Here is a 136,366-nt window from a genome sequence, read left to right as displayed (position 1 = left end):
AGGGGTGAAGGATGGGTAAAGAGAGGGGAGGAACTTTGAAGTAAAACTGTTGGGACGTGTGTGACATTAGGACATTAGGGCCCTGGCAGGAGCTGTGTCATTGGTCCAGATGACTTGTGCATCGCCTTGGTGAAGTAACACGTTCTAACAATGGTAGAATGGTCACTGTATGTCACTGCCCTTTCCATCAGAATCCCATTATGACACGTCAAAACATTTTAGAGGGAAGTCACGCCAAAAGCACCCAAAACTGATGCCTTCCCGGTTGACAGAATCCGCAGGTTTAACAAAGAATGAATACTTTGAGACATTAAATGATTAGCTTAGATACCTGCCACTCTGGGTCCTGCACAATGAGGGCTTGTGTGTTTAGTTGCTGCGGGCTGATGAGACATTGCAGGGTCCTTTGGCCATATAAACAAAAATCTCTAAGCAGAGAAAATGCCAGGCTAGCCCCCCCACCCATTCCGACCCACCCACCACCAAGAAATATGTCTTGACAAGAAACAGACACAGGTTCGAGCCTTGGCCTTCGGGCCTCGCTGCATTCTTCTCCAGGCCTGCATAAAGTGGTGCACAAACGTTGACATTTTTCCTGTATTTCCCCACAAATTAGTCACATAAAAAAGGTCACCTCACTTTAAATGGGAAATTGCACAAGTGTGTTTGTTTGGTCAACTGCATCCCTGACAAATTGCTTTCATATGGAAATATTTTGCATCAGCAATCAGCATTGGTGGTGAAACACATATCTCCACACAGGTTGTTTTTTAACACCTGAGTTTCATTGATTTATTATTGCTCACCACGAATAAAATAAGTAATTGATTTGTCTTAAAATAACATTATTCAATGATGTAAAAAGCGAAAGAAAAAACGAAGCACTTAGCAGTTTTAGTTTGTCACCCAGAAAGGCTCAAAATGTCCGACTAGATATTTTTAGATCCATAATGAGTTTCATGTCTGACATGTTTAACATGTGCAGAGGAATGATGTCACCATGGTCATTTTTGATTGGACTGGAAGATCAGAAAAGGAAAACTGACATAAAATGGGAGCCTTAAGATATAGATTATATCTAAGAAGAGATGATATCGATTCCAGGGAATGAGAGTATCCATGTCAATTTACCGACAGGGACAGGTAGTCCTAATGCAAGTCATATCTAAGCTTTAGGTTCTGTTAGGACAGTGTTTGCCCAAACAGGTCAAAAATTTACAGCAGAAGTCTGAGGACCTATACATGTAAACTAGATGTTAATGTAGTTTCCAGCATTTCCCAGTAAGCACACTGAAGGAAAATGAGGAACTGATACATAAAGTTACACTGGCAGGGATTTGCATGGTGAGCATGTGCTGATTGATCTACTGGTAAACAAAATGCATCATGTCAGGCCAGCAAACCAGACCAGCATGTGTTCGCAAAGAGCCGCATATGACGTTCTGGTTTCCCGAATCGTCCTGATTCTATCTTTCTGTAGGGTTTAATCATCCCAACTATTAAATGATGGTGAGAGCTGCAGTCTGTGGCTCTTAACCAATGTCAAGAAACGCAACACTTTTACAACAGCCGTGCTCTCCCTGGTAATCTGGGAGTTTTCCCTCCGTTTCAGTTATTTTTACAGTTGAATAATCAGCTTCGCTTATTTTGGAGGCTTAGATGGATAATTTAACCATCAACAGAAAGCTTGTGCACTAGAACTGAAAACAAAAATGATGATTTCACGCTGTTTATGAAGAAGACCCCAGACCGTTAAACCTTTATAAATGAATGCTGAGCATCTCCATTGTTAAGTTTAAGGTCTCCTGTGACCCCACTCTGCTCCCAACATCATCAAACATTTAATTGAAACACCTGATGGGCATTTTTAATTGCATGTAGACGGTGCTGCAACATACCGACGGCTAGAAGATCCCAGCATGGGTCAGAAAAAGTGAGGTGGAATTGTGGAATCTGAATAAAGAATAAAAGGGGATGTTCTGCAGAAAACCTCCTGCTTTCAGCGACTGACTGCTACAGCAAGAATCTTAAGTCATCAAAGAGCATGAAAATAGCAAGATGAATTCCCTGTAATGATGCTGTGGACTAGATATATGATGATTTCAGTCCAAATTGTGTGAATGATTCTAAGAAGCTAAATGATCTGTCAGATTTGTGTTTTTTTGCTTTAAAACAGGGACTGTTTGTTATCATATAAGCACACGCTGAGCTAAAACCCAACTTTATAGTACTCTAGATGAATATATGAGGTTTCAGCACACCGCAAATATTGCACCAGTATAAAAAAACAGACTAAAACTTTGAGTAAAATTCAACGTCCTTCGCTGCATTGTTTGCGAGCCCACAGTTGACAATAAGAGACTGAGTGTCTCAGTGTCAGATAAATGTGACTCCACTTGTGAGATGCAAATCGGCCTTGGTCACTCAGTCGGCTAAACTGGGTATTTGCCTCTCAGGGTTAAATATGAAGGAATAATCTGACAGAGAGAAGTGAGGCAAACAGACAAAAGAAGGCATTTCAAACTTTAATAACTCGGGAGAGCTCTCACTGTGGGCCTTCCTGAGGATTAACGCTTTGTTCTCCCAATAATCTGCGATCAATAACAACAGGCCCAGACATCTTTATTCTGAGACAGCTTCAATGCCGCTCAAAAGGAGCAAAAAGATAACAACCCCCCCATTCTGCTCTCTGTGTGTTTTCACGGCGCTGAGATATTCCTATGTCCTCTCCTTAATCTGCTCTGCATTCAAGTTTGCCTTTCTTTATATTCAACGCTTTTCTTGTGTGGAAGTGCGTTTCTATAAGCAAGTGCCGCATGGAGCAGACGGATCGTGACACCTAGCGGATTAGAGGCAATGACTGAGTTGTAATGTGCTTTAAAAGACGGCAAATAAAGTCCAGAGATAAATGCTGATCGAGGATAGAAATGGCAGAAATGGCCACGTTTATTGGGACAGAATAATTAACCGTCGGGGGCCAAAGGAGCATTTGAAAATTGCAGATAAGGGTTGAGGAATAACAATAGGGAAGCGCACTGGCCATGTGTTTGACTACCTAATCCTGAGGCTTCACTCCCACATCTTCGTTTCTTGGGGCTAATCCATCTGTAAAAAAACAGCAACATCTTTGCAACACATCTAATTATTACAAATATGATGGCATAAGGGGGAAATAGAAAGGGAAGGGGGGGGGGGGGGGGGGGGGGGGGTGTTAAAAGAATAAAAAAAAATTCCGGTTAAAATGTGTGTCCTCATTCCTTTCTCCCTGATGGTGGACTCCCACAGTCCTTGGGCCTTTTGTGTCTGTCTCCTCTTTATGAATAGAGGCTTAGCCATGGCCTGAAGCAATGCGTCTTCTGCTCCCTCATTCATGGCCAATGCATTATTCATTTATTTTCATCATATCTTCAGACAAACATAAGCCTTACCCAGTTATTTTTTCCCCTTCTTTCCAATTTTTTGGGGGTGGGGTTGAGGTGAGGGACATTATTGTTATTGTATTCTTACTCCATTACTTCTTAAGTCTGGCAAAGGATATTTGCACTCTTTAAACACACTTGGACCCCTCAACTTTATCAAGACTCCAGCCGAGAAGAGAAGTCAGCGCACGTTATTGATTATCAGAGGGATTAGCTCCCAGATCAACTCAATATTATCCCCCGGTGCCACTGGTCAATGGAAGGCAGCCAGTTCATTTTGTCAGGAGAGTGTCTCTGCACGCCACCCTCTTGTGCATGGATTAAATGTTTTGTGTATATGCAGAGACGGGAGACATCATGTCTGAATCATATATGCATTCAAAATGGTCCCATTTATTCCTTCTGTTCATTCAAAGTTGCACCTTAGGCAAGCGCTAGGGGAAAGGAGCTCCCCCCCCCCCCCCATCTTCAGCAGACAAAACACAAGCGAGCCCTGGGTAAAACGTGGAACAAAGAGGCTGAAACTCTATATCCTGTGTCCATGGCCCTGTGTGTAAGTCAGTGCCCTGCACCAATTATCCACAGCTCCTTTCCCTACCTTTCTTTACATGGAATGAAAGACAAACAAAAACCCAAAAGCAGCTGGCTTGCTTGGTGCTTCCGTGTGAAAGCTTTGCTTCTCTCTCGACCCTCACTTCATCCAGTGCCCACAAGTCTCCAGCCTTGACCGCACATTATCTTCCAGACTCAATGCTCCTCTTCCTCCTCCTCTCCTTTTACCTCTTCTCTCCTATTCTCTACCTCTACAAGAATAAAGCACTCCTAATGACCGTGGGCTCTCAAGGGCCTGCTGGTGACCGGGTACTCAAAAGTGCGGTGCAGTAGAAAGGGGGGGTGTACCTCCTTCTTTTCCTCCTCTTTTATCACAGGTGAGAATGGAGGGTCAAGAGGGGTTAATGTGCTGCTGTTGCACAGAGGTTTGGGCTATCACCATGGCAGCAGCCACATCCAATACCAAGGTGCATTGCCTTCCTGCTGAAAAAGAGGTTTGTTTATGACTTGTTTAGTTGGCCTTTGGGTTGAACTTCATTTTCAAAGAGCAGGTTGAAGAGCTTCAGCTTTGGCATATCAGAGAAAGTTGAGGGTTAAAAGTGTTTTATTGCTCTTGGGCCTGTAAACCTTCAAGTCGAACCACCCAACTGAGAACTCTGATGCAGCTCCTCATGAAGTGTCAGTACAATTTGTTCATTGCCATTTGAGGCCAGCAGAGTAAAAACCTGACCCTTAATTTTGCAGCGCTTCATTGATTTATTCACCTCAACAGATTTATTTTTTTTAAAGTGCAGTTTTTATCGGAGATTTAGAAAAGTAAGGGCAGTTCTTCTTTTGTAGTTTTCAATTTTAAAGGGACTAAATGGGAGTAATGTGTTTCAAAATCAAAAAAAGGAGAGGGACTTAGATACATTATATACCTCAAACATCGTGCAGGTCATGGCTTTGACTTGCTTATAATCAAAGGAAGTTATAAATGGTCCACTAAGGGATCAAATTCTGGATGCCGAATGTGCTGAACATTTAATTTCTTTTAGGCATCATCTACAGCTGTGTGCTATGATGACAGTTGTACCCAGTTTTACTGTCTTTAGGCTTTAGGGACTTTAGGCTCCAGTAGGAATGGAAACAACGTTTGGATGGAATGAAGACATAAGATCATCAGATGGCTTTAAGGGCAATGCTTTATTAAATTCACACGTGTTTTCATGCTAAACCTTTCCATCATACAAGTGCCATACATTGATTTGCTTTAAATGTTATAAGCAGAAGAACTGTTTTGCAGGGTGCAGACCTGAGAAGATTAATCATTAAAACCCTGCAAGGCTCCATGCTGTAATTTAAATTCCGGGACTACAATAAATGAGCTTGATCCTTTATTCTTTGGCCTCCAAACTTGAAACAAATGCAGGCAAATCTGAAATAATTAATTTCAAAGGGTGAATGTTAAATAACACTTCCATTCTGATGCAATTTGCATTTGGATTTCTGCGATTTCTGCACTTATTCCGCTCGCTCTCACATGCATTTCCTCTCCCAAGGTTCTCACTTTAATATCAGTGTGGATCAAAAAGCCTTTCATTAAGATTTTCTGCACTCCTTCCAGCATTGTTTGGCTCCCAGGATAACAACAAAGTGCCTTTCCCTACTCCAGGGCCAGGTTAGTGGAGACGAAAGCAGCGGTGATTCCTGGGCTAAATTCACATCAAACACAAGGGGCTCCAAGTGAGAGAAGATGAAAGCATCCAGCCTGACCCGGAAGATTAGACCAACACCGCTGCCAGCTCTGCAGCACCCAGGGGCCATTCTCACTCTGGGATCCTGCCCCTCCTCTTTGCAAGCACAATGGACGTAAGTCTCAAAGAAGGTGGTAAAACACGAGGTAAGCAGAGGATGAAAAAGCAAAAGAAGGGAGGAAGGAGAGAGGGAAAAATGTAATACAATCTCAACAGTGTAAAACTGCAGGCTGCCCCAACCCACTTCTCCCGCCTCTGCTGCCGCCTCCTCTGACAGACAGCAGTGAGGCTGAGAATAATGCAGATTATCATAATTGCTTAAAGTGCATGTGAATATTCATGATTTTGCTGTCTTATTATAGCAACAAATCCACACCACAATGAATGTAAATGCACTCTGATTATTTTACATAGCACAAGCGCATTGTCCCCTTTTTTCCTCCCCCCTTCCGCATTTGTGCATGCGTGTGCATGTGCGGACTGCAGCTGCGGGTGTCAAGGTTGGGTGCAATCCCGAACTGGCCCTCATCAGCTGACCAAGCTGTTGCCATGCATCACCTACTGGCAAAAGATAAAGTGCAGTGGATGTGAGCCTGGGGGGAAGTGAGCAGGGATCAAAACAACTTGATCGGCTCGTCAAAGAGGAAAAAGTGGGAGAAACGGACAAAACGTTCCAGGTGAAATAAGAACAAATTCACGTTTGGGCGTCTAAATTAAGGGTGCAGCTCACACACACACACACACACACACCCACACTCACACACACACACACATAGAGGCCCCCTCCAGCTCCACTGCCCATGCTTCTGAGGTGCCAGATGGCACAGGACAAACCCTCCTTAGGGGAAACAGCACGATGACCCCCTCCCTCTCACCCCCATACTTTCTCACACATTGAAGACACATGGAAAAAGGAATAGTGTGTGTGTGTGCGCGCGCGTGTGTGTGTCTGCGTGTGTGTGTGTGTCGGGTGTTTGTGTGTGGGGGGGCATATCAGTGATGCACATCAAAGTATGCGCACACCCAGAAGCTTCACACTGACTGCATTGCAATATCATGGCATGCCTTAACATATTCCGCAGCAGCTGAAGAATTTGAATTTTTCCTTTTTTTTCCCAGCCTGGCTGTGGGTCTGCTCTCTCACGCACTGTGTGACTCTTGCATCCCTTCCTTCTCTGCCAGCCGTGCCCTGTTACTGTACCTCAAGATGCTATCTCACCTCCGCCCGCATCGGTACACGGTGACCCAGCTCAGACCTCTGCTGCCAGGAAGGTACAAGACTGTAAATTCTGTCCAAAAACAGAGTGGCGTTGGTTGAGTAAGCAGTACAGACACAAAGAAACAGGAGATAAGAACGTCGGGAATAAATTTGGGCAAAATTAGTCTTCGGACCTTTCCCCCAAAAAAGATGTAAACAATGATGTTGTACTATAGCATCTGAATTAGTAAGGGCTCTATTGCAATACTGTTGAATGTAAATGGTTAAATTATCAGCTGGTAAAATGGGATGTTTGCGGTCGGGATTAAAGGTTTGATTCTTTCAGGTTCGACTGGTCAAGGTCAGCTTGTCTGGCGTCCGACAAAAATCAATTAACCTAATGTTTTAAACAGATCAATGCTAAATATGTAACAGCCTTCTGTTTTTGCTTAATGACTCATGCCTTTGCAATGGTTGGCAGCACGTCCTGGTTCTGGGTTGGAGTTCTGGTTTACATGCGAGTTTTCACTCGTGAATCTGGTTTCCTCCCGTCCAAAAACACGCACATCTGGTTGGTTGGAGACTCTAAGCTGCCACACGATGTGAGTGTGTGTGAATGTTGTGTGTCTGCCCTTCAGTGGACTAGTGACATGTTTCGTTGGACATATTCCGTTTGCCAGGTGACTGATAGACTCCCATTTGACCCTAATTTAAGCAAGTGACAATTAACAGAAAATGGATGGGAACACAGTTTTACACATGATAGCACACATTCAATGTTGACGTGCATGTGTGGTCTTATCAGTGCACAAAGAACTTGGATAAAACTGTGTAGCCTCGACAGGTTTGATGGAAAGTGCATTTGACAAACAATGGAAGTAGGACATAATTACTGTCCCACATTTTTAACAGATGATTAGACAACTTACTTAATTTCCTCATGCAGCATGTGAACTGTAGTTCAGACAGTAGAGTCACGATCATTATGACCCCTCAGTGAGGGATATTTGGCCATCGCTTCCTCCAAAATTCTATGGTCTTTCCACAACAAACCAGTAACCTATTTGATTTAGTCTTCCATCTCTCTTGGCACATCTGTCTGAAAAGAGAGTTGGCAGCAGGAGGACGAGCCAAGTTATCCCAACGGGCTCCACCACTTATCACCAGCCTTCCGAGATTCCACCAAGATTCATCCCCTTATGAATAATCTCAGCCACAGGCACAATGGAGGATTGGAAGGAAGGAAAACAGTGGCAGATTATTCCAAAAAGACACAGGGAGGGATCAGGATCATTTTAGGGGGGATGAGAAAGAAACAAGGGAAAGAGAAAGATGTCGGATAGAGTGAATGAAGAGGAAAGAGGAGGGTCCTTGTGGAAAAGAGAGAGAGGCAAGAGGAAGTCTTTTGATGTGTTTTCCTCTGCAGAGCGGGCATCGGGGCGAATGGTAGATCCGACGCTTGCCCCTCTGCTTGAAGGGGCTGACTGGTTTATTAAACGCTCCCACCGCCCCCATGCCTCCAAGCAAGATGGGATTAATGCTGGCATAACCCTTTACTTAATTCATTACAGGGGACGCTGGTTAATTTGATTTGATATTATTTTAATAAAGTTCTGTGATGATTTGGAAGATTGTTTCAGGCTATCAGAAATAATTTTCCAGTTATTACCGCCGCTCAGGCAAGTCCTTTGATAGCGGCAGTCAGTCTTGGTGTGTGCGGAATACATTAACCGTGTAAGTGCAAGTGCGTCTACAAAGCTGCTAAAGAAATACTAATAATGAGACCACTCTGAATCGCTGAGTGTTGTAAAATGATGCTGTGATGTGCTCTGGGCAGGCGCCCCAGAAGACAAACATGACAGAAGAAGGGGGGGTGAAAAGAGAACATAGGCTGAGCAGAGGAGAGATATTTTGTATGCATTCATCTTACACATGTCACCATTGTTAAATCTCCTAGGGATACGTGGTTGCTTTTCAGAGGAGCCCCAGTGCTTTGTGTTATTCATGTGCTTATTGAAGAGTCTCCACTGCTAGTGTGGGTGTCTCTGGACCAAAAATGTCAAAAAAAAGTCACAACGATCAGTGTCTATATCAATACCCATTTGGCACCCTTTGGTAAATGTTTGTGAGAGATTTGCCCCATTTCACATCTACAGTAGCTTTTCTAGGCTCACATTCTCATATTGGCCCCTCTGTGTGAGGAATAATCCTGTTTTCCACTGTTCTTTTGTCCACTTGGTGTCATGAACAGATGCCAGTTGCATATAATTCTGCCACTGTCTTCTCACCTATTTACATATTCCTTGAGATAATTGGAGACAGTGTAGATGTCTCACGCTATTTCCTTAAGCCTACATGCAGACCCTTCAAGTTTTGGAAGGCAAGGCAAAGACGTGAGGGACGGGGGGGTTTGGGGAGGGGTCAAACTGTATGGTTAGTGACAGTGTTTTTGTTTTGGTTTTTCCTTAAACCCTAAATGACACACATTTCCCTCTGAAAAGATAAGCTCTCAGTCAAAGGCCGCGGGAGATGTCTGGGACCCTGTGAAAGAAGTGGGAGAATTACCTACCAGGGGTCTGGTATGAAGGGAGAAGGCGGTGGGAGTGGAGAAAGAAGTGGTGGTGTTTGCTGGAAGGGGGGGGCTACCCTTATTCATTAGTCCGTCTGGGGTCTAAGGCGGGGTCACACAATGTGACGGTTGTTCTCCAGACCCCCAGACCCCAGCAGACATGTTTAATGGCCACCGTTTCCTCTCCAGACAGAGAGAGAGAAAGCAAAGGAGGGGCATGGAGGTTGAAGCGAAGGTGATGGGGGTGGACTTTGAAAAGACCAAAGGGGAGAAGGATGAGGAAAACCGTGAAGAGAAATGATGAAAACGCTCCATAAAAGTAAAGGGAGGGGGGGATAAAACTGGGAAGTAGTGAAAGAGGGAGCTGAGATTTCGATGGACAAGCGTCACAAAGTGACGCGATGCTCTTCTGGGTCAGGGAGGTTCCCACTCAGAACAGGTTTGTACCTGCCCCGGGACAGAAACGGTAGAACATTCCGCCTCTGGATTCCTCCTTCTCTGCTTTTTCACAAGCGTAAAAGTTCACAGGTCACTGTTTGGAACAATTATTGGGGTTAGAGTTCATGGTTAACGTGAGTGAGTAAAATCACACAAACTGTAGAATTTCACGGCCCTGAAACAACCGCTTCAAAACAATGACTGCCAAAGGAGGAAACACTCCATTTTACATAAATACCTCAACAGCACTTGACATGGCAGTCTATAAAATCCAATTAAAACTTTTATATAATGAGCAAGATCAGCACCTGCAGAGCAGGAGGGGTGATGCTCAACTAACCAGCCCTTGTGGAAATGGCATGCAAATCATATGTATAGCCCACTGTATTATTCTTCCATATGTGCGTTTTAACCAAGGCATTTTATAATGTCAAAATGTCAGAGGTTTCAGTAATAGCCAGCTTTCTTTATGTTCATTATATCAGCAGAGATATGCCGCTCCAGGTTCAGAAGTATGGCCCCAGGCAGAAATCAATGTCCACAAAAAGGTTTTTTGATACCATAGCCAGTAATCAAGGTTACAGAAAAGGGCATGCATTAACACAATTCCACTGAAATGTGCAGAGTTTATGTGCATAAGGTCCAAGATTAAATCAAAAACTCAAATGTCAAGTGGAAATGCATGCAGATTCAAGCAAATAGGGCGCAGATGCCGGTATTGACTTTAGCTGAAAGGCTCAGAAAGGTGTATGATGTGAGTTAATGATCAAGCATCAAGTATAGGCCAACTAATACTAATGATCATCATATATAATGTCCCAAGAATCAATTACTGTATTAACCATCTCTTTTCAACATCATTGGCTCATCCCAGTCAGAGACATTAAGTGTTTCTGCTGTGCACGTATCTCAAAATCAAAATGAAGACATGTTCTGGACATAAGATCACTGATAATGGCAATCGTTTTCAATATAATGGATGTGTTTTTTTCCCATTTACAACCGGCTTTAAGATGGAATTAACAGATAGCATTAACTACCAAGGTATTCTTTCCTGCATCAATCTCTGGAGGTTCCTTTTAGTCCCCAGTGTGAAAGGTAGTAATTTGTCACTTTAAGCCGGCTCCAATTAGATTAATTGCATTAGACAGGCTAGTTTAGTGAAACCCCCTCCTCTGGAACTGAGAGACGTTGGTTTTCTGCCTGCTTTTCTTCTCTGTATTTTATACCCCATTTCTATCCCCAAAGGTTTTTGGCACGATCTTGAAAGAGTTTGCGATCCATGCTCGGCTGAATTATAGTAGTAGAGGAATGAGATTAATTAATTTCACCAAACCCCATTTGTTTTTATAGACAGCTTTTTTTTCCAGGCTTGAGTAAACATTTTGCTAGAATTATGACCATGTTGGGGATTTATCACAACAAAAGAAAACACCACAAAGGGATGTCCTCCGCACTCGCCTACATGTCTTAACCATGCAAAGGAAATACAAATTGGAACTTGTTCCCCCATAAAAATCCTTCATGTTCTGGACATTGCTCTTAAATACCTGCTGGCCAAAACACATGTGGGCACCGCCAAAGCCTTAGTTAGCACTGCTCGAGCTGCTGACAACAGCATGAAGATTAGGGGTCATGTCAGTTCCAGATTATTGGAGGATTTTACATTTATATACCTCTGCTGGCTCTAATTTAACTGCACCTTCAGGGACTTTAAAGTGTGGCTGGAATGAAACAAACAGATGTGGTCCCCTGTTAACACGCATGTGTGTCTGTGTGTGTGTGTGTGTGTGTGATGGGGGGGGCATGATCCGACAGCCACTTGAAAAGAGGGAAAAAGAGCGGTGTGGACATAAAGACAAGGCCAGACAGGCTTGCTAAACCTACATATACTTTGTCTCCTTTCCAGTTTCAATTTTCCCCTTTTCACTCCACCTCCACACCGTTCCTCCCTTGTGACTTCCTGTGCCATCACCTCTGTCAGGTGGGGTTTTGCAAAGGGTGTATGCAATGGCTTCCCTGTCCATCCAGCATCCAAGGTCACGAGCCTGGCACTGGGCCTATGGCCGCTGCCCTGGAGCTGGTGTTCTGGTTGGTCGGCGGAGCATCTGTAAGTTAAAAAAAACTTGAACTGGAATATTGTGTCCTGCTCTACATTTCTTATCGGGAAGCACTTTTATTCCCAGATATAATCGATTGCTGCAGAGAGAAAAGAAGAGCAAAGATAAGGAGCAATATTCTGACTGAAGTTTATAACTCACCGATTATGAGACTGCTTATGTAACAATAAATGCAAATATTTCTGCAAATTTGCAGTCCTTCTGCCCAAATCAAGATCTCCTTTCCATGTAGGGGCCATCAGTTACCACCATGCCTAATGACAGAGGGCAATGTCTTTCTCTCGCTTTCTGAGAAATCTCCCCATGGAAGGGCCGGCTACCACAGAGACAGCCACGTAAATGCTGATTGCTGGCTTTCAGAGCTGACGTTACCTCTCAAGAAAAATAATGAGCTGTGTGTCGCGATTTGCTGCTATGAAACCCCCTGTGGAGTTCTAGTGTAAGCAAACACAGTTATGATTAAAGTAGGGCTTTCTCATCACAAGAAGTATATATTCTTCCAGGCAACCAAGCTGTTTCTTTTACTAAATCAGTGTTTATTTATGAATACACATAAAGAAATCCCCGCCTCTATTGAGAGGACATTTTACCGTATCCTGTTGTCACAGCCAGTTAATAGGGTCAAGTGGAATACTGAGACGGGGAAATCGAGCATCTCGGTCGTTATACACAGCATCTTTACCATAAAAATCTATCTGAACTGACTTGGGAAGGGGCAACAGGGTGATGCATTTGTTAGCAAAGTTGCCTTTTAGTTGGTCTGATTTATTCTCACAATCCAAAATCATGCACATTTACTTGATTAAAGACTATAAAATAGACCCGACACCACCCTGAAATGATTGTTCTCCATGTAGAATTACTGAGACAATGTGTACCGTGCGCACCCCCACCCCCATCAGCAACCAATCAGCAGCTCTCTTCCATATGACACAGACCGAGAGCCATCACACATGCTCGCCAGCTTCCAAGTCCTACTGCCAGACAGGCCTGTTAATTGGGCGACAAGATCAGAGGCGATATTACAAGCCAATTAAAGTGATCGGGACAGATTGCCAAGCGATGAGCTCCACTGCGTAATTGAGAGTGTGAAGTACTTGTCGTCCCTCTCTCCCCTCTCCCCTCACTCTCTGTGTCCATGTGAATAAATGATGAGACTGCAGACAGATGAAACTAGTTAGCACATTACCACCCCTTTATCCGCTCTTAAAGCACCACGCAGTGGATCAGAGGTCAAAGGAGGACGTCACTCGACTTTTGCAATTGCTGTTGTGAGTGGACCCGCGGTGACGATCTACCAGCAGCAGAGCATGTGGCAGATATACAAAAAAGAAAAAAGGAACCGCTAAAGCCCTCTCTGGACCCACCTATTTTAGCTTGAGAGATTTGTTGATTCACGAATCTCTGTTTCTTTGATTGCTGTTGTTCTCTTGTGATCCAACATTGTTTGTTATTAGTTTGTCTTTCAGACTGCTGTTTTGTGTGTTTGTGTGTGTGTTTGCGTGTCTGTGCGTGCATTCCTGCGTGCAGGCATGTGATGTTTGGGGAGAGAAAGTGCGAGACCGATTCATACGACAGCTACTTTAATTTGTTCAGGGAATATTGTTGTACTGGTGCAGTCCACTGGGTAGCACCTGCATGCCAAGTTTGCTTAATCATGCAAAAAGAACAGAAAAATGCATTACAGATGTCAGAGTTTCTCCCGAAAGAGACAGAGATTTGACAAACATCTTCCACCCTGAGAGAACAATGGTGCAAAATTCATTTTTGTCAAATGTAGATAAATCTCTCTCCTGATGTTTAACACTTTAATAGTAATATGCTTTAACAGAGGTAAAACGTTAAATATGATGGTTAACAGATCTATGCCAACATATCATAAGTCTTTATTCCCATATGTAGCTTAGCACCCACATCACAGCTTTAAATGTCCACCCACAGATTCATAAAATATCATTATGATGTCATCAGCATTATTTTCCAGATTTGACGACTTCTCTGGAGACGCTGCACAACCATTATCATAACATCGGCAGCACTAAAGCTGACGTACGTCTGCCATCATTTTAACACACACACACACACAAAACCTATTCAGTGAGTGACAGGATGACAGTTGTCAAAACTGATGTGTGTTTCCGAGTTCCATCATTATTTTCAATAAAACATTTTATGCACTCACAATTCCACTTATTTCCACTTGGATGCTGATCTAGATCAAGTTCGGTCCTGCTGAACTATAGGCCACAAAATCAACGCAAATATCTCCTTAGTTGTTGATATTCATGACAAAATAATGCACATCAGTTAATGTAATCAGTTGCACGGTCTTTACCGTTTTGGAAATTGCATCTCAAGAAATAAGATGTTTTAAATTTCTTTTTGACATCTAGACGCTAAAACAAGTAATGCTGAATTAAGGGCTTTCCTTTCAGTTTATTTTTTTTACTCCCGATCCTAAAGCCTCCAATAAGTTGTTTATACCAGAGCAGTTATGCTTCACAGTCAAATTACATTAAAAAAAACCTGCATCCAAGTTTTCCTGATACAATTTTATTCCAGATCTAGGCTTATAAAGCAAGTAACTGGAGTCATTAGGGGCTTTTTGCCAGATGAGTCTGAGCATTTCTTGTCACTGCTCAGACCAAAAAAAAGACTAAAGAAAAGCATCAGGATTCTGTTTTGCATTTAAAATAATTTAATGCTAAAGACATTGCAGCTGTGTTGTAGCCAGCGCTGAGTAGTTGTGGTAGTATAGACCTACTTAAAACCTACGTAATCAAGAAGGTGCACGTGCAACCTGGTAACAGAAGTACAGCCCCAGATGTTGTACCACCTCTATACAGATCAGGAAGCAGGAAAAAGTCTAACACTAAACAATAACCACCAGCAGCATTGCAAATCGGGTTGTCTTACAGTTGCTTGGACCGGTTGTCATTTGCTAAAGTGATACTTTTAACGTAATCTTTGCGATCTTTCGCACTAATTTAGGATGACAAGCCTCCACTAGCCATCATACTTCTTTGTTCTTTGTGTTTTGTGAATGTTTCCTTCTCAGTCACATCTTATCCCAAACTATTAAAAACGGCTGGTTTTGGGCCCCTGAACCGATACCTCTGGATCAGGTCAACACTAGTATTGATCATCAGCAATCTTTATTCAGAACAACCCTGCGATCAATCTGAATAAATATCGCCATGATTTGACAGGGCCAACAATGGAAATAGCAGAAAGATTGGAGAGTGAAAGTGCCGGTGAGATTCAGTAGAGGGTTGCAGACAAGAGCACAAATTGCTGATTGACGGGAATTTTACACACAGCTTCCTCCAGGGTTTACATAGAATGAAGTAAAGAATATATCTAGTGAGCAACAGCTTTCCCACTAATACCAGAGGTCAGAGGTTGGTGGAAAGATCTGAGGTGTGCACAAGAGCATCTCTAAACACACAGGTCAAACTTCAGGACAGGTGGGCTTCGTCAGCAGGAGACCGCACTTCCAGATGGTAGATGGACGCATTTACACTCACTACCAAGCATAGACGTGGAGGGAAACGGATACTCAACAATGGAAACCAGAGTTGTGTTACATGTGGTGAAAGGTACCAGAGGAGATCCAGAGTGTTTTTCTGTCTTTCCACACAGCTCATAAATTTAGCACTTGAACTTGCTGAGACAATGGCCTGCAGCATGAGCTGCTAAATGAGAACATAAACGGCTTGATTCCACCACCTTGCTGAAGATACGGCATGAAAAAGTGGGCAAGATTAAATTAATTTGCATGGGATCAGGGCACCCCCGTGGAACTCTGACCTGCTCTCGAAGAAATTCAAATAAATGCCTGCAGAATGCTGAAAGTTCCAGCACAAACCACAAAAAGATCCCAACAGAATTATTAAGGGGAGTTCTTGGAACAAGAAGACACTCCAGGACAATTGCTATTATTTGGATGGGACTCAGAGAAAGACAATCACAATTGTGACGTTAGCTCTCTAGCTGATTCAGAGCTCCTGATAAACACTGTAGTTAGAGATAGTTCATAAAATGCTGGCAGCGGAACTTAATTATTTCAAATGATGTTATGATGGTTATGAAACCGAAGACTCATCTTTGGTGATTTCCCCATGACGCATGTGGTGTGTAGTTCGTTGGAATTTGGTTTTGTTAAAAATCTGGCCTTAATGTCTGCACAGTGATTGTTCAGTCAGGTCTGGTGATTTTTCTGATCTTTTCTGGCTGATTTGTTCATTGAGTGGTGTGTGTTTAGTGTATGACCACCTCTGGGATGACTTGTTGGACACTGAGCCGTTGAAATATTCTACAGTGGCTTTGTTTGTTTTAAAAAGAGGGGAGGGACGTTTAGTGGCTAAGGGCTGGAACATGAAAGCGAAACTTTGGCTTTTCTTATGAAAGAAAAATGTCATTCTCGGGATTTTGTCATAGGCACGCTGTTTCCTGTCTCACATGTGGATTTCAGATCTTAACTATGGTTCTTTCAGGTTCCCCCATCAATCACGAAGGCTGCAAGGTGCATCCTTGTCACATTTAAGCACACTTCTCTTTAAATGGGCCATAACTTTAAAAGGAGTTGACACCAACTTCCCTTTACAAATCAGTTACGACTTTCACGACCGTTTTTTATGAGCTTTATCGACAACTCTTCCTGCACAGCGGAGCAGTTCAATAGCTGAATTGTCCTTCGTTCCCCCTTTTTCCCTGCGCTTGTACTGCTGATGTTGTTCTAGTGCTACTCGGGGAATAAGAGACCTCACACTGTGGGGACTTGTAAAACTACTGTCATGTTGATGGGGAGGCTCGTCAGAGTGTGTGCGCGATTGCGTGCTTGTGTGCGTCTTTTAGAAGCGGGAATAAGCACACTGCAGAGACCAGTAAACGCTGTCTGAATGAAGTCCCAGTGCAGCGGTGGTGAGTAGTGTTTGATGGCCATGTGATTTGTTTGTTCAGCCCCAATGGCCTTTTCTGCTGGCTGAGGAAGAGAGAGAGCGAGACCAGGAGAAAGGCAGGAGGGGGGCCGATTGCTTCACACCTTCTCCCCTCCCGGCCACACCAATGAGCCATTTAATCCTCCTTCTTACAGCTAAATCAACACCTCTCACAAACTGGTTGGACACACGACTGCAGTCGGTCTGCTGCCCTGGCGGTCCATCTTGGTAGGCTTTCTTGTGCCGGCAGCTGTATTTAGTTTACAAGACTATATTTAGGGATAGATTTGGATATGTATCACCTAATAATAAAATATCTGACTATTGTTCTCATTCATCCTGTAGTCTTTTTCATTCCATCCGGAAAGTTGAAAGCATTCATTTCACCTCACTTCCAGGATAATCGAGGAGGGGGAAAAGAAGAGCAAGAAGACCAAAACAGGTTGAGCATGTGAATAAAACATACGGTTAATGGAGAGGGAACCAAGTGAAAGAATCGGAGGAGAGGAGGTTTGGAGGTTTGGAGTGTGAAAGGCCTTTGATGGGTACCGGAGCTTGTGGGCGGCACATTTAGCCCAGTGTGATAATTGTGTCTCTGGGGTGAGATTCTTGGACTTGATCCTGGTTGAGATCAGAGAGCAAGACAGATCATTACAAGGCAGGAAAATGAGAAGAAAAAGAATCAGAAAGGGAGAGCAAAGGAATGCAGCCGGTGCTGGTACTTGTATGTAGGTGGATAGAATTGTCAAGGTGACCACATAACCATCACAGGTTTCTTTATGTTTTCATAGGTCACGCATGGTGGTGAGGGTTTTACTATGATAAGCTTTACTGATGAGTTTTCTTCATTTTCTTGTTATTTTCTTGCTTCCCTTCTTCCACAGAGACATGAACATCACAGTTGACTGTTGGAACACAAAAATTAACTTCTCTTAATTAGCTGGGGTCCAATACTAGTTCTGAAGCATCGGGTGGTTTTAAACTGCCTGAGATGAGAAAAAATGTCGTCTCCCTTAGAATGGGAATTGTTATTAAAAGTATCCATATTGATCAACCTAAAATCTAAAATGCTCCCCCATTTAAAGGACACACAATATTTTATCTATTTGATATTAGAGGCTATATTTAGAGACTATATTTAACATTAGAGGAAAAAACTTTCTGAAGCAAATGTGTGAAAACATCTCGGAGGCTGTTTTATCGTGAGCTGGTGTGGCTCCGACTTCTCTCCCCACTGAAAGACCAATATGCTCTAAACACCCGCTTATCTCTCTCTGTCAGAATGACCAGGTTTGTTTCGCCACAGGCCCACCAACACAGAAACCCACACACACACACGCACAGTCCCACACAATCACCAGGGGAGCTTTCACTACTGTTCACACATGCTGATGCACACATAAAAATGTGTATGAAGTCACAGAAATTCAGACGCACACGCATGCATACATACACACTCTCTCTCTCCGTCTCCCCCTATCTTTGGTGACAGCAAGGGAGCAAGGGGAAATGTGAGCGTTGGCGGGCGAAGTGCCTCGGTGTCAACTGACAGATATAATTACAGGCGCGGTCTCTAAAATCAACCCACCGCCTCATTTCTACCTCCTTCCTCCAGTCGCCCGATTTCCTCGAGCGCCCCCCCTCCAACCCGGCCCTCCACCCTACCCGGCCCTCTGCTCTTACCCCCTCGGCCTTAACCATTATTTATTTTAGCAGCTCCAGCCCGCTTCAGAAGGCTCAGCAGCACTCACAGGGCCCCTGCCAAAAAGTGGCTTTCTGACTGAAAGCTTTCCAAACAAGCTCCGCTGGTCCATTTGGCCAGAGGCCAACTCTGTGCGGTCTCTCTACGGCCGCTCTCTCTAAGAAAGAGGGAGAGGGGGTGTCTGGTTCGCATTAGGATGAGTGTGTGCGTGCGTGTGTGTGTGTTTCTGGTGATCTGACCCAGGCCCACGGAGTGATGGTCCCTGGAACCTGAAGCCACACTGGGCTGTATAAACAACGAGCAGTGTATTTACACAGAGCTGAGAGAGCAGGAGGCTGCAGCTCCACCGGTGCATCACTGCAAAGTCCTTTCTATGATACTCTGCAGACAACCTGTTTGACCGGTGTGTGTGTGTGTGTGCGTGCACACGCGCTTTGTGGGGGTTGTCCCTGATTACCTCCGCCCAAGGTATCTTATCATTGTCTGTTGGGATCAGAGTATATGGAGACGCCGTTATGGACCCTCAGATAAGTATGTGTACAGGAGAGAGGAGTTGGAGATAACTCATGATTAGATTTGAAAAGGTGCTCGGACGCTGCATTAGCAAAGTTCCACGTTCCATTTTAAAGAAAACCCTCCTACATTACAGGTGTGCTAAAATAAAACAGTACCGAGCTGCAGGTTTGAAGTTCAGCGCCCAGCGGGGCTTCACAACCCGAGAGTGAAGAAGTGAGAGAAGAAGAGATAATGAGTCCTGCTTGTATATTTAACTGTCTCGCTGTGGCGTTTGTCTGAGGTTTTGCAGCTGTCCACTCTTCCAGGAATCAGGAACCAGGCCTCATCTCACCTGACCTCGTGTGATTGGCTGAGTGTGACCGAAAACACTCGCATACAGCACGTACGTGCACACGCAGCCCTGGAGGAACAGAGGAACAGGACACACACTCTCCCCAGGGCAGCAGAGAGGAAGGAAGTGAGGGCTTCTGGTCACCAAGTAAGCCAACCATAAACCTGCCTGTTACACAAGTCGCTTTTCAGCTGCAGCAACCTCCGAAATAAAAGGACTTTGTCGCGAAATATGCAATTTATTCATCCTGTTGTTTCCTCTTTTAAAAATCTCAAATGAACCAGCTCTATATTCATGGTCACGAGCTGTTCAATTTGGCTTTAAAACGTTGATATTTGTATAAAGGTTCGCACTATTTACTCGTATTTGAATGCTAAATTCAATATTCCAAAGACAGGGTTTTTTTAGGGGGTGTTTTCAAGTTGTTTTTTAAAAGAGAAAGAAGGGCTGAATGCCTCTCAGAATTCTGCATAAATGCGCCTTAAACCTTACAAAGACAAGTCTCTTTCGAAATTACAGCATGAATGAGAAGTCTTTGTGGTAAGAATTGCAAAATGAAATACTCTTTCTCTTCCCATGTCGAGTTGTTTCACCTATCTGCCCCTCGTCTGTGTGGAAAAGGTAGCCCATAATGCAATGGTTGAGCACCTTAGGACCTCATACCACAGCATGATCACAGGCACGCTGAAAATAAGTGATATTGTCTTTACCTCAATAATTCTGCAGCTCCTACAGGGCACCTGTATATCCAAGACCGTGTTTGTGCCATACATACACAACCTGGATTCAGTTTCCAGCTCATCCAGGAGTTTGGCGTCATCTATCACACCTGTAGCAACAGGTTGGGCAGATGAACTAAATGAACTAACGTAAAAGCAAGTTCATTGCTGCTAGTTACATGGCTATATTAACTATAGCTGAAAAAAAAAAAAAAAAAAAAAAACCCATCCGTGACATAATGAGAGAGAGGAAGAAAGAGAGAGATGCAAACTCATGCTCTCATTCCTTTTGTGGTGGAAACAGCTTTCATTGGCTAAAGGCTTCATTTGCATTGTGATTTCATCTTTAAATTAATAGATAGCTATTGGTGACAGTGTTATAACTGTCTGTCTGCCTGCCTACATCGAAAGCCATGAGTCAAAATTAATAACTGGGTCTTTATTCTAGTTTTTATATTTATTTTTCAGATTTTTTAATATGTATACCTTGCTTTTGACAGTCTTAGAGACAAAACATCTTCCACTCTGCAAGTGCTCTGCATACCAGTGGATTCCAGGCTAATATTTCTGATCTGTCGGACCCCCAAAAATCACTTCCTTACTAAAATATCCGGTAAATTACATTAAAAAGTTCAACTTTTTTTCTAATACACTTGGATCCCACATCTGCAGACTGTACTTTTGGAGTATGTAGCGAGCAGATATTTAATCAATAACATAGTTTTTGAAAGAAAGGTGCGATGATGCAAAATGTGCTAAACTGGGAGAGCCTGTTTCAGGATCACGGATGTCCGTGTCAATAACAAGGGTTTTACAGGACGACTGAGCAACTCAGCAGAACAGAGAAGTGATTGTTCAGCGAGTTCGTTTGCGTTTGCTGTTTATCAGAGGGGTCAAGGCTGCCAGTGATTGTGTGAATGCAGCCACCGGTCCTGAGCGCCATACATACGACTGTAATGAGCAAAAGGTTGCCCTCGGTGATAACTGACGGTGAACCTGAGTGTCACAACTAACATCACTCATTTCTCTGGCTCCTCAATTCACTCCTTTGTGTCCATTCTCTCAGGTTCTCTTCATCCACTTTCTGTGTCTTTTTTTTTTCAACCAATCTTTTTATTACCGTGCAATTACAGCTTATCTGCAGTGGTTAACTTGGCCCTTCCACTTTCTTATCTCTGTGCCTGGGTAGTGCAAGGGTCTCTTGAGTAAGAGGACAGAAGGAGGAGGGAGAGAGAGGAAGAAAGAGAGAGATCTCAAGCCAATGAATGGACAGAAGTTACAGAAGAGAAGCAGGCTTTACTTGACTTCTTACCCTTGCTGCTTTTTTGTAACATTATTTTCTTCTCTATTCATATTCACACTGATAAAGAAAGCATTTGCTGAGGTTACGAAACTTCATTTTTCTCCTTGTATTGAGCTCAAAGAAGAGCTTTATTCAGTTATCTGCCACGTTAATACATATTTATATGTACGAGTGCAAATATTAACCGGCGTATTACCGTCAGTGCCTTTATTCTAAGTCATTGCTTTTTCCTTGAACCATCCCCCCATCGTTCTGTTAACACAGTGCCTGGAGGGGTCACTGGGGTTACTGGGAGTAGACCTTGGCCTTGTGGTCTGACCCCAGAGAAGAAACTGGTGTCTGGGTCTGAATGCCCTGTCTGACCTTGCTGTCACAGTGTGTGTGTGTGTGTGTGTGTGTGTGTGTGTGTGTGTGTGTGTGTGTGTGTGTGTGTGTGTGTCCAGCTGACAAGATGTGTTGTGTGCACTATTCCTTGTTGTTTATAATGTGCATCTTCACATTGACTATTTTGTACTTGTGTGCAGGTTCAGGCAGCTTCTGTCCATTCCTGCATGTGTGCATACATGCATGGAGTGGTGCAGAGATCCGGCCAGACGAGACAGAAGTGACAGGTATTGATCATCAGCGTTCCATTCAAGCAAGGGCCCTCTCAGGCCTGTGTGCCCTGGGAAGAGTCCTGTCTGCACCCAGAGGGGAGAGGGACAACCACAATCAATGTCTGCGCCTCCTCTCAGAGCGACAGGGTCAGTCTGGATTTACCTCCATGTTTTATCGTGACTGACAGCGGTAAAATAAGACATGGCACTTAATGTGCATCCACATTTAATAAAACAAAAACAAAATCCAACTGTTGATGGTCATGTTATTGTTTTCATCTATATCTTCAAAATTAATGGAAACTTTCATGAGGAAAATGCCGTTGTGAATAAAAATGTAGCGCACAGGTTACAGTCATCACAGAATAGTGTCCGTCTGTGCTAATTGGCTTAGTTGAAACCTCCTAATAGTTTGTAACAAATGGGTGAAAAGGAGTAGCGAGTGTGACATTGCTTTCAAAGGGGAGAGTTGCATACCTCGGTCTTTTCACCCAGCCATCTCACTGAGCTCCCCCATCCTACCTCCTTGTCCTTACCCCTTCCACAGACAAATTGATTTGCAAGGGTCCGAATCTGGCGTGCCCTAAGAGCACCATCTTTTTTGTATACAGAGCACTGCAGGGAAAACACAATGACTTTGGGCCGACAAAGGGAGCGAAGAGAGAGGATGAGGGAAAGAGAGAGAGAGGGAGAGAGATTTAACCAGATCAAACACCAAACTCAACAGGACTGCGAAGATCTTGCTGGTTCAGAGATCCAGAGCATCACGAACAGACAGACACACACACACACACAAATGAATATGGACTCGCAAAGCCTCACACACTCATGTAAACCAGCACACACATATGCACCCTTCAGTGCCCTCCTGCCCTCACCCCTCCCTCCTTGTCCCTTTTTTCCCTGTCTGGTTAGAAAGGTCAGTGCATGTCTGGGAAAAGGGGTCCCAGGATCCCCAAACCCCTCCAGTCCGTGCACAGACACAAACACATCTCACAAGCAGACATGCATGTAACTGTCTTGTCCACTCATTTTTGTTGTGCCCACTACATCCCCACTAGCATACGCATAGCACAGCGCCTTCCCTTCTTATTTTATGGAGAGAAACACATTTACCCTGGTCAGTATCAGCTGCGACACCCCCTCCCACTCGCCAGTGGCCCCCCTAAACCCCATGAAAGCATTCAAATGGAGACTATCGTCCATTGTTACCAGCGTTTTGTCTGCTCGTGATGTAAATAGCAACACTGGCCAGCAAACACGGAAAAAAGTCTGTCTGATAACAATGGTCAATGATGCTAAACCTACATGTGCAGTTGCAGTTTGGGAGCTTATTTTAAAACTGTGCGCCGAATGGATCCAATACATGAGAGTCTATCTAAAGGCTTTCTGGAATACAAGAGTAGTGGGACATAATTGATATATAGTAATATCTGCACATTTGCATTTGGCTGTGTGGTGAGATGATCTCCTGTCTGGCTGTCTTCCTTTCCCCAGTGTCCCCTGAGGACCCCCCACCCCCCTTTTAGCATACACACACATGTACGCGCAAAGAGAGAGAGTATATGATTTAGAGGGAAATCCTCTTCATGAACCACCCGACCTGGAGCTCTATGTGGCCTTCCCAGACAGGGAGGGGAAAATGGGGGAGGGAAGGTTACAGGGAAGGGAGAGGCTACAGGTCCAGCTGGGATAGGAGAAAAGAGAACAAAAACGTCCCTCACCCTTGGCTCCATGACCCGCTGCATGAAGGAGGGCCGACTCTGTTTGGTCCACATGGTTCCCACCTCAAATCACTCATGACTGACGCTCCCAAAACAAACACCCCAAACTCACTGCTAATGACAAACGTCCCCTGTGCACAGTTCAGGTGAGAACACGTCTGAAGATGGTTCCGATGAAACACCGTGATATTTCTCCTGCAATGCGCATTTACTTTTTCCTGCTCTTCTCTTCTTGTTTCCAACCCCTTGCTGCAACACAGAAACATTTCCCCACTTCTTAAACAAAAGATGATGTTATCTAATCTTATATCTAGATTATTAAGCAATGTGATACTGTCAAAAATACAGAGAGGACTTCATTATTCTGAGATGTCAGGAAATTGAATTTACTTGTCTAAAACATCAATGGAAGCTCCATCCATGGTCATTTTGATAGTAGTCTCATTAGCTGGTGGCCACAGGATGAGATATACACCTAAAGCAGTGACATCACCAACAACACGCAGGTAAGTGTGCAGACAGCACGTGTTTCTCTTTCTGTTCTTGTTTAGAGTTTGTTTTCTGCTGCTACTACAACTGCACAAACCACACTGACACAGCATCAGATTTTCTACTGGCCCTGCCCCTGATCTAGGTCAAAGAAGACCCCCATTCAGGTCGGTTCCATCCCCCAGAACCCCCTGCTGCTTCTGTACTCTATCCCCATCCCAGCAGCCTCTCACTCCTCCATGCCAGGGATTGTTTCCAAAGATTAGACTTAATATGAATATCCATAAACAGAATGGGACTCCCAGACTGTGAAAGCTATCAAAGACATATTTGCATCTAATCCTCAAAGAAGTCCCCACACCCACACTACCACGCTTTACAGAGAGCTTGCTACCCCCATTCGGCCCCCTTAAAAAAACCTACTAAACCTCTGCAGAAAAAAAATAGACCCTCAAACCTGCCATCCCCCAGCCCGAAAAACCCTCCCCTCTTACCCCCGGACCATCCCATCCATTCCCCAACCGTTGGGCCAGACAAGACCAGACCAATTCTTTTGGGGATTATTTGGCTTAGTGATGAATAATGGATGACCATCTCCCCTCTGGCTCTCCACTACAGCAGCACCTCTCAATTGGCCTTGGCACCGAGCCATTCACTGGCCCGTCTGGATGGCTGCTTGGCTGGCTGGCCGGCTACCAACCCAAGAGATCTACATGATGATTGCAATATTGGGAAAGCATGGACACAATATTAGCAATCTATATTCTGGGGGGGGGATGGGAGGGGTTATGATTCACATGTTTGGCCAACTCAGTAATTTGTTGTGACAAATAGAAGAAACTATTATGATTTTTAGCCAGGATTTTAGCATTCCTTTCCATCAAAATCAATTTAGATTTTTACATTTAGAACAAAAAACAATGTAATTTGTTCATTTGGGCACAAAGTGTCTGTCTTTCTTTTTTTTTTTTAGAAAAAAGCTGCCCATTAAAAACAGTAATTACTTTCAATGTATTAAAATAGAACGTGATGGTCTTGGACACTAAGTAGACCACAGGGCCAGAGAGAGTGTTGTACAGAGCGTGGGAGAAAGGCCTGAACATTGTCCTTGCCCTGAAAAGCAAGGAAGCCACTCTTCTTTTATTCCTCCTCTCATCCTTGTTTTGCACTTTATCTCCTTTCATTCGCTTCGCTCTCCGTCTTATTTTCAATGGAGCACTTGGGGCCAACAGATGTCAGTGCTGTGGCTACACACACAAGGATACACCTGGGTATGAGAGCGCCAGCTGAAAAGAGACAAGTTCATCCAAAGGGCCTAGCTAACAGTAGCACAGGAGAGGCCAAAATGCCCATTGTGCCCCGGGGCTGTTCAGAAGCTTCTTACCCCTCTCTGTTCCTGAAGACAGGCTCCTAAGGTGCAATTTGACAAGATGGTTTTTGTACACTCGTTATTTGTGACCCTTTTTTGTCCTGCATTTTTGTTTTTTACGCCTTTGTTTGTTTGTTTCTTTCAGGCATTTGTGGCGTAGCCTTGGGTCTTTTGACAACAGCTGGGTTGCCGAGCGCAGCATTGAATCAACGCAAGTTCCGCACAATGACTGACAAGCGCTTTGTAGGACAGGAGGCCCACAATGAATGTGTCTTCGCTAAATACCACTGGTTGGCCCCATAAAGACCAGAAGAGGCTTGGTCCAGGACAGCCAACTGCACTGCTATGACCCCCGGAGGGGGTGGGACAACTGCAACATGTATCCTATGGATTTATGTGTTTGGGCAGAGCATTATGCAGACAAAAACAAACAAATTTAGAGAGTGGATGAGGGTGAGAAGGTGTACTTTCAGGATTGCTATATTTCTGTCTTTGAAAATAGACCCATTCATACCTGATTAGTGAATCACAAGTGGAAAACCCTAAAAGGTCACGCACAAAAATTGTTTGCTGCAGGGCAGCCACAAATATCATTTTGACAAGTTGAGCATGTGCCCGTGGCCCTGCAGTCACCCACCCTTTAACCCCCCCCCCTTCTTTGACCCCTGGGCCTCAGAAATGAACCTGCAGTGAACCTAGAGTGGTGCTGCAGTTCTCCGAATTTTCCTGAAACTCTCAGAGCCCTTTCACCCCACGGCCTTGGTCTATGTTAGCTGCTGTCACCCCTGCAACAGCTGGACTAACTCAGAGAGCTTTACTGGGCCCCAGGGGGAGGGTCAGCATTGCCGTTACACTACCTTTATTACATGCAAAAACAGAGAAGGACATGCACTGGGTAAAATACGGGTCACTTGCGAGAGGTTAGTACAGTTGCCCCAGAGCAAGAAGGTCCTTGCTGCAAATCCCCACCTGAAGTTTGCAAGTTTTACTTTTGCCTTTGTACATTTTCAGCTACAAGCATGCAAGTGAATATGAGTAAATGACGTGTGTGCTCTCTGATGAACCGTCGACCTGTCCATCGTGTATTCCTGCCTATTACCCTCAGATATTTGAGTTCAAGCACTCCTCATGACCCCTGGTGAGCAATAAAAGACAAGATAGAGGGCTGGTAAGGATTACATATAGACCCATTGCACCTGAATAAGTTTTACATAACCTTGAAATAGTCAGAAATAGAAAAAATAAAACACGTAGAGACCATATTTCAATATAGTCATCAGTGACTGTTGTGTTGGGAAAGCTGGAATATTTCCTTTTTTGTAGATTTTTATTGTAATTAACACTCACTGAAAACATATTTCAGGTTAAGCACACGCCAAGCAGTGAGGGAGACAAGGAGGAGGTTATTGATCCCTGTTTTTAATGCTTCTTCTTTCATAAAAGTTCATCAGCTTACAGAACTGAAGAAGCCTTCTGGATAGAAGGCGAAACATCTTCAAAAGAGAAGAAAAACAGTCCAGTTGCCACAGAAAACTACCTTGGATCAGCTTACAAAGTTCACCGCCGGCTTGAACCAAGACTCAAACTGAAACAGCCTTTGACCGGGACGGAAATGATGTAAGTCCAGTCTGACCTATTAACAGTCATGGAGATAACATCTTTTCTCCATAGAGAGTCTTTTCTATGTATAAAGAAACTTTTTCTTGGCTTGTTTGCCCTTTCTTGGTTGGCAGCGTCGAGGAGTTCTCTAGCTGTGGGCTCATATTCGCTGGACAAATCACGGGGACTTGTGGAATCACCATCCTCAGTAGCCACTGAACAAAATCTGGAATAATATGGAAAAACCTGCAAGATGGATTACGAGCTGTAAAAGTCATATTTGCCAAATTACTGTCCAGCCATAAACTTGAAGACAGGTGTTGACTAGATTCACAGGACAGTAAACATACAGGAGAAATAAAAATAACTCCCAACTCAGAGGGTATGGATAACATGACCCTGTTTTACTGGCTGTGTAAATTCTGCCAGCGGCGATGCACCTGGAGAACGCCATGGAGATATGAGCGTCCAGTAATTCAGTTATATGCAGAAATGTGCACATATGCGTATTTCAGTCTGTGTCCACTTGTAAAAGCACACGCTGCCATAATTGTTAACAGAACTCAGCGTCATGCTGAGGTCCACACCCAGTGGTTGAAGGTCAGATCAGCCGCTCTCCAGCCGCCCTGGCCCCACCTTAACTCACTCACCCCCGTGGCCCTCCTCTTGCCTTCATGCAACAACTCATGCTCTGTAAAGAATCGCCCCTTTAGTGCACCTAAGGAAACCCCAACCACACATTTGACGGCATGTTTCTTTGAGTGTATCGATAAACAGTACTCCAAGTTAGAAGTTATGGCTTCTATCTGATCGCACAGTGTAAACTCCAAAGAGTCCACTCAGTTATGGTAAGTGTTGTGTTTAAGGCTCTCTTCCTCATTCTCCTACTCACCTCTTGTCCTTTTTCCATGAGGGGTCAAAGATTTCACCTTATCTGGAAGCCATCAGGAGTGCCAGTTCTGCTCCTGTGACTCATTTAGTTGAAAGTGTTATTAAAATTGTGATGTGGCGAGGATGGGGGGGGGGGGGGGGCAAACACAAAAGAACAAGGCGATTTAAAGCGAAATTTCATAAGCGCAGTAATGTGGGCCTTTGCCAACATTTTCACTGCAAATCATCGTAGATTTTGTCTCCAGGGCCACAACTCAGATGTTGTGAGGGCAAAAGAGGAGGAGAAGGTGGAGGAAGGGGGATATTGCTCCAGTTTACTATTTTGGCTGGGGCTTTCTTCTCGCTGTGTGGTCACGGGCTGGATCGGCGCAGCAAGCGGGCACTGACAACACTGGCTGGCCACAGCTCGGCACAGAAGCCACAAGGCCACAGAGGAACTGAGAGGAGGGAGAGTCGTAGCGCAAAAGCTAAAGGGCAAAGAATGTAGCTGAGCTTTGCCTTGCACAGGTTCAAATCCTGTCCCCCTTGGTCCCCACCTTTGTCTTCTGTCCAGCGTGTTCATGCTGTTTTGCACTTCAACTTCATCCTGAGCAAACTTCAACTTCAACCTCATCCATCTCCCTCTGCCCAACCCCACCCCCTCTCCGCTGTTTTTCAGACAGACACAGCTACCCTCCTGGACGTTTCCTTTCTGCTGGCCTGCCGCAACAAAGGTGCTCAGTCATGTGAAACCTAATCTCCAGCCCCCCAAAACCTGACCTTTGACCCCTTCAGTCTTCACACAACCAGAGGGGGAGGAGAGCCAGGGCAGGAAAGGGAGGCTTTTGGGAAAAGGTCACATTCCCGAGGACACTTTTGTATATGCACGTGTGTACGTGCATGTGTGTGTGGGTGTGGACGTGCATGTGTGTGTGGGTGTGGGTGTGGGTGCGTGCGCGCGTGTGTGCACGCAGTCGATTATGTGGTCAGGGTTCCAGCATGTGTGTTTGATTCGGTTTCAAAAAAGTGCACAATAAAAGTGTACACGCTCCTGCCTTTAAAGTTCTCATGTGTGCGCATGCTTGTCTTAGTACAGGAGCGTCTGCACGCACCAACACACAGAATGTGGACGTCTGTGAGAAAGCACCTTCAGCCCCCCCAAGCACCTCGGTCCATAGACAAAACACAGACTTTGTTTTGTAGCCGAGCCTAACCTGCGAGTCTTGTCTGGGCAGTGCTCCTCTCCTTTCACCCTATCCCAGCAATCCTTAGATCGTGTGTGTGTGTGTGTGTGTGTGTGTGTCAGCCAGTGGGTGTCAGCTGTCCTGGGTGATTAGTGCTTTTATATTGTTCCAAGGAGCTCGGACCAGGCCCCCCTTCATTGCACCAAGGCACAGCTGCAGTCTGCCTCTCCATCTTTGCTCGTCAGCCTTCCTTTTGCCCGCTGCAACTCGAGAGACAAACTCGAGCCCAAGACAAAAAAATAAATTAAGAATTAGAGGAAGAGGGATGGACGGAGAAATAAACCGTGACAGAGGACATAGAGAGAATGATCAAAAAAAATGGAGGGATAGTAGAGATATGGAGGAATGAGCCTCTATATCAAGTTGGAGGAAACCAGAGGGAGCAGCGGCAGATGGGGAAAAGTGGCATATTAGGAGGATTAGAGAGTCAATTCAGCGCACTGAGTCTCTCCTGGCCAGGATTTCCCCAGCTATGCCTGGGAGGCCTCCGCTGCTTTAAACACAGTGGCAAGCCAGGACAGATCATGAGGAGAAGAAACATGTGTGTGTGTGTGTGTGTGTGTGTGTGTGTGTGTGTGTAAGGATGGGAGGGGGTTGCACATATTTAATTATTGTAATGAGCCACTAATTTCTAGCCTTCAGTAGGATCCATCTATCCTATAAAGAGTTAAAAAGGTAGCACAACTCTGTTTGTAGTTCCTTTTTTTGGTCGCAAATGAAAACCAAGTGTTTCTGCCGCCACGGCAGACTTTTCGAGTCAAAGAGCTGCGCCTGTTGTCTTTACGAGTTAAGGACATATGTCTACACAAGGAGCGAGAGGAGGGGGCCCGGGGATGGTAGGCAAGGGCTGAGAGTCTGCTATGGGAAAACTATGCCTGCTATGCACAAGTTGTTTGGTGGCGGGATTTGTGGGCCAGAGCATTGTTGCTCTCTTGACATTGAACTTGGGTGATCGAAGACAAGAGGGGGAGGTGTTAACTACCACGCTGAACATTACAAGTGTGTGTGTGTATATGCACACACGGGCGAACAATTCCTCGCCCCACACACCCGCCCTCCCCCCCCACTTCCTTGCGACTCTGCTTTATCTTAACTGTCAACACCTGGCCTAAGCAGGAACCTCTCTCTATCTGTGAACTTTAATCTGGCCCTGCTAGGCAAACAGCTCAGCGCTCGGACGAAGAGATTCTGGCACATTCACCTTTCTTTGCTTCAGTTGCAAAAGGTATATATATTTAGATTTAGATTTATATATACACATACTCACAAATACTGAAGGCTGTGAACACAGCTCACATTGAGGGGAAAAAATAAAGAGACAGAGGGGGGAGAGCCAAGAGGGGAAGGGAGGGTTGTTGGAGATACAACACAGATGCTCTGCTGACCTGACAAGGCCACAGACCGGAGATATGCAGTGAACCTCCATCCCCATGATGGGCGACTCAAGCTGCGCAGGGCAAACGCGCCGAATCAAATGTACACAGTGGACTTGGTGCCTGCATATGGTGAAGGTTTTGTGGATCCGAGCGCCTCACAGTGCTACTTAAAACCGACAATGCTGATGAAACACAAAAGCACCCAAGCGTCAATGCAATATGTATGTAATACTTTTTATTTATTTATTTCAAGACAAAAAATGGCTGAGTGAAGAGAATAATGCAGACAACAGCTGAAAATAGAGTGGCATCTCCATAACTGAAAAACCTCAACGAGAAACCCTGCATGTTGAGTCAATATTGGTCAATGACCTTTGGTCATCAAGTAGACAAATTAAGCAATCACAATTCATCAGGAGGGAGAGAAAAGAACTGATCTGATTTGCATTGGCTCTGTTCTGAACAGAGCATGTGTGCATGTGTGTACGTGTGTAGTCTTAATAAATAATGTCGACCAATGCCACAGGTCAACTTCAAGTTCAGCTCAGAACAAATAAATCGAGAGTAAATACAGAACACAGGATGAAATCAGAATGAAAAGGCAAATGTACCTCAACATCATCAGCAATGACAGCATGTACCGAATTTTCTTGTCTTTTTTCCCCCAGATATTTCGTATATGCCTTGCATATGAGATGTACCATATTTAAATTATAAAGCACCATGGTTCTTTTGGCGAAGAAAAACAAAACTGCAGCAAAAAAGTGTTGTTTTTTTTTTGTTCTTTTTTCTTTTACAGATTGATGTAGAATTGATTGCATATGACAAAAAGGTCTTTTTCAAAAACGGCTGGAATGTTATCAGGTGGTACATGGTCAAGGACAATAAAAAGTTGGCTACCGAGAAAAAAACCCAACAATAGCTCGCATTACTGCATAAAAAATGGCAGGAGAGTAAAATATATCAACAAAAACTAAAAGGATATGTACAACCACCTGTTTTTACCTCATTGCGGCTACTCCAGCAGGACTGCTCGGAAAGGCCATCACATGACCCCTCACCCCCGGAGAACACCTCAACATTTTTCTTTTTCGAAAACATACTTATTTTCAAGCATACAAATTATTCACAATATATTATCCTGCCAAATTAAGAAAATATACGGTGGCAGCTTGTTGGGATTTTTTTCCACTACAGAAAAAAAATGGTACATTGAAACCTTTAAAGAGTACAGGCAAACAGTTAAAAATACAGGCTCCAACATAAATACTATAAGTGCCTACGCTAAGTGAACATTAATTTCAAATACCATTCTAAATACAGGAAAAAAGTCGACCATAGATGTGTTTTGAGCATAGGAACTTACAGGAGTGTGCATTTTCCTATGTTTTAAGTTCTCTCTATATATTTATATATCATAAATCTCTCCCCGATGCAAATTTTTGTTCAACCTGAAGACTTGTGTATAGTAAAGGCGAAAAAAGGACATTTTCATTACACATTACATAGTGATCAAAGAGAAACAACATTAAACAAAAAATAAAAACAAACTTAAATAAGCCCCTCCCCTAAAGATACTGAAGTGTTACTTTAAAAACTCTGCAAGAAAATGTACTTATCATTCAAAATTCGATTTTGTAGGATTATTTTTCTTCTCTCACTTCTGTGGTTGTTGAGGCAGGATGTTTCTATGGCGGTTCCTGCACTGATAGCCTGATGTTTATCGCTCGATGGCTGTCGACCAGTTCGAGTTTCAATCATTTTTTTCCTTTTTTATTTTAAATGCAAAGCAATGACACCACACTAATCTGTCAGCATAAGAGCAAGTTTCCCCTTGAGCGTCTGACTGTAAACTGGGAAAATTGAACAGTGCACATAGATAGTACCAGATGTGAAATCCGGTGCTCGTTTTAGACTCAACCGACTGTACCTCCGATTAGAGAGACAGATACAGAATCCAAGGCAGAGTGACAAGTGCTATATCATCAATATTAATGGGTGGGGGAAAAGAAACTACCACAACAAGCTCTTGAGAATGTTAAAGGAAAAGGAATATAAAATCATGTATAGAACGGATAATAAAATTTAGATTTTTTTTTTTACTAAGATTAGATTGACTTTTGTTTGGGACTATTCATCTAATGGGCCAACAAGAATAAGGTTTCACTTGAGGATTTACTAAGATCTAATCTTTTCAAGAGAGTAAGCACTAATAAGGACATATGCATTGAATTGTAAAGACACCCAGTCAACCCATACCATACCCACTCCCTTGACCCTAGCCCTCACCCTAACCCCTGTCACCCAAAAATCTGCTTGGTTTAGAACAACTTAAAACCCACTCCGTGGTCTGCGAATGGCTGCTGGCAACACTGGTGACACCAAAGAAATGTAATTCTGTGCTAAGAAAAAAAAAAAAACAACTGCAAATTGTTAATTAGAAAAAGAGGAAATCTAAGAGCTCACGTTGGTTGAAACAACTCGTCAGTCCACTGTTCAGCATGGTACTGATGTACCGGAAAACCTCAACTGTGAAACCAATTCTACACAGCACTACTCCTTTTTAGCATGTAACATGCCAGTAAACAGAATCATAACCTGGAGAATAATAATGTACACGAGTCAGGCAGATAGATGATTTACCAGAGATATACATACATCTTTTTTGTTGTTGTTGTTTCAGCTGGTTCCTTACGCTCCACTAAGTCACAAAATGACGGTGGGGGGGGCATGCAGGTGCTTGATGCAAGGACCTGCTTATTCCATATGTGCACAAAAAAAATGTCCTGTAATATTCTCTAGCTGAAACTCTGAGATTATAGCAAAAAGGGAGGATTAACTGATGCAGGTAAAATATCCAAGGCACTCTATGTTGTCATCTTACACCATATTGTTAATTTCATTGCTGTTTGTCAAGGAAATATTTAATGGCACTAGTGCCTAGCAGGACATAGGCAGCCAAATTCTATATTTCTCTATATATATATTTGTATATCTCATCTCAGTCTTGCATGGTAAATCTTTCACAAAGATCCATTTTTAAGTGTAACCCTGCTTGTCTGGATGGTTTGATAATATGACACAAACAGAAATCTGTACATGATATGTAAAACAGTATGTACTGTATGCAGCATGGGTTCTCATAACTAACTTTTTTTTGTTTTTTAAAAAAAATCAACAGTTATCAACAGCAACACGTGTTCAACCAAGCCCAGCCAAGGACATTTTTCTTTCTAAGTAGCCAAAACACACCAAGCATGCTGTCCAGTTACAAAAAAATACAAAAACTTGTAAATTATTGCACAATAGAAAGGCTCAAAAAGTTTCAATGTCTCGCCCCTTGGTGGATTCTGCCTTGAGCTTTTCCAGACGGGCGTGTTAACAGGGTAAACTCACATCCTGGGGTCAAACCCTGATGTCCTTTTCCCCTCATATATCGGCTTGTTAGCCAGGGTCGTGTCTTCACCAGGGGAGCTAAGAGAGAGAGAGCTGCCACTGTGCTGCTCTTTGCCTACTCAGTCTTAATGTCATTAGTCAGAGGGCGGTCACTGTGCCACTTCTTCATGTGTTTCTCCAGAGTGCTGTATACACTGAAAGGCATGTGGCAGATTTCACATTTGTACACGTCCTTGCCCATTTGTCCGTGCGTCTTCATGTGGCGCGTGAGCTTTGAGCTCTGGGCGCAAGCGTAGCTACACAGCTCACACTTATATGGCCGCTCTCCAGTGTGGCTGCGTCGGTGCACCGTCAAGTTGCTGCAGTTTTTGAACACCTTTCCGCAAAACTCGCAGGTGTCATTGCGGCGGCTGTCCTTGGAACTCGGCCTGCCATTGCCGTGGGGGGTGCTGGCTCCGCTGCCGGTGCTGCTGCGTCCCGAGGCGACCCGTTCCCCATCCATCTCGCCAGGTGGAGTGGAGAAGCGCAAGCTGCCGTTCTCTGATGAGTGCTCCGATGAAGAGGCAAAAGGCGATTGTCTGGAATCCCCACCAGTAAAAGTGATAAAAGGGTCCTTGAGTTGCCGTGAGGCAGCGTAGCCAGCTAGCCACTGGGAATACACATTCTCTGAGTTGGGGAATGTTGGTGTGGGTGGGTCAAGGTCCTTTTCTACCTTGATGCGCTTGGACAGTGGACTCAGAGAGCGAGGGCTGACCCCTCCACCCAGAAGCTTCCTGGATAGGTCAGTGGAGAGAGGTCCCAGTCCGTTGATCGTAGTGGTTCCATCCTCTGCTCTATCTGACTCCACGGCAGATTCATCATCGACCACAGGTTCTCTGGATAGGTTCCTGCGCTGCGGGTGCAGAGCGTCACTATTCTGGTGGTGGCGAGCGCCTTCTAACCGAAGGCTGAAACGATAGTCATTCCTTTCCTCCCCTTCTTCAACTCCAGCTTTACTCTCAGCCTCCTCCTTCTCTCCTTCCTCCTCTTCCTCCTCCTCCTCTTCCTCCTCCTCCTCTTCTTCCTCCTCTTCTTCCTCCTCCTCCTCTTCTTCCTCTTCTTCTCCATTTTCAGATACTAAACCATTGTTCTCACTTTTGAACTTGGCCACCACGGACTTGAGAGCATCTGTGGCACTGCCCACTAAATTGCTGGTGCCAGGTTCGGGGGAGCTTGCAGTTGAAAGGCCATCTTCTGACTTGGCATTAGGCACCAAAGATTTGTTCTGACAGTGCGTCTTCATATGTCGCTTGAGTTTACTAGCCTGGGTGCAGGCGTGGTTACAGAGGTGACACTTGAAAGGCTTTTCCCCGGTATGGCTGCGGCGGTGAACTATTAGGTTACTCTGGAACTTAAAGGTCTTCCCACAGAACTCACAAGACTTTGCTTTGAGAGGTGTCCCTGGTTGGATGGTATTAGATGCAACGTTAGGGGTGGAGCGTGAGCCAGATGGTGATTGCGATGTTGAGAGAGGAGGTGTAGCTGAAAATGGAGGTTTAGAACCTGGTTGGAAGGGCTGCAGCAGCCGTTGCATAGGATTGGGCCTGTTAGGGGACAGGGGCGGGGAGGCACCAGCAGCATTCCCAGCAAGCTCACGCAGGCGCCTAGAAAAGTCCATACTTGGAGGAGTTTCGAGTGGCACTGAGTTCAGCCTCATCACCCTATCAAAGGCGCTGGGGTGATGGGTGGCCAGGGCCAGGTCATCCGGGCTGAGGTGATGGCGCGGTGGCGGACTGAACAGCGGAGGGGTCCGGGGATAGCGACCCTCGTGCGGTGTCGATGCTGATTCCCGGCCAGATCCCGATCCCGGCATCCTCAGGAGACTATAAGGACTCCCATCAGCCAGGTGGACAGCATGAAGGGGCGGCTGAGAGGAGACGCAGTCTCCGCCCATCCCAGGAGCTGCAGCCACGCGGGGCGTGAGGGGTGTGCCTGGTTCGCTCTCCAGATAGATGCGAAAGCCATGGGTGTTCTGGGCGTGCTGCAGCAGGAACCAGGCACTGGTGAAGGGCTGCTTGCAGGTGGTGCAGGTGTAACTGCTCGGCTCATCTTTATCTGAAAAAAGATCACAGGGAGGTCTCTTAAAATTCATAATAATCATAATTCAAATTTATATACCCAAAAATCCAACGCAAATAACACGTGGATGATTTAACAGCCGGTTGTTCTATATAATAATCTGACTGTCAATATGTGGAAAAACTGTCTGAATTTATCTGTTAGTTTTGCAGCAGAGTCTTTTATTTTTAGCACATTCAAAGTATGCCACATGTAATATTACTGTGAATATATAGTGTTTCAACGTGGTATATAATGTTCACCAAAAGCATCAGACAGTTTCTTACCAGAACACACACACACACACACACACACACACACACACACACACACACACACACAAAGCAATTTAAGACAACGTGAAATTAACTGACTTTAGCAAGAAGATTAATTAAGCACTCTCCATGTTTTTTATAACTGACATTCACTTCCTGTGACAAACCAATAAAGAAAACAATAAAGAAAGATAACCCATGTAGAAAATATACAATTTACACAGTTGAGTGGGCGCAGGAATATTTCAAACAATAATTGACTTTCAATAGCACTTGTACGCTGACCAGAGATTTGCCTGACAATGTGCGCCTAATCTCGTTAAACACACTCATCTCTCCTCCAATGCTGTGTTTACAGAATTAGCTGGGCTAAAGTGGGACATGTATCTGATGCTGCATATTAATGCCGGGCACAAACCACAGGTCACATGTTATTAAACTGCACCAGTGTTTATCACAAAAAGCATATTGGGGAGGAAGAAATGGTGTGTTTGCGTGGGCAGCGAGGCTCCTGTGAAAAATGCATTTCATGCATTACTTTTCTATTTCTGATATTTCATGCTTTATGGATTTATTTAAATCCTCTCAGGTGGATAGAAAAGGAGAAGAAGGGGAAAGCAGAAGTGAGAGATATGCAAAACAAGAAGCATCCGCCACTTGCAAATGGGCTCCCTCTTTCATCTTCTAGCTTTTTTTTGCTGTTTTTTTTTTTTTACTTCACTGGAGGGCAGTTTTCTAAAGTCATTTACAGACACTGAACCTAAAACCATGCCTATATTGTGCTACAAAAAGAGAAGAAGGGAGGGGAATTGGCAGGTGTGTGTATGTGTGGGGGGGCACGAGCCATCCCTAAGATGGTGGCTGGACAGTCTTGCATGTTTAAAAGGCTGCCATGCATAGGAGAGACAAAGCATTGATAAAGTAGGGAAGAGAAGATGGCGGGTGTGAGGCGGGGGGAAATGCTTTTCACACTCAAACTGAGGGCAGAAGACACCAGTTTATTTATTTATTTTTCACATGGTTCCTCTCTGTCTCGTGCGACCCCTCGAGAAAATCTGTCTTGAAGCCCGAAGCGCGGTAGAAAACGTGTTCCCAATCAAACCTCTACACAAACCTTTTTCTCTTGACTGAAAAGAGTTAAAAGGAGGGGTTACGCTGGTAAATTATGGATCATTACAATCTGCAAAAATTACAGTTAATTGCTGCCACCTGCAAGGGGCTTTGACCCACTATGGAATTTTTCCATCATAAAAAACCCATTTGCCCATACAGGTTTTTTGCTCCGTCTCTCATAAGAACAAAAAAAAAAATGCCCGTTAGATTAGCTTTAGCTGTGCATTTCCTGATCACTGTATGTGCAGGTTTTCACGAATTCAACAGAAATGTGCATAATAAAACTAATTTGGTTGCAGCCCATTCCTCACCTGCATATGGATGACAAAGAAAAGGATTTTGTCAACGAATATTTCTGATACATCTCTGAGAAGGCGCTGATCATGAAAGCGTACGGGAAAACGGATGGACAAGGAGAATTCTGGCACAAAGGAGAAATTCCTAATGGCAACCCAGGATGTTTGTGAAGGGAACGACAGCCCAAGCACACTTCAGAGCTGATTGGTGATTTATTTTCTCATCGATAAACAACGGCCGGTCTCACGCTACGCCATCACAAGCCTACCCGTGGACTGAACCACAAGTAGCCGTGATAATTGGTGTTCCTGTTCAGTAGGCTGATGTGTTGATGGGCGTCAACAGGCCACGATAAACTGTGCCCGGTTTCACAACAACAGCGGAGAAGGTATCTAAATAAGCCAACAATTGTCCTTAATGGATGTCCTCAAAGAGATAGAAGGACAGTTATTCAAAAGGAGAAAAGATACACAGACAAGGCATTTGACAGCCTTCAAGGCAGTTGTGTGGGTTTTGTATTGGCAGGGAGAAAAGCAGAGAAGGGGGGGAGAGACCGGATGATCTTATAAATGAGTATGTCCTATAATGGAATAAAAGGGAGCTCCCTCTCGCTTCGGCCTGTCTGTTTCTCTCCTTCCATTAACTCTAAGTCTGTGGAGAGTTGGGGCTGGAGAGCTCGGACTAATGCTGGATCTCCAGGTCCCTTTGAAATAGGATCAGCAGAGAGGAGAAACCACACTGACAAGCTCTTAGCTGCCATTTCATGGGAGCGGATGAAAAGGGGGACTTTGGCAGAGGACAGCACATAGTGGGGAACGGCGAGAGCACCGGGGAATCAGGAGCGGAGAAGTGAAAGAATGATAATCATAGGAAAAAGAGAAATATAAAGAAGTAAAGAGCAGAACTAATAAAAAGAAATGCTGGTTACGAGCCCCACCGTGTATTTCTGTAAAAGGCGGCGAGTGGCTGCGTGTTACGGACACTGTGCACATCTGTCAGGCACACAAACGCAAAAAGGAAAAAGAAAACAACTACACAAGGCCAACAGATGCAAGGTCGCCGAGGAATTTATGGCGGCTCGCACCCATTGTGCCGCTACAGTCACCATTTTCACACCAGACAGCAGTGTTGACCAGACAAAGCAACGGACCTACACAGTCTAGGAGACCGAGGCACCAAGTACATTTTCACATGCAGATTGCTCTATTGTTAGTGACCCAACCCCCCAAAGTCTAGCGCGAGGCTCTCTCAATCGCCACACACGCGTGTGCAAAGAGTGACCTTACTGGCGTTTTAATGCCTTCATCCAAAAAAACTGTTGGGCTGACGTAAACAAACAAAACAACAGACCCCAGCACCATCGTGACCTTGACCCCGTGTTGGAAGGTTAATGATGCACTAAAAACGGTCAACGACGGTGTCGTTTGTTCGCTCCATCAAACCCACCATTGTTGTACCAACCTCAGGAAACTCTTTTCCTCATCCACATTTCACCCGTGTATTTTTGTTTGTTTGTCCTTGACCAAGCCAGGACGGTGTGGGAGGGGGGGTCACGCTGGCCTGGTGTGACCACGCAGCTCTCACTCATATTGGTCATTTAGGTAATGGAGAAAGGAGCTAACAGGATTAGCTTGCATGTCTTTCCAGACGGAGGAGAAAAGAGCAGCCCCACAGACACACGGACCTGTTGGCTCCTGAAGTTATCAGTGGCAGAAGCACTCACGCAATCCTGGAAAGTGATTATGCTAATAGCAGGTCTTTGCCAATATTCATAAGTGTTTATGGGTGTTGGAGTGAGAGCCTGGGGATGACAGAGGGTTGTCAATACAGTGCCTCTTAAGAGTGCCTCAGCCATAACTGGTGTTAATGTGATTACGACTCTGTTTATGTCATTAAGGTATTCATAGGCAGGTCTGGACCAGGTGAAGGGTGAAACAAGAGAGGACAAGTAGAGGAAGACACTGGGAATGCAAAGCAGTGCTGGAGGCACCCATTACAGATTTTTTTTTTTTCATTTTTGGATGTTGCCACCTGCTTCGTACATGCGTAGCCCTTGAAAAATGAACACATACTTAACTTTTTAACCCATTTCCATGAATGCCACCTCTTTATTTTAAACCAACGGGAACAAAATGCAGAGAGAATAAGTGGGCTAAATCATTTTAAAAGGTAATTTATGGGCACCTTCTGATGTTTTTTTTTCTCTCAAACTGAAACTGCAGGTTACATCAAAAATTTTAAAAAATCTATTCCTCTGCCTTTCTGTCTTAGTGTGTATAAATAACTACCTTTATCCCCACAGCGCACACATGGTCACACACACACACCCCTTTGTCCTGGTGCTGTATGTTGAGCCACTGGCCACGGACAAAAGGTTTGTTTGACCAACACTTGTTCTTCAGACAAAGCCGGATGCAGGAAATACGGTTTAGTAAACAGAAAGTCAGCCAGAGACTTCAACAGACCTAAATCCAAGTCTTTCACAAATCCAGCATGGCCCAGGGCCTGCAACCTTGGCGGGTGTTCGGAGACGCAAACTAGACAATTAGGAGAGTGGGCCACATGAAGGGAGGTTCAAGGAAAAGGTAGCATGTGCGAGAATGTAGACCTGACAGAAGAAGGACTGAGGCAGACAGGAATGGGAACAATGCAGCAAGAATTGGGAAACAAAGTGGAAGGCAGATGTCCAAGGTAAGGAGGACTTTGATGGCCTGTGCCCAGTAATAAATAATCTGCTGGCTGCAGCTTTGGCACTGATCAAACTTTAAAACATTTGACCTTCCATTTTTTTTTTGAACGCCTTCCTCTAGAATCTGAGTTCTGATCTGACAGGAAGCCACAAGGACAGATAGTGCTAATGCAGAGATGACTGCATGAGGCACACACAAAAGATAAATTAATGCGTGCACGTGTATACACTGGTACATGATATATATGATATATATGATATCCGCTACAATCATTTCAAAATCAGCAGTTTTCTACCTTTTTTCCCCCGTGTAACCTTATTGCCTTTGATCTTTTTGTGCTTGAACTGCATTTGAACTGACCATCCACCCACCCATCCGTTCATCCATCTCTCTATCCCTCCATCCATTCATCTAGTCCAGCTAAGCCCAGCTGGACAGCTTAGTGCCTGGGCGCGGTTCGCACCCGGCAGACCTTATAATAGGCCAGACCAGCCGTGTGTATGGCGCGGATCATTATTTGCTCTCTGCTTACCAACGTCAGTGGGAGGCCGCACAACGTTGTTTCTCATCAGCGGTACAGTGAAAAGACCTCTGGGCTTCTAAGCTTAACCAGTCTAATTAAATGGACTATCGCTTATGCAAGTATCCAGTGAGATTATTTATCGAGTTGGTATCCACCTCGCAGGATGAAACCCCGTCAACAAAAGCTTGCACTCGGTGGAGCAGGTATTAAATAAAGGAGCGGAATCAAAGGAAGCAAACACTGTCAGTGTCACTTTAAGCACACATATCCAGGTACATAAAGTAGACTTAATCAAGCGTGAGTATTTTTGGAATCCAGCAATATCCCAGATGGTTGAAGAGTCTGTGAACACTTCAGAGGGGAAGTGTCAAAAGTAACCTGTCAAGGAAATGTCTGAATAATCTGCAGCTTAGGCAAAAAAGACCAGAGATAAAGAGGCTAATGAATATTTCTGAATACAGTGGATGGCAACAAAGCAAGCATTTCCACTTCTGCAACATTTAGAGCGGCATATGGGCTTTTTTTTTCTTTACAAGCATCATTTTTGTTGGAAGGGTGTGGACAAAAAAAGCCTCTGTAAGACATGAGGCCAGCAGCCTTTAGCTACACTATCTCTGCATAGCTCAGCTTATGACAGGCTGGCGTCCCTGCAGAAAGGATGGAGGGGGGACCGAGGAGGTCGGCGAGCTGCACATTTCTGCATAAATCTCAGAAAGATAGCATCAGGAGAGGAGAAAGAGGGGAGAGAGGAAGGCAAGCAGCGGAGGATGATAAGGCCCCCGGGGCAGGACATTCGACACTGTCAAAACTGTTTCGTCTCCTGCTATTGGACGAGTGGAGCGCGTTATGAGCCTGCATACCATTTGCCAGGACACAATCCGGCTTCACCGGAGCATACAGGCCTCGTATCTGACCTCTCTGCTATACACTCCTCCACAAGCACGCAGGGAACCGAGGAGGACAGCACATCACTGCATGGACGGAGACTAAAGATCTCTAATGACCGCATTAATGCTTGTGTTCATTATCTGCACCTTGATTGAGAATACAGGTATTTTAGACCTTTGAAAGGAGCTCAACAGCATAATGACCCTGGCCTGTAACTGGAAAGTCCCGTCATCAACCATCCCTATTTCTTTGGAACTCACTAGTCACTTTGAAAGATGTGCTGTTGTTGTGCAATATGCAATCTTCTAATTACCCAATCGAAAATATAAATAAAGAAGGCTTCACCTCATGTTTAAACCAAGTTTGACTAAATGACTGACTAGGAGTTATGTATTTTATGTCTTATAATATTTTGGGTAGTTACCGAAATGATCTGGAAAACCAACGGCAAAAGGAACTGAGAGACGTTGTGGTGAGTGATAGTCAAAAAATGTCATCTACAGGCTCAGGCCTGCAGTTAGGAAAGCTAAGCTGATGGTAGTGAGAACACACACACACACACACACACACACACACACACACACACACACACACACACACACAGTATGTGAGCAAACACTTCAGCCTGTCTGCAGGTTAGCGTCATTCTTCCCAGTCCCTCTGGCCTTCTGGCCCTCATACAGCCTCCATGCTCTTTTGTTACTCCTCCTTCCATCACGCTATTTCCTAACACACACTGATGACAGAACTGAGCGAGGTTAAAGTGGTTCTGTCTCAACCAGCCACACACACACACACACACGCATGCACACAGTTTTCCGGTATTTTTCTTTCCTTCAGTACTCTGGGACAGCACCTTTGGCTGTGAACACCTGTGCCACGATACACCTCTCATCCTTTCCACCTACTCATTTAGAGCCAGGGATATCTCAAACCACCCAACAGGAAACTGCACAGACTTTTCTGTATTCCTCCTACCCTTGCCTGAGGTTCTCCATCACTGTAAATAATACTTCCAGAGAAATTTAGACATAGGAAGGAAAACCAGGGAGCAAAAGAGGGATAACCATTGCTATCACAGCTTGGAAATGTGAATCTGTAAAATATAAAAGGCTGGATTAAAGATTTCCAGGGTGAACTACAGAAAACTCAAAGATCAAGCTCATGATAACCTCAGTTCTTAGTTCTTCAACAAACACAAAGTAGACCAGAAGCTCTCGAGCACAGGCCATCATTAAGAGCCCAGCAAACAAGGGCTGATTTAAACATGCAGTTATTTTTCACCCTGTCCTATCACCTCAGGGTGAGAAGTCCAGGGCATGTGAGCCAGGGCCAACCAGAGCAGCTCGTTATGCATATGAGCCTCAAGGCCCTATGGAGGGACACGGCGCTTTAAAACAAGAGGGCCAGTGTCTCGGAGTGTCTCGTGGCCCGAAGCTGTGGAGGATGAGGGTTTAACACGAGTCCCATCTGCTGTGTGTGACTGTGCACACGGTGGTCGAGTGGTTAAGAAGGCATCAATAGCTGGACTCTTTAGATCGAGGGTATCTCAGGGTCAGATGCGGCTAACAAATCCATTTTCCTTAGAAATAGACAAGTGGCGCGTACATAGAGATGCTCTTATACATGATGCGACCAAAGAACTGAACACTGGACTTTTAGTAGAACCCGATTCAATCGGTGTATTGTCTTTAAATCTGGGTGTATCACACATCCGCATTTAGCCAATTAAATCCATCACAATTTCATGACTCCATACGCTATTAGAAATGATGTTCCCTGTTCTTCTAACAAGGACACGCTGCTACCAGCGACGCCTCAATGCCCCAACCCACCAACATCACTTCAACCGAAACGGCGTTTCATTTGCAATTATTAATTCATTGAGGAGAAAACAGTGCCGGGCCATTTCTCCAACTAGACACTCTCCAAATCATGATTAAATTTGCAATATGGCCTCCTGTTCAGTCCCATTTCAGCCCCTCCAAGACATTCTGACAGAAGCAGGAGGAGACATGGCAGAGCAAGGACGTGGTCAAATATCCAAAGTGACCTACAAATGTTTCCTTGAGGGCACTCCTGATCAGCATTCGAACATGACACTAACTCCGCTTCCATGGTGTTCTGGAGCACTGCCCAAAGAATTGCTTAATCAACCAAATGAGTTATTATACCACACAACAGTATTTATTCTGCAGCACAGATTTTAACTTCATGCGCAGCTTCAAAACTGGGCAAAGACAGCCAGTTAATATTTGCATGTAACACTGGCCATCAATAACAGCCCATAAGATGTATGAGCCATATGTTTGGCAGTGGCAGGCCACGCTTCACACAATCCTTCATCTCTGAGGCCTGCCTTGCAACATTCCTGCCTACTAATTGAAGACATGTGGCGTGATCAGCCACCATAGCGATGGTGGGGGGAGGAAATGGTGGACAATAGGACTTAACGTGACAAAGACAATAAGCCGTCTCCTTAACATCAGATCGCTATATTTTACAGCTCATTTTGATTTCAATGCACGCTGGCCAAATGATCTGCAGTCAGTCCTCTGCACCATCGGGTCTGGGGGATATATAGCACATGGAACCTTCCGCTCACTCTCCCAAGAGGTGTGTCAGGAACATGCATAGTTTCGAGTAGTAGTGAATGCGATATTAATTAAGGTATCCAACCTGTAGGTTCCTTTGTGCCCAGCTGTAGGACATAAATCAGGCCTTTAACAAGGCTACAGCCCTGATCTCAAACCATGCTGGAATGCTACCTGCACAGCCATGCCAAAAATCTGTCTGGGTCTTGGGCTCCTATAGATCACTATGTTTATAAGGGACTGTAGCGACCTACTCTGGAGGAGCGAGAAGAGGGTGGATGGAACACAGGAGCGAAAACGAAGGGGGTGAAAGGGCGGCAAGAGCTATTTCTATTAAGGTCACCGGGTTTATGCAAAGCACATGCCCTGCACATTTACATGGACTTAGGAGGTGTTGTATGTTAAACAAATCTCCTCAAAAACTTTTGGATGAAAATCAGGTACAGAATAAAGAAAAGTACACAGGATGGAAACAAACATCTGCAAAGGTTCAGCAAGAGCCAAGGAGTCTTCAGCTAAAAAGCATTAATAAAATGTTCTCTGGTGACATAGTAGTTAATACAGGGAGAAGCTAAAAGCTTTCAGACTTCAGAAAGAGTAGATCAACAGAGCTTGTGAAGGAAACATGTGTGCCTTTGGTGACAGAAGGATTTATTCACAGACAGCTGCAGGACGAGATGCGCCGTGCATTTTAAGACCGACGGACTGTCCGACTCTATGAATCAGTCCACTTTCGAGCCATCAATTCTGCATATAAAGGGTCCCTGAACCACAGTGGCAGGACATGTACATAATGTCAGTGCACACACAATGAAACGCACAGTCACACACTAGAATATATTACTGAAACACAACAGGGTCAAAACCAATGCATTACATTAGTGCGGCAGCATTTTCCACTGTCATGCTAACACTTGTGGAAAGGCTTACAACTTAGCCGTCCATGTATAAATAAGTATGAAAAGTACAGTGGTTTTGGTTTAATGACTGACCGGGGGATGGTTAGTGCTTGAATCTAGGCAACGTCAACTGCACCACCACCTGATTTATGGACCAGATGTTTGTGAAATTGCTCGTACAAACTTTATTCGTGCACAGCACGGGTGGATTTTCAATATAAAGAATAGGCAATGCGCTAACAGCGTGCCGTGCTGTTGAGAATTGTTCAATTAAAAATTGTAATTAACGAATTGCCTTCACTGTTGGGTAATCACGTTTCCCTCTCTTGTCTATCTCTCTCATCACTTATATGCTAACAACAATGGTTGGAATGTAACTTGTAACTAACACCCTGCCAATGAGAACTTGGGTTCCCAAGATCCCCGTGTCATTTTGAGAGAGGCTGACGATCCCTGAAATGACACTGAGGTCATGGGAGCATCAACCCTGGCAGACTGCTCATGTTCCATTCCAGGGGATGAACTTTGTAGGTTTGCACAAGGTCACACTGTAAAGGTCCTATAGGCCCGCTCCATACATGTACAGCTGATAGGGAACAGGCCAACACTGACAATCTGTGGAGGTGAACTTTTTAGAGCGATCACATGTTCCTTTCACAGGGCCATGTACAGTAAATAAAGATATGTTTAAAAACACATGTTTGGTCTTGTAATGCATGGCCTTTAGTGCTCAGGTTCTGTTTCATTATACTTTCCTTGTCCAGAGTGAAAGTGGATGAAAAAGGGATTTAAGGGCAGTGAAAGAACATGCATATTATCCAGAGAGGGAGGGGTGTAGCTGAAGGGTGTCAAGAATAGTATAAAAAGCTGTGAAGAGTAGAAGAAGGGAAAAACAAAAGAGTAGTGGACAGCTTTATACTGCGGCACCCCATTCTAGGTTACATTAGTGACAGCTGCTTCCTTTGTGTGTTTTTATGGCCCGGCCCCGAGAAAAAGCTGCTAAAATTTCATTTAATCTGCCTCAGAAACTCAAGTGTCCGTCACACGCTCAAACAAGGGAGCCTGAAAGCACCATGCTCTCGAATATCTGAGGCAAAATAACGCTAATAATATCTCCGTCCACGGCCGTACAGGCAGACATTTTGTGTAACCGTAGAGGGCTCGCCTGTACCACTGGTGCATGGGAAACTGGCCCCGTCCATGGGGAGGGCATTAGTGGCCAATGAAGGAGCTGGGCAAATGTTCTCATTTCAGTTACTTTCACACCCCCCCAAAAAATCCTACTTTCGCTCACAGTCTGATTGCATCAAATCAGCTAAACCCAAAAAGCAAAGAACAGGAGCGAAAAACTGTTAAATGATCCCTTAAGCATCGTCCCATCAAAACAAGCAGTACATGAAAACCGCCTACTACAAATCCAGTTGTTCAAGACGCACATACCACAATAAACGTCCTCTAGCATTTCTCTGGCTGTGTCAACTTGACAAAAGGATGGAGTTTTGACAGCCGTGGTTACTGACAGAAAGCAGCAGTACAGGCAGCGGTTGGGCGCAACTTCCTCTCCAGACTTTGGCTACACAAAGCGACATGCCCGCATATGTCCAAATACATTTAATTCAGATAAACTGAAGGAAAGATTAGGGAGCGGTTGCTTGTTTCGCATTGTGGTGCTGCTCCTGCTTGGCTCGAGAGGGGAGGGAAAGAAGGACAAGGAGGTATTCTTTGCAGCGCTCGGGAGGAGAGGAGAAGAGAACAAATCAAAATATTTTGTTACAGGGTTGTTGCAAACATTGACTGACTTTGCTGGAGGTTTTCTCTGAGAAAGTGGGTTTTTCCTTCATTAGATCATATTTAATATGACTGAACAACCCCCAAAAATTGGTTTAACGCATGTCAACCACAAAGGACTGTGACTTTATTTTATTCTTTTATTTTTTGCTTGTCCTTTTCACAGGTAAACTTCACAACTTTACAGTCCAATAATGTCACTCTGGTGTAGCATCGATACTTTTTATGCCTTTTTGAGAAATGCGCCAAAGGCATATAAATTTCAATTTTTAAAAAAAGGGGGGGGGGGGAGGATCTTTAAGGGAAAGTAACACTGAAGCATAAATAGGTGCTAATGAAGACAGCATGCTGTGGGGGGGGGTAAATTAACCTTTTTAATTGGAGAGTGGTCGTCCTCTTTGGACCCTGCAGTTGGATCCAGAGTGCTGACAGATGATGAGAGGAAAATGGCAGGCTTATTACAGGCAATCTGGCCTTTCAACTTGGCAAAGCAGAGGAGTACCAGAGCCTGGGGAGAACAGGGCATGTCCAGCATGGAACGCGCTCCCTGCCAGACCGCTCGCTGGCAGCGGAGGGCTTGCCTCAATAAACCTAGGGAATGGTTATCTTGGCACTTTGAACCCGGGACTAGAGAGTTGCCATGTGGAAGCCCGGTTCCTCGTCTGATAACAATATTCTACCCCTTCAGGAAAAGCGGAGACGACTTTAATGAAACAGGGCAAAAAAATTGGAGGGAACCGGTCGGACAGGTAGGGGCAAGGGAGGGGTGTGAGGAAGGAGAGAAATGCACGCACTGTTTGGGTTCATGTGAATCTGCACTCATGCACACAGACACACACAGGCCTGTTACATCTGCTCAGAGTTCAGACAGAAGAGCAGAAAAAAGATGACAGAGAGAAAAACTCCCTGTCTTGCTGTCAGCCTGTGTGTCTGTTTATGTCTGGCAACACAGGAAAAACAAAAATCAAGGTCAGGCGCTGGATAACCTCTTCACAACAGAACTGCAGGCCTGTGTTAACATGAGGACTCATCATTTGAAGTTTTACCTGGCCGATTTAACTCGGTTTGGGCTGTGCGAAGCGTCTAAGATGGCCTCGCTCATTGTCTCTGTCCACTAGACAGTTGATGTAAACATAATTGGGACGCCCAGTCTTTGGTGCTGACCCCATTAGCTAGACGTTCATGGTCAGCTCTAGGTCACTAAGACAAAAGACAGAACCACCGATCTTAAACCTCTTTTCCTCCCTTAATACCTCCCTCATCTCGGTCAGTCCGTCTCTCGATTCTAACTTTATAATTTTCCGTCTCACTCTTCCTTTGGATATTTATCCATTCAGGAATAACTATCCTAAAGGAATACATGCAAACTCAGCACAACCTCTCTCTCCCTCTATCAGTAATCTCTGTCCACATCTCACTTGCAATTTTCTAATTTACTCTCTCTGTCTTTGTCCATAATCACACACCAGACACATGGCCGAAGAGAGCAGACTACCATCTGGGAGTAGTGGCCAGCTTTGTCTGGGTGTGTGGGGGGGTAAATGCGCCAATACGACCCCCTTCAGTACACACACACACACACACACACACATGCAATCTTTGTAGCCTCAATCACCCTCCCTGTCCAAGTGTGAAGGCTCTTCTCATCCAATCTGCACATATACATATGCAAATTTGCAGGGGGGGGGGGGGGGGGGGATTACCAAAAAAAAACAGCCGTCATCGCATGAACACAAACCGCGGCAAGACATTATGTCGGCAACGGGGTAGCCGAAGCAAGAGTTTGGGAGAAGAAAACGGGTTTTCCGAGAAAAGGAGCGAGAGCTGGAAGGTTGTGCCAAAAAAAGAGCGCCTGAAAAGCGGAGATGAAAAGGACCTGCTTTATAAATAACAAATTAATGTGAGCGTGTGTGAAATACATGCAAATGGGATTGCACGCATTTACATGGGGACGCACGTAAACGCACGCACACATGGACAAGCAATCCTACATTATCTATGCCTGCCCTGCAGCGTGCATGGGATGAGATTGTGCATGAAGCTCCATCTGATCAGTGGGGACAAGACGCTACCTTCGCAAGAGCTGAACTTTGTGGAACTGCTTGATTTGATTTCAGGCAAATAAATTACAGGATGATGCAAAGTTTTTGTTTTTTTTAACGACAACTACATAACATCATATTTCTGGAATGTCTGAATTTCTGGAAGCGTTAAATTAAATTTGCCAAATTAAGACATCTAAGGCGCATTGATAAAACCTTGATATCATGAGTCGATGTCTCCATGGTAACTGAAGGTCTTTTGTCCACTTTTTTTTTGTGACTGACCATGAGGCCTGAATGGGGACAGGGAACCAGACGGAACAACAAAGAGATGGACACCTGCAAGGTTAGTGGGAAACCTAATGTATGCCTGACCAAGTTCCATCCAACCGCATCAGCAGTTCACCTTCACAGTCCGAGCAACAATCACGTTTCTCTGCATTAAAATCATGTGCACATCTGAAATCTCATCAACACTTTAATCAAGAGAGTTGCTAGCTGGAGCTCAAATGAGGTATCAGATGTTTTTTTTGTTTTTTTTATCTACACTCCTGCAGTGATAAAATCTCATTTCCATGAAATCCTTACAAGTTCCTGACGTGACAGAGCTTTCTGATGTGCTGTCTCCGGGCCGCGCGCGTGTATGGGAAGTAGAAACATTTGAAGTGTGCAGCGAGCAACCTGCCTTTAAGACTCAAGGGATACATCCCAGTCGTAATTAGGAGCGGTGCCGCATGCGTATATCATTGGACATAGATATGATTTTGCCTTGGGTGTGTATTTATGATGTATAGGGACACAAATAGGTTTCCCTCCCACACGCAGCACAACAGTCCATTATGTACATCTTCCATATCAGATTCTCTCCCCTTCAGTTTTCAGCACTCTCATGTTTGCTGTTTTCAGTGCACAATAGATGCCGTGGTGTTAAGTTCAGGTTGCCCCAACAAGAGGAGAACGCCGACACCAGGCAAACAGATTTTCCTACTCTTCCCACCCTGTTTATGACGGCTCCCTTCGTCTTTCTCTTTATTCCCACGCTCTGCTGCTTCTTTTCTCCCTCTCCTCAGCATTGTCCCGTGTCCTCAGGTTAGGGGTTCTCTCTGTTTCCTCCTCTTAAAGCCTGGAAAACGAGGAGAGAGGAGGGCTGAGCGACGGGGCCTGTCTGTCCGCCTCCTTCGGCCTGGTTGGCTAACCGGTCTGAACTGGTTTTGACATAGGTGAACCAGAGACGTGTCCTCTTTTGCCTCTGGACAAAAACGAGCCGTGGAGACATTCCACCCACAGTCGGCAGGTACGGGGGAAGTGTGCAATTGTGCACTTGTGTGTGTGTTTGTGTGTGCCGGTCTCCCAAGACCTCAGCGGCCTGGCCCATTGCCAAGTTCATCTGTTAATGGACAGCGACTAGGAGAGCTGCCCCATCCCCCTCTTTCCAGCAACCATGCTGGCTCACGACCCCCCCTTAACCTCCCCAACCCCCAGCCAGGCCTGCCCAGATACAGACCCCTCGCTCTCCCTCCACCTCCACTCCCTTTCTGTCCCTTCCCCTGAAAGCTATATCATTCCCTTTCTCCTCCTCCTCCCCGCCGCTGCCCCAACACTCTATGCTTCTCCTATTCAAGATAAACAGAATGCTTCAAGTTCAGGGGACACCCAGGGACCCTTTAACAAAGCCATCTATCATGCTGTCTGCCTCAGACTCCTTTGGACTTAGTGGACTATGCTGCTCTCTCTCTCTCTCTCTCTCTCTCTCTCTTTCTCTTGGTATTTCAATTTGAGTCCCCTTGTTAAATTCAAAGATCTTAATTTTCATGAGAAGCAGATGTGTACATCTATCCTGTAAAGCAATGTCCAGCAATTAAAAATATATTTCATTACAATCACGCATGCAGAAGAAATTAAATAATGCCATCTCGTGGCCGGCTGCAAAACAGAATGAATCCCACCTCCCTCCATCCTCGCCTAATGACTGCTGGATTTTAAGAAACAAAGTCCAGCCAAGTCAAACGCAGATAAAATGTACTTATCTCCCTCTCCCTCCCTCTGTCTCTGTCTCTCGCTCTCTCACTCGTTCTCGCTCTCCCTTCAAATATATGTGTGTGGGTGTGTGAGTGTGGGCGTGTGTGTGTACGGACCGACTGGACACAAACCAGCCGGCTTGCCTGATAAACCTGACAGACTTGCTCTCGCTGATCAGGAGCTGGACAAGTTACCCATTGTGTTTGTGCTCCCTCCAAGACCAGAGGAGGGAAGGCAGCCCCCCCCCCCCTCCAGCGGATCCTGTCTCTACTGTTAAAAGGAGGCAAACTTGCAGCGTGATGGAATGCCACTGAGCGGAGAGCTGCGCACACGCGTCGGCAGCTTTCTCTCCACACCTCTGCAACAGACCCCCCCCCCCCCATCCGTGATTCCCCCTCGAAGTCAAACTGTGGGACGATTAACCAAACTGTCAACAGCTTAATAGTGGAGGAATAAGAGACTGACAGTAGAGCTGTGTGTAGAAAGAAGGACCTTTGTGTGAGATGCTTTCTAGCTTATAGTCCCTATCGTCCTACTTTCTTGTATTTTATTCAAAACTTTAAAACTGTAACTGAAAATCATACGCGTAAAATTCTTTATGTCTTTGAAATGAGCCAGGCAGCTCCAGTGAAACCGCAGGTAGCTTTCAGGTGACGTCTGCCAAGGACGCGCACTCTCACCACACAAACATTCACATGAATTTTCTATCTCACTTCCTTCCTTCTGCCTTTCTTCTTGTCCTCAAGTCTCCCAAGCACACAGTGGAAGCCCCCAAATACCCGAGCAGCTGCCGTCCTCTCCGGCAGCCTGCATGGAGGAGGGACCAGCCTGCTGGTTTTAGAGCCTTAAATTATCCATTAGATGTTATCAAGTTGTAGCACGACGATGCCATTCTGCTAGGAGCCATCAATCTTTCATGAGTCCCAGGCACGGCGTGCACTGGGATGCACAAGCAGAACCTCCCTCTACCTCTCCGAGCATGCCGCCCCGCCTCATCCAGCTCACCGGATTGCACGCAAACTTGGACATGTACACAGAGCGGAGTGGACATCGGCGCACAGTCAACAAATACACATGCTGACATAAATGCGGCCAGGTACACGCTCTTGCACTCAAGCTCCGCAGAAACAAGCTTGTTTAGTGAACACCCAGTTCTACATTCCTCGCCTTGTGCCTTTCATCACCTTCTAGGTCACCACGCTCCCCCGGCCAAGAGAAAACTAACATTTTGGGGCCGACCATCAAAATTAACATTGCCTAAAATGTAGCTCCCACCTCCACTCCGCAAAGCCACCCATCCACCCACTCCCCCCACCCCATTGACGCGCCCTGGCAAGCACGCGGGGCAGACATGTTCAGAATGTGCTCCAGTAATGGGCTAATCAAAAATGCAAAACAATTGGCAATTACCGTATGGGGCCTTAATGGTCATTAGAATTTACAACAAGGTAATGAACTGAGAGTCAGCTCAGCCCATGCATATTCATAAAGCAATCAGGCCTTTGAAGATTAAAGAAGCGCTTCAAATTTAAATGAGGCTGCCAGCATGTTATCAGTGAGATACAGCCTGCAAAAGTAAAGGGTGGCTGAGACAGGAGTGTGCATTCACGAGTGTGGGTTCACGCACGTGTGTCTGTGAGTAATGAAAGTTGGGGGTCAGTTTGGTGCGGGGGGGGTGGGGAGGGGGCACGGGGGCAGGCGGGTGGCAATGGAGCAGAGGTGTGAGTATGTGTGCGCGCGTGCATCCGTGCATAAATGATGCTGCTGTGCGTCACTGAATTGCTGTGCTCGTTCGTTGCCCGTGTGCTTTTTTTACTCCAACTGCACCGTATAGCCTAAAGTGATTCTAATGAGCGAATTAATACGCTCTTAAAAATGAATGAGGGCCCCCCCCAACTTCTGATCATGGCTTAAAAGATGTGGGATTTGAATCTGAGATCAAATGTACTGCAAACTCAAACTATTAGGAGGAACTGAGCTTTCGAACGCAAAGCTCTCCGAGGAATAAGGAACCTATTAGTCTGTACGGTATTTAAAAAGAAATAATCGACAGCAAAACTCTTTACGTGTAAATGTGGCATTTTGTAGAGACACAAATAGTAAACTGATGTTTCGCACGGCAGACAGAGAGGCCTTCCACGTCCTGTCCCTCCCTGTTTGAGATAACACTGGCTAGACGCTGCTGTTGATGACCACCCGTCCACTCGCCAAGAGGCGCAAGCAGACATTATAAAAAGCTCAGGGCTGGGACCTGCATGGGTGCAGATAGCAGGAGAAGGCTGATAGCGCTCACGATCACTGGGTCCAGACAACATAACCTTCCCGTTGCTGTGGCTCACCCATGGCCTCTGAGTTATCACCGCGTGTGTGAGAAAGACAAAGCGATGGCCTTACAGTGCTACAGAGCGGCACACTATAGTCACAATAGGAGAGGTTGAGCTGACACGGCGATAACCCAGGTATCCCAGATCAGCATTAATCAGCTGTCAATAAAAGATTAAGAAAGTTTTCTTTCTTGTTTTCATTTTTAAAACTGTCCTGCTTCCTTAATTACCATATGTATCCTTTTTTTTTTTTTTGCTCTCGTCTGCTACTTCCTCAGCTACAGCTGTATCAAAGGCACTTTTCTTCCCTTTTTCTGTTCTGTCTAAAAATAAAGTCATTAACCTGCAGGTGGTGAAGCCGACGGCTGGCGTGACAGGCCCTGACGCTGTCAGATGACCCCTGACCCTGTGATGTGAGTGCCTGCCACGCTATTGACAGGACAGAGGCGGAACACACTCATTTCTGAGCATACTTTTTTATCCTGTTTGACGTGGCGGTGGACAAACAAGGTTGTTTCTGTCGTACAGCGACAGTGGGTAGAGGCAAAAGGATAAAACAGTGTTGGGTGAGTGTGTGTGTGTGTGTGGGGGGGGGGGCTGTGCACTTAAAATCTATAAAGGAGGATGAGACAAATATCGTTGGGATCATAAAACAGGTGTGTCTGTTTACATTTGTGGGTGGGTTGGTGACTCGATGCATGTGTGTGTGTGTGTGTGTGGGGGGGGGGTTGCATACTTGAACTAGCCTCCACCTGAATGGCCTGAGGCTGTGGTACCAGGGTTGTTAGAAGACAAACAGAGACACAGGAAGCTCAAGCCAGGAGCCCGGAGGACACACACACACACACACACACACTCACTGTACCTACCCTTGAGTACACACATTCACTCCAGCTGCCAGTCAAACACATACCGGCTAACTCACCATGTCTTGTTTCGTGAACTCACAAAATATTGCTTTAAAACACAGATACACCTCTCCTACCTCCCTCTTACACACCCACACACACACACACACACACACACACACACACACACACACACACACACATTCAGAGTCGGGCCCATCCTTGGGGCCTAGTGCTTTATGCCAAGTCTTGCCTGGTGTGGTCAACACAGGGGTGTCCTCAATCAAAGCTTGCCAAGTCAAAGACCCTTTCATGTTCAGCCTGCACGCCCGGAGTCGTCAAAGCTTTAAACAGCCCAGTGCACATACATTCTCTGCCTCTCTCTCGCTCACACATACACACACACACACACGGTAAGCTATAAACAGTGGTCAAAGCCACAGTCACACACAAAACACATGCACATATATGCACATTCATTAGTTCAACACCACATCCACACTTGAGATATAAACATCCACTAGACTTGAATGCAGCCGCAGCCAATAACGCTCAAGCTAACAACAAAGGCTGACGTATGTCCACCCGCGACATATATTTGTTGTTGTGGAGCTTGTCCTTTATGAAAAATTCATTCTAAAAAAGCTCCCGCTTCACCTTCATTAAAACGACGTGGAGCCCTCGTCCAAAAATAGGAGTGTTTTTTTTTTTTTGGGGTGCCCAGAGCGACTGTAGGATCAAATTAGAGTCAGTTTTTACAGACAATGGAGTCCTTACTGTGAAAGTATTAGCTGGCGTCCGATAATTACAATAGCATGTGTCCGTGCCTTTTCACTAACAATTAAAGTGATCGCAGAAACAAAGGCGTCCACCACATGTGCACTTGCAGAGCGAGCCATATGCACGTGGGGGCACAGGAAAAAGATATCACTACTAAGAACGGAGCCTCCCATCCAACCACCACACACACTTCAAGAACTGCCCGGCCCCCCCCTCCCCCCACCAGTTCAGATACCCGGAGTGTATACATGTGTGCTCATGAGAGGGGGGGGGAGGCTGGTGGTTTGGAAAAAAAGGTGGCAAAGTGCCAATTCGGAGCCTACTAAATACCTTTGTCTCCACAACACGCAGGGACAAACATTACAGGCAAGCTGCTGCAAGATGCAGCGAGCCGTTGGGGGAAAGCGGCTCAGTCGTTACAATGTTTTCCTCCTCGTAAAAGACAAAAAAAGATGGAAGGTGTATTTCCATGATTAACTCGGTATTGATTCACGGGTCCTGAGCCAGCGCACGGGAGGGTGGTTTATTTGAGAAGCTACGACGGCCTCATTAACGCGCACGGCTACATGGGCGGGAACACGCGCAGTGCTAATGCTTGAATCAATAAATACAGGATACGATAAGGTGGCGAAGCTAACATACGAATGTGGGCACACGCTCAAACTCTGGTGAGGAACGCTGTATTAATGCCCATAAAGGTAGACGGTGAGGTGCGCATAAAGAAATGTGCATCGGCTCTGTGAGTTAATTAATGTGCGTTAACAAAAACAAATCGATACTCTTGTGATTACGTTCTGTAACGATAACGCGGTGTGAGAAGCCATCATCTGGTCTTTCTTTCCGGGGCATTCATAATCCTCCGATGTTTCTGTGCATATCTTAAAATGTTTATCATGCAAATGATGCTACGCAGACTCCCTCCTCCTCTGCCCTCTTGTAATGGCCCTGCAGCTTCAGACGGCAGACCCCAGCCCCAGCTGCAGCCGCTGCACCCCCAGACTGCCTCAGCTGTCCCAACGACAGCGACCGAGCGGTCTCAGAGCCCACCCCGACCCCCTCCCCCCTCAACATCAGAAGCCTTAATCATTCAGGATGTCAGGAACTTTTAGTCTCGTGGCCCCTTCCCTTTAAAGTCGCTGTGGAATCACTTATTTTGAATTACAGGGTTCGCAGACGTTTGAGCGCACCAGGTGAAGGACCATTTTCACAATGTGACAATGTAAAGCGCACAACCGCGGCCAGTTGTGCCACATGTGCACCGTTTAGGGACCGTCTGCACTGAGGTCGCGTCTCAGTGGCGGCCTCAAGCTGAGCTGGCCGAGAGAACACGGCAGCTAGCATATGGGCTGTGGGGTGGCGCGCTGGCATCGCCGGTCCGCATTCATCAATCTCCAACACTGAAAACAGATGTGTTCCTGTGTGTCTGTGCGTGTGTGTCTGTGAGTCCTCTGCGCTGGCTGCCACTTCTTTGTTTCGCCCAAAATCTGTTCAGAATCTGTAACTGCGCCATCAGGTGAGGCGTCGCCGCCGCAGCGCCACACGGAGAAGAGGGAGGAAAGCTCGACGGTTTATATAAGACAGGGAGATGATAAATAAAGCTCCACTTACAGTGACCTTATGATATCATGTGAACTCCGCTGCATGATGGTCTAAATGAGCAGAGAAAAGCATGTTCGAACAGCTGACAGAGCCCAGAGGCATGTTGTGTGTGTCCGAGAGTGTGTGTGTGTGTGTGTGTGTGTGTGCTCATACATAAGCAGGGCAGATGTTTAACAAACTGGACACTAATGAACAGTGGCCGTTCTGTGCGGCAGCGGGCGAACAGCAGATAACAGTGGTCCCTTTACAATACCATCTGCAGCACCGACTCCACGAGCGCATTTACGGGTATTGACGATCACGCCGTGTCTATTTACACCGAAGTGGCATTAAACGGTACCGCAACTGCCAGGACAATCGGCCCGATCTGAGGCTGAAAAAGAATCCACATTCAAACGGGCTGATCGAAATCAGGCCTCTGTTCTGTAAATCTGGTCATAAGGGACCCACGCTTGTTGCGCTGCAACTCATGTTTTTACCGCAGCCTCGTTTAGCCCCGGGTGGACAAACAGCAAACCAGAAGCCTTAAGAAGTCCTTAATTACTCAAATCAAGGAAAACACTGACAATTAGTGGCTGCAGAGATCCTCAAATAAACGCATCTTCCTTGACAGTCTGTCATAATTACATTCTTCTCTATCTCTTTTAATTTTAGCATCAGAGCAAAACTCTGCAGGCGCATATTTGAGGGAAGGAGAGATATGGCGGTGTAATAAACCAGGGAGGGATGCAGATACATCTCTCAGCCCCACATTAGAGCCAGTGTCAGGGCCACAAGATCTGAGCACATCTGCGATGCAGGGACCGGCTAATTCAACTCTCTCTCTCTTGTCCCGTCATGAAGAGCTCCCTTGTCTGCCACAGTGTGTCTTTTTCACTATCTCCAAATGTTTCCTTTCCTGACAATCATTTTCGGGATGGCTGGCCTTCATGTGGGTTGGGGCTCCGGCTGAGGGAGATTTGCAGCTCCTAAAAGCTTCTTTCACGTGTTACGCAGCTCGGACGGATTCCGACGGCTACGCCGAGCGAGCTGCACAAGGAGTGACCGCTGCGCGCGCTCGCGCCATTAAATCACACTTTCCTTTTACTGTCTGGACTCACACGCTGCTCACGTGCGGCCTCCATTCGACTCGTTTTACCTGAGATATTTTCCTGCTTGGGGATTATTCCTCGCAACGGTGCAGATAAACAATCCTCGTCCTGCGGCGACACCTGAACAGCCACCTCCACAGGGTGATACGGCCTCTGCGGGTGGTGGTGGTGGCTCCGTGAGTGCGAGGATGATGTGGAGAGGGGGGAGGCGAGCGGGGAGGAAGGGGGCCGGTCCAGCGGTTTGTCTGCACAGAGGCTCCCGTGGCACTGCCTCCGTTTGTGTTCGATGAACAGCAGGATGTCGGCGAGGGGGAAGCGAGAGTGGCACTGCCCACAGGTCAGCAGGTCTGGGTCCCCTTTCAGGGGCTCACCCTGAGCCACTCCCAGCCTGGGGGAGTCCTGAGAGTCATCTTCGGGTAGAACACCTGACAGCGGTTCAGCTGGATGGAGACAAGGCAGACCATTAAAAGATGTCGCTCAGCTATCACAATGTCTGCAGCAATAAGGTCAGGATATAAAATGTGCTCGGCAATATTTTTAGAAGAGGAAACAGGAGCGATTGGGAACAGAAGCTACTTCGATGAGGAGTGACACATTCAGCTTGCAGGCAGCAGCTAAACGATTAAGTTTGGCTTGACCCTCTTTATTGTGCTGCCAATCTCGCTTTTTTAATGAACCTAACACCTCTGAGAATCAAAAAATAGATTCTAATTTGAGTTCAAGATGATTGGACCCCATTTCGTTGAAAGTGCTGGGATCTTGTGAACCAAGGTTAGACGTGGAGGGGTTGGATGTGGAGTAGGTCCCTGAAGTACCAACAGGGGAGGGGAGGGAAAAGAGAGGAGGGAGAGAGAACCTTTTAACAGAAGTAATCTAGACGCATGGTAAACGACATTGGGCGCTCCGACTGGCATGTTGAGATAAGATGTGATGAATTCTTGCTGCCGGTTCAACCTTTAATTCCGTGTCGGGTCAGACGAGAAGGCGACGGGGGAGTACGCAGAGATAGACCCTGTTACCTGTATGTTCAGCTGCATTAAAGATGAGCGAATCTGCCCCTTATTTTGCTGAAGCTTATCTTCACCGGCTTAAGCCGTGGAATATAGAGAAAAGTGTGCGAGGAGGAAAGCGGCCACCCCCCCCTTTCCAAGCCCATATAATTTCATTCTGATGCTACGCAGAAGTGATGTGAATAACTCTGAAAAGCCTGAATAGAATCTTTCTTATTTTTCCATGCAGCCTCCTGGGCCAGAACTTAAACCAGTTTAGGTCAACGCCTCCCACTGGAGCTACAGGAGTTAACCTGTATCAGACCTTCTCGGTGCTTTTTTTTGGGGGGGGGGGGGGGGGGGGGGGGGCGGTTGTGCCTGGATCAATGATTAGAATCTATTTATATCCCAGTATATTTAACTAAATTAACCAAACTACATCTCTGGCAGTCCTGTGGGTGTGAGAAAACTCACATACTTACATACACGCAACAAAGCCTGTTTAAGATGATTGTAAACGGGTGGGCTGTTGAAATATATCATATGAATTTTTTGAAAGAATTAGGAGAAAGAGAGAGTGCATGGACTACCCAGAAGGGAAATTAAAAGACCAGGAGTATCAATGTGACTTATATTTACGAAACCTACAAAATAAAACCGAAAAAGCACCTTTTGCTGATGACGTAGCCTACACAACGTCTCATTTCGTCCTCTGCGTGTCTGGTCAAGCAGAAAGGGCTTCAAGCGGATCAAGTTCAAGTTCAGAAGAGGCCCACAGGACCACAATCGTATTGCGCCCCCCTCTGACAATCATTAGACGAATGATGGCTACATATTGCGAGATCATAATTGCTTCCGACCAAAAGGGCACCGCAGGCAGACCTCAGGAAAACTCAGCCTCTCCCTCGTTGTTCTAAAGTTTTAAAATAAAAAAAACAGTCTTCACGTTTGAAGACCGAGAGTGAAAGAATCAACTCGTTTCTGCTCCTATCTGAGGGACGCCCGCGGATAACAGCCGTGTATGAGTGTCTTCACAGAGAGGAACACCGTGTCTGTGCGCAGTCATTTCATCACACACGCGCGTAAAACGACTTTTCCTGCTGCGTTCTCCAACAGTTGTAAACCAGCAAGGGGAGTTTCCACTCGATGTATCAATGCCCGGCAATTCCACGAGCTACCCGGTAAAGTGCGCGCTGTTTGCGCGCATATGTTGCATTCTGCCACACAACCCGCGTTCCTTCGGGGTTAACGCACACGAGGTCTCCGCGAGCGTGCGAGCGCCACTTCCCCGTCTCCAAAACAGCCCCAAACATCTGTAAACACATGGCCTCGCTTAAAGAAATGGTAGGTGTGACGCGGGGATGATATTTCCACACCTGGAGAGGCGGCGCGGCTGCCGTCATGTAGCCAAAGGTCTCCGGCTATAAAGCCCGTGCATGCCCTTTAATGGCGAGAGAAACCTCGGAGTCTGCGTTATACAACGCCTGAACAGACGCGAGGTGAACGTCTCTGTCAGGCTGTTGGGGGGGAAAGAACTTTCAGCAGAGGAAAAACAGAACTTAACTCGATTTAAAACAACGTGGAGCCCCCGAGCATGTTCCGTATTCGCTCGGGGCTGGAGTCCGTGCGCAGCCGGACCCTGCCCGTTCCAGAGAGAAGTTCTTTTACACGGCATGGAACAAGAGTTTCCCCCCTCCTTCAATCTATGAAGACCCCCCATTTAAGTCAAAAACACTTACGCGAAAACTCCCGTTTGCTCAAGTGCTGGGGTTTGCCTTGCTTGCGGCGAGACATGTCGGTTTTGTGGCGGCTCTTCAGCTGAGTTCACATTGGGAAATCCGTTCCTACAAGGTAGATTCCAAATGAAGCGTCTTCATTGATGTGTCAGACATCCAAAGAGAGGAGCAAAACCAAGCGGAATGAAGTGTGGCTCATGCAGACAGTGAGGAGGAGCGCGCTGCGGACTGTGCGGACCTCTTCATGACTTTTTCGCCAAAAGAGTGTGATGGGGGGGCAACGACGGAGCCCCCTGAGCTGCAAGTTCAAGTGCGGACGTGACGTTCCTGCGAACTTGAACGTCAGGAGACGGACGGACTGAGACATACACGACATGGGCAGGGCGACGCTGGCCAGTGGGAGGGGGGACGAGCCATAATAAAGACCAATGGACACTCATTATGGACTACCTATGGAAAGAGGTTGGAGAGGGACGGGGGGGACCCTGAAGACACCAATGGACGGAGGGCATCGGGGCGGGCTTAGGAGAGAGAGGGAGAGGGAGAGAGAGACGTAAGTCATCCATGGGAGCGGAGGAGCGCGTCTTTCAGCGCTGATGTGCTCCTGCTCGATTCATATTCATTAGAGACTAGTTTCAATCTGATTTAAATATTCAGTGGTTATGTGGATTTGTGGAGAGGAATATGGAAAATCCTTTTGGATTATCTAGATTTTTTATGTTTTATAGTCTCTGTTCGCCTGTGTTTTTGTTTGGATGTACTTATTTGATATGGGTAAGAAAAATAAAAGCAAGTGCAAACTTATGGGAGCTTAATGAGCTTTCTAAAAGAGGGTGCAGCAACGTAGGCCTAATGATTAACTCGCACGGCCTGAAGCTGATGTCAAAGATACGTTCATGTTAACATCAACGTAATAGAATAAAATAAAAATAGTCGGTCGGTGTGACCGACTAAATAAAAGGATTGAGCCTGAATTTAGAACCGGTTATATATATTTGAAAGATTTGCGTTCAGATTTGCGTTTTGTTCGTGACTATTCCAAAGTCTTAGGACATTTGCGCAGTTGTGAACACACAAAAAAAGTCCAGCATAAGGCTTGATTATTTTTTTTAGTATTCTTTATATGGTCCAAAGTTATATCTATTTCGCCTCTATATAACCGGAAGATCAACAATGTCTCCAAAAGAACGTGGAAAAATTAAACAAATACACGGAAAATCTCTTAAGAAACAAAGGAAGTTAAAAGCCAAATATGTCAAAAATTTTCTTTTTTGTTTTCTACTATGTTTCGTTATTATGTAAATAATTGCTGGCTAATAGATGCCTTATTTATCGAAAGCGTGAATATTAATAATTTAGTCAACGTCATTAAAAACTGTGCTTTAGTTCTTATATCGTAGCACTTTGGCGCCCTCTAGTGTCTCCGCACAGGTTGACACCAGGTGTTTATTAATGTGTTGACACTGTTGTGCTCTGAATTGTGAATGTCTATCTTACTAAACAGTGTCTCAAAAGAAGAATATTAGCTGCCACAGAACCAGTCTTTAAGCAGGAGTGTGATTATAAAATAAAATGCAATCTTTAATTTCAACTTTACAGCTTAATTATATATGAACTAAAGATCTAAAACATAAAGCAGCTTTGTGTTGTTTCCTCCCTGTATTGTGTCCATCTCCCACTGACCGTGAAAATGGTACCATCGCTGATTCCGTATTACCCCTCACGGTTTAGTTATTGGATTACATAACCTCCTCTTCCCTGTGCGCACGCACGGAGCGCCGCCACGAGGCCAAGGTGGAGCGGTGCAGCAGGAGCTGGGCTGGGCGGCAGGCTCCGAGGGGCAGCACTGCTCGTAATCTTCTACATATCGGATGCAGATTTTCCATAGGGCACCTGGTGAGTGACATTCGTGTTCCTCCGCTGTTTTCAGGCGTGTGACCAACGCGGCGTCTTGTCTGTCTGTGCACGCGGATTGGAGACGGAGAAGAGAGCATCGCTGCGCTTGAGCGACTGCGTTCAGGATGTCGTCCATAACGTGAGAGCTTCGGCTGTACATTAGCTGATGCTCTCCATCCTGGTTAACGTGTAAAAAAAAAAACGCCTGCATTTGCTTCCGTTTGAACAGAAGAGTAGATAAACGTGAATATCCTGAATGATCAGTGCGCATCTGATGACAGGTCCGATAATAGCCACACCGTAGCTATACGTTTTGTTATGCCTTTAAACCTATGATCAGATCATCTTACATACGACATTTGATTATGTTAGAGAAATGTTTCCCTAAAGCAGCTGTCAATATTAAATGGCTTCATGATGAACGCAGTTAGGTTGAGATTTGGCCTAACTGGGCTAATAACCCTGCTGAGCCATTGGACCATTTCAAGCCTTTGGTGATCTCAGTGATGCGCTGGGATGATGTGCTGTCATGTGAAGCAGGCAGAGATCTGGGACTGGATGGAGCCGTGTGTGGTCAAGCGTCCCAGAAAGGAAAATGTGGGCCAGAGTAATGCCAGGCCACTGAAAGGGTTAACCTGTCCATTCTTTCAGAGAAAGAGAGAGGGAGAAAGAGAGGAGTGGTGGGGGGTTGTCAGGTCCCATTGGGATGTACTGATGCATAAACAAAGCCATGAGTCCCAGATATACCTCCAGTGTGTGTAATTAGGCTGTATCCCACTAATCCGAGCGTGGCTCAGTCAGTGTGAGTCAGCAGGGCCCGTGATGCTCCCGCACAGGCACGATCGCCTGATTGTCTCGCTCAAAAGAGCCGTTGTGCTGATGGCGATTCTCCCAACAACACGGGAATCATATGAGAACCTCCAGAAAAGATCCTCTCCGTGCAGTTTCCCAGCCTCCTGCCTCGGTCATCAATCTGTATCGCTCTCATTGCACCTTCCAGCTAAATTATATAAAAGCATTTCTGTGTACTTGAGCTTTGTAATTTAGTTTTCATCAATGATCCAGCAGATCTGTGATGGGCTAATTATAAACTGACAAACATTCCGTAAAACAGTCTATTACGGACTTGAAACTCAGGTTTTCTTTGGTTTGCTGCTCTTCCGAGGCAGATGTGAGCATCCTGCAGTGATTCCTAAAATAGCCACAGTGTATAGTATACAACACATGCACAGATGAACAGCTTCAGGCTCTCTTTATGCCTGTCAGGACGCCAGAAGGACTTAATTACACCCCTGGATAGATGAATACTATGAGCTAACAGTGGTCCTGTCCTCAGCAGGATGTGGTAAAGGCCAAAGGTGAAGGCAGCCATGAGTCTTACTTCTTGGTTCCTGGTGAGCGGCGGGGGGACACGCCATCGCCTGCCCAGGGAGATGATCTTTGTCGGGAGGGACGACTGCGAGCTCATGCTGCAGGTACGGTCGCTGCTCCAGATGCTAGCCGTGGGCCGTCGCTCATCCGGAGGCTGGATTACAGTGATTGACTGGACTGTGTGTGTTTTAGTCTCGCAGCGTGGACAAACAGCACGCCGTCATCAACTACGAGCCCGATACAGACGAGCACAAGGTCAAAGACCTGGGCAGCTTAAATGGGGTGAGTGTGGAGATTTGAGACGTTTACTCCCTGCTCGGATGCACAAACCTCCGACACGTCTCGGCAGATGTGCATCCAGCTGCCGTTGTTCTTTATCTTTACTTTGCTGGTGTCTGCAGACGTTTGTGAACGACGTCAGGATTCAGGAACAAAGCTACGTCACCCTGAAAATAGAGGACAAACTGAGGTTTGGATATGATATCCTTTGACCGTCCACCTGGGTCCACCTGTGAGGGCGCTAGCTCAGCTCACGTGCAGCCACTTTGTAACTTCATCTGCTCTCCAAACGCTGTGAACCTCCCGTTGCATTATAGACGAGGCTGAGGCTTCTCGGTTAACCTCCCCCTCAGTGTCATCTACCTTAACCCGTCTCACATCCCAACCTGTTCACGGTGGTTCGGGGAGAGCTGCATATTCCCGAGGAAGCGCTCAAGGTAAATTGCAACGTGGCGATGAGCAGGAGGCTTTTTTCTTTCATTTCAAAGATTCAAGAGGGTCTCTGAACTCTCGTTGTCAGCATGAGAAGTTGAGCAGCCAGCTTCAGCTGAGTAAGAAGAAACCCCCCGCGGCCGAGTCATCTAAACCTGAAGTAAAGCCCCCGGAGGCAGCAGCAGCATGTGAGGGGGCCACCGCCAAACCCCCCGAGGACAAGACGACAGGTGAGGTTACTGTAAGCAGGTTTACACGCACACCTTGATGGTGCTGTTTGATGAAACAAATCAGCTTTGTAATTTTACAGAAGGCGTCCTGCATTCAAAGACTGTGATTTTATTGATCTTTTTGCCCGTCTAGGGGACATAGCAGTATTACACAGAGGCACGCCCCTGTACGGCCAACCTGCCTGGTGGGGAGACGAAGACGCTGATCAATCTGGGAGGCCTGAGGAAAACAGGTCGGATCGGAAGAGGGAAAAGGTGGAAACAGGTATTTTCTCCTCAGCGTTGTAGTTGAGTTGTTTTAAATGTTTGTTCTCAATACATTTATGTCCAAATCCACAAATTAGGAGAGTTTTACATGATTCCTTTCCTCAGACAACAAAAAAGGTGCGGAAGTACCTAAACCTGCCAATCAGGAGCCCAGCTACTTTGAGATCCCAACCAAAGATACTGTGTCGGCAGCTAAAGTGAGCGGGGAGGCCCTCTCACGTGCACAGGAGACCGGTGCATCTTCTGCTGCCGAACCCTCCCATGGCCACGCCTCCTTCACCATCGAGTTTGACTCTGGGGCGACAGGTAAAGTGACTGTCAAAGACCGAGTGACAAAGGTGGGTCCCGAGGCCAAACCACGCCCTAAGAGGGCGGTGGGAGAGGAGCTGAGTCCACTCCAGACGGCCATGGTGGCCGCAGAGGTCAAGGTTGCTGACTGGCTCGCCCAGAACGAGCTCCCGCTGACTCTGAAAGACATCGTTGCAGAAGATGAAGGAGAAAGCGTAAAGAGCGATGTTCCTGTACACCTCAGGAGTCTCAAAGGTGCGTGAGCGCGGCATGTCTCCACGCAGGTCCTCCTTCGTGACCCCCTTTTACTAGATTCCGATTTTCTTTTCAACCATCCCAGACAGTAAGCACGAGGACGGAACCCAGAGCGACTCGGAGAACGCGCTCGGAGAGGAGCAGAGGGCAGCAGCCATAGAGGAACGCTCCTGGGGGCTGTGGGGAGGCGCGGGGAAGATCAGAGAGGGGCGAGCCAACGTGCCAGAGGGGCTCTTTGCGGAGGAGGAGAGTCCTGCGCGTCGTCGCAAGTCCCCCAATCCCAAAGTTCCGAGTGGACTCGTGGAGAGGCGGCACGGCTCAGCGCTGCACCAGCAGGCTGGCCGTGATGAGCGCTACCACCCCCGCCGGGACGATTACAGCGACAGAGGAACGTACACCGTAGCGCTGGACAATGGTGAAGGTGACGAGGAGGAACCCCAGAAACGGATTGATAAGGTGGAGAGGGAGACTTTGAATTCATGTCTTTGACGTTTCTGTTGATTGAATTGGCTTCGGATCGTAAATCGCCCATTCCCATATGGGTGTGTATGCACATTGAATGTTGCAGGTGTTTGGAGTGGATGAGCAAGAGCCTCTGTGTGTGTCCAGGTTGGCCGGTGCTGACCAAAGACCGAGGATCACCCCCCAGTGGTCTGGGACAGGGGACGGAGGAAAACACGGACACTTAGAGAGAGAGGTCCAAGCTCCCAACACTTCAGAAGCCGTCCACCGGCGGCGGCTGTTTCAGAGGCCTCATTGATTCATGGCATTTATTGTGTCTCCTGGTTCAGGTTCTACCCGAGGAGCTGGTGGTGGGAGGTCCTCGATGGGTGTCCCAGTGGGCGACTCTGGCAGCGAGTCACATTAGGACCGACCCTGAGGGATCAGGAGGGGAGAGTCACATCATGGTCGCAGAGGACCGAGGTGCACACACAGTTTTCAGCTATTTTTGCATTGTGCCGAGTATCGTGAGAGAATTACTCCAAATAAAAGTCATTAAACTGTTAAAATGTTCCCGTTTAGATGTGACATATTAATCTCGTCTTCCAGCTGAAATAAACGAATCCAGCCATTCAGCTTCTTTTGCCTCATCCGGCCACACGGAGCGCAAGAGGAGGATCCTGCCGCAGCTTCCCGGAGAGGAGCTCGTCTTGGGAAGGAGGACCTCGGGCTCAGGTCTACGAGTGGATCTCGGAGAGAAGCAAGACACAGAGCTGCAGGAGAAGGAAAACCTGCAGGAGAAGGCGGAAAGGGGAAAGAACCGTACTGCCCATGGCACCGGAGGCGCCGGCAGCCATGGCAGCAGCCCCAGTCGCTCCTCGCCAGCCAAGTCACAGGACAGCGGCAGGTCGGGAAAGTCAGGAGCGGCGGCCAAGCTACCCCTTCGTCCGCTGACCAGTGGGGAAAAAAGAAAGGAAGAGGTGCAGAGAAGGAAAAAGGAGGAGGAAAAATCCAGGGAAAATAGCGGGAAACCATTGTTGAGACAGGAAAGCTTCACCGTAGAGAAGCCAAGTTCCAACGTTCCCATTGAGCTGATTCCTCGGATCGATGGGCTGACCCGCAGCACAGTTCAGGGGCGGGAGCACGCCGTCGACACCGCCACCCTCAAGAAAGACTCCGAAGCTGTGGCCGCTTTCCTTGAAACAACGGTATCAGACCAAGGTGATCCTCCGAGTCAGTCCATTGAAGGTTCCGTATCACCAGAGTCAGACGTGGACACCACCAGCACCGTCAGTCAGGCGGACGGAGCGCGGAAAGTCATCCAGAAGCGCCGCACGCTTGCGGGGCAGCAGAAGGAGAAGACGGTTTTGTGCTCAGCCAACAAAGGACCCGCCGGCGCCCGAGACTCCCAGGACAGGAGAGCAAAGAGCAGAACGCCCGGTCCGTCACAGTCCAGCCAGCCCTGGACCTCCTTAGACCTGACAGATGATGACATCAACTCAAACTCGCTCCTCTCGGACTCCCAGATGACGTCGACACGGGTCTGTAAGAGCTCTCAGAGCAGAGCCCAGACCGGGAGCACGGCGGGCGCCGCCGCCAAGACGAGTCGGGCCAAAATCCCTCCGGCTGCAGCTTCTTCTGTCGGCACTAAGACATCGAACGTCCCCAAACCAAGGCCCACACGGACGTCTCTGCTCAGACGAGCCCGTCTCGGAGATTCATCGGACACAGAACCCGCCGACCTGGACCGGATGTCGGTCGCCTCTGAGGCCTCTACCACAAGTTCCACATCCAGGACGGGGATGGCGAAGAGGGGAATATCTAGAATAGAAGCGCTGGCACAGCCGAGGAGGCCGAGAGTGGGTTCTCCATCGGCCCAGAGCGACTCGGAGGCCACTGTGACCAGAACAAGAGGGTTCGGAGCTCGGGGCGCTGCCGGTGAATACGCCTTCAAACAGGGATTAAGAACATCTAATGTCCCTGCAGCGTCTGGACCCAGAGCCAGGGCCAACAGCGCCTCCAAGCTGCCCGACAAGAGCAAAGGCACTTCTGCCCACGTCACACAAGCATGTAAGAACATCATTGTGTGTGTTCTTTCTTGATTTGTTAAGCATCAATGTCAAATATTGCACATCACATCCATCATCTGATCCGCTTCTCCGCCAGCCGTCTCTCGGTGGCGTCGCGTTCCCGTGGAATACGCTTCCACCTCGGAGGACGAGTACGGCTCCAACCGTCACAAATCCAAACAGGGCCAGACACGACCCTTCTCTTCCACCCGCGTCGCCCAGCTAAGTGGTTCCGCTCCAGCCTCTCCTAGTCCCGCAGGTCTGGCTCCTGTGAAGCAGCAGTCCAGGGAACATGAGGAGTACATGAGAGACTGGACGGCACACAGCGAAGAAATAGCCAGGTTCTAGTTTCTGAGAGCTGTAGCCGTAGCATATTTACATACCATGTAAACTTCCATATTAACTTTGTGTGCTCATGTTTGCTAATCAGGATTAGTCAAGACCTGGCCAAAGACCTCGCCATGCTCGCCAGAGAAATTCACGATGTGGCAGGGGAAATTGACTCAGTGAGTCCTGCAGCCACCGATCCAGGAATTATGGTAACACTTGAAAAATACATTCTCTCTCTTCTATGTATGCATTTGCATGTTGAAGTACCAAAAACATTCTACTCTATTATATCTTTCTGTTCGTAGGAAAATGCGTTTGATGATGGCTTGGAATTGAGTGGACCAGCAGAGCACAGCGGCATTTTGGGGAAAAATGGGCAATCTGTAGAACTACGCCCAAGGGGCTCCGCCGCTGGTGGGAAGAGCACCCGCTCCATCCGACGACAGACGTGGAACAGAGAAGAGGCAAGTTTAAATTTAAATTTAAAGAAATCTATTCTATGCTCCAACGTGCTGCGCAGAGATTAATTAGTGTCGATTTTAAACGTGACCCACCCAAGACTCCACATTCCCCCACATTGGTTTTGATGGGATCTAGTCACCCCATGCACCAGTCTTCCACCAGGGGGCGCTCTCTACCTTTTGCATATATTCATTCTACAACGAGAAATTTGTAAGAGGACCCAAAGCCAATAGCAACCAATTTACATGAAGGCTGATCAGATGAAATCAACTTTTTCATTCTTTACCAACAGCTCACTAAATCAAGTCATGATGTTTCTCTTTATCAGGCCGTGATGGACAGTTTACTTCTGGTATCTGTGTTTCAACTCGCAACGAGGATACGTCAATATGTCGAGAAAACCGCCTGCAAAATCAGGTGAGTGCATTGAGGAACACGGACTTGGTTTACAGCACACACGCTGCCGTCGATGGAGAGGGCAAAAGCAGGAAAGAATCATCAAAGTAAGGAACATAAAGATTCCCGCCACCCTTTCAGATCAAAACTGGGACGATCGGCACAATCTGAGTGGCACATCACAAAGATTTGCGCAGCCGGCGGCACGTCTTTCTCATTAGCGCACAGATGTTGGCTAGAAAAGCCCAGCTTTATTGCTATAATTTACAGTCCAGTGTTGGAGTCAATCATTTTAACTGTCAGCTAACCTGTCAAGATGTATGCTAAAATGTTTTCATGGGCTTTACATTGGTCTATTTTCGCTTCCAGGATCCTTTTCAAGGATAAAGAGAGAAAGTGGGAAGAGATTGAGAGCAAACTGCAGTCAGAACATGACTCCTTAGTACTGAAGAGCTCCAACAAGGTGATGATCCTTCATTACATTCTTGCTAAAAGCTTCCAAACAGACCAGAGGGCAACATTTGTAAAATATGCAGAGCCAGGCTCAAGGGTTTTTTTCCAATTTGGTCTAAATTAAAATGTCTGTTTTGTTCAACTATTGATGTTCTCCTCATTATAATGCTGATCAGCATTATAGCCTCAGTGGGTCTTTTGCTGTGTATTACAAAATGTAACAGACAAATCATCCATAATGAGGATGGAGGACAGCAGAGGCAGTAAACTCCATTCCTTGCATCATTTCTTCTTATATATTTTCCTTTGATTTCTGGCCTCTACAGGAGCTCTCCAGCATTATTCAAGACTTAAAAAGGGTGGAGCAACAACTGCTTGGTAATAATTTGGTTCTTTTTAAATTCTATGCGCATGTTTTTGAGGTTTTTACTGTATTCTGAGCATTTTCCTTTCGTTTGCTAACAGTAATCGACATGATGGTGGACCCAGATGGCACGTTGGATGCACTGTCAAATCTGGGCCTGACCAGTCCTCTGACTGACCCAAACCTCAACCCAGGACCTCCGCATGGGCTACCAGTGTTGCAGCCTGGACCTGGAACCTCTCCATCTGGTCCACTCCCTCCCTCCAGACCTGTGGTGCTGGCTACAAACCCAGGTGGACCTTCAGATCAGACAGAAGGGGCCAAATGAGCTCCAGGCAGCTCAGAAACCTGCTCCTGACACTAAAAGAGAAAAAAGCAGAACACATCTGTTAGGTTCCTCGTACGCCAAAAGTCATGGAAGCAGATAGTATCTTCAGTTTCAGACCAACAGGGAGTCGCACCGTATCTGTCCCTGCTACCTAAATCTATAGAACCCAAACTAAGCCCTGCCTGAAAATCAAAAAGAACGCAGTCAGCAAAGATATACAGCCGTCCATCTGTGCTTGTGTGCAGCTTCTTCTCAGCGGCCACAAAGAGATGACAGATGAAACATTTAGGGTCGGAGTCAGTCTGTTCTGTCAGACTGAAGTGTGCGTGTGCTCTAACTCGACCTCCAACGCCCCTCAGCAGCTGGAGCATGTGCATGTAGTTCCGCGGATACGCTGACGATGGCTCTGACACGATGTGTCTGTCACGTTTACTCCAAATTCTTTATCCTTGAACAGTCAGAAGCTCATCAATACGACTAAACTGATGATAACTAAGGAACCCGAAGAAGGTGGGACAGTGTCAAGACCTGATCCAGTCACAGTGTTCTACTACACTTACATGATAAAAAGAATTATTATTAACAGAAACGTATGTTTGCTATGCCGGACGCACTCCCCAGAGAGCTGTCTCAGTAATGATTTTCCATTAGTAAAGCCATGTTGGTTACTTCCATGGAAAAGAACTGTAACAGTCCAGGCCAGTGTAAATGTTTCAGTCTAAAATTCCCTTTTTTTTCCCCGCTCTTGGACCATCATCCAACACCGGTGCAGCAGAGTATCTCCATGTGCGTTTAAAAGACGATTAAATTAGCTCCCCGGAAGAGTTTAAGCAGCTATGCTTTGTCACAAGTGCCCCTGGATATGAGTCAGGACAGTTGGAGACGATCACGGTGAAGAGAGGTTGTTGCCGGTGTGTTCCTTTATGATGTCCCCCATCCCCCCACCTCCAAGTAGCTTTCTTAATAACAGTGTTGTGTTTGAACCAGCATAGACAGCGGCGACCTCCACGCCCTGCATCATATAACAGTATCGAAGATGCAGTGACGCGACGGATGTTGCAGTGAATTCCAACGTCTTTGCCTCGTACCGAAGTTTACACATGAATGTATCCTGATCAGAACTGTGGAGAAGAATTCAGCCGAAACCACTTTAATAAAGATTCATACGGCGCTTGCAGTCTGTCCTGAGTTCAGTCTCAGCCTTTCTCAAGCTTTTTCTTTTTTTGGTTTGTCTTTTTTTTGGGGGGGGGGGGGTGTTTTGTACAAATTTGCTTTGTAATATTGTTCAGTTAGATGTCGACCTTGGAATACTCGTGTTTGTCTCATTTACAATAAAATGCATGTTATTCATGGACTCTTTTTTATTAGGACTCTTTTCTCTGATTTTATTGGTCTGGTGTTCCCACTCCACGTCACACATTAGATGATTCCAACAAAAGCCTCCGAATGGGTGTAAACATTAGAATTAGCACTGAATTTGTCTTCTAAATATCACAATGTCGCTGCATCACGCACACAATGCTCATCATGTATATTCTTGAAGCACATTTCTGTTATCAGTTATATGACAGTGAAGCTGATTCCCTATTCATCTCTATTAGAAATTGTCTCTGATTAAGGGCTTCGGGGAGGGAAAACAACAGGAAGAGGAAAAACGACGTGTCAGCATTTTGCCCACGGACACGATCATGTTCCTGAAAAGTCGAAACTGGTGTTTGCAGGCTGCTTCCTGACGTCGACTGCTCACCTCTTCGGGCTGCCTGCGAGCAGCTCTCACCACCAAATACACGTGCTCATTCAATCATTACCCAGGTCTGATGTCTTGGCCAGCTCAACTTCCTTTTCACGCATCCTTCCATTCCTGGAATTGCAATCACATTTTCTCCAACATTAGCTAATAGGTCATTTGGATCAGTGAGTTTCTCAGGTTGAACAGCTCAGCAGAATCATCTCCTAGCAAGAACCCACCCGAATAAGAAGTAAGCAGGGTACAAACAGAAAACTCCTGCATCACTGCAGCAATAATGATGCTCATGATGTTGGATCTTTCTTAAAATATCACTTTCTTTCATAATGATTGATTTGTAGATTGTAATTGTAATTTTATTTTCCGTATTTTCATTCAAAGGTTAAGATTAAAGGTATTTCCCAGGTTGCAATGGGGAAATGACACTGTAGTTTCATCTAAGGGAAATTGCCTCAGCATACTCTATAGATTTCCAATCATTTAATTTGTGTGTCCAATTGCGAGACCACACACACACACACACACACACACACACACACACACACCTGCCCTTCTTTCGAGCTGTTGCTGCTGCAGCCTCAGACAGGACTCGCAGTGTACAGACGGCATCAGTGACATCGACAGGGGTGATAGCGTCTGTGTGTGTGGAGCCCCGACAGGCAGGCAGGAGCTCCCAGGTCATCAATGAAACTGTCAGATGAGCCAAGGTCGACCCCCCCCCCCCCCCCCCCCCCACCACCCACACCTCCTCTGGGGGTCACCAGTGGACAGCAACAGTGACAGCTTGTTACAAAGTTGGTTAAGCTTCTTCAGCTTTTCATGACATTGTTTCTGTGCGTTATCTTCTCTTTTTTTGCTCCATTTTTGAAGTGACGTTTGTTGGAATCTTCAGCTGCCCACTGGCTTTGAGAGGGGGGGTTCATGAAAGAGTGAAAAGGTGAACGTTTGTGTGACCCATCAGCATTATTCACCACGCAGCCACGCCCCTCAAGAATTCCAGGGAATCTTGATGCTGCCCTCCAACAGGAACTCTATTTTTCAGGGAAAGTTTGGGTATTTTTAATGTAAACGCTCCCTAGATTTGTTTCACTTTGAGGCCAAAGTGATTAACTGAAACATTGGAATCCTAGAAGCTTTAAATATGAATTTAAAAAGATAATCTTCAAAATCTCTATAGTTATGAGCTCTATCCCTTAAAAACTGCAAGAGATTTTATTCTTTTCCAAAAAGCTGAAATACAGATGATATTTACAGCCTCTTGACGGCCCCCAGCTTCATCAGCTGATGTGCATCTACTGACTGTATGAGGATGGATGACATGAACGCTCCAGAATGTGAAGACAAATTCATGAACCGCACCAGATTAACCCAGATTAGGACCTGGACCTGTCTCCTTGCTAGGAAAACACAAAGCTTTGCTGTTCCCTCATTACGTCAATGGACAACAATAGACCAATAATGGCAAAACTCTAACTTTGTGATAGATGTGATAAAGCCAGGAAAGAGAGCCTGCGTGAATGGAGCTTCACACGTGATGATGATGATGATGGACAAGATGGTTTTGGAGGATCCTTGTTTTCCACACCTCTCCCTGCCCCATCCGCAGCTCCTGGCACCAGGCCCGGGCATCTAGAGTTGCGTTTTGCCCCTCAAGCCTTCACTCAGCATATATCACGCCGAGGATGACGTCACCGCAACTAATATTAAAAAACCACGTGGAATCCTGCTGTTGGTCCTCCTGGTGTGAAGGTGAATCACCTCCGCTGAGTCGTCCTTCGCTTTCAGAGAGCTGGATTAATTCAGATGGCTTTTTTTTTATCATTTAGTGAGTCAAAACCGAGGACTACAGGCCTGAAACGTAAACAAACGGTAATAAAACAGAAAAGGAGGAGATATCCCAGGCACACGTGCGCGCTCACATGCCACGCTGTGACCCTCAGAGGACCACAACGGGTGACCCTCAAAGGTGAGTCCTATTTATAATTGTTGTAGCGAGCGTCAGCACATTAGCAAATAATCACATAAACTACGCAAAGCTGGCTGCCGTGACCTCTGACCTCTGATCGGCAGTGCACAAAAACTGTCCTTCCAGCTGGGAACCGGAGAACATGGCAGACGGTGCCTGGACGCACTCAACCACGTCGAGTATCGGATCGTGGCGGTAAGAGGGCAGCGGATGGATTTTATTTCCAGGTCGCCGGTTTCGCCTGCTGCTCTGTCACATAAAAGTTGCCAGTGACGGAGCAATAGTGACACTCTAATTTTGTTTGTCTGGAAGTGTTTCCCCCCCGCCCGCCTGCACTGATTCAGCTTTAAGACGTGTTGGCTCTCCTGGGAACCGCTCCAGCTATTTCTGTCTCGCTCTTCGTCCCTCGCAGTCGGGGTGACGTGCAGAGGGCGACCTGAGCGCGGACACAGCAGCTTCCACTGCCGGGTCGTCTCCTCCGGCTCGGACTCGCAGATCCACAAGTCGTCCTCGGCAAAGTCATAGCAGTTTCTCCTGTTTATCCAGATGAAATCCAACAATATATGATCCATTAATCCTCCCAATAGCAGCATCTAGATCAGGTTTTGCACTGCCAGTGGATTACAAATCTTTTCCCAGAGATGATTCCCACATATTATATTGTCGGAAAAGCAAGTTACACATTTTGTGGTGTTGATGAGCTAAATCCCTCTGATCGTGTGTACGGATGCTGCCCCCAGCACTTTTGTGAGATCTCTGTGATGGCGCTCTCATCATAACCCTCACCTCAGATCTTCCAAGATGTGAGGGAGGAACAATGTTTTGTTGGCATCCTTCTCGCTCGTCCCTCATCAGGTTCTGCTTTCTCCTCTCCGAGCGCCATCCTCCCAAACAGCGGCAGCCTGGAGCATCTGTTGTTCTGGGCCGAACTGTTTTCATCTGAGGATAAAGTGGACGAATAAAGGGATGGAAGTAATTATATTCAGATATCAATGGAAGGCTTTACATCGAAATACTGTATATGCTCCCTTTCCTTCTGTGTGTGTGTGTGTGTGTGTGTGTGTGTGTGTGTGTGTGTGTGTGTGTGTGTGTGTGTGTGTGTGTGTGTGTGTGCTGTACTGCCTGGTCAGCTAAGGATTGTTCATAAGGTATATGAAAAATAAAAGATGCACATAAAGAAAGAAGAGCAAAAGGAGGGGCTCCAAGCTACTGCATTGGCTGCTTGAACAAGAGAGGGGCTGGTCTTCCTCACACACACACACACACACACACACATGCACACAGCAGCGCAGTCGGAGGTGTCAGGGAACGGAGCAGCGAGGTGCTCGCAGACCTCCAGTCAGGCCAGTAAAGAACCCGCAGGATGAAGAGCGAGGAGACCAGAGAGGATCTGAGTGAGAGGCGGGCGACACCGGCGGGGGCAAATCATCCTGCGGAGCTGAGCTGCTGTTTCACATCTGTCAGGGAAGTTTGAAGGAGCGCTGCTTTCATGGCGGGACCAGCCCCACAGGAGCCAGTAAAGGTGACGTTTACAAGCCTCTTCTGCTTGGTTTTTAGTCCATTTAAGCTTCCAGTGTTTCCACTCTGCTTGTGCACGTTTGTGCACATATCTGGCGAGTATCATGAGTGATTCAGGGAAGTTGACTGTTGCCCTAATCATGGCATGCACGTAATCATGGGAAACTGCGTGAACTTGTGCTTACTGCAATAATTCGGCATTTCCATCATCAAAGAATGGATTTTTACTCCAAATAAAAAGTCAACGTGGTCAAAGAAAAGCTAAGAAATAATGAAAAATCTATCCTCTTAGTTAAATGCTATTTTATCTTATTCGTCTTCTGTGTATTCCGATTTCTTTAAATATGTATAGATGAATAAATGAATGAATGTATGAACTTTTACGCACAGTTTTGGCCACCCAATTGAAAATAAAAAACTCAATAATTAATTATTCATCATATTCATCTCAGTTTAACTGGGGAAAAAGGAAACAAACACATCCAGTGGCCTGAATAGTAGAACTGTCATCACCTATTCTAAGTCCTCATGGTGACAGAGGTGCACTCTCTGTGTCCCCTGACGTCGCTCTCTCACGTCTGCAGCACAAGTTTTTCCCATCCAGGCCGTTACTTCCACAAATCAAACGCGGTCCTTGACTCTGTGAATCTGCTGAGAAGCTCACCGGTCTCAGAGGACGGCAAAATGATGCTGGCTGCAGCCTCGGCGTCTCAGGCCGGCGGCTCAGAGACGATTCCCTCCGAGCTTTGTGGCTCCTGGCGTGATCAATTGTCTTTTTCCTCTGACACTGCTGGTTACGAACACAATGCATCATCTGTGAGATCAAGTATAGGAGGAGTGGATAGGACAGGCCCCAACAGGGCAGAGACAGGAAATCCGCCCTGGTAAGTGAGATAGAAAAATATTGGAAATCAAGACTGCCCAGGCGGGAAGGGGGGGGGGGGGGTTGGGGGTTCAGCAGCGTCATTTGGCAACACCAGCCCAGTCTGAACACACATGCAAGCACAAACATATTGCCTTAATACCGCCTGTCATAAAAACAACATCGGGCGCATGCATCCAGGCACAGAGGTCATAAAACCCAATTCAGCTGGGATTCGCTTCAGAACGAGTTGATATGGAGCAGCATAAGCCAGCGGTTTCCAATTTTACTTACAGCGAGCTTTATATCTGCATCGGTGCGCCTTCAGCCGGGGAGCGTTCCACCTCCACTCCCCTCGGCTCTGTGGCCTGGCGTCTGGCCCGTGCACGCCAACGGTTCCTGCTGTAGACAAACACGCTTTTATGGATGACGTCGTGGTTGATGTGTTGGCTTTGGATGCTTTCAATGTGTTTGAATCCTCAACCCAGAGCCAGCAGAAGTGCATCGCCAACTTTGCCCTGCTGTGCTGCCTCGCCGTGCTGGTCGCACTGATTTTCTCGTCGGTCAATATCTGGGAGGACGTGGAAGAAGACATCACGGAGGACAACTGCAGCAGAGACTGCCGGTGAGGCGGTCAACACGGGGACATCATCTCTTTGAATTGTTGCTTTTTGTGGCTCCAGGAACCTAAAAACCCAGTGCTGATTTTCAGAATCGAGCTGGTGGAGAATATTCCAGAACACCTCTCCTTCCACGCCGATGGCAGCCCACGCTTCCCCCTCTCCGCTGGCTTCCATGCTCTGCTGGACCAGGCGAGGTACTCGGTGGAGATGGTCTCTCCTGTTTGGGATCTAAACGCCTGGGACGTGGAAGCAAAACAGGTACAAACAGACCCGGTGTTCTCCCTCTTAGTCCTGCTGACTACATTTCCCAGGTGCCCCGTGAAAGGACAAGCAATTATTTCCGAAGCGGATTTGAGAGGACTCTTCTTAATGAGATGACCCTGCCGAGTTGTCTATAGTTGTTTCACCCCTTGAACAGGCTGGAAATGTTGCTCCTCCACAGTGATGCAGAACATTGCTCTCCCCATCAGGGTCAGCTGCTGTTCCAGAGGCTGCTCCGCCTGGTGTCTCGCGGGGTTAAACTGAAGATTGTGAGCAGTCTGACTAACTCAGCTGAACTGAAGACCTTGGCAGAACACAGTGAGTTGCTGTCACATCCCTGGTTTATGAAAGCCAAGCACAATAAAGAGCCTTAGCGAGTTGCATGGCAATAGAACACACACCTGACATAGAGAATGCAAATGTAGCCTTGTGCACCGCACCAGAACCGTCCCAGCACCTGTAATAGAACTCTGAAGGTCGGAATAATGTGCCGAACTACATCGGCTCCGCAGCCTTTTAACTGTCAGGCTGCCCTCTGCTGTCAGGCAGCTCCTCAGAATGTTCTCCAGTTCTCTTCCTCAGACTCTCCTCTTCTTCGCCGGCATCCAGATGCAGAAGTTCACTTCATTAATATGACAGCCCTGACCAGGGGAGGGCTGCATTCGTCATTCTGGATAGTGGATCGCAAGCACATTTACATCGGGAGCGCCGGCATGGACTGGAGGTCACTCTTCAAGGTAACCAAGCGCATCGAGCGCCGGGGTGTGTTTTGGTGTGAAACCAGAACGGCTGCGTCACCTCTGCCCACGCCCGCACTGCCTTCTGAATGCTCAGGTGCGGCCTGTTTTCTTTAGGGGGTCCCAGATGGCTCCAGCAGCTCATCTGTGGTCCGCCAGTGTCTAAGATGACGTGCACATTTAATTAAAAGGATGGTAGGATAACCTCAGCAGCCCTGAGAAAACTTTAAACATAAAGTAGAGTTGATTGCCCCCAAACACACACACACACACACTCTCCATCTTAATCAGACACCAGGGGGGAATTTAACGGTGCAGAGAAAATCTTGTTTCTGACCTTGTTAAGGCGTCACCACGGTGATTTTTCTGTCGTAGAACAAAGGCGATGAAGGAAATGAGCAATCAAGGATTTTTGTTGCATCTCCACGCTAATGACGCTCAAACAGCTCAACTTGTTTTTTTTTCTTCCTGCGAGTGTTCATCAGGTCCATCACGCTCATACTAAGCCCAGGTCTCTTGCACCGCCACCACAGAATGCAGCTTTGTTGTTTCCAGGTTTAATATCAGCGGAACGCCGAAATCTAACGGGAAAGTAGCTTTACGGATGTGCTATACAGACGTGTGTTCATAGGGAGTGAAGTGACCAATAGAGTGGAAAGAGACCAGAACGAGACGTCACTAGGTTCCATTTGATTCTGTTTCCTGAATTCCCTGTGGTTTCTATGGGATGGCGTTAGTGTGGATGGTTCTTATGCTTGTGAACAAATGAGAGAATGACTGAAATTAGCTTTTTCTTGTGACTTGTTTTAGCAACACACGAGTCTTCAAACCACCAAGTCAGGCGGGTTTACATGTGCTGACGACTGTTGTTGCCACACGAGAGACCTAGAAGGCTGCTGCTCTTTGCTCTGTCACAGAGGAAAGAACTTGGCGTGATGGTGTTTAACTGCAGCTGCCTGGCTCTGGATCTGCACCGAGTTTTCCTGTTCTACTGGCAGCTCCACGACAAGGACTACATCCCCTCCATCTGGTCCAAGAGAGTCACGGCCTTGTACGGGAGGCACGACGGGCTGGAGATGCAGCTCAACTCCAGCCAGGCCGTCGCCTACGTGTCTGTGAGCGACAGCACTTTTAATTCTTTATTGTTTTGTTCTCCTGATTGGTGTGGTCTGGTAGCTGTGTTCTCTTCTGGTTTGTGTGTATGACCGATGTCTCTCCTCTGCAGACGTCTCCTGAGCGCTTCTGCCCTAAATATCGCACCAAAGACTTAGACGCCATCCATCAAGTCATCCAGAGCGCAAAGACGTTCATCTTCATATCTGTGACGGACTACCTCCCTCTGTTGAGCTGGCCTTACCGAGGAACCACAGTCACAAGGTACACATGATAAAATATGGCCTCCAGCGGCGGCGGTCCCCCCTCACAGGGTCACTGCTGCGTTAACAGGTACTGGTCGCCTATCGACGAGATGATCCGAGAGGCGGCGGTGCTGAGGGGAGTCAGAGTTCGCCTCCTGATAAGCTTCTGGAGGAGGACCCACCCCCTCACCTTTAACTTCGTCACCTCCCTCAGGTCTCTCTGCACGCAGCTGATCAACTGCTCCATAGAGGTGGTAGGCGAGCTCCTGATCCACTCGGGCAGAAATGTTTCGCGTGTCCACAACGATGTTTGAAGCAGCAGCCGCACGAGTTGATTTTGTGGAAAAAAATCTGTTGTTGCAGAAGTTTTTTGGGCACAAGGAGCACAGCGACGACCTTCAACACGGGCTCAACCACAACAAATATATGGTGACCGACAACGCCGTCTATATCGGTAGGCCACGCCAGAGCCGTCGGGAGGTCATTTCGTTTCCTTGAGCGTGCGGTGTTTACGAAATAGGTGTTAAAACGTTAAGACTTCCTCTTAACAACTCAAATTTGTCCAACAGTGTAAAACTTTACACAAGAGCCTTCAACTATCAGTCAAGTTTGTGTAAAAACAAATAAATCATAGATTAAAAAATAAATAACACCATTGATTTTAATGGCATTTATTTAATCTTGATGTATTTTCAATATAAGTTAGAGACCCAAATAATATCCTGGTAATAAGGAATATATTTGCATACATAAGGCATTTAAAGACTAAACATATTTTATAATTAATATACTTAAATTATTCTGTAGATACAGTGGATGTTACGTGTGAATGACTCCCATCTAGTGGTAACTGTGGCGAATTACAAGTCAGCAAAACAACATAACGTTTCGTTTTTGATGTTGTGTCATTGTGCTGACTCGATTTACGTGACAGTTTGTCTACCCAACACTTTATTATGCTTTTATTTAGTGTATTGTACATATGAAAATGTAGGGGAGCTCACTTGTAGCCCGTGTTATATTAAGATACATACACTACGCATTTAAAAAAAATTGCATAATAAACTAAAATCTAAAGTCGTAAAATTAACAATACTAGATGTGTTCTGCTGCTTCCAGGCAACCACAACTGGGTCGGGATCGACTTCGCCCTCAGTGCGGGTGTTGGGTTGGTGGTCAAGATGAAAAATAGCGTTGCAGAGGGAGAAGTGACCATCGTGGAACACGTCAGAGCGGCTTTTGAAAGAGACTGGAGGTCGCCTTATTCTAAGAGTCTGCACGGAAATCGAGACGGTCACGGCAAATTCAGAAACTTAAATCAAATGTATACTGAGATCCATGAGGAAAATGAGTGGAACCACAATTCTTATTGATAAGCAGCTGTTTGTGCACGTAAAAAACTCTCAAGGCTGATCCGAACACGACATGCTGACGTTCTGAATTAGATTTAATTCAGCTGCAGGTTTAAGCAAGAATGTCTTTATCTAACTACTCAATGTAGTCTTGACTGTTATATTAGCATGATATGCTGCATGAATATTGAAATCAATATTCAAATTTAACATATAAATACAAGCAATTTGTCATACTCAGTGGTGCACCCATGTTAAAAACAGGAACATATATTAAATCTAATGTGTAATGATGTACACGATTATTTGTGTGTATATTCATCTATGTTTTCGCCTTTAGAAATATACATATTTATCACTTAAACAATATTTATATATATATATATATATATTGACAAAAGGCTTTAATCAACCTTATGCAACAGGTGTTTATCATCTCTTAATAAAACATTCTTTATACTTGTGGTAGTGTTGATTTCACACATTGCATTCATACAATGTCAAAATGAATGTAAAAAGACCTTAAATTTAAAAAAAAACCAACACAGTTTTGATCGAACTGCCTGGTTAAATGTGCAGTATGAGCCACAGGGTGGCACCAGAGCATCTTTCTAGTCTGGGCTCATCTTCACCAAAAACGTTGCGTTTACTGCATATCAACAGCTCCAAAAGTCCTCTTGTAATCATACTTAAAAAGTTATTTAATCAATTGTCCCTCTGGTTAAATGTGATTAATATGGTACCAATATAAAAGCTATAAATCTCTATGAATTAGCCAATAAAAAGTCAGAAGTGCATGCAAATGTAAATGTGCTATCAAAGGTATCTTATTTGGGGATCTTGTGTTCCACTAAGATGAATGATCTTCTCTTGACTCTTCAAATTTTCCCAAAAATGCAAAAACAACAATAATTACTGGAGTGGAAGTCTTAAAATGTAATTTAAGTAGCTCAGATTTGTAGTTGAGCAAAGGTTATTTACTGTAACATTACATCATTGCTTTTATAGTGTTGTGGCTCCTGCAACTAAGTGGCCAACACTGTGTGTGCAGCACTGGCCCTTTTGTTGTTGCAAGAAAGGGGAACTGTTCCTGATGGGGAGGGGCAGGGAGCCATTGTCATGGTAACAGATTAACGGCAAAGATATTATGAGATGTTAGTGCTGGGATCCACGCGGACAGGACGCTATCAGCATCTGCACTTCAAATGTGAACAGTTTGGGGACCTTTTCTGATCATACACATCAGTATCAACTCTTCCTCCCTTTTGGAGGAGGAGGAGGAGGAAGAGGAGGAGGAGGAGGAAGAGGAGACGGGGGAGGAGGGGGAGGTTATAAACGGGGACTGCCGGCAGATGCCTTTGCAGCTGAGGACCAAGGATGTCGTGTGGCTGAGTTGTTGGGATCCACGTTTATGCTGTTTTAAGTGGATCTGTTGGTTTTGCTGGGATTGTTGTGGGCGACACAAAGTGAACGAACTGGACAGCGTCCACAACTTTAAACCAATCTGAATGGATCATAGTGACTCCAGCATGTTAGCATGTTGCTAACTGAATCAGCTGTTAGGACTGACTACCCTGGAACCTTGGCAGTGATGGAACCTGGACTTTTTCTGCCCTGTGTGGACCAGTTCATGCTGAGCCCACTCGTCACCTGGGTAAGTGGCGCTAAAGAACTTTTCATTTCCTTACAGCATTCTTCAATTTCCAAACATTTGAGGCGTCGATCCCAACACGTCTGTCTCACAGGTGAAGACATTCATGCCAGCAGACGGGGGCGCCCACTTGGACTTCTCCGACCTGCTGGACGGAATCCTGCTGAAGGACATAATGATGCAAATGTGAGTTTGCTCCAGTTTTGTCAAGGGTGGATTCACATGGTCATAAAAAGAGTGCTGGATTAGGCCATGGGGAACATTACTGCACTGTCAAGATGCCACTTAAAAGATTATGATTTGGGCGCCTTATGGTCAGAGAGAATCACCCCTCACCCTTAATAAACACTCCGTCACGGTCAGCTGTCACTCTGGAACCTGTCAAACACCCCTGCCACATCAGCCTTTTAGGATGAAACAACACTACACTTTGTACGTATTAACTGTATTCTTTTAAAAAAACAAAACAACAACAACAACAACTGCAATGACCCAGTGCACTTGTGGATAACGCTGTCTAGTCCATGGCATCCATTCATCCCACTTATCCCCCCCGGGTCACAAAAACCAGATCTGAATGCGAAACAATGCCGTGTCGAGGGGAGGGGAGGGAAAGAGGCGGGATAATCTCCTGGATTGGGAGACCCTCTAGGATTAGAAGCTAGTCGTTGGTGTTCAGCAGCACAGATGGGCAGGGAGGAAGAGGAGGCACAGAAACGGGACAGAGAGGAGACAGGGGGGAAAATGTGACGCGCTCTGCAGCACCCGCCCCTCTGCCCCCCTCTCGTTTGGGAAATAACAATAGCAACGCCACTCATGAACCTTTATGATGTAATGTAAGTTGTATACAGTCTAAATCACCATTCCTGTGTCCCATCAGAGATCCCTCGGCTTCACCTCAGGGCGTCAACAAAGTGAGCAGTGATCCGAACCAGAGGATCCAGAATTTGAGCCTTCTTGTGCAGCAGATTAAGACGTACTACCAGGTGAGACTGGTCTCACGGTGACTGGGTTCCCTAATGGCTCTGCTGAGGCAGCTGCCCGGCTCTCGCTGAACATTCAGTTGGGATATTTCAACCTCGCTCCGGAGCTGGCAGCGCTTCTATCCCTGCGGATCAACTCGTTCTTCTTAAGTCCCGTGCCCTAAATATCAGCCGTGTTCATATCTGCGTAATCGGCACAAGAGACGCAGATTTATGGGCAGGACTTTGTGTCAGAATGTCTAAAGACAGTTAGAGAGGAGCCCTGAATGGTGTCAAAGCTCCTCCAATAACAGTCAGTGTGGTGCTGGGAGAGAATGGTCACATGACAGTCAAACAAATGAGTGACATGCATGAAAGAGTGTCACCTGTGTCCTGACAGGCGGCTGCAGTTTTGGTGGTTTTCCCTCTTTCACCATGGAAACCGGGTCTGACATTCAGGACACTGGTCTATTCTTTGGCTGCGTTTCAGAGCAGCTGCTATGTGCCGCACATACATACGTCCCCGTCCATTCAAGCTCTTTGGCTCAGGTCCCAACAAGTGTTGAGCTCTGTCCCTGCTTCGGTCTGGGATAAAAACCTGCTCCTATTCCCCCGTCTGGAGCCATCCCTCACTCACTCCCTCCCATTTCTCTCTCTTTTGCAGGATACTCTCAAACAATTAATCGTGATCCCCTCTCCCAACGTGCTGCTGCTCGGCAGGTCTCCTTACTGCGGTACGTGTTCTTAAAGGGAAGTCAAAGCGTCCTGCGGGCTGCTTTGTCTCGTTCTCTCAGCTGCCATGTCAAGACTTTGGCAAGTGCTGACCCAAATTCATTGCACCCACTCAGCTGGATGGCGTGTCAGCGGTCGTGTCTGCTACATCGTTCGGACGAGTTTCAGTTGTGAAAGTCACCCCTGATTTTTCTCTTTACACAGAACAAAGTCTGGAGGAATTAAAGAAAGTGTTGCTGCTGCTGCTGGGATGCGCTGTCCAGGTAAATGCTGACAAGGCAACATCGCACGTGCAGAAAACAGCGTCTAACTTGCTTTCATACGGTCAGTGTGAGAAGAAAGAGGAGTATATCGAGAGGATCCAGACCTTGGATTTTGACACGAAGGCGGCCATAGCTGTGCATATTCAGGAGGTGGCGACTATTTTAGGACACATCTATTACTATTTACATTTCTAGTACGTGGGCAACGTTGCAAGCCTGACAACACCCCATCGTGTTTATCAGCTCACTCACAGTCAGGAGAACATCTTGGACCTGCAGTGGTTGGACTCCAATGAAGTGAACCCAAATGAGGTCGAAGCGTTGGCAAGAAACCTGGCCGCGCACCTCCAGCATCTGCTGGACCAGAGGGACTCTCATTTCGAGGTACTTCGCTTTTCTTTGCATCAAATATATTCTTGTGCTCAAAAATAAGACATCTCCTTGCAGACTATAGCGGAGCTCATGCAGGAGAAGGAGGGCTTGATCGGAGTAGACGATAGTCCACAGTCTGGCAGCTTCCCTGGACATGTCCAGCAGCAGCAGCAGGCGGGGACACAGCAACACTTGGTGGTGGAGCTCGCTGATTCTAAGGCCAAAATCAGAGGACTGAGACAAGAGCTGTGAGTGGTCCCAGAACTGCTCTTACTGGCAACATTCAGTCGCTTATATGTCTGTGGAAACAAATGTGTTTCTGTTGTTCCAGCTGAAAGAGCCCAGAAGACGAAAAGAAACCCAGTATTAAATACGAGTTCTTCTTTCACCCATTTCATCAACAACCCGTTTTCAGTTCTTTTGAATTAACATTTCTAGTTCTTTTATTATTTCTCTTTCTGGCATACAAATAATGGAAACACATTATTTAAGACAATTTAGTATGGAAAACACATTAAATAATGTTGACAATAATAATTTATTGGCTCTAAAAGTCCAGTATTTTTATTATATTAGCTTCTCCTACCAACCTGAATTCTTACTGTCTCATGTGGATGGATGGATGGATGGATGGATGGATGGATGGATGGATGGGATGGATGGATGGATGGATGGATGGATGGATGGATGGATGGATGGATGGATGGATGGATGGATGGATGGATGGATAGATGGATAGATAGATAGATAGATAGATGCATGCATGCCCTGGGGAGTCTGGCCCACATTACTGGCTGTAACATCACTGACCCACATTGCCTCATTGGCTTTGAATTTCCGAGGATACAGTAAACTCATCCATGCCCTCGCTCGGGCATTAACCCTTTCATCTGCTCTCTCCTGTCATTTCCTCTCTGATGCCGGCGGCCTTCAATTCACCTACTGTTTTCTCTGAGCAAACACAATATCACTTAAAGCGTCACGTAGAAAGTAGAGCTGATGCTGCAGTGGCTCCACCGAGGACGTTTCATGTTGAGATCATATGGAATCTAGAGCCTCTAAAGTGTTGGTTCCTTTCTCGTGTTTAAACACTGAACACAATACCAGATTCAGGCAGTAACCAAAGGTGCCTGCTGTCTCTGTCTTCTCAGAGAGGAAAAGAGCGAGCAAATGCTGGACTGCAGACACGAGCTGGAAAACACGGAGACGGAGCTGAAGAGGCTTCAGCAGGAGGTTAGAAGAATAAAAAGAGAGACCGTAGTTCCTTCAGATGGTGACACACAACATGACCTCCTGACCTCGCTGCAGATTACTCAGATTATTCCACACCCTGCAGCTCTTAATGGCAGTAAAAACTGAGCTCTGATGAACAGTCTATAAAGCTGACATAGATTTGTCTGGAGATATCAGCTTGCAACATTTTGCAGCCACTGTTAATCAGACAGAAGGAGGGTAAAAAAAAGCCAGTCAGAAAAAACACCAGAGTTCTACCTTCTCCAGAACTCCCAGCTTCTTGTGGAAGCCCGAGCAGCTCGCACCTACCGTGACGAGCTCGACGCCCTGAGAGAGAGAGCCGTCAAAGCGGACAAGCTGGAGAGTGAAGTGGGACGCTACAGGGAGCAACTGCACAAGATAGAGTTCTACAAGGCAAAAGTAGAGGTCAGGCCTTTACTGGGGTATCTTCAAATGACTGACTGTGTTACTGGGAATCTAACAACCCCAAATAAATAAACAATAAATGGTTTTTTCATACATATATTTAGGAGTTAAAGGAGGACAACAGGGTGTTGCAGGAGACCAAAGAGGTGCTGGAGGACCAACTGGCAGGATGGAGAGCGCGCTCAGACAAAATCCATCAACTGGAGAAGCACAGTCTGCTACTGACGGCCCGCATCCATGATATAGAAGAGGTGTCCATCACATGTGCAGGTGTGATGCCAAGTGGTAAATTGAGCTTAACAGTTCTTTGTTTTTTTCTGTCATCTATTAGGAGAGAGAAGCAGATCAGAGGCGCATTGAGGAGTTGATGGGGGAGAACCTGGCTCTGTGTTTGGCCCAGAGGAGGAGCATGGAGGAGTCCCAGCTGCTGGGCTGGGAGTTGGAACAGCTTTCAAAGACCACAGAGAACTCTCCAGGTAACAGCTAATCAGTACCCATATCACGGCCTTAATAGCTGAGAGTGAGGATGCGAGCCTTTTGCTGCTTCTGCAGATATGTAACGAGCTGATGTTGAATTCAAACAGCAACTAGTAAATACTTACAAGTTGCTGTCTGTCCTGCATCCTTACCTCCTTCACTTATTGAATCTGTATGTTTGTGCCAAAGGCCAGCAGTCTCTGAGCGAGGAGGTGAGTCAGAGCACCCACAGTCGGATGCTGTGGTTGGAGAAGGAGAACCAGCGTCTTTTAAGCACCATAGAGGAACTCCAGGCTGACCCTTTAAGAAGCAGCTCACAGCTGAAGTACAGTCAGCAGCTGGAGCATCACCAGGTCGTATGTAAAAACAGCAGCACCTCCTGCAAGCAGAAGACGTTCCAACGCTGTCTACAGGCACAACAGATGATAAATGAAGATGCAAGTAGCCAACAGCTCCACCAAGGAGAAACCAAGGAGGTGCTGAGTCACTTCATAAAAGGCCCAGACCTTCGGGAAGAAAGTCAGCCAGAGGACCTGGTGTCTGAGCTGGAAGACTTTGATAATGATCCAAACAAGCTCTGTTTTGAGTCACGTGAGAGCATCACCAGCCACGATTTGACCCATCAGTCCAAGCGTTCATCATACTTCATTAAACAGTCACAACGGCTGGAAGCCAAGTGTAGGGCCTTGGATACAGTCAACCAGCATCTACAGTCGGCTCTTGATAACTCTGGTACATTATGTAGTTCTAGTAAAGTATATATACATATACTTATATACATACATACACACACACACCAAAAAAAACATTTTTTTCTTTGTAGAACGTAAGGTCCAATGCCTAGAGGTGGAGGTACGGGAGCTGGAGACAGAGAACCAAAGTTTGCAGGCCACTTTGGAGGAGCTTCGCCTTTCTACCTGGCGTCTGGAGCAGCTAGAGGTGGAGAAGCAGAGCCAGGAGCAGGAAATCACAGCCTTGGAGAGGGACAAGAGGCAGCTGGAGAAGGAGAATCGACGGTTGAGGCAACAGGTGGAACCGCCTGTTCTTAAAGATGAATGTGCAAAAGACATTTACCATTCTTGAATAGAACCCTTCCACATTGCACTGTTGCAGATTGAAATCCAGGAGGCCAGCTTGGAGAGCAGCAACATCTGCATGGCTGGCCTGGAACGGGAGATGCGCTTTCTTGTAAAGGAGGTGGAGGCGTTAAGAGAGACCGCAGAGAGGGTCAAAGGCTTGGAGGCTGACAATAGAGAGCTGAGCAAACAAGCTGCTATCGACCAGAGGACCTTAGCAACTCTCAGAGATGTGGGTGAAGAAATTAAAAAAGAATAAACGATTGAGTGATAACAAAGTGTAACCCCAGGATGCTCTTCATCTTCAGGATCTGGTGAACGAGAAGCTAAGAATGCAACAGAGAGACAATGAACTGGAAAGGCTGGTCCATGAATTGGAAATGAAGGTTCTGAGCCAAGAGAGTGTTCAGGCTGAACAGGAGGCACAAGACAGCAGGTACGTACAGTCGTCACAGTGGGAATTGCTATTCGAAAAGCAAACCATGATTCAGAAGAGCTTCCCAATGTCGACGCAGTAGGTTCAAGATGCTGGAGTCGGAGTTGGAGCTGTCTCTTAAAAAATCACTTCGGATTAAAGAAGACAAGATGGCCGCCCTGGAGGCTCATCTGCAGGAATCCTCTAAGCTGAACCAACAGCTGCGCCAGGAGCTCAGCACCGTAAGTCAGAAATTTACCATGGGGATGGAGACATGGATGTTCATCAAAGTGAAGCTCAAGTCTGACCTGCACACAGGTGAAACTGAGCTACGAGGCTCTGAGTCAGAGGCAGGAGGAGCTGACGGCATCCTGTTCCACTCCTCCTGGAGACACTGGCAGAGTGATGACTGAATGGCTGCGTGAAAGCCAAGAGGCCACCAAGGAACTTCTGAAGCTCAAAGATCATCTCATTCAAGTGGAGAGAAATGTCAGTGTTCTTTCTTCGTCAATTTCTAAATGTCTGCAGTGATTTAAGATCACACTAGATTCAACTCTTTGTTTGTTCAGCTTGCAGATAAAATCTTCGCCATTGTTTCTTCTTCTTCTCTCCTGTAGAACGCAACTCTGGAGGCAGAGCGCCAGGCTATTCAGGCACAGCTGAAGCAGCTGGAGAGTCAGACTGGCAGTCAGCAGGCTCAGATCCTCGCTCTGCAGAGGCAGGCTGTGTCCCTGCAGGAGAACAACACAACCCTGCAGACGCACAATGCCAACCTGCAGGTGCCAATGCAACATCCACACAGCGCACGTTTCACCTCACTGAGACTGTTTATTCCCGCCTTTGCATGCATCCCAGATTAAATGAGTTCCCATAACTGGGTTCCACTTTCTTCTTCTAGGTAGAAAAATCCACCCTGAATTCCCAGAGTGCTTCTCTGATGGCCCAGAATGCACAATTGCAGCAACAACAGTCGGGGACGGAGAACGAACGGGACAGCGCCATAAGGGAACGAGAAGAGCTGCGCTGTGCTCACGAGCAGCTTTCGAGGGATCACGAGCGCCTCGCAGCTCTGCATGACAGACAGGAAATGGAGTACGAGGCCCTGATGGGCAAACATGGCTGTCTGAAAAATGCACACAGAACATTGGAGCTGGAGCATCGGACGCTACAGGACAGGTAAGGGAGCGAAGGTGGGCTAAAGTGTGTGAGATCTTTGCACGTGGGCTCATGTGGTATATCTATAGGCACAATAGTCTGCTGCAACAGCGGGCCAAGTTAGAGGACCTGGAGAGAGCCTTGAAGGAAGAGCAGATGAGAATGGCTCTGGAGAAGGAGCAACACAAGGGCACCGCAGCAGAATGCTGCAGGCTCCGGGATGAAAAGGACTGGTGAGGAGATGCGCAGCTGCTGGATCATTCAACCATAAACCACCACAGACATCCGACAATCATGTTGTTTTTGGTTTGTTTGTTTTGTCGCAAGGCTGAATCAAACATACCGTCAGCTTCTTAACGACAACGAGCTGCTGACAACAGATCACAAGCAGCTCAAGAGTCAGCTGAACGAGGTCAAGCTGGAGCACACGTGGTTGGAGGCCGACTTTAACAAACTGAAGAAGGAGTTTCAGCAGCTGGACATCAGCTACACCAAACTCAGCAACCAGTGTGAGGTACTGAAATAAGGCAGGTCTGTTTATATTGATGTGCTGCATTTCCATGGCGATGAACAAAACTCTACATCTGCATGATGCTCAGTTGCTGAGTCAGCTAAAGGGCAACCTGGAGGAGGAGAATCGCCACCTGCTTGTCCAGATCGACACGCTGATGCTGCAGAACCGAACCCTGCTGGAGCAGACCATGGAGAGCAAGGATCTGTTTCACGTCGAGGAGCGACAGTACATGTAAGGAGGAAATGCTAATGGCTTAAACAAACAGATGTGTCCACTGTAGACATCTGCTTCACAGGCTGCTCTTCTTCTTTAGTGACAAGCTTCATGATTTAAGAAGGCAGAAAGAAAAGCTGGAGGAAAAGATAATGGACCAGTATAGGTTTTATGAGCCGTCAGTTCCTCGCAGGTAAGATGTGTGTGACTCAAGTTACACAGGCAGAAACACGTTTCTGGGCTTGGAAGATGGAATAATAGAAGGTATTATTGCCTGAACATCATTTTTAGTTGTTTTTCATTGTGTTTTCTTTCTTTCCTCCCACAGACGAGGAAACTGGATAACGCTAAAACTAAAGAAACTGATGAAATCCAGCAGTCGTGAACAGGATCCCGAACAAGCGGGCCCGCGCCCACCTTCTGACACTGCTCAGTCGCACCATTTCTGCCCCGACAGCAGCTCCTGCATCAGTTCAGATGGCTCCGGAGGCTCCTCATCCACCTCAGCGGGTGACACCATCTCACCCGCACATACCGACTGTGAGTACGACCTTTAGCCTCGAGTACAGACCAGGACAGAGGTTGTTCTGAAGCGCAGCGAGATTTAGAAAGTTCATTCGCATAAAATATTGAGATATATGGTAAAAACAAGTGCTACAGTATGTTGTGTGTGTTTAAATCTGAGTGTGGTTATTGGGAGTTCTTCATGTGTGTATACTACTCATACTGTATATTTTCCCTGTGTTTCTCCTCATTTTTTTTTACCTTTTTCCTTCTTTCCCATGTTACGTCTTCTCTTTCCTACCCTTTCCCCCGATGCATCTCACCCCTCTCCATCTCTCTTGACTTGCATCCATCTGTTTTTCTTCCACCTCACGTGTGACTGGTAACCAGACACACTGAAAAAGTTTCAGCACACAAGGAACAAGCTGAAGCACAGAGACAAAGTCAAGTCCCTCTTCCGCCGTTCCACGTGTAAGAAAGAAGTAGTGCATCGTTTAACTTCATCTTAGGTTTCATTTCACCGCTGACTTTAGAAAATAAGTGACTCTACCATTTCCCCATCTTCTCTTGCACACTGAGATGGTTTTGTCAGATGAGGTCAAAAAGAAATGCAGAAGTTTTTCCATCTGATCATTTAAAAGTCTTCAACTTTACAGACTTTACCTTGATGGGTACTGAACTGTTTCAAACAACAGACACGCAAGGTCAAATTATATTCATTCTTTTAATGTTACAGCGTATTTTCTATTTAATTAATGCCCGGTGCCTCCCACTTTTGTCAAATCTCTGGAGAAACAAAAAGAACCAAAACTAATTTCACAAGAGTTAAAGCTGAGTTAAATCAGGTCATTGGTTGTGAAAAATTGTTTCCAGCAAGATTTTGTAGCTAACTTATACTTAACAGTATTAATAAAAGGCAAGCCTACTACATATACAATACTTTTAAATCACCATCTTCATTTATTATTGTGGGGGAAAAAAAACATTATTTCCCTAATCCCTCATCCACTAATTTCTTCTGCCATTCCATGGTCTAATGATACAGCCTTGAGCAGCCTGGTGTACCCATCGGCCCCAGTGGAGGAAAAGCAGGAGCGTTGGGTGGGCAGCTCAGTGGCTGATGATGTGGAGGACAAGAGGACGACATTGAACTCATCCCTCACTACATCCATTTTGTCTACACTTCATCCTAATCATCCCGGCATGCTACCCCCTGACACCCCCACCACAACCATCAACACCACCGACACCCTTCAGGAGGTTTTAGAGCTTTGGTTGGCAGGTAGATCCATGGACCGCTGTAGTGTAGAAGGCAAAGACATCAGAACAAAGATTCTTCTCTGGATTTAAGTAGACATCAGACCTCTCACTAGTGTACAGGTATTTAGTCTTCTTTATTTTATATCCTGCAGACAAGGATTCAGATGACAGTGCTGTGCCATCTGGATTTGAGGACAACGAAGAGCTGCAAAACCATGGTAAACCCCTGCAGATACTCATTTAGAGGATTTACCAAGCATACAGATGTATTACCAGCTCAGGCTTTAGACTAAATCCATCAGATTGCACACATGACCTTGTTTCATATAATCTCTGTGATGACCACTGGGGCAAACAGCTGTTTTAGAAAGGACCGGGTTGCCCCCTGTTGGTCATTAAGAATATTATGTTAAAGCTTTTCAATGTCCTTTCAGGCATCCAGAGTCGAGCCCAAAGTGAAAGCAGCGGTGAGTTCAGTCTGAGCTTGGAAAATGAGCCTTGGTCCAATGGCAGCAGCCCAGTGCAGCAGCCTCCATTACGTTCCTCCACCTCCTTCTGCAATCCACCTAGCGACTCCTCCACCCCACAACATTCACGCAAGCTGCATCATCAACAAAAGGAGGAGGAATTCACCTCCAGCGGTCAGTCTGTATGTGCACCAAAGCAGAAAGATACCGTGCCATCTCAAGACTTCTGGCTAGCACGGGGTACAAAGAGCATCCGAAGGGGGTCAAGAAGGAAAGTGACACGTTGCTCTTCAGATTCAACTGATACAAGCAAGGAAAACCCAGACATTGCTTTAAGTTCGAGCAAAGCTGAATCTAGAGCTTCAGTTTTATCACCTGTCACAGTGCTCTATGTTCAAGGTAAGTCATCATCAATGTCCGGCTGCCTCAACTGCTTCTCCACCCCTCTGGAAAAAGACGGCAGAACAAAGCGACCCAAATCACCCAAGATTTTACGCCGAGCCAGCAGTGTCATTTCCACGGCAGAGGGGTCGTCTCGGCGCGCCAGTGTAAACAGCGACTGTAGGGTGACAGTTAAAGAGGACCAATCCTCCATCCAGTGTTCGCAAAAGGAAAGTATTTGGGAGGAGGGAGCCAGTCAGCGGCAACCTGGAAGAACAGACGCCAATAAATGTCAACTAGAGCCTCCAGAAAAACCTCCCAGAGACCCGGCAGTGGTTGTTTCCTCAGACTGCCACAAACCCCCGGTGCAAGAGTCACTTTTTGACTCGTTCAACTCTGTTTTCTCAGACACCATCTTCAGTGATTCTGTGGCCGCAACAGTTACCAATCTGGAAGCTCTAAGTAACAATCAAACCTCCCTTTGTCTGAATCCAGCCCTTGGAAAAAACTGCCCAGATTTACCACAAACAATGTTCAACATTGGAAATAATCAACGCCAAAATGCCAAACATTCAGATGACCTGCAAAAAGACAAACCTCTCACAACTGCTTAAAAGCTGTTGCACATCAAAAGAAGCACATAATACTGCTATTCTGTTTATTCTTCATCTCACTGACAACTTGTTTTTCATCGTTTTTGAAGATACCTTTATATACATTTTATGTCAAGGTATTTCAATATTACCTTTATATTTGCACAAATATAGTTTAGTACACGGTTTCCACTTTGTTTCCTATGAAAATGTGATCCTTGTTTTTTAAATGTAACCTTTCAATGTGTCTACATGTTAAAAATGACATTTTGTCTTTTTTATATATTTATGAATGTTAATAAGACATAAAATAAAAGACTATTTGATTACAAAGCAATGCTCATCATTTCTCATTTCTCATCTCAGTGAAACTTCCTAAATTACTGATCGTCAACAGTTGATTCGTATAATACAAACCTGCTGCGGCGCCCAGGATTCCTATTGGTTGTTGTTTTGGTCACGTGGTACAATCAGGAAGTGCTTCTATTGAGTCCAGAAAAAAAAAAAAGCCCAAAAACATTCGTGGGTGGCGTGGTGTGATTCTGGACTGACGTTTCTCGGTTGTGTTGGAGTGGATTTTGTCCGCTGTGCCGCATAGCTCCACGATAATAACGTTTATCAAGACGATGCTTAACGCCGCCGCCGCGGAGAGGAACAAGGAGCCCATCTTGGCGGTGCTCCGGGCCAGCGTAAACACAGAGAGATACCTGCAGGCTCTGGAGATCTCCTCCGGCACCGGGCAACATGTCACACACTTTGCTCAGGCCTTGCCGAATATAATCTGGCAGCCGTCAGAATATGACCAACAGTCTATGGCCAGGTAAATAATCTGATGCTCTCCGATAATATGTCATATTAATAGAGTATAGATTTTTAGGCTCCGTGTAGTCACTTGAGTCAGATAATGGGGCAGAAACACCGTAGTGCTAAACTGGGTGTAATATTGGACGTGCTTGCATCGACAATAATGTCTTTTGTTCCCATTCTCAGTATAGAAGCGTACAGAGCTCACTACCAACTGCGCAATGTGAAGCCCGTCATCCACCTGGACGCTTCTCTGCCCTATCAGTACTGGGGAGGGATCCAGCCACAGAGCCTCGATCTCGTAGTCAACATCAACATGATCCACATTTCTCCGTTTGCTTGCACAGAGGTATTGTTCAAGGCCTAAACTCAACATTAGAACCCAGAAAGTTCCCACTTAACAATAGTGAAGCCTCATAATAATGGTGTCAGGCTGTCTGATCAGGAGGCCTTGTGACGCCTGTGATCCTAAAATTTAATTGGATTAAATGGTTAATGGTTATCCTACCTGGATGTAGTCAGGACTATAATGAGGGTATTTTCTACCGTGCCACTTTAATTCTTTTAACCATCCTTGCATAAAGCTCATCGTCTATAAACAGACTGCCTGGTCAGGGTGAATTGGTCACATGACCTATTCAACCACGTGACTTATCACTGCAATCAACCAGGCTCTGTTTGAGTTCTCTAAACACCATCTCATTATATTAGAATAACAGGAGAAAAGAAATACTATCTTGAGATACTGTGACAATGCCAACTTTGCAGGGTTTATTCAAGGGGGCTGGAGCTGTGTTAAAACCTCAAGGTCTTCTCCTGACGTATGGGGTGAGAGGAAATAAAACCTGTTCTTATTCTTATAAATCCCTGCCACATATATGACCCAATGTGTTATCTCCTCAGCCCTACGCAGTAAATGGTCATATCACCCCCCAGAGTAACATTGACTTCGATTACAGTTTGCGGCAGAGGTAAAACAGACAGTTTCTCCATTTTTCTGTCATCCACTATATTAACAATACATTTTTTACTCAGGAATCCAGAATGGGGACTCAGGGACATCTCCCTCCTCAGCGCAATATCGCAGAAGCACGGCTTGTTCATGGAGAAAATAGTAAGCCGATTTTAGCATCCTGCAAAATTTCTGTAATATTTTCTCATAAATGTGATTTGGAATGTTTTCTTTTGGCAGATCGACATGCCAGCAAATAACAAGTGTCTTCTGTTCCGGAAGGAGAGTTTGGTATGACGTGTTTACTGGTGGTGGTGTGGGTTGGATAAGATGCCTTAACTTAAACTTAAGCTCAGAGTTGTTGCCAAAAGTCCAACACATTGCTCACATTAACAATCAATGTTAAATGCACTTTTAACGATTCTCTGATAATGTGTCGCACACTTGATTAAAATGATTAATACACTCGTCTGTGTGGGTTGGGGTTTTTTTGCCGTTCTTTTAATTGCTTCTTTATTTTTGCAGGCTATCAGCAAAACTAAGCATAAGTGCTTTGCAAAGTGAAGTGTCTATACATTAGAACATGAAATCAGTTATAAGAAATTCAAACCATAAAAAACTACAAAAATAATTCCTATAAAGGGTAAAGTATGACATTAACTTCATAAACAAGGACAGAACTAAAGCTTGCGTAGCTGCTATTCTGATATCTGTCGTCTATGAATATGAAACCATAAAGTATATTTTGTCATATTCAAAAAGCAAATTTTGGAACTATTATATATTATAGTACAAACAGTGTTTTGATGAATATGTACAGCGTTGTTCTTAGTGCTGAGGTGTTTTACAAGGCCTTGCAGGTCTTTTTATTCACAACATCACGCAGCCTTTTGATTCTGCGCTCCGTTATGGTTCTCACGTAGCTGTCGGACTGAATGATGGCCATCCCGTCCTGCACCACGCCCATCACCAGCAGGGGGTTCTCCTCCACCGTGACGTTGGGACAGGGACAGCTCCAGTCTATTTTGGCAATCGTCACCTCCAGGTGTTTGGTATTGAAGAACGTCAGGCCCATTTTTTCATCTTTCAGCACCTCGTCTAAGCTGAACCGGGCCAGCCCAGAGTCCAGGTCCTCCACCAGCTCTGTGAGCCGCCCCACAATTGCAAAGTCACTCCGGCACAAGCTCGGAATCATCTTCCCCTTCACCCGACAGGTCTTGCAGGGCTTCCTTTTGGGTTGTGGACAGTTTGCCTCGCACTCTTTTTTAGTGTGGAAACTGTTGGCATTGCCATGACATCCACCATAGGCAAAGGCTTGGCATTCTTTCATGACAGAATTCCAGGCCCAACGCGCTTCCCAAGCTTTGCAGGGCCCCTGCACTGCAGGCAGGGAGCAGATTCCCATCCCCTCCCTCTGACAGGAGGCCTTGCACTCCTCGTACGTTTCAAATCGGTTACGGCTGTCGTCACACCCCCCATTGCTGAAGGCCATGCAGGAGCCCAGGCTGCTGTCGTAATACCAGTCCACGTGGCGCTCCCCGCTGCACGCCCTCTGGTCTACCTCAGCCAGGCAGTCTGCCGGTGAGAATGGCCGCCCCATGGGCAGCTCGGGATCTTCGGAAAAATCATCCTCACCACGGCGGATCACCGACAGCGGGTAGTCTGCGCGGAGCACTCCCACGGAATTCCGCGCAATGCAGGTGTATATGCCTGTATCCCAAACTTGGGCGTTATAAACAACAAGCTGACCGATGTTGGTGATGACCACGTTGCCGTACATCTGATCGGGCCTCATCACCAAGCGTTCGCGCAGCTCGCTCTGTTTCTCCCACGTTACATCCGGCCTGGGGACTCCGACAATATCGCAGTGGAAGCTGACTGTGCCTCCCACGTAGATGGACTGGTGATGAGGGTTGGAGTACAGCGTGGGGGGCATCGGGTCCTCCAGGGAGCTTGTTGGAGTTGGGTTTGCAGTGGTGTCCTGAGGCAGCGGACTGGTGGGCGGCCCAGCCAGGTAGAAGCGGCAGGTGATCACAGTTAAGGTCACTCCGCGAATGCACGCCTCTGCATCCATGTAGCAGCGGTTAAAGTAGGTCAGGCCGTCTGACGCACAGGTGAAGTTGGGCTCTTTTTCGCACCGATCCTGGCACTTGCAGATGGGCTGCCCGTCCCAGATGTCGCACACCGCCCCCTGCTGGCTGCAGACGAAACCTTCACAGGTAGCCACGGAAGAATGGGCATCGCTTCCATTTCCGCCGCTCTGCCCGTCTGGCAGAGCAGCGGCACCGTCGGGGAAACGCGCGGCCACACAGCTGTTGAGGCCGCACACGTTGGTGCAACATTTTTCAAAATCGGCACAATCCTGGGCAGACAAAGCCACACAAACAACATTTAGGGCGACAAATTCAAAAGAAACGAAAACCGTGAAGCAATAAAGAGCATCAACAACACCTCATCTACGTTGCATTCCTTCTCGCAAGTGCTTTGCGCGTCAACCCACAAGTTAGAGTTGAGCTTATTGGGACAAAATCCTTCGTGTTCGACCTTGGATGCGGCCACACTTGCACACAAAGAAAGTTCCGGCAAATCGTTAATGAAGAGTATGAAGAAATACGCACGTATCCACTGCGCTGGGTGCATGGTGCCAACCTTCACGCGCTATGCGCCGACACTTGAGAAGCTGTTGAGGGATATCTTACATATTTGCTGTTTGGCATGAGTCTCCCACCAGGCAAACCCATTCCTCTCTTAGGGTTTTATATCCAGAATTGTCTCAGAAAACTGTGCCAAAAAAGGAAGAATTCTAGTTATACTCTGGACCAAAACGAGTTACTTCAGCATCTGCTGAACGACACAAAGGAAACCTGCCCTCCAAAGAGCGCTCAAAGCGAGTAAGTATTTGCGCAAGCGTACACCTGGAAAAGCACAACATAACTCTTGGAACGTCGGCCGAACTTTCAATCCGCTCGATGTCCTCGAAAAGGCGAAATAAATGATCGCTGCCGCACAGAGGGGAGGAAAGAGGAACACCAGCCTTCCAAAGTGTGAATGGAGGTGGAAAGGGCAGCCCTTTGTGACCGCCCCCACGCTCGTCCAGCGTCTGAAAGTCTTATGGAGCAGCACATTGCGCTCAGCAACTGGACAAACATTGTAAAAACATCAAAGAAAATGTGGGGCCGTGTTGGCGATCCGTCCCAGCCAGCGTGCGCACCAACAAGCTGCACATTCCGGTGAGAAATCCAGCGTAAAATGCGGCCAGACACGATTTATAGAGGTGTTGTTCTTAAATAAGGTAATGGAATGTTTGGGGCTTTGGGAGAAGCATTTCAACTTTATGGATACGCTTCAGGGAAACGGGGACGAAATGCGTAATGAAACTAATCCGAGGAGAAACGTGAGACCGCGGACGCTCGTCAACCCGTCTAGCAGAACACGCTGTTTACGTGCTTCTTGTCTAGACATGGTTCAATTTATCACCGTCCCTCATTCACACGGGGCTCAGAGATGCCACGGTCAGGTGGGAAGGCGGAAAGCGCCTCATCTTTGTCCCGGGGCAGCTCGGGGGTGGTGAGAAGTTGCACCCCTCATCTTTTCATGGGGACTGACCCGGCGACCTTTGGCTGACTTTTGACCGCGCTGCATTCACGAGTGGCGGAGTTGTCCCCAATATCCAAAAAAACTGGCCAATACCGAGAGAGAAGTAACTCGAATCAACCCCTCCCTCCATCGAACCGCCTCCTCCCACCGGGTTTTATTACACTCGGACCTGCAGCCCAGGACAAAACAAAGGGATAAACCATTCTCATCGTTCCTCATCAGTATAAACGTATGAATGGAACTAATTAGTGTTCAACACTGTCAGTGTATTGAGATCTTTATTTTAAACTGTTCATTTTCGCAAAATCATATATTTCACCCCCGACCACGTCTGTATCAAAGGTTTTTAGATAGTGCTTCCATTGTTCTTAGTTTTGTTAGCATATTGCTCTCCATACACACAAACAGCAAACACATGAGCCAGATGTTTTCAGCCCTGGTACAGACTTTAAGTCAATGGGAATGTTGGAAACCGTCACAGAGGTGGGACGATGGGTTCAAACGAATGCTCAAAATACCTCTGGGCTGATACTTTCATTATTAATACATTTAATTAATGCTGTAAACAACCCGGTAATTAAAAACGAGAGAACCTTAGCAGCAAATGTATTGGCACTCGGTCTGAAAATAACCCTCAACGTAATGATTAATCACAGACGACGTTCCACCTCGGTTTCTTACCATACGTCCACAGAGAAGAAGCAGATGTACAGGTTTACATTCATAAATACAGAGCATATACAGAAAATATTCATTTAAAAAAACAAAACAATTAAAACTCTCGTCCTGTCAATGCCCACAATTCCCAGAATTATATACTTAAAAAAGCAGCACTTTCAGGGAGAAAACCCTCTGGACCAGACATGGCAAATGGTCGTTCACAGCCAGGTAACAGCTTTAAAATGATCATGCACGACAGGAGATGCTCGTTAATGCGAACATTACAAGTGATGCTGTTAGATTTTAGTTAAAAGCGGCAAAAGAAAAAGTCAAAGGACATTTTAAAAAGGAGGGAAGAAGCAAGAATTTAGGGGGAGGAGCAGAACAAGTTTGCTGCTCACGTGCACAGAAGATGCAGGTCTCAATCTTTCAGTGAATTAAATCCTTAAACTGTACTGGTTAGCCCCTCTTTTCCTATTTTTTTTTGTTAAATAATAAATTATGAGGGTGTAGAGCGTCAGACACTGGAGCTGTACACCAAAAGCAGGTCTCCACCAACATTCAGGACAGAACAAGCACTAAAAAGCTCATCTCCGTGCACAACTTCCAAACACAGTCCACCACTAACACAACAGAATATTTACAACTCCAGACATTGATAGGGTCCACAGCAGGGACAGGTTACGCACTCATTTGTAGTGTTGACAGACGAGCGATAATCTTCGATTCACAACTGTTGGCTCCAAAGGACGCCTTGTTCGGCTCCAACGCAGCGAGACTCCGTCGAGAGCATGGGTACACACACTTCCACAAGATGGCACCGGCAAGCAAAGAGAACAGACACCAAACCAAGACGATTCTCAAAAGATCAAAGGTCCAAGGCTGAAGCCATTTTTGCTGACTGTAGCTGGCTCTTGATGCTCTTCTTCGCCCCATGTGACCTCTTGGGGGAACGCTTAGCCCATAGGGAGGCAGCCAGTGGTCCACACCTCTGCTATGATATCTTACAGTTCCTCTTAGAGGACGATGAAGAGTTCTTTGGAGGACTCGGCGGAGGCCTGAAAGACTTTGAACGCTTAAGGCTGTTGGCTTTGCTCCCGCCGCTGCCCGAGGCCGCACTGTTGGCCACGGAGTAGGAGCGGCCGTGCATCATGACGGCGTTCATGCCATTGGCCATGGAGAACGACTTGAGGTGTGACTTTATGGCCACGGGGAGGGGCAGCTTATCAATCAGGTGCACCGGCGTGCAGGAGACGATTGAACGGCAGCAAAGGTCTTGAAGACTGAACACTATGAATTCAATAGAAAGGAAGCACAATTAACATTTAAGAAGATACATTTTAGTAACATTTCTGTACATAGTGCATGAAATATTTGGTTAGAGAGGCACGATATAAAAAGAAAAACAGAAATCAAAGAGCTCACCTCTGTTAGGCCTCCAGAATTTCTCCATCCCATGCCTCATCAGCACAATGCGTGAAAGCTCAGTGAAAGACTCAATGACGTTGAAGTTGCACAGCGGGCTGACCTCGAAGAAGGTCATGCTGTTCTTTTCTGCGTAAGCTCGTGCTTGCTCCGTTGGCACCTGCCGCTTGAAAGCAAGATGAAGCCGGTTGCCCACCAAGATCCTGGGAACACCTGGGGCGTGCTGAAGGAAACAACCAACAGTGCTGCAATGGTCACAATGTCGGAAAAGCTAGCGTACGCCTCAATTAGCCCTATTACCTTTGTTTCCTGACAAATTGTCCATACTTTGGAAACTCCAAATGCCAGGCAAGCAGTCAGTTAATTAGATTATAGTAAAGGGCTTTGCCCAGAGAAGAAAGTGCGCTTCAAATGATATAATAAAATGACATAAAGTACCAAGATATTTCTAGTTGTAGTAAGGGAATACTGTATACTCAAGACTTGCAATGAATTTAATACAATGTGTCATCAAATGTGTTGAATGAAATTACCTCGTCGATTTCCCGAATCCAGCGATCAATACCGTCAAATGACCAGCCATTAGTGATGTCGTACACAAGCAGAATGCCCTGTGGGATTAATGCATAATGTGACTGTGTATTTTTATAATAATTGAAAAAGAAAATAGTAATATACAAGTACTGACTTGAGCTCCACGGGAGTACGATCTGAAAATAGTGCAGAATCTGCCCTGCCCCGATGTATCCCTGTGGAAGGCGCACACACATCAAATCCAGTTTGTTAATTCATTCATTGATGAATTCATTCATTCATGTATATGAGCGTTTGTTGCTGCAGACATTGGGTGACAAAATTCTTACCATAATTCTAATTTCACTCTTCTCCCATCTAACAGAATTGTAGTCGTCTTGTAGTCAATACCTGAAGTAACACACAGGCGGGCAGTGCTGCTGGTTTAACCTTTGTGTTTTATTGCAAAACAACATGATAAAGAGATGATTAGATGCTCACCGCTGCTGTAGGCATATGGAGATTCTGCAGATCCGTCCTGCAAACTATCCAAGATTTCACCCTTTCCAACATCACTGTCTCCCACCAAAAGGAATTTCAAGAGATAATCGTAACTCTTGACAGGACTACTCTGGGTCCCCATCATCCCACGCATTGGATCCGGTTCAGAGAGCTTTATAAGCCCCTAAAGTGCACTCTTAAAGAGTAAGGGACACGCCAGTTGATCCCCGACAGTAGTGCTAGCTAAACCAATGGCTAAGTACTAAGTAGTCACCGATTACTTATATAAGATGTGTCTTGAGAAAAATATGACAGATAAATTAATTTCTAATTTCAAATAATAAAAAATGAGAACCTTAAAGATGACGCCATAATATTCACCATAAGAACCCAAACAGCAATAACTAGCTGTCAGCTTGTTAGCTAGGCTTGTTAGCTAGGTTACAAATATGCTACCGCATTCTAGGAAGAAAGGGCAAACCGTAAAAGTGACGAAATTAATTCCCAATGAAAACGAAGTTCTTCCAAATAAAAACACCCCTTAAGTTTACTCTTTTTAAAAAGACAACGAACAATATAAATGTTGTTACCGAGCACAACGGCTCTGTCAGTGCACGATCGGTACCCGGAACAAAATCGCCTTCAGGTAACGTTTGCGCATGCGCCAAACTGCGCAAATATTTGACGTGCTGTCATACGTCCTACGTCATAGGTAGGGGACTTAAGACAGGCGGAATGATGGGCGCAGGACAAGCTAGTGTTGTGGAAATATTCATTGATTTCTGCAGATATAGATATTTTCCGCATTGGCTAAATGCGAACAGAGATAACTTTGCAAGAATTCTGATACCAAATCTACCTCATCAGCGTTGGTTCACCTCAGATGGTGACAAAAAAAAACTACTTCAGAGAAGAGGAAAAACGAACCCCGCAAATTCTGAACTGTTCTGAATGTTTGATACGTCCAGCAGAGAATGAATCCATTGATGCTCTTTGTGCCGAAATAAAGAAGCATGATGCCGCACTAAACCGCTGTTACATAAGTTACATTTGACATTGTTTTGAAGCGTTTGCGTCTGCACTACCAACATATATTTGGCTTTTATATTTAGCACAAAGATAAATACATTGTCATGCATTTCATTTATGTTAAACCAAATTCCACCTTTATCAAAAATAAAAACTTGACTGGATCAGTATATCTCCTGTCCACAAAACAAAAAGGCCTTAAAACTAGGAATGGAATCTTGCATCTACTTGTTTACTTTATTCATTCTTAAATTTTTCTATCAATTATTTTGCTTCAGTATTTATTCCACTAATTTATTCCTTTCAATTTGCAAATGTATATACTGTATTATGTCAATATTGTCTGTCAGTTTTACAAATTTCTTGCTCTTTTTTCCCCCATTATAGTGTGAAAGCAAAAAGCAGAAAAGGTGGCCTGTGTTTTGCATGTATGTGTCTGTGTCTTGATTTACCTAAATACATATAAATATCATACAAAGTAAATCAGAATGCTTTTATTTCCATATTATAACTGGTAATCTTTGAGGAAGCAATGATGTGCTTTCCGGAACATCTCAACGTGAGCTGTGTGCGGTGATTGTTGCTGGTCCCATCTCATTGGCTGTCCAGTTGGTGTTTGCAGCAGCTGTGATCATTGTCTTCTGATTGCTCCATACAAAATCAGGTGAAGCCACCTGTGCTCCAGTGCCCGAGTAGCTAGGTCAGCTTTAGCAACGTGTTGCTGCTGATCTAGAAATGAAGTCGTTGTGTGTTGGACTTGTGTTGCTAACGCTGTGTTTTGCTAATAGTGAGGTAGAGATTAGAGGCCAGGTGGTAAGTGACCCCGAAGCGGAGTGGAACAGAGACGCTGTCCCGGTGAGGAAAGACCTGGGGCGATCCATTGGTCTTAAATCTGTTAACACAAATAGTAGCATTTTACCGGTATCGAGGCGTGTTCCGATTTCTGTGATTGTCTCATCATCCAATGACCCTAAAGAGGCTTTTAAACCAGAAAAAGGTGTCAGAGAGCTCCCTGATGCAGTGAAGCGAATGCTCCTCCAGGCTTCAGGCTTTACAACTGCTCCCCCTACTGGTGGCGGTACACTACCACCTGTGGAGGTTCGCTGCCATATTGACAGAATGTATGTTAGGGTCAGAAAATCGATATTTAAGATCAGGAACGTACTTACAAATCTGAAGCTGGGCAATTGTTGTCCTAATGGAATATATGGTGACCATTACTACTTCCTCTATCCACTGACGGCTAAATGTGGATTTGAAACGCAGGTAAGTAAAGGTATCTTCATATTGATATTCAACAATTTGGATGCACTGCAACTGATCTGTCATTTTCAGAGCAATGTAGATGATTTTATTGTTAGAGCCACCCTTCGTTACAGTCCGTTTGGTGCAGCTATAAGGGATATGCCATTTCGCATCAACATCCACTGTAAATATCCTCGGTAAGTCTTTCTTAACCATCTTGGCACTAAATTTTTGGACTCTGCAAAAATGGCACTTGTACAATGTTGAAAATGAAAACAAAATGAAGCCATTTTCACAAAATCATGAAATGTCTTTTCAGATTCTTTCATTCTTATAAAGTGGGAATCTATCCCAAAGTACAGGGAGGCACTGTCCATAAACAGCTCAAACACTGCGTTTTCAAGCTTATTGCTAAAGATGGTATGTGGGTTTTTTTTGCTTGTTTTACAGCCATTTTCAAGGGCTAGTCCACTCAAGTTGCACTAAAGTGTTCATACTGCACTTGTTCGCTTCCTCAAAGTTACACTGAATGAGACCTGGTTGTGGTCTTCCTACAGAATATGGGAATGAAATTAAGGACAATGACGCAGTGCTCCTGGGCAAGATGTTGCAATTCGAGGCTAAAAGAGCAGAAGGTACCCCATTACTGGAAAAGAGAAGGCTGTACATTGACAAATGTTTCCTGACCACTTCCAGAAACCCTGGCTCAGGACCCAAATACTATGTCATTGAAAAAGGAGGGTGAGTTATTTAATTTGAAGGTGGCTGAATTTCCTGATAACTTCAGGTTGACGGCCCGACTGTCTGATTACAGATGTATGATGGATAGCATGGTGAGCGAGAGGTCCAAGTTCCTTACCTGCAACTCAAAGTATGTCCAGAAGTTTGCCATGCCCACCGTTGTTCTTAATGACTCCATGTCCTCACCCTTTGGACTTGGGCAGGTAGAGTACTTTTTGATCAACCCCTCTTTCAGAAAATGTGAAATAACTGAACACACCACCACCACCTTCTTTCCCAGAAATTGTTTATGCACTGTGAAATATCTTGGGGGCCAGAAAAAGCAACTGAGAGTCAAAAGGCCTGCACCTACAATTTGCAGGAGAAAAGGTAAGCTGCTGATGCGTGCAATGGCGCCATCTACTGGCCGTGTCTAAATTGACAAGCGGTTATTAAAGTCTTTGCTTTGCAGGTGGCAGGAGCTGTATGATGACGACTCCGTCTGCGCTTGCTGCGACTTTGCTTGTGGCACGATCTTAAGATGTATGTTTACCTTTTGCTGTACAATATGCAGCTGGTGTCTTCATTTGAAGTTGTTGCTGTCATACATGCAACAGTTGGTCTGGAGACTCTGCGGTACGCAGTCCCTCATGCTACTCATGTCCGTCTCCACAGCTTCAAAGAGCGACATTGTCACGAGCCACGCTTGGAAGGTCGACTGGAGCAACTCTGACGTGGGCCTCGACATAGGTTTCGAGCACATCTATGATCCGATGGATTCCTGAATTCCTTTCTGGAATGCAGTTTTAAATAAAATCTCTTGTGCTACTGATCATGTGTTGGTCCCGTTCTGCTCACTGAAACAAGACGCACATTATTGTGCCACGGGTCCAGAACACAGATGAACATAATCGTCTACCAGCATGCGCGCGTTCCTAAGAATTTCCTGGAAGTGCTTCACAGCGTTTCTGTGGAGACAGTCGTGTATCATAAGAGGATGAAAGAGATTCACAGAATCTGCTTGCACGAACTCTGCAGGGACTTCTGCGACCTTCCTTATTAAAGGGTTGCCGACAAGGACATGGTGCAGCGTTTTCTTCTCCAGGCTTTTGTCCAGAAAGTCCAGTAAATCCCGCAGCCTGTGTTCTAGATGGCTGGGTTCCCACTGCGAGGGGTCTCTGATCAGAAGAAGATGCATGAGGGCCATTTTGAAATGGGAGTCTTTGAGTTCGCTGCCTCCTGTTAGCAACGTCTGTCTCCTGTGAAGAAAAAGTGCAATTTCAAGTGTTTGATTGAAGCACGAGTTCACAGGCAGGTATCTTGTCATCTGTTTAAAGAAACGCTCCTCGTAGCCCTCCAGGGACAATGTCCAGATGGTGTCCGAGCAGCTGGTGGTGTGAGACCTAAAGAAGTACGTGTCGGTGTTGAATTTCACCACCGGATTCATTGTGAAGTTCACCACCTTCCCTGATCTAAATCGAACCCGTAGAGCACCCGGGGTGTCGACGTAGCCAATGTTCACTTCAAACTGGTATCTGTGTGAAATGATTTCCCACGCTTGCTTGATGGTGCTCTGAAACCATTTGGTGACCTGTGATTTTGACAGGAGCGAATCCTTGGTGGAGAGGCTGCCGCAAACGTCGGAACGTTTCGCATCCCAGTGCAGCAGGCAAAGTACCTCCTCCGCATGAGACGACTGACAGTGGCAGCAGCTCCGGCTCAGAGTTTCCACCAGTTTGATCTGACCGCACACCTGCATGTCGAGTTGGTCCTTCAGGAGGAAACACTGGAATCTATAAGGCTCTAGTGGAGTAAAGGGGACGATGATATTCCGTACGTTGTCCATCTGAAAGCCCTCGATCGCCACGCCGCCACTTCTGTCGCAGACGGAGCGCATGACTTCCAACAGGTCATTCACGAATCCTTCTAAAAAAGCGATTTCCCAGATCCTCTTTACAGATAAGCCACGGATACATCTGGAATGGAATTGCTGCAGAGTCTTGCTGTCAGGAAGCGCCACTTCACAAGCAGGGTGCGTCGCCAGGACGGGCGGAATCTGGTGTTGAAAAGCTCTTCCGAGGTACTTCCTAACAATGTGAATCATGGAAAGGATGGAGAATGTGTTCCATAGGCACCAGAGGTCACCCCATTCCCCAGCAGCAATGGCCTCTTTGGAGCTGGTCACGTGATGTTTTTGGCGCCGGGAACCGTCTGTGCTTCCCGATTGATTCGGACTTAATGAAACATCTTCTCTCATTGGTGCTTGGACAGCCCGGGAGGTCTCCTGATTCACATTCGTTTGGACGTGTTGGCCTTCTTTGAGGTTGTCTCGATCACCACCTTTTTCTGGTTTGGAGACGCTCGCATCATGGCTGCATGGCTGATGAGTCACTTCCTGAATGACAGGTGCCATTTTGTGGTGCGGCTGAGCTCCGTCTCTCCGAAGCTCTTTGCCATCTTGCATGTTTATTGTAGTGACGTCCTCCAATTCCTCCAGCCCGGGGTCATCGCACAGATACAAGAGACTCAGAGCCACAACAAACACTCGCAGCAGCATTTCTGTCCGCCTGTGAACGGGGCAGAAAGCACCGATTGTAATGTTATTTACAGTCACACCCTGAAATATGCATAATGAAGGTAAACGTAGAAACGCTGAACAACACTTCCGCTTGCGAACGTCGTAAAGATGTAAGACAAGCAAAGAAGCGGCTCCCTGAAAGGCATCGCACGGCGTGATCACAGCCCAGCAAACAAATATGACTCCACCTTCCACTGCCACGGCTAAAAATATCAAAAAGTACGCACCAGACAAAGCGAATCTCTGTGTGCTGCAGTGTTCCAGGTCTTGAATGAAGGTTTTTAAAAAAGAGGAACCAGGGGACCAACCTTGCACAGTATCTGCGATCTCTTCCTATTTTAGATGTCGTGAAGGTCGTTTGTCGCGACTTATTTCCTGCACAACTGCTGCTCTGCTGTGACACTTTCCTGTGCAACGTGCAGATAGCACAGGCTTCCTGTACGCATCCAGTCTTCACCATTCATGGTTTATCTGCATATCCAGAACCGCCTGAAAGGAACAGTTCACACTGAATAATTTACTGGCAGGATATCATGGTGCCAGAGCCAGCAAAAGTCCACATACTGTACTACTGAATGGGTAGAAACAAGGTGGAAAATAGTTTGAACAGTCAAACAAAGCCCATTTCTTTTCTCTCCTTGTGGGCTTCTAACTGGTTTGTCGAGCTCTGCCTCTTTTGTAGACTGGTTACAGTGGTGTACAAACACTCTTTGCTCTGTTCTAAGATTAAATTATTATTAATACATGTGAGGGCTGCTCTGCATTATTTGTCCAACTTTATGGGATGGAAATAGCTTCACCCTTCACCTCTTGGGCAACAACCAAATTTTGCAGCCAATGCCGCACACGTTTGACTAGCTTGAGGTTACTTTTGCATGTCCACAGAGGTGTGGCTACAGAGGGAAGAACGCTTGATCACAAAGGTTCAGACCAGAGGAGAACTTGTCAATGGTTAGATGTTATTAGGAATGTCAGGAAGGCGTGAGTGAGCGCCGCTGCGTTTGCTTCCCAGAACGCGACGGCCCGAAAACCTTCTGTTGTGTCACGCTGAACAAAAGTGAAGGGAGGGGCGTGATGACAGACGGCGTGGTCAGGTCTGAACATCAGCGCAGAGCTCCAGAATCACCCTTCAGTCAGGTGGAGGAGCAACAATGGCTGATAATGCCACCGAGAACTGCGCCTCATCTACTCTGGACCTCATCCTTCTCTGATTTTCACTTTTATTCCCCACTATTAAGAAAATAGGTAAGTCTGACAGCTTGACTATAGGGTCTGTGTGCCTGCCTGTCTGTCTCTCTGTCTGTCTCTCTGTCTGCCTGCCTGTCTGCCTGTCTGTCTCTCTGTCTGCCTGCCTGCCTGTCTGTCTGTCTGTCTCTCTGTCTGACTGTCTATTCATGCCTGTTTGCTTATTACCTATTCAGTGTCACTATCACATCTAATGTGACTGCTGGATTTTGTAAAGAATAAATCATCATTTGACAGTGATTAATGTTATATTTAATTACATTTTCTAGGGGATGTGATTAGAAAGTCAAGCAGGAGATGGTCCTTACTGAACTTTTTAAACAGTTTGCCCAATTTCTCTCTGCCTTACATAAAAAAATGATCCACTGTGTTCTTTTCACAGGTTAAATTCCCTCTCACCTGCATATCCTCCACAATCACCCAACATGGATAAGTTTCGGATGATGTTCCAGTTCCTCCAGTCCAACCAGGAATCTTTTATGAATGGGATTTGTGGTATTATGGCTCTGGCTAGCGCACAGATGTACTCGGCCTTTGAGTTTAGCTGTCCCTGTATGCCAGAATATAACTACTCCTATGGGATCGGACTGCTTATTATTCCACCTATATGGTTCTTTATGTTGGGGTTCGTACTAAACAACAACGTGTCAGTGCTGGCGGAAGAGTGGCACAGGCCCATGGGGAAACGGACAAAGGACACGTCTGTCCTCCGCTACATGTTTTGTTCTATCACGCAGAGGTCCTTAATAGCTCCGGCCGTTTGGGTCTCAGTCACTCTGATGGACGGGAAGAGCTTCGTCTGTGCTTTTAGCATCAACCTGGATATCGACAGGTTCGGGAACGCCACTCTCTGGAAGGAAATGTCAGAGACGGAGAGGATCAGGCTGCTGGCAAAGATACCTTGCAAAGATCTCATTGTGAACCAGGAAATAAGAGTGGCAGCATCACAGTACATCAAGTGTATTTCACAGGTAATTTGAATTTCCTGTAAGGGTGAGAGGCTGATTGATGTGATTTACATGGTAGTTTCATACCAGGTCGTGGGTGGGAGGTTTTAGGTTGCCAACAAGGTTGCCAAACCCTCAGCAACACCATCCCGTGGGACGTACAGCTATAGTCTGATGAAGATCCTGTCCACAAAGTTGCTTTTACGCTCTATGTTTTCAGTATTTTTGAAATCTCAGAACCGTGCAGGGATTGATCAGCGCGATCCAACGCTGGGATACTTTCAAAAGGCAGTTTTCATCTTAGAAAATATGATGACAAAGCAAATCTAAATGTTCTGTTGAGTTATATTTTCCCATCCGGCTCCAGCTTTGCATTTAAAGCTGATCCCCCCCCCCTCCACCCCATCTTATTAGAGGAAAAGATAAGCTCACAAATGTATTATTCATGGTACTGGGACCTATTTCAACACATCCAGGAACACCCACACACTTATTTGGATCTTTGATCAGCCGAAGGGCAATTACACAGCCTTAAAACTAAGGTCTCTGAAAGGTCTGTTGGTGTTCTGGGGTTTTTTAATGAGCTGTGAAGCTGACAAGAAGCTCCGAGATCATGTTTCAATCACAGTTGCAGAGGCAATTTCAGCGTTATTAAGATTTACAACTGCTTCTAATTTTTAAGGAACACAATATAGCTGCTCTATATGTTTATATTTTACAGGCCTGTGGATGGACGTTTCTGCTCCTGATGACTTTCGCCGCCTTCCTGATCCGTGCCATTCGACCCTGCTTCACACAAGCCGCCTTCCTCAAGACCAAATACTGGTCTCACTACATCGACATCGAGCGCAAGATGTTTGATGAGACCTGCAAGGAGCACGCCAAGAGTTTTGCCAAGGTGTGCATCCACCAGTACTTCGAGAACATCAGCGGGGAGATGCGCAGCTTCCATCACAATCGCTCCGGTAAGGACGAGAGCGACGACGAAGACGACCACAAGAGGAGCGATGAGGAAAAGCTCCTCGGCATCAGGGCCCAGGATGATATGAATAAAGTTTTATGGAACTGGCACTCCTGTAAGCCGGCTCTGGCTCTGAGAAAGGACCAAACGGACGTTGGAAAGAATGGCAAGGTGAACGGAGAGATCAACGGTGCCGTGAATGGGCCCGTGAATGGACACACCCATGGTACGGAGAAAAGGGAATGGGCAGTGTATTATAGTAAAGTCTGAAGAGATCAAGGCACAGCTCCCGTCATTCAAGAGTTTCAGGGGTGAAACACAAAGATAACTTGAGATTTTCTAACTTGTTGGCATGTCTGGATGTGCAACATCCAATCACCATCAGTCCATTGCAAGGGCAGCGCAATGTTAAATAATTGTGACATTCACACAAAAGAAGCTTATTTGATAGTCCCAGTGTAATGGTACCATGTGTTGATTAGTTTTAATGTATTTATGACATGGAAGAGATGTTACGGGACCATGGAAACGAGCTCTTAATGATAATGTGAGGCACCCAGAAGAGGAAACCAAAAATACCTGCTGTGTTTTTTTAAGTGACTTATTATGACTTGTTTTTTTAACCAAAACAAAGTTATATTTGCATCCATTAAACACAGTTATGCTAGCTGACGTAAACTGAATTTACAGTGCTCCAACACATGATACAGTTTACAATTATGCTCCAACTACCACTTACGCACAATGAGATAAAGTAACAGTCGCGGGGTCTGGGGCCCAGGCTGTTGGATACCGGTGCTATCGGTTTCCCAGGTCATCTGAAACTGATACATTTGGGTTGCTAGTGGATCTGAGCCACCGACCCCCAGTCAGCGTGGCCAGACATCTTCAATTGCCGCCTTTAATGGGTTTGATATCTGCCTCCTGAGCTTCCTCTTAGCATTTGCACTTTACAGGCAGATTTGGGCTTACAATCTTAGAATATGATTTATGTAAAAACAAAAGGTTTTGGCAGCCAAAGAAATTTGCATGTCATTTGGAAAACAAGGTCGGCATTTGCATTCCTCTTTTTCTATCTCGGTGCTCAGTTTTGTCCATGGAAGTGAAAGGAATTGCGTGTCAACAGATCAGCACCTGGAAAAATAAGATATCTATATATCTATATCGAGGTATTTGCAAGTATCCGCTGATGGATATTTCCCAGGAAAGGAGTATCAGGCACAGAGTTCAGCGACTGTCGAGACCCCGTTCAGAAAATGGCACCATTTGATTGTGAAGCAGAACAGATCGCAATAGATGGACACCAGCCCAAGCTGTTATCACAATTCCAATAAAACACGGAGATGCTATCTTGTTAGCATGTTAGCTCCTGAGACCCTCCACACACGGGGCATTAAAGGGAGTGTTTACTCGGGCGATCCAGCTTTTCCTCAGTATTCAGCAGCGGTGACATCACTACAACGTGGGAGGGGGGGTAAATGAGTATGGCACGGGTCCCACTGAAGCCTCTCCAACTCCCCCTCCCTCCCCCCCTGGGGGATTGGTGGGGCAGCACTCCCCTTGACCGTGTCACCCCCTCACACTAGCCCAGCAGCTGTTCTCTCCCTCACTGAACGGGCTGCTGCTGCTGCTGTGTGTGTGTGTGTGTGTGTGTGTGTGAGGGGGTGGTGGGGGGAGTCTGGGCCATTTTCTCTTTTGCTCTACCACATTTTCCATTAGTCAGATTTCCTTTCATGTCAGTTCTTTCTTCGGATCTCTTTGTCCCCCTCTCAGACACAAACACACAGACAGACACACACAAACACTCCTTTTCCCATCTACCTGCCTCACACTTCCTCGGAGCGAGGGACACGGCATTTATATTTAGATGAGTCAAATCAAACGTAAGGAGAAAACAGCCTCAGCTCTAAAAATACAGTGAATGGAGGACAGGGTGCAGGAGGCTCCTTTTCTGACCTCCACTTCACACAGACGGCTCTGTTTTGGTTGTCAGGACATCAGTGTTGCGCATGCTACCGACCAAGACCTCCCTTGACTTTGCTGCAAATGTTTCTCTTGTCTCCCTCTCTCCCTCCCTCCCTCCCTCCCTCACACACTCGCACAGACACACACTCAGACGAGCATGCTAGCAGGCGCCCCATTCGCCGGCGCCTGGCTCATTCTGCCGTCCTTCTGTCTGTGGATTGGAGGACGTGGGCAGCGAAGGAGGGCTGATGGAGAGGAGAGTTGCGAGGCAAAACGGCTGGTCACATGAGCAGAGATCTGTTTACAAACCCAAGGCAGAGCAGAGCAAGGGAGGAAGGGAAAAAGCAAAACTGCAGCTTCTCTCTGAGCACCAGGAAGGAATGGAAGAGGAAGCAGGGAAGCCCGTCATCACAAAGCCAGCTGAAGGTGGGACAGGTTACATGCAATATATGCGGACACTCCTGAGCACACACTGCCTTTGTCTCTGATTTTTTTTTTCTCAATTGAAGGAGCAGATGGTTAGCGGGAGAGTAGGATCCCCCCAACGCACACACACTCACACTAACACACACTCAGCAACAAACTACCAAACCCAGCGACAGGACTTGTTGTCAACTGCATGGAGCCATCTCCACTTTGTTTGGGCTTCGGAGGGAAATACATCCTTGCTGTTCACCCTGAGGAGGAATACCCACAGCGAGATCAGGGGTCTGGGAGAGGAGACAACAGAGGGGAGGCGAGCTGGATGAGACTTGTGACAATCCTCTGTTAGAAGAAGCTGCTTTGTGAGGAAAAAGGAAGCACAGATGCCAGACGATTACCTTTGGTGGTCCAGGACTGTCAGTTTTGATGGTGGCCATCAACGAATTCTGTGAGGTGTTGAGAAAGAGGCCCCATCCTGCTGTAAATGTGAGTATTTCCCGTTGCCAAGCAGCCTGTTATTTCTGACTTAGTAAAATTGAGTGGGTTTTTTTCTGAATAACAGCTCTTGAATGACACATGTCACCTCTAATATACAACCATGTCTTCTCATCAAGATTTCTTTGTCTTTCTCTCTCTCTCAGTTGTGATGACATCATTCTCTTTGGGATTCACGAGCACATGAAGCCACCAGTCCTGGTCCAGACCCAGTTCCAAATCTCTCAATCCTTGCACAGGGTGGTTAATCCAGATTTGGGAATGCTGGGCAGCATGGACTGCTGACACAACAAAAGTACACCTCCCAAGGATTTGTGGAGAAAATCTGGAAAAAACCTTAATGGTGCAACACGACCAAACAAAAGGGTGATCCAGCTGCCGCGGAAGGCCTCGCTGTCTGAATCCAGCTCTAACCCTTACTCTTGGCTCCTCTCCAGCCTCTTCCTGACAGGGTTTGAATTCACTGCCACTGACCCGGGAGTGAAATTTCATGCAACTATTCCAATGGTGTAACGGTAAGCTAATCATTTCTCTACGATAAACAGGAGCCTGCTTAACTTATTAACTTATTAACAAAGTGTTTAGCCCCGGGCTGCTGGCGTGTACTTGTGATATAGGAAACCAGTAGGAGGGGCCTCTGCTAAGATGCCCCATTCAAGGTCACATTTGTTTGGCAGTTAAAACATTCTAACCCTAAAACCTCTTTAGATGTGTTCCTGCTTTGTGACGGCCTCGTGATGCTGCAGTGCATCCAGGTCTAGGTAAAGCCGCGCTTCCTATTATGCTTCCCTGGGTCTTCCCAACACTAAATCTCTGTAAATCCCCCAACCCCCCAGCCATTTTAACTTGTCCAACCCCAGGACCCCCTGCAGGGTGCAAGCTGCACTCATTCATTCCCTTGAAAGGGAGACACATGGACATTTGGGGGCTGGCAAAGAGCATCCCAGCTGCAAATTAATAGGGACGCGGGTGGTTCGTGGAAGTGGGGCTTCCTCTGCTTTTGTCTTACCAAATGGTCTTTCAGTCCCCAGAGTGCATCCAATTTAATATACACCCCCACTCCGTGCCACCTGACACACACACATGCAGGCACACACACTGAATACATGCAGACAGACCGACCAGCCCACTGTTCCATCCCCCGATGCATTCACACCCACACACACACACACACACACACGCGCGCGCGCGCTGGTGGAGTCTGGTGAACAGATGGCAGTTTGGCAGAAGTGCTGTCTGTCCACCATGTTTGTCTTATTTACAACCAATTAACGTTGAGTCCTATGAGCTCTTCAGTTGCCAACACAGCACCAGTCACATCCCCCTGGACACACATCCAAACAAAACAGCAAGTAGTTATGTGCGTCTATTTGTGTGCGCGCTCACATTTGGAACATATTAAGAACCAAAATTCTCATTTTACTGGCAAATTCGGGTCATTTTGCTGGGCCCCACAACTTCAAATGACTGTTTCAATGGTTAAGATGTGAGTTTAAAGTTAGAATTGGGTTTTGGTTAAAGTTATGGTAAGGGGTTATGGAGTTAGGATGGTTAAAGTTTGAGTGGGGAGCTGTGTAGTGTAGTACGTCTATGAAAGTCTCTGCAAAGATAGAAATGTCTTTGTGTGTGTGTGTGTGTGTGTGTGTGTGTGTGTGTGTGTGTGTGTGTGTGTGTGTGTGTGTGTGTGTGTGTGTGTGTGTTCAGTTCAGCAGTATATACACTGATCAAGAGAATCTGTCTCCTGAATTGTTACATATAGTTTTCCACCAACTTAAGTTTCTAAGTTTACAATCTGGAGTTGCTCTAGAAGAATTTTGCAGATTTGGTCGTAGTACTGGAAACAATAAAACCACAACTTGGTTTCAGTGGGCCTCTAATTTGACAAGAATGCTGTTTAAAAGAACTGGAAATAAAACACAGGCTCATCCAAATAAAATAAAAAAGAATCCGAGGTTAACCCTTAAGAATGGATGCAAGATGTATGAAATTATACAGGGAGCGGTTTATCTGGCAAACAGCTCCGAGAAGTGATGGCTAACGCTGCATTCTGCCAATTCTTCCTGCTAGGATGCCTGTGTGCTTCACCTTCTTGGCGCTCGGAACACTACTGCAGCATGACGTCTGACATCTATCACCTTCCGCTCAATGTGTATGTCATTGTGCTGGGCATCGGCCTCTTTGTGTTCATGCTCAGCCTCATCTTCTGCTGTTACCTTTTCAGGTAGGTGAAGAGAAGCCGGAGCACGCTGCTCCAAACATCTTTGCGTTTACTATCCGATATCGTCACCGGTGCTTTTGCAACGTGTAAAACCTTTAACTGACAAGTTGTTGGGTTTGTTTTCTTGTTTGTCACATGCCAATAAGCAATCGGACATTCTGAGAACCTGTGCAGACAGTATCAAGTCAGGCAGCGAAGCATAGCGCGTCATTTTTACCGCTCCTACCTCGGCAGTCATTCCAGCAGTACAGACGCTGTCCGTCTGCCTTTTGCAGGTTGAAGCAACAAGGAACGCGGGAGCAGTTCAGCTATAATGAGGTATGTCGGCGCAGATGTCGCTCTGGGTGAACATGTAACACCAGCTTCAGAGTCAGGTTATAAATACTACTATAGTATTTCGCACTGTTACAGTCAACTGTGAAACCTGACACCAGCCTTTACAGATGACCTTGCCTCCATGTGCCATCACCTGCGCTCTCATTCAAAACCATTAGCCCGGTGGCTACGGGCGTGATGCAAGGCCGCTGACATCGTTTTCAGGTTCTGTGAAGGTTGACCCAACACTGCAACCAGGGCCGCCTGTGGTCAGATTTACTCACGAGGCCCCACTAACACAATGAACCATAAGAGAGCCTCCAGCAAGGTTAAAATGGTCTAAATACAAATTCTGTGTGTTAAGGTTCTCTGGTTCTCTATTTAGAGCCCACATTGGGGTGTGTCTCCCATCACCCTCTCTATGGACACTACAAGACCAGCCAGTAATGCCGTCTTTCATATTAAACATGCACGACTGTAGCTGTCGTTTCATACGTGCTGCAGCTGCTGACAGGCAGACGCATACGTGGAGCACCACAGCATCTCCTCAACAGATCTGTCAGGCGGTCTAATCAGCGCCGCATCTAAAATTGACGCTTTTGTAGGAAAAACAGCCACATACGGAGAATGGGAACACAATCTTCTCGATCTTTGCTTCTGTCTGAAGTCAGTTGGTGGGATTTGCCCACGAGGCCGCTAAAACCCAAAGGTCAGGTCCCAAGATGCTCTCACACTGTTGAGCAACCCTCAGGCGGTGCAGTAATGCGACAGACCCGAGAGCCCCTTCCTCTCACCTCTTCTTTGTTCAGTAACATGATGTCAGTGTCACTGATGCGGGCGACCCCCCCCCCCCCACACACACACGACTGTGACACAGTGAAACACACCTCGGCTCCACCTTTATCTACTTGTACAAGATTAGAATTGTGTTTATGTCCAGCATGTCTGCCAAGATAGCTACTGACAAGCTTCATGTCTTCTTCTTGTCCAACTCCCAGGTGGTGCTGAAGGGAGCGAGCAAGAAACTCAGCCTCCTTGGAGTAAGTGTCTGCTTTTACACACCATTCCTGCTCAATCATGCACAGCACAAAGGCCAGCGGGCCGGCTCTGATTGTCCCGTAACCAACTGGGAGGGTTTGGTCGGTCAAATCATCCAATTTCTGCTGTCAGACACAATGGAAAGGTGGTTGTGTATCTGAAATGAAGTCATTTGACATGTCACTGTAACATGGCCACTAATGGAATTTGTGTCCCCAGTGATACAGGATTTTTTCTTTTATTGCTAAAACAGCTTTTTCAAAACACCAATAATTTGAACCTAAAAGGAGACCTAGTAATAAAACATTTATTTCCATTATGTTATTCCAAAATGGTGGACTGCTGGGGAAGTGTGCTGAAACTACTTCACACCATGGACACACACACACACACACACACACACACACACGCACACACACACACACACACACACACACACACACACACACACACACACTCTCTCTCTCTCTCTCTTTGTGAGGACTTTCATTGCTAAAATACCTTCTCCAGCCCTTTTACCTTGCCATCACCACTAAACGTCAAATCCTAACCTTAATGCTGAGGCCACATCCAAACAGTCAAACAGTCTTTTGAAGTTGTGAGGACCAGCAAAACTGCCCTCACTTTGTTAGTGAAATGTAAAAGGACCCGCACGTATTAATTGCAAATGTGTCCTTGCAGCAAACCTGCGCCGTGTGTCTGGAGGAATTCCGAACCAGAGACGAGCTGGGAGTTTGTCCGTGCTCGCATGCATTTCACAAGAAGTAAGTTTAAAACAGTCTGTTTTCTTTGTAGCACCTATAATATGCAAGTGTCATACTGGCCTCAAGTCTATGTTGCCACTGAAAGATTTAAATTTACAATAATTACCTAATGAAGTATTATTGTTGGGGTCCACAGTGAAGACGCACCCACACCAGACTTAGAACCATTCATGTTTCACGCTTAAAGAATTCCAGCCAATCAGAATTGCCAGCTATAATAACAGCAAAATCAAGGACATAAACGTGCAAATATGGGTGGTGCGGAATCTGGAAACCATTTAAAACCACGTTAATTTTAGCGAGTCGTAGCTCTGCACAACTATTGTAATAAAAATGCTCTTTGTGAGGCAGCTGTACATGTTAATGTAATCTCAAAAGTTCACTGACTCCATTTCCACCACCACTCCCATCAGGTGCCTGCTTAAGTGGCTGGAAATCCGCAGCGTGTGTCCCATGTGCAACAAACCTATCCTTCGACTCCACACAGACGCTCCCCAGGGTGCCGAGGGTCTGATGGACCCAGAGGAGGTGTGAGGCTACTGGCTGTACATCTGTACATCTTCTACAGAAACCACAAACTAAACACACTAGGAATGATGGACAACGACCTATAAGAAGAACCTCTTCTCATAGGAAATGTTAATAAAGATCCCATGTGGCGGCCCACATTAGCAAGCGTCGGGCGGCGCGTCTCTGTGGGATTTGGACGACAGCACCAAAATGATTTGGTCACATCAACCAGGGTGGATGGAGAGTATGTTTTCATTAAAAATGCTCTTAGTTCTGCTTCCTCATGGCACGGATCACCAAACACGAAGGCGGTACATCGCCGCCACCATCGCTGAGTGAGTCGCGCAGCAGTGCCAGAGGCCAACAGCTTTGAGCAGGATGTCCGTGTATCGTATGGATACCTCTAATCTCTCAGGGGTGTTGCCATTACAGCCAGCACAAACCGCCTCAGTCGGACTAAAACCCTGCATCGCACATGCATCTCCAGTGCTGCCGATTCTGTAGGCGAAATGCTCCAGGGGTCAGTAGAGGGTCACGATCACTGGCTGAATCCAAGACCAGCAAGATTAGATCCTAATGATTTAAGTAGGAATTATAACTGATTGTGTCCCAGGCCCTTTCCTTCAACAGAAAAAGACAAAAGTGGCTGGTTTGGAAAAATCATCTTGCCTGTATGTATTTAATGTAAACATGTCCCTCTATATTGTTATTTTGTATTTGTTGCTTTTAAATAAAATGTCACGTAATGTATTGTAATGGGGTTGCGTTTATTGGAAGGCCAACTACATGAATACAAAATCCCCTGTAAAAAGACGTTTTAATATATTCCTGTAAAATACAGTATTTTAAACTGTTACTGATAACACTCTTTTTTAAATCAGTCATATATGGTAATTACAACCCACTTCTGGTTTGTAATGCAACAACATGGCGTTGAGCCTACGTTATGGGTCAAAGGTCATGTCCACAACAATCTTTTTAAAAAAAGCTAAATTACAAAAGCCTGTGAGTGACGGGCAGTTGTCCGCATGTGTTGGAGATGTGGATCTGGTCATCATTTGGAAGCTTCAACGCCCTTGGATTCGACAAACTCCACGGCCTTCTCTTTGACCGCCTGGACGCTCTGCGGGGTGCCGTGCTTCTTCTCGTACTCCAGGTAGCGCTTGAAGAAGAATTTGATCTTTTTCACCGAAACACTCAAATGGATCACGCGATCAAAAAGCTCCCTGCAAGATACAAGTGGTCATATTTTAAAATTAGTTTATGATATCCAGTATTGCAGCTATTTACAGAGAGGCAACGTGGGCTCACCTGACATCCTTCTGTGACCCATGTTTAATCATAAGATCAATAAAGACGGACCACAGGTCTGTGCGTTTTGGGTAGCTTGTCAGGACTTTGTCAAACATGGTGCGACCTCGCTCCGCATCGCCGTACCGGAACTCCAGCTGAGCAAACTTTGCGATCACATCTACACCTGAAAATGGGAACAGGACGACACAGGAGGGTTAAAACCTTTGACCAGAAACTGCACATTCAGAATACTGAATAAAGAACAGACTGCTTCAGAAAATCCCACAACAATAATATGCCCTGCACTGACGTGGATGAGCCATCTTACTTTCTTTTGAAGGCATGCTCTTTAGCGCCCTCTGCAGGAGAGAGTTGGCAGCGTCACTTTGACCCCGCTGAAGAAGGAACGTGCCGTAACTTAGCCACACGGCCTTATGCTGACGGAAGCGCTTCACCATCGTCTTATACAGGCTCTCTGCCTCCTGCAAGAATGATAATTAAAATAACCAACACATCAACAGCCACCAGTGGCTGCAGAACCCAATACACCAATCCCAGGAGTGCACACCCAACAACCAGTGACATCAAATTAGCAGGTCGAACCTTCATCTTCTCAGACTTTGTGTAGATGTCGGCCAGCTGCTGGTACACAGGCATGGGCTCGCAGAACTGCAGTGCCCGCTCAAACACCTTCTTTAGGCTCTCCTCGGTGCCATACATGTTCTCCAGGTTCAACAGGGCCACCCACACGTTTAGCTTTTCCTGCTCTTCTCTGGAAGCAACATAAGACAAAAAGATCTTCCATCATCTATGATACTACTGATGAGCTCTTATTCTGAATAAAAAATCCTTTTTAAATCGGTAAAAATAACATTTTTAACTGAAATCATGTGGCCCCTATTTATCAATTCAAAGAGATATGCTGTTAGACATGTTTGTTAGGTCGCTCGAATGATTCAACTCACCTGAAGGAGATGGTTTTGAGGGCCCTCTCTGCCACCGCACGGGCCTGCTCAATCTGGGTGGCCTGTAGATGATGGGCCATGTACTGGAGCCACAGCAGGGAGCTGTTGGGGGAAGCGAGCAACAAACGCTCAAATGCGGCTGCGTCCTCGGGCTGCAGGCTGGGATCCATCAGCTCGGCCTCCCGCTGCATCAGGGCCTTCTCTGCCGCCTTCTTCCCCTGCTCAAGCTCGTGGCGAGACTTCTTCTGGGCCTGACAGATGGTAGAAATAGAAAAAGTCCAATCAGTAAACGCATCAAAGATGATGAAATGTGTCTCAACACAATGGTTCTATCTGCTTCACCTTGTTACTTTTGTCAGGTTCCTCTTCGTCGCTGGACTCGCTCTCCTGCACTGCGGATAGGGGCTTGAGGGAATTCAGTCCCACGTCCCAGGAGAAGCCTGCTGCTACCTGCAGCCTGGACAGCCCCGCAGAGCTCTGCGTCTCCTGCTGGGAGAAATGAATTCTATTTTCCAGATTCTGGAGGATGAAATTAGTTAAAGTGGAGGAAAAAACTGACTTTTATGGATCCAGACTGTGGTTTTTTAGCGTCATCGTCATCATCATCATCATCCTCCTCTCTGAAGTACACCTCTACTCCACTGTCGTTGCCATCCGCCTTTGATTTCTTCTTTTTCTTTTTCTTTGAGACCTGAAAACAATCGAGCAAGACATTTAATCACATTTGGAAATAAAAGAAAATGTCGATGCGTTGACCGTGCTTGAACACAGAACACAAGAGTGAACGTCAAGAAGACTGTGGGTCACCTGTTCACTTTCAGAGAGCTTGCGCTTGTTGTTCCTCTTCTGCACCTCACATTTCGTTTTCTCCTCTTCAAATAGATGGAGGGGCAGACCGAGAGACTCTGGAAGCACATCTGACTTCCCAGTGTCCTTGGGAAGCAGAGAGAGACTCACCGACTCCTCCTCCGTGTCAATACTGAGGACAAAAACAGAGGTGAATACAAAAAATAATGTTGCCCAGAAAATGGATTCAGCAAACAAGTACTGACATGTCTTTAAAATGACAGGTTCTTCCCATGAGTCTAACAATTTCTGGGTTTTCTAATCAGAGGGCTTTTGTACCTGAGGATCTTGGTGGTGATCAGCGTGCTGGGAGGGAGGTGCTCAGAGAGGATCTTGTGGTTGTTGCAGACGTATTTTGTGGAGTGGTGAAGCTCCGTTCTTCCCACGATGCTCCTTGACAGCCTGAAAAATCAAAATAATTGTAAGTTCATATAAACAAAAGTAACAAGACATGAATTGAACAGCTCAAAACAAATGTCTGACCTGATGAAGATCCCACACTTTTCTACAGATTTGATGTAGCCTCTGATGATTTGGCCTTCCTTTAATTCATCTACAGACAAAATTTCCGGGTCCTTCACTGTCTTGGCCTCTGCATTCAGCCTAAAAGAGCAACATTTTGGTCAAAACCAGAGACGCGTATCCTGTGACTGTGTTAAGTTATCACACAAGAAGCCGTCTCAAACCTCGATGGACGTAAAGACAACTGCCACTTGCCATTGTTATTCCCAAGAAGGAAAAACCTGAAGCAAAGAAGACACTCTTGAAACATATATCAAGACTGAGTTTAGAAATGTACTTACTGAACGTATATCGTTTAATTAAAGTTAAAAATACCAACCTGAGTATCTGATTTTTGCTGTATCCACCTAAGGGGTTTGGCCTGTAGGCATCAGCCAGGTCAGTGATAGCAACAGTGCCCATGCCACCGAAGGGAAGTTTGACCAGAAGGCCTTTTTGAGGGTCAATATTTACCACCATTCCAAGAGTAACGGCACCCTTTTCCAGCTTAGTTACACCTAAAACACAAGGAAGGAAAGGGCAACTGTCAACTGAGACAGCTTCTTCAGGCTTGACCCACCTCCAGATATGCAGAATGTGTAGCATTGATGGGCTCAGACTTTGAATCCACAGTGAGTGATTGAAGGACAAAGCATTGGAAAGAAAATCAGCAGCAGACATTTCAAAAAAAGCAAACTACAAAGTCTTCTCCCACCTGTGAGCGACAGGATGAAGCGCTGAGGTTTGGTGCTCCTTTCTACCACTTTGGCATATACTGCCTGACCCACCTTAAACACGCTTTCTGGGTGGGTGGCATTCTGGAAATGAGCAGAATTTACACATCACTTTACAATCAGGATGGGCGGATGATTTTTAGTTTTACAAACACGCCGGCACGTCTAAATCATGTTGCTGATTTACAATGACAAAGCAGGAAGACGCCGCCTTGATTGGTCTCTTTTAATGTGTGTCCAAGTGCAGACTCCAATTTACCAGGTTTTAACTACATTAAAAGGCCAAGTAAAAACAGACTTGTAAATAATTTGCCCATGCTTTTTCCTGAATTGTGTCAAATGTGGTGTGTGTTGCAGGAAGAAACCGTAAACGGTCCAATGGCGACATAATAAAGGTTGAAGTAGTAACAAAAGTGCTGTAAATCCACACAAACTGTGGAGCTTTTCTCTGGAAGAAGCTGACGAAGACATTGAATCAAAAATGCACTGCTTAATAGTTGTAACTAGCTTTGTTGTTTGTTACATTTGCACATAGATTTTCATGGGATTTCCGGTGTGTTAATACAGTGTGCATGTTCACACAGTTTAAACTTACTCTTGGATTGGTGACCATGGCCAACAGCTCAACCGTCCCAGTAACACCGGGATGAGTGGTGACTTCCAACACCTTCCTGTCAGGGTGAAACTGGCAGAAACACACAAGGAGACACACAATCTGTCAACAGCAGTTTTAAATACTTCCCCCAAGATAGATGAAATTATGAAATAATTATACAGGCTACAACATTCTTGCTTCTTAATCATACCTTTGATACAAAGCATGTGATTTCTTCCCCAACTTTGTAGCTGTTAAGGTGTTCTTTAATCGAAACCGATTTGAGGGCCACACTTTTGTCCAGTTTGCTGCAAATATAAACATTTTAAGTGACAGCAGCTTGCTTTTTCTGATAATATCCACCATATTAAACATCATCACACACTAACCTGGGTATTAGAGTGAGGTCCAAAATAGTGTATTTAAAATTTGGATGAGAGAATGGCAACAATCTGAAACAAAATAATTCCTATTAGCTTTTGAATTAGGAAAATATAATAAATAGTGATTGCGTACATTAGGATAATGGTTGTTAATGACAGAAGAAAATGAAAATAGCAAAATTAGAATGACGATTTAAAAAAAAAAAAAATTACCTGTGACTGGAGGCCTCCCGTCCTCCAATGACCCTCGCGGTTACCGTACTGCCGACTTTAACTGAAAGTGTGGGGAGGAATCCCTGGCACAAATCTTTGGGATCCATGACCTCAGACACGTGCACAGTGCCAGTGCTTCCGTCCTCTAAGGTGACCTGAATGAGGGTCGGCTTCACTGACTTCACTTTAGCCTGCACGACTTCACCAAAGCAACAGCCCTTCTGGCTGGCTGAGGGCACGTTCTGGCGCTTTGGAGCGCTGCGCTCCCAGGCCACTAGGGGGAGCCCATGTGCCTTCTCACAGCTGGCTTCTATGAGCTCCACCGTCAAACTCATCCCCAGCTTCAGCTCCTGGATGTCTGTGTGGTTCAGGTGGCTGCTGGTCTGGATCACAGTCAGATGTGCTGTATTATCCAGGAAGATGACGGCAAAGTCTTGGTTGATGTGCTCCACAGTCGCTGTGTATTTGGATCCTTCATTCAACTGTTTAAAAAAATAAAAGCGCTGAAAGAAGATGCCAATTTATACATCAAAAACAGTAACGGTTGTAAAACTCACGGATCTCTTCTTCCCCAAAAGCCTGGATAGGATGGACACGTGGACACATGTGGACAGAAGGTCAATATGGAGGATGACTGCCGTAACTTTCTGTCCTGGAACCAAATTCATACCTGGCAAGACGTGAGATGTTGTGGTGTTTAATTCATAGAATACACAGCGTACATTTTGACAAGCAGACGCACTGTTTACTTGATCAGTGTTTCATATTATTCTACAGGTGTGTGACTGTGAGGACACGCAACATACCCGTGACGTGGTGCTTAGACGCCTGTATGGTTGCGCCGTGCAGCTCGTCAGACACAAACGTGGCGCCGTTGTCTGTTGCAGTGTTTACAGTCAGTTTCAGCCTCTGGCCGACAGACAGTGCAGCCAGCTGCTGGCGAAGCTCGCTGTCATCTGATGGTAAAGACATTAATGGTTAGGTGCCATAAACAGCCTCTAAATGAAGATTTAAATGCCTTGGGTGGGTAGGTAGAATTTTACTGAAACAAGTTATGGTTATTGCACCTCTTGCTAACGACATCTCAGTCATGGCTTTCCTCTCCTGAAGCCCATTAATCAGTCGGGTCAGGACATCCCCCACTGGGGATATGACCTCCGAAATCTTCAGCGTGACCAGGAAACGCCGTTTCTCCTCATCCAGGTTGGTCACCTTGGCAATGACAGTCTGGCCCAGCTGGTAGGTAGTTTTGGTGTCGCTGATGAATCTGTCAGCCATGGCCTGTGAAGAGGAGGTTTATCAATGTAAGAGTAGTAGTGGAGATTTACACCTTTTACAAAATCCTTTACTCACAGATTTGGGTGCAAGGCCAACAAGGCCGTATGGGAACTCTACAAAAACACCATAAGGCATTATGTTCTTGATCCAGCCAAACAGCTGTGTTCCAACTTTAATTTCAGAGAAGTCTTTGGCAGCCACTCCTTCTTCCAGCGACCACCTGATGGTTGGTTTTTTGGTCAGTGTCTTTGAAAGAGTAGCAGCTAAGGAAACCGTTGACCTGCTGATAAAACTGGTAAAACATCAAAGGAAGTAAACATTAACATTTCGCCTGTGATCAGCCTGACGCCAAGGATACGATATTCTGGTGACTCCTATTGATGTAGATGAGGTTTGAGATGCTGTCTCCTTCTTGTAAGCATTCCCACAGCAGCGGGCAGTTGGACAAGTGATCAGAAAGATGCATTGTGGGAAGATATGCACGGATTTCTTCAGGGAGAATGGCTACCTCCAGCCCGTTGGGCATCTTTTTCAGGACCTTAGCTTCCAGCTTCTATGTCACACAAACACAGATGCTTAGGTCAAACATTGTAACGGGGCATGAAAGCACGGTGGTCGTCATCTTACCTCCCCCACCTTGCAGTCAAGCTTGGGTGCAGCGGTTTGCTCTGCAGCTCCCTCCATCACCCCTTTAAAAGACAGCAGCAACTTGGCCTTCTCGCGATCACATTGAAGAACTTTAGTCTTCAAAACCTGACAACAGAAACGGTGAACTCAATTTAGATTTTATTTCCAATCTAAACAAAGAACATTGGGCTCAAACCAATCCGGTATCTGTGCCAAATGTAGGCAACTCACCTGCCCTATATAAAAGAAATCCTTGGGCTGGCTGATGGGCTCTGAACCGAGCTCGCTGAGCGGCACCAGACCTTTGACGTCATTGTAGAAACGAACTATGCAGCCAAAGTCTTTGATGCAGACAATATAACCGTGGGATACGCAGCCGGGGCGAGCATCCGAAATGGTGCGGAACAATGGCAAGGAGCTTTCAACCAGGGCCTTCTTCCTGGTCAGGAAGAGCTTCTTATGTTCCGGCTCTACTGACAGCACCTGTAGAAATATATTCACACAACTGGTTAAATGATCCCGTTATCAGTTGAATCATCCGGAAGAGGTCTTGTCTTTTTTGACCTTAAAAGCAGAGAACAGGACTCACGCGACATTTGACCTTCATGCCCTCCGTATACTTCTTCTCTGGGTTTTTAAGGAGGATGTCGGAGAGGTGCGTTCGTGGTACCAGGCCCTTGATGTGGTCGGCCAGATGCACCACCATGCCATGAGCCAGCAGGACTGTCACTGTCCCCTGGGATAGCAAGACACATTGTGAGACAGGCCAGAAAACCAGGAAGAGACAAGAAAGAGAGAGGAATCAGAGTCAGGTTTGTAAACTTAAGGGTTGATGAAGTACAAAAATGTATATTCGTAAATTTGATTTGAATGACTTTGAATTACGGTACCTCTACGACCTGACCAGCCTGAAGATCATGGTATCTAAAGAAGGGCTTGTCAATCACACTCCTGGAAACAAAACAATGCATTGAATTAGGTCAGCGTAGCTTATCTCATAAATAACAAATATAAATGAGATTACATACTTGCGAAGACTAACAAAATAAATGTTGTCCATCAGGCTAAAATCCAGAATCCTGCAGGTGTGTTCAGGCATGGCCAGTAGTCTGTTTTCATTAAGTTGGGCTTTGGGCTCTCTAAGGTGGTTTTTCTATTAACATGGACATGTCATCATAAAAAAGGTGTTACAACATTATTTAAACACATTTATTCATCGGCTAAACTCACGTGAGCGAAGGCCATGGTTTTGTCTGGCAGTTCCAGTATGGCTCCAGACATGTGGTGAACTGTGGTCATCTTGCAGGACTTCACCACCTCTCCAACGCGGTCATCTCCAGGAGGACACGGGTCAACCCTGATTCCTGGTTGAAGGAGGTAGCTGCGTAGGCTCAGAGCCACCAGACGGGTGGACGGCTCCACGTACAACACGCAGGCACGAACCTGCCAGGAGCAAAACAAAATTTCTTGCTAGTTTCTAATTCAAACCAAGAAAACAAAGTGCTTTTTCAACAATAATAAAAAAGAAAAAGAGCTTAACCTCATCCCCCTCTTTGTAGCTTGATGCCTCTTTTGGCTCCATGTGGAGAAAGTCCACCTGGCCAGTGAAGGAGGACAAGAAGGACACACTCAGTCCATGTTTGGTCACCTGCAATATCAAAACATGAGATCAGAGATTGGTCATGCAAACATAAACGACTGTATTAATGAGGAGTGAAGAGCAGTTCTAAAATAAAGATTGTTTTTTTAACCTTTTTGATTGTAGCGTTAACCAGAAGACCAGGCAGAAGGTTGGTGAGGTTCCATCCCTGAGTTGACCGAATACAGGCCTGACTGCTGTTTAGCTGGCTGACAGAAAGACGGACCACCCGTCCTTCATTTTTTACTGCCTCTACTGTAGATGTCACATACTGACCCACTTTCAGATCTGAACGTAAATAAAAGAATTGTGCTTGAAAAATGAAGCCGGTGCATCCGTTACAACTAGTTTAAAACATTCTCTCTTACCTTCCTGATTGTTAGGTCCCTTTTTCTTAGGCAGGAAGGCGTTAGTTCCTTTGATGCCTATATCTACAATGTAGCCATGGTCCTCCACACTTTCCACGCATCCACTTAAAGCCTGAGATTTCGAAAAGGGAATGAAAAATGTGCCAATCACATCAACCAAAAATGTCATATTTTGTCAATGATTCATTACCATGCCAGCATTCAGAGAGCTTGTAGTGAGAGCCTTGTTGACCAGCTTTGGATTGATTGACAGCTGGATGCTAAGGTTACCTCCTTTGGACGTGTCCAATTTGGCAACTGCACACCTCACTATCATCCCGGGACAAAGGAGGTCTGGCAGTGAACAAATGTCCTGCAGAGACATTTGTGAAAATCAGAAAATCACTTTTGAAAGAATGCGTTCAAAACCGAATGCATCAAATAATCTGATGAGAGTGATTTTATTGACTAATAGGCCCACAATCAGCAGCACAGACTCTTCAGACTTACCTCCATATCAGCTGAATCCAGCTGCTCACTAAGCATCTTTGTATACGAGTCAGAGATGTTTCTGATGCTGAGGAAGCCTTGCAGGCCACAAGGCAGGCTGACTGTCACCTCGAAGTCTGCTACGTCCTTAACACAACCCAGCAACAGCATACCCTCCCTCACATTCTGCAAAATGAAGTGGGGGTATGGTAACACAATCGTAACAGCATCATTTTTCTGTATCCAGCAAGAAATCGTTTAATCTAGTTGCACCGGTTTCCACCTTGCTGTATTTATTTCCTAATAATATATAGGTATTCTTGGCAAATGTATTACCTTGATATGCAAGATTTCCACAATTTTGGCTGATGCGTTCAGAGTCAGGGTTTCCTCTTTTTCTTTGCCTGCTTTAGGTTTCTTGATCTTCTTTCCATCATCTTTTAAAGTCCCCTTCCTTTTTTTCGTTTCTGACTCTTCATTAGACTGAGAAGACAAACAGGGTCACTTGATAAACATGCGCAAGGGGATGGAAACTGCTCTTCTAAACAAAGACTATTTGCAGAAACAGCTAAACAAGAAAGTAAATGGACTGTACCTGGAACAAGTTATCCACATCTGTCCGCTGCGCCACTATTTTACTCGAGGTGGGTTTCGATACTGTCCCCCCACGAGGGAAATCCTCTTCCACTGATGCCATGAGATACCCGTTTTAAATATCTCGCAAAACTGTGCTTTAGTATAATTCAAGAAGCTCAAAGTACTTTAAATGTGTTGCTTCTCGTTCCCAAAACCCCACATGCTGCTCAGGAACACGCCATGTTTACAACCCGGAAGAAAAGTTCCTGGGGGCGTTTGTATCTCGCCCAATCACAAACAAGGACAAATGATTGACAGTTCCTTCAGCCTGTCAGTGTTTAGTCTTGAAAACTACGACACCGGATTAGACAAATAGTGGCCGGATGCTGTTTGCCGAGGGGAGGCGGGACTTCCGCATGAACGGAGCAAATTGCGGCCTCTGCTGAAGGACACCTCTCTTCCACAGTTAGGGGTCGTTTGATTAAGGTAAGAATCACAAAACGTGAGATTCATTATTGTAGTTTTAGAATTACACATTATACAGCCTGCTTTTCAATCACCCGTTTCAATATCTCTGCAATGGTGTGTTATTTGTTCAGGAATTGGTCGGAATGGTAGAATAGCTAAGTGGTTGACGTAGCGAGCTAACGATAAGGTAGTAATAAATGTGCAAGTTCGGCGAGCAGGCGGTGCAAGTATCGTGTCGGCAAGCGTCGGAATACATTTTAGCACTTTGGCACAAATTAGTTCTTGTGAAGGTATTGTACCAAAATGAGACAAATGGCATGTGATGTGGAAGCGTCCTATTGTAGGTTTCGCTTAAAACTTGTTCCTGCAAGCGTGGATCAGGTCGAAATGTAGTTTCCGGCAACAAAACAATTAATAAGACAACATATCGTATAGAATATTTTTTATTTGTAACGGGTTAGCGGTCCTATAACTCAAGGTTACCGTGGTGTACCTGTGCCTTCCTATAGTTGTGGCCATGCAACTCTCTTCCTTCAAATGCCAGGTTTTATTATGATTGAATCAGAGATTTCTGCTACTAATATGAAATGAAATATCTTTGTCCTTGCAGTAGGACCATCAATAATCCACCATGGGAGGACATGATGCTGGAACCCAGCACCAGTTTACTGGGATAGCCAAGTACTTCAATGCATACACAATCACAGGAAGGAGGAATGTGAGTTGATTGTAACCCAACTGAACATAAAATGCTACAATTATTTATGCATAAAATGCTTTTTGAACTGTATGAATCAATCAAGATTGTGCTGTTCTCCTCAGTGTGTTTTGGCCACATATGCAAGTATACTAGGCGTTGTCCTGTTCTTCAAATTGAAGCCCAAGAAAAAAGCCATCACAGAAAAGTGATCATGTGAGTCGACGTCCTCAATTAAAGTTCTTAAATCCACGTCAAACTTCACTTCATGCCACCCGTGTTGTATCTTTGCAGGTGTCTGTGGATGGAAGCGACTAGATGTGCTTGTTATAAAAGATGACCCATTTGTTGTTTGTGTGTCAATAAACACATTTGCCAGACCATTTAAAAAAAACTTGTTTTATTTACAGTGTACAATATTATTAATGACTATGATACAGACATATCAGTCACAAGCTAAACAGATTTGTACTTGTGGTAAAAAAAGGTCCTTATTTAAGAATGGCACTTCTGAGGAAAGGGACCAGGGATGGTGGCTATGAGATTTTAATTAATTTCTCACAGTGTTAAACACAATTTTTTCACTATAACCATAAATCTTTAGCTGCTTGAGGAGTTTTGTTCAAAAAATATATACTTTTTTTCCAATTCTAGAGAGTCACGGGTTGTAGGCACCGGCTGCTAGCAGCAGGTTCCTGCGCGTGAAGTGGAGGTGTACGACAGGCGTAGATTTAGACATGTATGTACCAAGAATAAGCTCCTGAGAGTTGTCTTGTAAATGTATATGTCCAGTAGCTGCTGTGAAATCATCAGTCTCCAAATCGTCAAATGCTTTCGTAGCATCCCACAGGCGCACCGTGTTGTCCATGGAACCTAAAAGTACATGAGGCGATCCGCACGTTATTGGACACGACTGAGGCAAATGATTTCAAACTGAATTTGACAATGGTCACACACCGGAGGCAAGGATCTCTCCATCTCTACTGAACTTCAGGGTGTAGACGGTATCAGTGTGTCCTTTCAGCTCTCCCACCATGAGTCCGTGACCAATGTCCCACAGGAGCACTCTGCTATCGGTGGCCCCCGAAGCCAAGAACTTCCCACTGGGAGAGAAATCCAGTGCATGAATCGGCCCCTGTGGAAGATGAGATATGACAGTAAACACCTGCTGCCAATCAGGCTGTGAGCAACGTTCTGCTCACATTATTCTCACAAATAGTCCATCTGGACGGACAATAAGTGCATAAAAGAACATCTAAGGCTACTACAACAGAACGGCTATAATAAAACAAATCAACTGTACTGTAACAAGAATTACAGCTCCCTCATCCTGACCTTGTGCCCGGTGAAAATGCGGACACAGTTGCCATTTAGGACATCCCACATCCGGATGGTGCGATCGGATGACCCCGTAGCGATGTAATTGGAGTTGGGGTGGAAGCGGGTGCATGTGACGTCAGCGAGGTGACCCGAAAATATCCGCAGAGGCTGGTAGTGATCTGTTGCCCACAGGCTGGCATAAAAAGCACAGCACGGAATAAAGTCAGCCTTTATTTCGACAGCTACAGCGACCGGCCATGCAGACGGGTGCAGTTTCTTACCGGGCCACTCGGTCGTGTCCCCCTGAGACAAAGTAGTATCCGTGTGGGGAAAAACTGACATCCCAGACGGGATAATTGTGGCCTTTGTAACCCACTAGACACGTAAAAGTTTGGAGACTCCACAGCCGAACTGTTCCATCTTCAGAGCTCGACAATAAGTAATTTCTGAAGGGCAAAGGTCAAGCAGAATTACTCCATCTTCATCAACATTCTTACACATATAATGAATAATTCTCAAGCAAAGCTGCACATTTTAAGAAACATTTCCTGTCTAGAGTGAAAAAACATTGCAGAAAAATGATTAGAGGAGTTCTACCTGTCTGGACTGAAACTGACACCATACACTGGGCCACTGTGTCCATGGAGAATCTTTGACTCGCTGGATGTCTTCTCATCCATGATCCTCTCCAGCACGTCATCGGACTCCTTGTCAATCAGATTTAAGTCTGCGGGCAGAAGCGAGGGGAACATTTGAAATGTGTTCCAGGAAATCAGACGATCACGGCTGATGTGTTAGAGTCTCTGTTGATGGTCGTACCTGCTGCAGACTTGACCTTGCGGAGCTTTTTCGGCGTGACGCTCCACACCCTGACTGTGGAGTCAGCAAAGCCCCCCGCAATCAAGCTCGAGTCATCCGTCACATCCACTCCAGTCAGACCCTGCAGCAGCCCAGGAGTGGATTTCTTTCATTTTTTTTTTTAAAATGCTGTTTTTGGGTGTTCTGCAGGCGTGGGAATAATTCAGCGATGCTGCACTGATACTGGTGGAGGCCACACTAACAGGGGAAACAGGCTTCCTATCTGACATGTGACGGGGTGAATCGTGTAAGGCTTTGGCATGTTCTTTTCTTCTTTCCTTGTGCTTAAGTGAAGTGAATGAGGTTCTTTTTTAGCACAAACATTGCCTCCTGTGGCCTACTTAGCATAACACAGCTTTCAATAAGTGTCTCTACTGTACTGGAAAAAGCCTTAAATTGAAGGATGAGAATATGATCTTCATGCCAACGGTTGATTTCAGGTGTAATGAGATAAACATTATCTGGTTTTGTTTGCTTGAGTTATTACCTGGTATGCATTGAGGAATGAATAAAAACAAATGGATGGAAGGGCGTCTGGCCCCAGACGGATCCTCTTGGTAGCCTCCTTCATGTACATGATTTTGTCCAGCTTATCTGAATCCTTTAGTTCCGGTAGAGGTATTCTGGTCATCAAAAAATACTGTTAATGAAGGGAATCTCTTCCAAAGAACGTAAAATGGTGAAATGTGATCCTGTCTTTAAATGGCAGACTATAATTTCTATTTATGCCATTTCCATTGAACTCAATAAAGATATCAAAACGGCAACATTTACCTGGTCTGTATTGGTGCATTAGGATCTTGTTTCTTGCTCTTAGAGCCCATGCTGTCCTTCTTGGGTTTCTTCTTCTTGGGTTTACCCTCTTCATTCTCTGCCTCCTCATCCTCATCATCTAGAGGTAGCTCAATTTCTGGCTCCTTCAGCAGCCCATAATAAACCTGGTCAAACGACATAATAAAACTGTCACAAACTCCACAATGCTACTTTTCTCTTTATGCCAAATGTGTACATGCAGTGGCGTAGTTGGCCAACCTTAGCCTTGTTGGCCTCGCGCTTGGCTTCTCCAGCCAGGCTGCCAGACATGGCATCGATTTGACTCTTGCTCCGTGGCATTCCATCAAAGATGTCGATGTACAGGTGCTCCTGAATGATGTTCCAGATCTGGTTGTTCTGTCGCTCCTGCAGGTGCCTCTTCAGCAGTTGGTAAGAATCTCTGGAAATGCGCAGCACAAACTTGCTGGTACGGAAGTCCAGCAGGGTCTCGTTGCCTCTCATGTGCTCTTTTTTTGTCAGGCTGGACAGAACACGCAGGTCATCTTCATAGTAGCACTCCTGGTCTCCACTGAACCTAGGGAAAGAGAGCAAAGTGTGAGGAGGGAAAAGCAAAGTCCAGTAATCAGAGAAGAACCAAAATTAAATATTGCGCTCACTTTTGAAAGAATGCCTTTGCCTCATTTTCATGATTGTTGTACACCAGCTCAAGATACATGTGTACAAACAGCGGGTAGAAGACCTGGGACAGTTCAGCTCTGTGGCAGTCTAAAACGGATTCTATAAACCTCTTCAGGCCGCTGTAGTACGCTTGATAGAGTGCTGGATCTCCCTGTTGGCTGTAAGCTGACAGCACCACATTGACATCCGGCTGGTCTTCACCTGCAGAATCTGAATGGGGAAAATGTTGAAATATAAAGCATATACCTAATTTCCCCAAATATACGCCTCTCCGGGGGTTACTTTTAAAGTTATACAGCATCCAAGGAAGTAAATTAACAACTGAGGAAATTTGAAGAGAATTACAGGCATTTTCTTAGTGCAGAGATGATACATTTGACCAAAAACCGAATATAAAACTACATTAAGCAAAACAACAAATATTATACCATTACCAATTGGAAAATGCGCATTTTTGCCTCACTTTAAAATCAATAATTTGGATTAAATCAATTGTACTAAATTGCTCCAATATTTACATGCATTGAAAGGTTCGTCTGTGTTAATGTAACTGTAGAAATGCTGTAGTTCTGTGGGTAGAAACACGTTCAGAGTTAAAGTTAAAGTACCTTTGACCTGCGGCTGAGCGGCAGCCGATGCCGAGACGGTCACTCGGTTCAGAAGAGTGGCCGCATCCACGGCTTCGAGGTTCGCACTGCCCGCAGCACCCCCTGCGCCTGGATCGCTTCCTTTTATATCGAGGGAATCCTCCGGTAATCCCGCTTCACGACGCAAAATTTCGACAGAATCGTTCAGTTTGTTCTTTTTGAGGAACTGCAGGACCGCCACCAGCGTCTGCTGGTCCACCGTGGCTGCTGCCGCGGTGTTGTTGTTATTATTGTTCCCAGAAGAAGAGCTGGAGCTGGGGGATGGAGATAGCATCCGATTGTCGTTTCCATTATTGTTGTTATTGCCAATGCCGTCCTCAGATGGTTCAGCTTTTATGTCTTTTTTGTCAACCGTGTCGACAATCCCACCCTGCACGGCCGCCATTTTCGAAATGAACTGCGCATGTGCGGCGTTAGAAACGGAACATCCAACCGGGGAACTACAAGTCACCTGATTGGTGCAACCTTTTTAACGTCACGCCGCATCTCACAATAGTTCCGCCTCTTCGCAGGAAAACAGTTTTCAAATTAAATCTTGGTGAATAAAACATTTCATGGACAACTGAGGGACAATTCTAAAGGTTTTTTTTTATTTTTATAACTATAGCTACTTTTTATATCCGTAGCTGCTGACCATAGCTTCTCTGTGTAATTGTGAACTACCATTTCGACAATATCTTCCATTACACAGCTTTTCATAGTATAACATGTTGAACAAGACCTTTCTAAAATAAATTTTTAAAAAATAACTTTCTGTGGTTTTCTGTGGTTATTACAAGCTTAGTTGTACTAATATAGGCAGTACCGGTTCTTACCAGGTGGCGGCGCCTCTTGTCCAGTTTACTCTTCCCAAAGTGATGACGTCTTCTCGCCACATATTGTTGACGTCTCCATATCAATGAAAAATACAGTTTAATGGAAAAACGCACCCCTTTTATTAGGTCTACTGTTTAATTAAGGCAGTTGCCATCATACACATATACATACACGGTAATGAGTCTTGGTTTTTCCAGCCATTGTCCAAAAACCTGAAAATATACATTTTTCCCTGCACAGTCATAATCAAGTGAATATTTAGTGTGGTGTTCTTTCATTGACACTTGTAGGTCTCTTGTATAGAAGATCAGTTTAAATATGCTTTGTACCACACAATAATTGATAGATTGATACAAGGTAGCCAGAAACAGTTGTGTGCACTTTCTGCTAAGGCTGGATTTCTGACTGTTTTTGAGGGGGAAATCCCTTCTTTCCTCTTCTTCTTGTCCTTAAAATGTCAATTTAAAAAAAAACATACAGAAATCACATACCACTCATCCACGTCTCTCACTGCTGTTCAGTTTTTATCTTGCTGTGATTGTGAATGAAATGTTATTCATGTTTACAGCATTAAAATGAAGACGTCACCACTAAACATCACAACACAACTAAAAAGTCCATAGACTAAAGAAACTAATGTTCATCATGCTATTAGTTTCATTTGTCACATTGATGTGAGTCTTAAACATAATTACAAGAATAAAAAATAATGGGGGAAAGAATAAAAAAATGCAAACAAGTATGTCAAATCAATGTGTAATTGTACATATTATAATGGGGTGTTTTCTTCAGGCTCAGATGTGCTAAAGCAGCAGGTTTCATTAGCAAACTGAGGTGCATGTCAAGGACTGGGACAAAAGAAGCACCAGTCGGACGTTGTATAACATTGCAGTGGCGCGTGGACGGGAGAAAGGAGGTGGGGGTTGTGGATTGTGAGTGG

General features: G+C 45.8%; 14 protein-coding genes and 1 long non-coding RNA gene across 23 annotated transcripts; 9 read left to right on the top strand and 6 right to left on the bottom strand.

Annotated features, from left to right (window-relative positions):
* The first annotated feature begins 19,135 nt into the window (after nt 1-19,135).
* On the top strand, nt 19,136-22,361 carry LOC115253305 (uncharacterized). Its single transcript, XR_003891619.1, has 4 exons — nt 19,136-19,205; nt 19,324-19,403; nt 19,496-19,668; nt 22,068-22,361. It is a non-coding gene; the product is annotated as an uncharacterized lncRNA (long non-coding RNA).
* Nucleotides 22,362-31,019: 8,658 nt separating this feature from the next.
* LOC101067800 (B-cell lymphoma/leukemia 11A-like) lies at nt 31,020-61,146 on the bottom strand. The gene is made up of 3 exons (XM_011613034.2): nt 60,802-61,146; nt 58,121-58,513; nt 31,020-36,300 (listed from the first exon to the last, which is right to left on the bottom strand). The coding sequence occupies exons 1-3, from the start codon at nt 60,854-60,856 to the stop codon at nt 34,322-34,324; spliced, it is 2,427 nt and encodes an 808-aa protein (XP_011611336.1). The 5' UTR covers nt 60,857-61,146; the 3' UTR covers nt 31,020-34,321.
* Nucleotides 61,147-61,252: 106 nt separating this feature from the next.
* On the top strand, nt 61,253-72,017 carry cep170ab (centrosomal protein 170Ab). 3 transcript variants are annotated; one of them, XM_029850516.1, is made up of 20 exons: nt 61,253-61,351; nt 62,530-62,694; nt 64,031-64,169; nt 64,258-64,347; nt 64,467-64,545; nt 64,723-64,781; nt 64,865-65,006; nt 65,140-65,271; nt 65,379-65,816; nt 65,902-66,272; nt 66,385-66,513; nt 66,608-66,740; nt 66,867-68,327; nt 68,424-68,667; nt 68,757-68,865; nt 68,962-69,120; nt 69,447-69,535; nt 69,884-69,977; nt 70,294-70,345; nt 70,433-72,017. In XM_029850516.1, the coding sequence occupies exons 3-20, from the start codon at nt 64,065-64,067 to the stop codon at nt 70,657-70,659; spliced, it is 4,113 nt and encodes a 1,370-aa protein (XP_029706376.1). In that variant the 5' UTR covers nt 61,253-61,351; nt 62,530-62,694; nt 64,031-64,064; the 3' UTR covers nt 70,660-72,017. The 3 variants fall into 3 exon arrangements, with proteins under 3 accessions (XP_029706376.1, XP_029706375.1, XP_029706377.1); XM_029850515.1 differs by lacking the exon at nt 61,253-61,351 and adding an exon at nt 61,366-61,572; XM_029850517.1 differs by lacking the exon at nt 61,253-61,351 and having other exon boundaries at nt 61,384-62,694; nt 64,034-64,169.
* A 3,648-nt stretch (nt 72,018-75,665) lies between these two features.
* Nucleotides 75,666-81,432, top strand: pld5 (phospholipase D family member 5). Of its 2 annotated transcripts, none has more exons than XM_029850959.1 (10): nt 75,666-75,894; nt 77,241-77,377; nt 77,465-77,633; nt 77,846-77,954; nt 78,246-78,373; nt 79,291-79,488; nt 79,599-79,750; nt 79,820-79,985; nt 80,095-80,185; nt 80,851-81,432. In XM_029850959.1, exons 1-10 carry the CDS (start codon nt 75,862-75,864, stop codon nt 81,102-81,104), a joined length of 1,437 nt encoding a protein of 478 aa, XP_029706819.1. In that variant the 5' UTR covers nt 75,666-75,861; the 3' UTR covers nt 81,105-81,432. The 2 variants fall into 2 exon arrangements, with proteins under 2 accessions (XP_029706819.1, XP_029706818.1); XM_029850958.1 differs by having other exon boundaries at nt 78,219-78,373.
* A 1,017-nt stretch (nt 81,433-82,449) lies between these two features.
* Nucleotides 82,450-94,071, top strand: ccdc88aa (coiled-coil domain containing 88Aa). Of its 3 annotated transcripts, XM_011613075.2 has the most exons (29): nt 82,450-82,737; nt 82,829-82,920; nt 83,615-83,720; nt 84,361-84,430; nt 84,633-84,691; nt 84,758-84,841; nt 84,935-85,075; nt 85,139-85,311; nt 86,215-86,296; nt 86,564-86,722; nt 86,827-86,973; nt 87,054-87,198; nt 87,389-87,931; nt 88,023-88,228; nt 88,313-88,507; nt 88,584-88,711; nt 88,794-88,932; nt 89,009-89,179; nt 89,308-89,469; nt 89,589-89,866; nt 89,935-90,078; nt 90,173-90,359; nt 90,445-90,590; nt 90,673-90,765; nt 90,901-91,112; nt 91,467-91,547; nt 92,122-92,358; nt 92,489-92,554; nt 92,771-94,071. In XM_011613075.2, the coding sequence occupies exons 1-29, from the start codon at nt 82,621-82,623 to the stop codon at nt 93,796-93,798; spliced, it is 5,391 nt and encodes a 1,796-aa protein (XP_011611377.2). In that variant the 5' UTR covers nt 82,450-82,620; the 3' UTR covers nt 93,799-94,071. The 3 variants fall into 3 exon arrangements, with proteins under 3 accessions (XP_011611377.2, XP_029707296.1, XP_029707297.1); XM_029851436.1 differs by lacking the exon at nt 92,122-92,358 and having other exon boundaries at nt 88,791-88,932; XM_029851437.1 differs by lacking the exons at nt 91,467-91,547; nt 92,122-92,358 and having other exon boundaries at nt 88,791-88,932.
* A 174-nt stretch (nt 94,072-94,245) lies between these two features.
* mettl26 (methyltransferase like 26) lies at nt 94,246-95,998 on the top strand. The gene is made up of 6 exons (XM_003972491.3): nt 94,246-94,597; nt 94,768-94,930; nt 95,350-95,409; nt 95,485-95,552; nt 95,617-95,695; nt 95,774-95,998. Exons 1-6 carry the CDS (start codon nt 94,404-94,406, stop codon nt 95,828-95,830), a joined length of 621 nt encoding a protein of 206 aa, XP_003972540.1. The 5' UTR covers nt 94,246-94,403; the 3' UTR covers nt 95,831-95,998.
* A 1-nt stretch (nt 95,999) lies between these two features.
* Nucleotides 96,000-98,940, bottom strand: wfikkn1 (WAP, follistatin/kazal, immunoglobulin, kunitz and netrin domain containing 1). Its single transcript, XM_003972554.3, has 3 exons — nt 98,447-98,940; nt 97,985-98,314; nt 96,000-97,895 (listed from the first exon to the last, which is right to left on the bottom strand). The coding sequence occupies exons 2-3, from the start codon at nt 98,171-98,173 to the stop codon at nt 96,378-96,380; spliced, it is 1,707 nt and encodes a 568-aa protein (XP_003972603.2). The 5' UTR covers nt 98,174-98,314; nt 98,447-98,940; the 3' UTR covers nt 96,000-96,377.
* Nucleotides 98,941-99,391: 451 nt separating this feature from the next.
* Nucleotides 99,392-102,901, bottom strand: LOC101068261 (ras-related protein Rab-40C-like). Its single transcript, XM_003972492.3, has 6 exons — nt 102,230-102,901; nt 102,079-102,139; nt 101,904-101,964; nt 101,749-101,826; nt 101,216-101,438; nt 99,392-101,080 (listed from the first exon to the last, which is right to left on the bottom strand). Exons 1-6 carry the CDS (start codon nt 102,381-102,383, stop codon nt 100,785-100,787), a joined length of 873 nt encoding a protein of 290 aa, XP_003972541.2. The 5' UTR covers nt 102,384-102,901; the 3' UTR covers nt 99,392-100,784.
* Nucleotides 102,902-103,907: 1,006 nt separating this feature from the next.
* zp3c (zona pellucida glycoprotein 3c) lies at nt 103,908-106,056 on the top strand. Its single transcript, XM_011613037.2, has 8 exons — nt 103,908-104,524; nt 104,594-104,700; nt 104,823-104,923; nt 105,061-105,244; nt 105,318-105,447; nt 105,525-105,613; nt 105,696-105,766; nt 105,899-106,056. Exons 1-8 carry the CDS (start codon nt 103,994-103,996, stop codon nt 106,006-106,008), a joined length of 1,323 nt encoding a protein of 440 aa, XP_011611339.1. The 5' UTR covers nt 103,908-103,993; the 3' UTR covers nt 106,009-106,056.
* On the bottom strand, nt 104,309-108,293 carry LOC101063374 (inositol 1,4,5-trisphosphate receptor-interacting protein). Of its 2 annotated transcripts, none has more exons than XM_003972555.3 (2): nt 108,110-108,293; nt 104,309-107,790 (listed from the first exon to the last, which is right to left on the bottom strand). In XM_003972555.3, the coding sequence occupies exons 1-2, from the start codon at nt 108,259-108,261 to the stop codon at nt 106,098-106,100; spliced, it is 1,845 nt and encodes a 614-aa protein (XP_003972604.3). In that variant the 5' UTR covers nt 108,262-108,293; the 3' UTR covers nt 104,309-106,097. The 2 variants fall into 2 exon arrangements, with proteins under 2 accessions (XP_003972604.3, XP_029707298.1); XM_029851438.1 differs by having other exon boundaries at nt 105,679-107,790; nt 108,029-108,292.
* A 146-nt stretch (nt 108,294-108,439) lies between these two features.
* On the top strand, nt 108,440-113,700 carry calhm1b (calcium homeostasis modulator 1b). The gene is made up of 3 exons (XM_011613038.2): nt 108,440-109,046; nt 109,429-110,017; nt 110,715-113,700. Exons 2-3 carry the CDS (start codon nt 109,472-109,474, stop codon nt 111,222-111,224), a joined length of 1,056 nt encoding a protein of 351 aa, XP_011611340.1. The 5' UTR covers nt 108,440-109,046; nt 109,429-109,471; the 3' UTR covers nt 111,225-113,700.
* Nucleotides 113,191-119,438, top strand: LOC101068858 (RING finger protein 122). Its single transcript, XM_003972494.3, has 8 exons — nt 113,191-113,345; nt 113,429-113,828; nt 113,984-114,352; nt 115,905-116,058; nt 116,331-116,373; nt 117,369-117,410; nt 118,090-118,172; nt 118,586-119,438. Exons 3-8 carry the CDS (start codon nt 114,328-114,330, stop codon nt 118,704-118,706), a joined length of 468 nt encoding a protein of 155 aa, XP_003972543.2. The 5' UTR covers nt 113,191-113,345; nt 113,429-113,828; nt 113,984-114,327; the 3' UTR covers nt 118,707-119,438.
* On the bottom strand, nt 119,431-129,450 carry pdcd11 (programmed cell death 11). Of its 3 annotated transcripts, none has more exons than XM_029851433.1 (35): nt 129,188-129,450; nt 128,929-129,075; nt 128,614-128,778; nt 128,315-128,476; nt 128,125-128,236; nt 127,869-128,044; nt 127,658-127,765; nt 127,348-127,560; nt 127,146-127,270; nt 127,008-127,068; nt 126,707-126,853; nt 126,349-126,600; nt 126,118-126,243; nt 125,849-126,043; nt 125,566-125,736; nt 125,280-125,493; nt 125,019-125,168; nt 124,770-124,882; nt 124,213-124,694; nt 124,006-124,068; nt 123,828-123,924; nt 123,617-123,706; nt 123,003-123,105; nt 122,628-122,805; nt 122,473-122,529; nt 122,270-122,389; nt 122,066-122,188; nt 121,748-121,919; nt 121,500-121,631; nt 121,283-121,429; nt 120,941-121,191; nt 120,579-120,747; nt 120,304-120,457; nt 119,994-120,159; nt 119,431-119,908 (listed from the first exon to the last, which is right to left on the bottom strand). In XM_029851433.1, exons 1-35 carry the CDS (start codon nt 129,287-129,289, stop codon nt 119,737-119,739), a joined length of 5,415 nt encoding a protein of 1,804 aa, XP_029707293.1. In that variant the 5' UTR covers nt 129,290-129,450; the 3' UTR covers nt 119,431-119,736. The 3 variants fall into 3 exon arrangements, with proteins under 3 accessions (XP_029707293.1, XP_029707294.1, XP_029707295.1); XM_029851434.1 differs by having other exon boundaries at nt 121,283-121,426; XM_029851435.1 differs by having other exon boundaries at nt 126,127-126,243.
* A 75-nt stretch (nt 129,451-129,525) lies between these two features.
* On the top strand, nt 129,526-130,727 carry atp5md (ATP synthase membrane subunit k). The gene is made up of 4 exons (XM_003972558.3): nt 129,526-129,654; nt 130,247-130,354; nt 130,459-130,549; nt 130,628-130,727. The coding sequence occupies exons 2-3, from the start codon at nt 130,268-130,270 to the stop codon at nt 130,543-130,545; spliced, it is 174 nt and encodes a 57-aa protein (XP_003972607.1). The 5' UTR covers nt 129,526-129,654; nt 130,247-130,267; the 3' UTR covers nt 130,546-130,549; nt 130,628-130,727.
* On the bottom strand, nt 130,463-135,038 carry taf5 (TAF5 RNA polymerase II, TATA box binding protein (TBP)-associated factor). The gene is made up of 11 exons (XM_011613040.2): nt 134,572-135,038; nt 133,942-134,173; nt 133,544-133,859; nt 133,286-133,449; nt 132,999-133,134; nt 132,473-132,593; nt 132,251-132,380; nt 131,935-132,099; nt 131,669-131,846; nt 131,291-131,468; nt 130,463-131,206 (listed from the first exon to the last, which is right to left on the bottom strand). Exons 1-11 carry the CDS (start codon nt 134,993-134,995, stop codon nt 130,992-130,994), a joined length of 2,259 nt encoding a protein of 752 aa, XP_011611342.1. The 5' UTR covers nt 134,996-135,038; the 3' UTR covers nt 130,463-130,991.
* Nucleotides 135,039-136,366: the final 1,328 nt, after the last annotated feature.

This window comes from Takifugu rubripes, chromosome 17, assembly GCF_901000725.2.
Source record: "Takifugu rubripes chromosome 17, fTakRub1.2, whole genome shotgun sequence".
Taxonomy (NCBI): domain Eukaryota; kingdom Metazoa; phylum Chordata; class Actinopteri; order Tetraodontiformes; family Tetraodontidae; genus Takifugu; species Takifugu rubripes.
Note: the sequence above shows the minus strand (reverse complement) of the source record. Positions and strands in the feature narration are given on the sequence as shown.

Bases quoted from the DNA above. Each gene is read 5' to 3' on its own strand.
- cep170ab (XM_029850516.1), top strand. From the start codon at position 64,065: ATGAGTCTTACTTCTTGGTTCCTGGTGAGCGGCGGGGGGACACGCCAT. The intron at 64,782-64,864 runs GTAAATTGCAAC...TCTCGTTGTCAG, and splicing joins TTCCCGAGGAAGCGCTCAAG to CATGAGAAGTTGAGCAGCCA. The intron at 68,328-68,423 runs GTAAGAACATCA...CTTCTCCGCCAG, and splicing joins TGCCCACGTCACACAAGCAT to CCGTCTCTCGGTGGCGTCGC.
- LOC101063374 (XM_029851438.1), bottom strand. From the start codon at position 108,261: ATGGTGAAGACTGGATGCGTACAGGAAGCCTGTGCTATCTGCACGTTG. The intron at 107,791-108,028 runs GTGCGTACTTTT...CCCCGTTCACAG, and splicing joins ACAGAGATTCGCTTTGTCTG to GCGGACAGAAATGCTGCTGC.
- taf5 (XM_011613040.2), bottom strand. From the start codon at position 134,995: ATGGCGGCCGTGCAGGGTGGGATTGTCGACACGGTTGACAAAAAAGAC. The intron at 132,100-132,250 runs GTAGAACTCCTC...TTTGCCCTTCAG, and splicing joins GTCAGTTTCAGTCCAGACAG to AAATTACTTATTGTCGAGCT. The intron at 131,847-131,934 runs GTAAGAAACTGC...TTTTTATGCCAG, and splicing joins GGACACGACCGAGTGGCCCG to CCTGTGGGCAACAGATCACT.
- calhm1b (XM_011613038.2), top strand. From the start codon at position 109,472: ATGGATAAGTTTCGGATGATGTTCCAGTTCCTCCAGTCCAACCAGGAA. The intron at 110,018-110,714 runs GTAATTTGAATT...TATATTTTACAG, and splicing joins ACATCAAGTGTATTTCACAG to GCCTGTGGATGGACGTTTCT.
- LOC101068261 (XM_003972492.3), bottom strand. From the start codon at position 102,383: ATGCGTGGGATGATGGGGACCCAGAGTAGTCCTGTCAAGAGTTACGAT. The intron at 101,439-101,748 runs GTAATTTCATTC...TGTTTCCTTCAG, and splicing joins GGATTCGGGAAATCGACGAG to CACGCCCCAGGTGTTCCCAG. The intron at 101,081-101,215 runs GTGAGCTCTTTG...TTGAATTCATAG, and splicing joins ATTCTGGAGGCCTAACAGAG to TGTTCAGTCTTCAAGACCTT.
- mettl26 (XM_003972491.3), top strand. From the start codon at position 94,404: ATGCTTAACGCCGCCGCCGCGGAGAGGAACAAGGAGCCCATCTTGGCG. The intron at 94,931-95,349 runs GTATTGTTCAAG...CCAACTTTGCAG, and splicing joins CTCCGTTTGCTTGCACAGAG to GGTTTATTCAAGGGGGCTGG. The intron at 95,410-95,484 runs GTGAGAGGAAAT...TTATCTCCTCAG, and splicing joins GTCTTCTCCTGACGTATGGG to CCCTACGCAGTAAATGGTCA.
- pld5 (XM_029850958.1), top strand. From the start codon at position 75,862: ATGGCGGGACCAGCCCCACAGGAGCCAGTAAAG. The intron at 75,895-77,240 runs GTGACGTTTACA...TCCTCAACCCAG, and splicing joins CCCCACAGGAGCCAGTAAAG to AGCCAGCAGAAGTGCATCGC. The intron at 79,751-79,819 runs GTACACATGATA...CTGCGTTAACAG, and splicing joins CGAGGAACCACAGTCACAAG to GTACTGGTCGCCTATCGACG.
- atp5md (XM_003972558.3), top strand. From the start codon at position 130,268: ATGGGAGGACATGATGCTGGAACCCAGCACCAGTTTACTGGGATAGCC. The intron at 130,355-130,458 runs GTGAGTTGATTG...TGTTCTCCTCAG, and splicing joins CAATCACAGGAAGGAGGAAT to TGTGTTTTGGCCACATATGC.
- LOC101067800 (XM_011613034.2), bottom strand. From the start codon at position 60,856: ATGTCTCGCCGCAAGCAAGGCAAACCCCAGCACTTGAGCAAACGGGAG. The intron at 58,514-60,801 runs GTAAGTGTTTTT...GTCTCCATCCAG, and splicing joins GAGCAAACGGGAGTTTTCGC to CTGAACCGCTGTCAGGTGTT. The intron at 36,301-58,120 runs GTAAAACGAGTC...ATCTTTTTTCAG, and splicing joins CAAGCAGGAAAATATCTCAG to ATAAAGATGAGCCGAGCAGT.
- LOC101068858 (XM_003972494.3), top strand. From the start codon at position 114,328: ATGCAACTATTCCAATGGTGTAACG. The intron at 116,374-117,368 runs GTATGTCGGCGC...TCCAACTCCCAG, and splicing joins AGCAGTTCAGCTATAATGAG to GTGGTGCTGAAGGGAGCGAG. The intron at 117,411-118,089 runs GTAAGTGTCTGC...GTGTCCTTGCAG, and splicing joins AGAAACTCAGCCTCCTTGGA to CAAACCTGCGCCGTGTGTCT.
- ccdc88aa (XM_011613075.2), top strand. From the start codon at position 82,621: ATGTTGCTAACTGAATCAGCTGTTAGGACTGACTACCCTGGAACCTTG. The intron at 90,766-90,900 runs GTAAGATGTGTG...TTCCTCCCACAG, and splicing joins GAGCCGTCAGTTCCTCGCAG to ACGAGGAAACTGGATAACGC. The intron at 92,359-92,488 runs GTAGATCCATGG...TATATCCTGCAG, and splicing joins TTTAGAGCTTTGGTTGGCAG to ACAAGGATTCAGATGACAGT.
- pdcd11 (XM_029851433.1), bottom strand. From the start codon at position 129,289: ATGGCATCAGTGGAAGAGGATTTCCCTCGTGGGGGGACAGTATCGAAA. The intron at 128,237-128,314 runs GTAATGAATCAT...TCGAAATCTCAG, and splicing joins GCTCTCTGAATGCTGGCATG to GCTTTAAGTGGATGCGTGGA. The intron at 120,458-120,578 runs GTTCGACCTGCT...TCATTCTTGCAG, and splicing joins CAAAGTCTGAGAAGATGAAG to GAGGCAGAGAGCCTGTATAA.
- wfikkn1 (XM_003972554.3), bottom strand. From the start codon at position 98,173: ATGCACCCAGCGCAGTGGATACGTGCGTATTTCTTCATACTCTTCATT. The intron at 97,896-97,984 runs GTGTTGTTGATG...TTGTCTGCCCAG, and splicing joins AGGAATGCAACGTAGATGAG to GATTGTGCCGATTTTGAAAA.
- zp3c (XM_011613037.2), top strand. From the start codon at position 103,994: ATGAAGTCGTTGTGTGTTGGACTTGTGTTGCTAACGCTGTGTTTTGCT. The intron at 104,525-104,593 runs GTAAGTAAAGGT...TGTCATTTTCAG, and splicing joins AATGTGGATTTGAAACGCAG to AGCAATGTAGATGATTTTAT. The intron at 104,701-104,822 runs GTAAGTCTTTCT...ATGTCTTTTCAG, and splicing joins ATCCACTGTAAATATCCTCG to ATTCTTTCATTCTTATAAAG.